This window comes from Sphaeramia orbicularis, chromosome 4 (genome assembly GCF_902148855.1).
Source record: "Sphaeramia orbicularis chromosome 4, fSphaOr1.1, whole genome shotgun sequence".
In the NCBI taxonomy this organism is placed as follows: domain Eukaryota; kingdom Metazoa; phylum Chordata; class Actinopteri; order Kurtiformes; family Apogonidae; genus Sphaeramia; species Sphaeramia orbicularis.
Genome location: NC_043960.1, coordinates 34,293,453 through 34,437,631, shown reverse-complemented (window position 1 = coordinate 34,437,631; position 144,179 = coordinate 34,293,453). Strand labels below are relative to the sequence as shown.

The window sequence follows — 144,179 nt, the reverse complement described above, 5'->3', positions numbered from 1 at the left end:
CTATTAAGATGACAATGGGCCTCAAAACTAGAAAAAGATGCTATAGTTTAAGCAAACTGTGCTCATTCCTCAACTTGAATGTTTTGCAAACCATTGTTTTAGCTTGGCTAAATGTAGCTCAGTATAAAATTAACTGTATTATTAAGCCAAAATTTCACTTATTTCCATAAAATGAGATTTCTTATTAATTAAAAATGCTCACTATTTTATTGTTACTCATTTCTTGCAAACTAAGCTTGAAATTCCTTCTTTGCAGCACAACATAAAACATTAATGACAGCAGTCTAGTTGCTGTAATACAGTGATGCACTGTAACCCTACATAACTGGATCCAACAGTAGAGCCTACACTGGATGATGTCAACTCAAGGCCTAAACCCAGCTGTAAGCAGTGCAGATCTGTGACAGTATCTGACCAAAAGGAACTAATAACTAGGGGAAAAAAACACAAACATCAGGCCTGCACAGACAAGCGGCGAATGTTTGTTTCCTCGCATGTATCGCCCCTCAGAATGCAGGATGGCTTTACATGCAATGTGACAAGACTTCCTCTATTCTTAACTTGTGCTTCTGTGGCTGCCGGGGTGGAGGGGAGAGGAGAGGAAAGGGGAGGGGAGGAGAGGGAAGGAGAGGCGGGTCGGGGCATAGGGGAGGGGGTTTGGAGGGCACGCTGGGGCTCCTGGCACTAGTCTGACGGGGGAACGTCTTCCACAGCCTCAGCCTCTGCGCTCCACGGCTGCATGCCTGTAAGACAGCACACAACCATCTGCTGGATCCCCCATACCATCACCACACCCTCCACCCCCACAACCCACCACCACCACCACCCCCACCCACCCATCCGGATGCTGCTGTAACCACTGACAACGCAACAAGCTAATTAGGAGATTTACTGTGCTGATTACACATGCACAGAAGTGTTGCTGAAGATTTCTATTTGGGGCTCGGCTCTGCGCACAATTTCCCCTCGATTAAAGGCAAATGTAGCATGTAAAACTGTGTGATTGTCTTTTACACCCCTGCCTGATGCTGATTCACAATGACACCCGACAGACAGCTGGAATGGCTGAGGGCCACCTGACTTCTGAGGGCTGTAAGCAAGAGACACGCTCCAAGCCCCTGCAACCAAAGTGAGAAATGAGTTGTGCTTCTGTGCTGAAGGGACGCTAGGCTGCAGATAACACCCACAATCCATAACATTCTGGTCTACTTTCTCTGTCAATTAAGAGACAAGCAACAAGATGACTACAAAGGCAACAGCCAGCCTACAGTATGGAATGCCCGCAATAACACAGCCCACTTTTCTTTGACATGAAAGTCAGGTTTTTTACTGAAGAGCTTTTTACAAAGTTACACTGAGCCCCAAAGCAGAAATAAAACAGGGATCAAGAAACAGAAAAGGGGTGTTATTTTAAGAAACCTTTCCCTAATTCTGGCTCTGTTTCTGGTACACTAGAACAGGGAGAATAGTACAGTAGTATTTCCCAAAATTGTCTGCGCATACACAGGCAAATGGGGGGCAGTAAAGTTAAAGACTCCAGGGTAGGGAATGAACTTTAGAAAGGATTCCAAAATTTGTCATATTAAAATGGCTGTACCTGCATAAAAGACTAAAAAACAAAGCTAATCTTTAAAAACTCCATGTTAGAGAGGAACATTTTGAGTTGTACAGAATAGAATAGAATAGAATAGAATAGAATAGAATAGAATAGAATAGAAAGCCTATACTGTCATCGTACATTAAGATATATGATAAGATTCATGTAGTTTCATCTGTTCTGTGTAAGATAGATAGTGTAAGGTGTTCATTTATGAATAACCAACATTAGCTCTCAGGCCCATGTATTTGGTTCCCTGCCTGATATAACGTGGGACAGATTCTGGTTAATAATCATGTTTAACTATTCACTTGAAGAGATTTTGCATAACTGTTATGTTTGTATCATATAGTGAAAATATGGTGAGAAATTTAGATTTCTGTCCTGTTTTCGCAAGCACATATGGATCAACTGTGAGGTTGTTCTGACCATAATTAATATGTACATTTTTATTCACTATAATGACGACTTTGTAAATGATAAATGAATGAATTGTCTTATTTGTCTTTAATTTAGAGCTCTAGGCTGACTGAATGGCTTGAAGGGTTGATCCCCCCAAGCCATACCAAGTCATCTCATATTCTTTTTATACACGTTTATCTTATGACATATTTCTGTTGTATAGCAACGAAGATAACTTTAAGGAAAACAGTTAAAGCTAGAATCAGGAATAACATGCTTTTGAGGACAAACAAGTCTCCAGGAAGTCAAATGATGAAAGATGCAGCCCTTCTACAGCCTGTGATGTTTCCACCACTGTTCTATATGGATTAGGACAAGTGGATTTATTTATTTTTCCACATATGCAACTCGAAGGTTGCTTTTAATGACTATTGTGTAAATGATAAATTAATTAATTGTATGTTTTATTTTATTTTATTTATATATATATATTTTTTTGGAGCAGTGTTTTTCAACCTTGGGGTCAGGACCCCACGTGGGGTTGCCTGGAATTCAAATGAGGCTGCCTTAAATTTCTAGTAACTGATAAAAAAAACCCCCAACAACTTACTAATAAAAAAATATATGGTGAGTTGAGAGAGACAATCATAAACATAAAAAACATGACAAACCCTGAAGCTGAAACTGAAGCACTGTGGTACAGTTTATCTTTCAAATGTTCATTGTGGTCGGTTTCAGATGCTGCAGCTCTTTCATAATTCATAGTTTGAGTTATTGTTTGTTCAGTATTAATTGTCAGCCTTGTAAATACAAGCTGGACTGACTGTACATATCCTGACCAAGGAAAATAAAATTCTCACTTTGTGCAGTAATCTACACCTGGCTTTTCTGCCCCCGTCCATAATAATATACATTATATAGCCTAATTGTTGTCTACAATTAACATTTACTTGCAAAATAGTCTAGCAAATTATTACATGATCAAAAACAAGTTAATTTTAGCAAAAAAAAGAGGCAAAACATTATCTGTTTTGAATGTCTGGGGTCACCAGAAATTGGTGATGTTAAAATGGGGTCACGAGCCAAAAAAGGTTGGGAACCACTGATTTAGAGTTATAGGATGATTGAATTTCTCCAAAGAGATCAATACATCTCATCTTCTTATTACAGGTTTAGTTTTAATTTTTTTTTATTAAAAAAAAAAACAAACAACAACAATAATAATAATAATAATAATAATGATGATGATGATGATGATGATGATGATGATGATGATGATGATTATTATTATTATTATAAAGGTTTAGTTTGTAACATAATTACATATCAGTGAATATAATGCTTCATGGAAGCTACAAAGCTGAAAAACTATGAAGACTAATTGAATAGCCAAGCTTTTTGGGACAAAAACTTCCTATATCTAATTGAATTTTAAAAAATAAATAAATAAATAAATAAATAAATTAAAACAAAACAAAACAAACAAACAAACAAACAAAAAAAAAAAAAAAAAAAAAAAAAAAAAAAAAATATATATATATATATATATATATATATATATATATATATATATATATATATAAAAAGTTTTTCCAACAAAACATGAGTTTTTCCGATGAATCAATGCATTTCGATGAGCCACTGAACTAGGTCATATCTGATGCCTCTGCAAATCTGATAGATTGCATTTTATCTGAATTATCTGCATGTACTGGAGACAATTATTAATTATTCATTATTTTACTACACATTTTGTACTTACGATCAGTTTTTAGTAAATCATAGATACATGAATTGTTTAATTTTAGCTCATGTATTTATCTATTTTAGTGCTACACGGTTATTGAAATTCCCAGAGATCAATAAAGTTCACCTTATTTCAACTTTTTTTTTTTTTTTTTTTTTTTTTACAGGTTTAGCTTAAATAAATAGCAGCAAATATATTGATTCATGAAAGCTAAAAAGCTGAAAAACTGTGGAACACAACAGGAATAGGAAAAGCCAAACTTTTTGAGGCACATAAACCTCCTCAATGAAGGAACCCTTCTTTAAAGCCACACCTTGTCACTTTTCTACTGCTGATCTATAAGGAATGAACAAATGAGGTGTGATATATTAATGCATGACCTGAAAAGTAGATCTTTCTCTTTTTGTTATGCCTTCTGACAGAGCTCAGATCATGCTTTCCTCAAGTTTCCGGTTGTCCTTCTAAGCTAACGAAGCTAACTGTCAGCTGGCAGGAGCTTCACATTTGACAGGCAGATGAGATAAGTGGTTGCCCATCAAGTTTTCTCCTCTAACAAGAAAATAGAAGTGTCTATTTCCAAGAGTGTCACAGAACAACTTTAACAAGGAGATTTTTAGGAAAACATGGCAGACACATTCTGAACCCAAAGTGCAGTTAGAATGATAAACACTGCTTTATTCCAGTGTGCTGTAATTCTACCTTTAACCTCACCAGGGCATAGAGTACAGACATTTAAGCATTGCAGTACAGCATGATGCCTTCCTCTTGCTGCCGTTTTACCAGCAAAGGCCAAGCTGAGGAGCAGAGAATGTCTGGAAGCCCACAGGGTCTCTAAATATTAATGAATTTCTTCTCACACGGGAACAACGGGAGCATCTCCCTTCCTTTTGCTCTCCTTTTTTATGCTCGTTTGTTTAATTAAAAGAGTGTGTTTTAGGGAAATGAGCCGATGTCGACCGCCTCTGGGGTGGCTCACACCAGGAGTGGGTTGCTGGCATTTAGCTGGAGAGAGTAGGTGACATTGATCAAACCTGAGCCGTGGTAGAAGATTGCATTGTTTTCTTTTTTTTTTTTTTTTTTTACGTACAGCTCATTAGTTAGTGGTATAATTTGATAATATGCTCATTTGTGTGCTCATGTGTAGGATTAACAATAATGCATTTCATTTATATTTGAAGAAAATTGCAAAGCTTAATAGAAACTGACAACAGAGAGAGACATGTAACAAAATAACACTAATAATACAAATAAAGTCTATCATCTTGTAGTTTTATACCAATAGAAATAATCTTTAACATGAAAAATGGATGATGTAAAGCTGCCATAAAAGACGTGGAATCAGTGGTTGATAAATTCGGCTCAAACATGGCCTAAGGCAGGCTTTAAATTCATGCTGCACAGTCCTTCATCATTAATAAGAGCGAGGTATCAGATTCGCTCATCTCTTCTGTAACAATAACATGAGTAAACAGGACTTCCTTTGGCGAGAATCATCCCAGACTCTGTGTTAGACGTCCAATTTCCCAATACTTTATCCTTTCAGAATCCTATTCATTTCAAAGCACGACATAAATGAGCCCTAGCTTCAGTTGGAACAGATAGCAGACACAGAGCTTTTTTCCCAGTGTATAACACTGACAGGTTTGTACAGAGTACCACCACACTCGAATCCCTGTTTTAATTGCTTTTCAGCAGCGGTAACAAAGGAGTAATTTAGACCACATACAATAGCATTCTCAGCTGGCCTGCCCTAGTTATTCCAGAAAGAAACTTTTAATTCAAAGTGCTGTGTAGATTAATTTTCTGATATGTTTAACATTGTTCTGCATACTAATTGACACCATTTTTTATTGTGCAAAGCAAGTCTTTTCATAGGGGCATAATTAAAAGGGTTGGTGAGGCTTTTATGGCACACGTTAGAACAGAAATTAGCCAATTACCATTTCTGTTTGAGGGGGTGAAATGACCATCACTGTGCCTGGCTCTCTTTTATGTGTTCCACTTAATGGTTTTCAACCCCCCCTCCAAATATTTAGTATTCCAAACCCAAAGAGAGAGATGGAGTAGAAATTACCAAGCCAATATCCATCTTCAAAGTTAAAACAGCGCAAAATCATAATGATTTTCCACTTGTTTCTGTGTGTTTTGGTGTCAAATCTTAAGGTAAATGTAAGATGTCTACATTTACATCTTATTTGTATCATCCCTTAGATTGTATTTTACCACAAAAACATTTATAAATCAAAAATACACTAGACTTGCACAGTCCTTACCTCATATATTGCATACAGTACAATTGTAAATGTTGGTATCTCTAATATTTCATCCTCTGCTGCCTTTCAGAGAAACATAATTCTCAGTAAGTAGAAGGATTGCACCACCATGTGTTCATCCTGAGTACGACATGTAAAGAGCAGACCCATAATAAACATTACCTTACCCTCATAAAGTCACTTAATTTTGGTGGAGAGCTGTTTAATTGAGCAGTAAATAGACCGGATTAAGCATCTATTTTGACATCAAGCATCTTGTCAGTTTCTCTAAATTGCTTAAATTGTTTAATGACCATTCATACCCAACCATGAGGCACAATACAATACAGACCATCTGTTGTCAAAGTCAGACATACATATGGCGACAAATTAACTGAAAAGTTGGTGTACAAATATAACAAATACAGATGCTTCAAATAGTCAAACTTGAATGACTATAAATGTGTAAGACACCAAACATCATCTTAAAATGCAATCTATTAGGCACATTGTACTATTATAAAGAAAATACCTGATGTCAAGGTTTATGGCACCATTTATTCAAATTTAATTCAACTAAAACAACAATATTATTTACCAGGCTTCATACTAGAAGCATGATGGCATGTCAAGGCTGGTTTTTTAAGAATCAGTGGTTAATTTTCTGAAATAAATGTGGTTCTTTTTAACAGAAAATAGACTGACGCACAGTTTATGACATTTCTTTCTCAAATCCTTACTGTTTCTTATTTATGTCCTTTGTGTTGCATTGCATTAATTCACAATAGATCATTTTGTCACAGCAGGAAATATGTCAGTGAAAGTAATTCAATCTACTGAGGCTGGATTCCATTTAGTTTCTACAGTTTCAGCTAAACTGACATTTCGCATCTGAACAAAACAAAGACTTCATTAATGTGTTTAGCAGCACCTGTTCATATTCAATACAAAGTCAAAATGTCTGCTATCAGAAGCCAACACTGCAATGCGTACATACTTCAAGGCATTTATTTCTTAAGAGCAGCACTGCAGCGGAATTATATTTCTATTCATATCAGACACAACTCCAACAGGGAAACAAAGTGCATTTTGTCCATTTATATTAACCCCTTAGACCCAGGAAAGTAAAAATGTCTTATTTTTTGCATGACATAATTGTCTTGTCTTGGGTGGAAACAGCATGAAAACAAAAATAATGCATAACTCATGCACCTTGTTTTTTTATTTTTTTTAATTTTACCTTGTAAATATCCTTTACATGTTGTATATATTTCTTCAATAGTGGTAACGAGTTGGCCTTTTGTATTTTTAAGTATTTCTGCATAGTTTTGTACATAAGTGTATATTTCATTATATATTGTCAGAATCATTTTTGTGATATTTTGACCTGTTGCTAAACGTAAAAATAGCTGCTAAACTCATGTGTTCCTGTAATAGTGACATTCATTCATTCATTTTCTGAACCCGCTTTATCCTCACTAGGGTCACGGGGGTCGCTTGGAGCCTATCCCAGCTACTTACGGGTGAAGGTAATAGTTAAGAGGGTAAATAGATAGAAGGGAATAGGCAGGTAATAGTGACAATAAAGACCTATTCTATTCTATTCTATTCTATTCTATTCTATTGATTCTTCTTTAAGATTTTCTTTTCTTTTGTTTTTTTTTTATCAGTGAAAATTATAGTGAAAATTTTTGTTTGTTTCTTTTTTAAATAAAGCTATGAAAATGAAACTCTTGTCCCATACAAATGACAAAAATACATTGCTTGGCTCACGAGAATATGTCTGTACATTTAATATCACTACAATCAGTGGATCAATCATGTGAGTTCTCATGCATGTTCAATATTTTCCTCCATGTCTTTAGAATGCCAAAGTCTGATGGCATATGTCTTATTCTACCTTTTATTGGTTCAGACAATGAGCTCTCTTGAGGTGCCCTTTTTTTCACAATCAGTCCCTGTTTTACCTAGAACTAAACAACTCCCTTTGATGTTGTGGTGAAATATCTAAGTTATGAACATTCGAATAGTGAAGCAGCATGATTAAATATCAGACAGCGCGATAAGAAAAAAATGTTTTACAAGCCAACAGACTTTTAGGATAAGTGATAAAAAGAAATTAAAATGAATTAGAATCAATAAAAATAAATGTCAAAGTAATATTAGCAAAAAGATACAAGCATATATAGTACAGTACATGGGTTGGCAACCTTTACAATCTAAAGAGCCATTTTTGAACTCAAATAGAAAAAAACTGTCTAGAGCCACAATAAAGCCTTATATGTTTTACCTCAAATGGGTGACTGCTTAGAATTAGTTTGTACGGAACATGTCAACGATAAATCAAAGTTTCTGTGCATTTACAGAACTACAAAAAAATTACAGACCTATACCAAAGAAAACTGACGTTGTTGTTTTTGTGTTTGTGCAGCAAAAATCGACTAGTATATGAAGGCTGTCTTTGCAAATGGAGTAAACAGATAAACACCTTTATTGTCATAAATAAAACATAGTCTACTTTTACTACTACTTGAACTTTTTTTAAAAATTCAGAATGACTTTATGATTGCGACAATAACAAAATGTGTTAAAAAAAAAAAAAAAAAAAGTTATACATTATGTTATACATTTCCATGTATGTTTTTTGACAAAGCCACATGGAGTCATTTGAAAAGGGCCCAAGAGCCAAATATGGCCCCAGAGCCACAGGTTGCCTACCCTTGGTATAGTACATTCTTGTACATTTTACAATTAGTATATTCTTGTACATAAGGAAGGAGTAGTTCCACATTTAGCCACTAGATGTCACAATCTAACCACAGATCTCTTGTTGGTTTTAATAAAGAATAAAATATTGTCCATTGATTTCCTTTTACAACACATTTAATAGATTATAAGTTTTCATATAGTTAACTTTCTATTAATTTCATTCAGCATGTGATACTGGATGATTTATCCTGATGTGTACACCATGTGCCTGTGGGATATGAAGTATGTGCAGTTATGTAACATCAGCAGTCAGAGCTAAATGGTGGTCTTTGTAACTTTCCGTGACTTCCATAGGATGCAGTAAACATAACAGAGCTCTCGAGGAGTAAAGGGGGTAAAGACAGACCCACTGAGTCAGACACTAAAAGGTCCTGCCAAAGGGTCAGCAGCTGCACTGAGGCCTCGGATCAACAAAATGTATAGAAGGACAAGGTGTTATGTTAGCCTGCAAAGTAGTGAGCTGTCAGGGAGAGGGAAACAGACAGGAAATGTACAAAACCTCACTTTTCTGTGCAGGATGTACACAGATTATTTTCTTTCATTTAGTGTTTTGATTTCTCTGGAGCAGTGTGTCCTTCTGGCATGACAGGGAACCACAATCCTCTTCCCTGAGCTAAATCTGTCTTTCTCTGTGTCGATTTGCACCAATTCAGCGAAGACTTGCCCTATGCTGCTTCACAGAAATGTGAACATTAGTGCTCATGCTGATTACACAGTTATATATTTGAGAACACTTAATATTTTAAACATCCACTTGTTCCCATAAATAGCCTTACAGTTATAAAACTCTACTGAATTTTCCACTACCAAAGTGGAAACACTGTTTTGGCATGTTTTCATTCAGCCCTCTGCCTGCCAACATACTATGAAGTCACTGGGAAAAAAATTAGGTTACTTTTTTTTCTGCTAATTGAAATTTTACAAGAACATTGAGCAAGTAGTGAAACACTGCTTTTTCATATATACACTGATGCTCAAAAAGTCTCATGAAATTTTTGTGACAATGTGTAGAACATAAATTATTACAACTTTGTGGGCAAGAGGGTATTTGTCAAGTTCTGACCATAAACAATCATTTTAACTCACAAGTGACTGATTTCTTCAACTCTCATTCAGGAAGAAAAATCTGCCTTTAGCCTTAAAAGAAATATTATATATGTGTTTGCCTAAATACTTAAATACAATTGTATACAGCTCTGGAGACCACTGTATAATGATAAGTTTCTCTGATTTACCATTTATAGGTGTGTGCTTGAGTAAAATGAACATTTTTGTTTTATTCTCTAAATTACTGACAACATTTCTCCCAAATTCCAATAAAAATATTGTTATTTAGAGCATGTATTTGCAGAACACAATACATGGTCAAAATAACAAAAAGATGCAGCGCTTTCAGACCTCAAATAATGCAAAGAACACAAGTTCATGTTCATTTCTAAACAACACAATACTAATGTGTTAACTGTGGAAAAGTTCAGACATCACTATTTGGTGGAATAACCCTGATTTTCAATGATAGCTTTCACGTGTCTTGGCTCTCCACCATTGCCGTTGGATGACTTTATGCAGCTCCTGGCAGACAAATTCAAGAAGCTCAGCAATGTTTGATGACTTGTGACCATCCATCTTCCTCTTGATTATATATTCCAGAAGTTTTCAAAGTGGGTTCAGGTTTGGAGATTGGGCTGGCCATGACAGGGTCTTCATCTGGTGGTCTGTCATCCACACCTTTATTGGCCTAGCTGAGGCCAGGAGCATTGTCCTGATAGAAAAACCAGTCCTCAGAGTTCGGGAACATTGTCAGAGCAGAAGTCCAGGAGTTTTCAATAGTTATTTTTTGATTCCAATTACTTTTGCGGTACTGATAGTACTGTTTTTGCCTACTCCAAGAAAATAGTGATGGACACAGTAGTGATTTTTATACTTCTCCTACTTTAAATAAGACATGGATCAGGCGTTTATTCAGTAGAATAAGGTGTGCTTGTGTTGGAATACAGCAGACACAGGAATGGATTGGCTGTCATACGTGCAGACATGTTGATTTCAGAGGAAATTGCTGTGGTCTCTGTTTTTTCCCAGAGCTGTAGATAAATGTAATCTTCACATTGCAAAATTTCACATCTTAAATTATGCATTTTAACATTAATGTGACATCCAGTGCTTCCCATTTTATTTTCTTGGATCTGTCTTTTTTCCCCTCCTAATGCTTCTATAGAATGTCTGTATTTTATTCCAGAGTAAATGTGTTGCAGGAAAATGGGTCAGCTTGTAAAAGGAGGAGAGGAGTCGGGTTATTTCACATGTCGACTGCTAGCTTTGTGTTTGCATCAACCTTGCCATTCTCTAACACAAACCCATCACTGGCAACACTTTCAACACAAATCCACTTCAGACCTGTTCTATTAGACTGTCCTCAAGCAAGATATTAACTCCAGAGTACCTGAGCGATGAGACATGTACAAACAGATCTTGTGGTCCTCTTAATCTCTCACTGAACAACAAAACAAGCCATAAAACCAAAAGTGTGCTTGGGTTCATCAGTGACTCTTCACAGCCTGACTTCCTCTAAATGTCCAGTTGTTTTTTAACTCTCAGATCTTGCCTTGCTTTCCCTCCTTAAAGTTTCACACAAAAAACAAATCTCATGACACGTAAGAACAGCAACAAGTTGGTGTTGTAAATACATATAGGCGGTGAAATACAGTTAAAATAAAGCAAGTACCTCCTTATAGGGTTGTGAATGATAAAAAGTGAAAATAGAAAAGGTAGCATAAAGATATTCACATAGGCTGACACCATACTGCAGCAACCCAGGTCCAGTTCTGGCCTGGACAGAATACAGTTAGTCCAGGGGTGTCAAACTCGTTTTAGTTCAGGGGCCACATTCAGCTCAATATGATCTGAAGTGAGCTGGACCAGTAAAATAATAACAGTGAAAAAATTGAAAATGACATAATGAAAATAAAAATTACATTATGAAAGTGAAATGTCTTAAGAAAAATAAGTGCAATGTTTACAATATTTTGGTTCAGTTTATCATTTACACATGTGCAATACAACTTAAAAATCACAGTGGATCTGCAAAGGCACAAAACATTTAGTAAGAGACAGAATTTTCTTAAAATTACACTTATTTCTCTTAGAACATTTCAGGTTGTTCTTATTTATTGAAGTTATTCACATTTTTGTGAAAGGATAGTTTGTAGATGTAAAAATCTTTATGAAATTTTACTTTTTACACTGAAAGAAACAGACAAATTTGGAGTTGTTACTATTTATAGGTTATTATGATAGTATTTTACTGGTCTGATCCGCTTTAGATCAAATTGGTCTGTATGTGGAACCTGAACTAAAAAGATTTAACACCCTTGACTGTTCATGTCTTCAGTGTAATTTTTGCATTTCACAGATTCATCCCACAGGCTGTATGTTTGACACCTGTGAGTTAGTCTGTCTGCGACTGTATCTGTAACAAAACCTCAAGATACTCCCAGGTTTGAGTGTGTCTTGGTGTTGATTCTATAAGTTTGTGAACTCCCTTCTTCCCTCATCCTGGTGTTTTGATGCAATCTCCCATAAGTGTTCAGTTCAGTTGAGATCTGGGAATGTGAAGGCCATAAAAGACAGTGTAATTCACATCAGAGCCTTCATGTCCTATAGATGTGGAAACCTGGAAGAGGCCATTCCCACCTGAAATCATAAAATATACGTAATCACTTAGAATATTATAGTACTGACCCTGATCCTGCCCCCAAAGCTGAACACCAGGGGGCGTGGGATTCAGACTTACACAATACTGTTAATGTTGGTCAGCTGGATCCAAAACCATAATCAACTGGGTCTGCTCAGCATTTTTACACATGCCTGAGTGAACCAGTGTGGACACATGTGCAATGTTCCTCCATTCTGTATTTTCCTTCAATTTCTTACTTGTTTGTATCGTTGACAACAGTGAGGTCAGTATTTATTCCTGCTGTTACACAAGCCTTTTCTAGTAAACAACAGACTGAAAACACTTTAAGAAACATGTCAGCTGTAGCAGTGATTTAGGCAGTGATTTAAGACGTGCGTTACATAGACATATTAAGGAAATTATTATCTGTGGCATGCCCAGGATGAGAAAAATTGTCAAATGTGAGACATTCTATCCTAATCCATGGCCTTGGTGTGTGTTGAAGCCTATATCTGGTCTTGTGTGGAGAAATAAACACCATTCTTCATTAAGATATTAGAGTGAGATGTCTATCAGGTCACTCCAAAAACTCTTGTGGAAATGTATAAATTATTTTTACACTCATCAAAGCATCCATGCTCTGTACAAACATGTCTGCATTCATTACATTTGTCATTTACTCAGATTTTGTCTTTATATTATACTAATATAGTACTCTTCATGGTAAAGCAGGACACATCAGACAAAACTAACTTCTCACTTCACACATACACATACACCACCACATATGCAGTTGTTGTCGTTTATACAACACTATAGTTCTATTTATAAATCCCTGGCCACTTTATGGGTTTATAATAAAACTGCTAATACAATAAAATTACCTCCACCTGCTGTAAAATGAAATATCAGTGAATATGAATGAAAATGAATCAGTAGTAATCATATATTCCCCATAAGTCTGCTGCACAATAAATAGCATCTTATATCTGATACTCAGGGTAAGTACTTGATTAGTATGTTTATGCTGAAGTGTTGCCACATAATTTAATTCTGCTTGAAATAAAATAGGTCCATGCATCTCTGCATCACTCTGTGCCACTGTAGTAGTGCTATGATAGTGTAATTGAACTGTGCAGGTCAAATGTGACTGGGTTAAATATGTTGTCAGTGAATCAGCTTATTTTTTTCAACCTCTGAGAACAAATTGTTCCGTGTGTAATACAAAAACAGTCTGTTTCACTGTCGCTAGAGGGCGCACTTCTTGTTTATCACATAAAAAACGCGGCTCCTGGATCATTGTAACATTTTAAAACCTGTTCGGATCACCTCTGTTCGGGTGGGTATTGATATTCTGGGGGTGAATTGATGAAGACCTTCCCATGGGGTGTTGTTCTTTTGATATTCAGGACTTTCACACTGAGGTTTCTCGGCTCCTCATCACGGTTTGATCACGTTTTCCGTGGACCAATCAGACGCGTCGGGGATGCTCCAGTGCGCTATAAATCCAACGTGGACGCGGAGGGAAGCAGGAATGAAAAACAATAGAGAGTTCCACACTGACCACACATTTACAAGCTGCTTTCACCGTTTGATATTTTTCTATACCTAACATACGGTAAGCATTTCCACACATCCACGATTATTATCGTCGTTAGATTAGTTTGTTTTATGTTTGCATCTTAAACTTTGCTTTTGTTTCAATGTGATAAGGCTCTGTTTAGTGTTTGCATGTTTACGCCCGGTGTGTTTTTAGCAGTACTCATTTTTTACATTTGCTCTTGTCTTGTGTAACCTCTCATATAAACTGTCAAAGTAATAGACTAAACACTGTAGCATGGATGTGCTGTTGTTTTCTACCCTAAAGCTTTAAGGCTCTATCTTTAACCTCATTCATCTCCAGGCCTCATGGTCCTTCTCTCTCATCCTCTTTACATCCTACTCCTCTGTGATCACTGCTGAAGAAGCCTTATCATCTGCCTTCTTCACTTTGTAGGTTTCAGGGTCAAAAATGGCCACTTCATTAAGTTCTAAACTGAGCAAAGCTGTGAAGCAGCAGTACATGAGTCTCCCTCAGGGAGATAAAGTCCAAGCCATGTACATCTGGATAGATGGATCTGGAGAGGGGCTGCGATGCAAGACCAGAACTTTGGATTTTGAACCCAAGAAGATTGAGGGTAAGATTTATTGTGAATCTAATCAATAGCAGTCCAGGAAAACACTTGATAAGATTTGTTTTGAAGCCCATTGATTTAATTTCTTTTTTAATCTACTTTTGTCAGATCTTCCTGAGTGGAACTTTGACGGCTCCAGCACCTATCAGTCTGAAGGCTCCAACAGCGACATGTATCTGATCCCTGCAGCCATGTTCAGGGACCCCTTCAGGAAAGACCCCAACAAGCTGGTGCTGTGTGAGGTGCTCAAGTACAACTGCAAACCAGCAGGTGAGGCATGAGGAATGAATCCGAGTGATGCCGACACTAAAACTGTCTTGTATGTTACTTAATTTCTGTCTTTTGCTTCTACAGAGACTAATCTGCGGCACACATGTAAACAGATCATGAGCATGGTGGAAAACACCCACCCGTGGTTCGGTATGGAGCAGGAGTACACTCTGCTGGGTGTAGATGGACATCCCTTTGGCTGGCCGTCCAACGGTTTTCCAGGTCCACAAGGTGAGTGTTAAGTTTCCAGTGTTTGTTTATACGATGAGGGCACATTAGAAGTGGTCATCTGACTGTTTCAATTTTGTTTGTGTTGTCATGGTTAGGGCCTTATTACTGTGGAGTGGGTGCAGATAAAGCATATGGACGGGACATAGTAGAAGCCCACTACAGAGCCTGTTTGTACGCCGGGGTCCAGATCTGTGGTACCAATGCTGAAGTCATGCCAGCTCAGGTATGTTTCCTGTCATTTCCTTATAAACAGATGTTCTTTAGAGGGAAGATAATAAAAGCAGCCATATTTGGGTAAACTATGAAATAACATTAATAATTCCTGTGCTTTTTGCCTCAGTGGGAGTTCCAGATTGGGCCGTGTGAAGGTATCAACATGGGAGACCACCTGTGGGTTGCTCGCTTCATCCTTCACAGGGTTTGTGAGGATTTTGGCGTGGTGGCTTCCTTTGACCCCAAACCCATCCCAGGAAACTGGAATGGTGCAGGATGCCACACTAACTTCAGCACAAAGGAGATGCGAGACGAAGGCGGGCTCAAGTAAGAAGGACTTTATTTTGCTTTGATGTAATAAATTATGTAACACAGCAGTATGTATCTTCATAAATACAAGTTTCCATTTCTCATGAGTCTTTGTTTTTCTGCCCAGAATCATCGAGGAGTCAATTGAAAGGCTTGCAAAGAGACACAGATACCACATCCGTGCCTACGACCCCAAAGGTGGGCTAGACAACGCCAGACGTTTGACCGGTCATCATGAAACCTCAAATATCGATGAATTCTCCGCTGGTGTGGCCAACCGGGGAGCCAGCATCCGCATCCCTCGTGCGGTGGGGCAGGACAAGAAGGGTTATTTTGAGGACCGCCGTCCGTCTGCGAACTGTGACCCATACATTGTCACAGAAGCTCTTGTGCGCACATGTTTACTCAAAGAAGAAGGAGAGGAGCCAGTAAATTACAGCAAATGAGCAATGCAAGACATTTTTAACTTTGCAAAATACTTGTCCTAACTAGTACTGTATTTAGCCTTGTCTTTTTCAAGACTTCATGATCTGTACCTTTGTAATTTTTTTTTACTTGACAGATGAAATAAGATTGAGGTTTTCTAGATTGTATGTGAACTCTGTTGTATACAGTAAATCCTTACCTCTGACGCAACACTGCCTTTTTGTTAAGAGAAATGTATTGTCATTGTAGGTGATCATTTGTACTGGTTGACATTTTTGTCATGTGTTTAATTTGTACTAATATCTGTCATTCTGCAGCGTTTTCCTGCTGATCTTGTAATTCAGACCCAAAGGATCCTAAAGGCATTTGAATGTTTTTAACAGTAATGGCCTCTGTTGTTGGTTTTTTTTATGGTCACTATGAAGCCAATTTTCTCTTGTATGTTTTTATTTTAGTAGTGCATGTTTGTTTTATCATTTGTCATTTTCACTTGCAAAAAAACCTTTAATAAACTTTTAACATTTTTACATACACCTGTTGTCTGCAGTTTAATCTTTTTTTTTCTTCTTCATTGCAATTTTGACAGAAACTGGTTTGGTAGGAGGTTCTGAGTATTGGTGGATGCATATCTGAAACTTCTTCGCTGTAAGACAAAACACACAAATACACTGTAAAGCTTAAAAACAAGTTTGTAATGCAGACTTTCTCCTACTTATTGAACCAGCTGATAAGCTAAAATAGCCGCCATCGATGGTGAATATATGTGACGTCAGTGTAGTAAAAGGTTTGTTTTCATTGGGAGTGCACTGACAACAGGAACGTGAGCACACACTTTGCTGACTACACAGTCACTTCCCAACGTGAAGGAGGTCAACCCCGAAAATAGTTTGCTGAACTGTCTTCCTGGTATGTTGTTTTCACTGGGGTCTGATAACCTATGCACTAGTTTCTAAAGCAGGCAAGTAAAGTGAAAGGTGGTTCTTAGAAAAATGTGCCTGAGGACCTGAGAAGTTGAGAAGGATGGTTCTTCATTTACAGCAACTAGATTAAAACATCTGCTGCATTAATAGAGCAACTTAAAGTGCAAAGGTCCATGACGCACATACAGTAACTATACACTGTACTGTACTGCTTTCTATATCATATTAGCCTAATAAATACAATCTGGTAACTAATGCAATTTGGTAGTTAGGGATGGGATTTGTCACTGTTGCATAAGATCAATTTTAACAGGTTAGAACAAGTACAGACAAATGTAAGAAGACTGTTGTCTGTTGTATTCAGATCAAATTGTTTTTTTTGGAAATTAAATCTATTTTTTACTGCTCAGCTGAACCTTGATTTTTCGTTATTTCCGCATGAAAATGAACTTGTGAAGATATGAAAGGTTTATGCTATGGGTAATCTGTCACAGAGAGGATAAGGGCTAGGACACTGTCAGCTTATGAATGTAAACGTGTGCCTATAGGAATTTTGTAACCTTTAAGAGAGGTGAGAGGTGGACCGAAGAGGCACTACAGTGGTGTCTGTAGTCATCATGATTTTTCAAGATGCCTTTGAGTGAGATATTTAACCTCTGTCTGAAAATCGTAGGCACATTTTTCTGATGCATAGCTGGTGAAAAATGAGTAGTTGTACCTACATAAGACAGGTAAAAATGATATCGCGAAGCATAAATACAAAAAAGGAAGGAAATAACAGTAAGGTTTGAGTACTGTAAGGCTTTACTTGTTTGTCTGTCAAGAATTACATCATGACAAAGAACTTACAGTGCTGTGCTCTGTGGGCGTTAAACATAAATACACTACAAATACTCCAGTGTTCATAAGATGAACACCTGAGAAAGTCATATAATCTCTTCATTGTCTGAGGATATGTGTGTGTATTAGGTTGAAATAGTGTCTCACATTTAGATTCACATTACGAAAACATCTGTTTTCAGTGTTTTCTGATGGTTATGGTCTAAACAAACCACTGTTGTGCACTGTCATTCTGATCTCAGAGTTTTCTCCAGAACGTGTTCCTGCGATTTTTAAAAGAACAGAGCATTTTAAACACTTCGTACTGTTCTGAAGAAACATTTGTGAAAACTTTCAAATCAAAAGATCAAAAAGAGTTGAACCTGTTTCTAGAGTAGCTGTAACTGGTTTAACAGGTGTCATGTTCTAAATGTTAATGTTATTGCATCTTAACAGTAACATTCGTCTCATAAGTATTTGGCCAAAATGCAGCATAAAACTTACAGAACACTTAAGGTAATACATAACTGCATTCATAATCCTCGCAGTCTCCAAACAGAAGCACTTACAACATTTTATGTCTGTAATTTCACTTTCGCTTTAATTTCAGACCTGTCATCCTCACAAATAATTAAAATCAGGCATTCAAACAGTAAACAAATACATAGTAAACAGATGTTTTCCTTGCCAATAAGTTACAACTATTGCAACAAAACATTTTACTTCTCTTAACATTATTGGATGTTGTTACACAAGATGAGTCACTGTGAAATTATTGGAATTTTCTTGCAGCTATTTCACAACATGCTAAGTAAAGTTGGCATTGCTTTTCTCACCAAATTAAACTCCAACATTTTGTTTTGCTTTTGCATGTTTGGGCAAATTGCAGGGATGATTATGGTAAAATATTGTCATTACTTCAGTATAATGGAAGTGAAAGAAGAAGTCAAGAGCTAATTAAACACTGGTGATCGAGGCTGTGAGCTCATACTGATGCCTGAGGAAAACGTCCAAATGAACCGTCTTTTCTTATCTGTTCAAATAGTTTACTACATATTTTCTGTTCCACAACCTTTTTAGGCATTGTTATTACATTACAAGTGGAACCCCTTCTCAGTTTTCTCTTATGTTATCTGAACCCATTGAACAGTTTGTACAGAGGGGTGTGTGAATGACTGTGAATGTGCTGCTTTGACGTGGTAACAATGTAAGGATAGATGCTAATATGTCAGAAAAGATCTGAGCTGATAAACTAACCTGAGCAGATAAACAGAACAAAAAGGAAGGGGTCTCGTGAAGAAAAACATAACGCCAAAAGCCTTGTTTCCATGGCAGCCGTATTCTCAGCTCAGGCACTCTGGCGTGTGGAGGAGAGGCGGAGAGAGGGCTCCATACCAGGCTATTATATAACAACAGACAGGTCAAGATCATGTATATTGTGCAGAACAATGGACAGCATTGTGAAACTGTGACTGAGGTTCTTAAAAAAAAAAAGGCCAAAAAAAAAAAAAAAATCCAGTCTAGTGTCACATAGTAAGACTTGGTTAAATCTCACCTTGCCCTTTCCATCATAACAGAGAGCCACTGAGAGTAAATAAATAGGCTGCAATTCAATCAGTGACTCTAGACTCAGTCAGACACACAGAGTTCAAACAGCAAATGAAGCACCATCCTCAGCTGCCTTTGCTTTAATCTAATCATGTGAATGCAGCAGCCTCTGATTTAGCTGTCCTTTAGCCCGGACTATCACTGCTATCACCGGTGCCAACAGCCTATACTGACTGTGTTACTATCCCACCCCTCCCCCCCTCAATCCTGGGTGCTGGGTTTGGGGACATCTCGTGAAAGCCATTGTACCGAGGTTGGCCTGATGGTTGGAAACTTCAGCAGCTGTGAAAGCAGAGCTGCACAGTGAGAGAAAGAGTTCAGGGAACCCTGGACCGAGAACTGTGGACAGAGATCAGACCACCACCGATATCGACAAACGTCAGCAACATTTCACACACACCCAATGCACTTTTCAAATGAGAAATGTCCTGATTATTATTTGATGTGATTAATACTGACCACAGAGCCCACATCTTATCCATATCAAACACAGAGAATATGGTTAATGCGCGCTCTAGTGGATCTAATTAACTTCAAGTTAGGCTGCATCCAAATTCACCACAAAAAGCCAGCCATGTTTGGACAATGGGATTCTTTGTGTGCTTGTGTGACTGTCCCATTAACTTTGGCTGTCCTGCTGCATGTGCACTGCAGCTGACTAGATGATAAGGAGCACGAGACAGAAGCAAAGCCAATGACATGCAAAAAGAAGGCTGGCATGTACTCCAGAGTACAAATATCAAATAAATGGGTCACCTGTCTCTATTTCAAAGCACAGAAAGGACTAATCATTGGCTCCAATAATGCTAGGGTAATTTTAGCTTTATCTCTGTGATGTGTCAAAATTTAGCAACAGCAGGAAGCTCAATGTTCTCAGCACTACATACAGTACATGAACTAAATCCAGTCCAGACACAATACACAGTATTTATCCACAGTGTCAGTTCACACTTAGCGTAGCTGCTCAACTGCCTACACAGCCGTTAAAAGTGAAAATAGTTTCTGTCCCCCATTTTTGTTAAAGATCATTTTCAGCTTTCTGTGTCAGGGGCCGAATGAAGCGTTCAGTCGGTTTCATCATTTTTCAGCATCTCCGTGTGAAAATACTCATCGTTACATTAACATTTATGTTTGCACAGCAGGAGTCATTCACAAGACTGTTTGCATGTTGATGGGAAGTTGTTTAAAGTTAACGAGAAAGGATTTAAGACCGCAGAGGTTTTCAAACAGAAAGAAAAGGTCGCCAGATTTGTTATCATGTCAGTTTTGGGCTGTATTGATGTCAGTGTGAATTGTCAGATTCATTTCTGATTGCATACTATAAGTTGACCTCCGCTAAAAGTCATTGCAAACATGAGAAGTTGTAAACACGTGTCAAAGCTTCACCTGTTCTGCTGCTCACACTTTGGCTGACAAGACCAGGCTAGACAACTTTTCCCTTAAACTTTTTTTTCACTTGCCTTGTTTTGTTGAAGAGCGGGTATCGGGTTACTAATACACAGCCGGGACTAAAAGTTCTCTCTCTTGTTTTTTTCTTTCTTTCTTTCTTTCTTTCTTTTTTTTTTTTTTTACTTGTGTACATGTGTCTGCTGTTTGGGTACATTTTGTTATTTAGAAACTAAAAGCTTACAATGCAGACTTAAAATACTTAATTTTGCCGAAAAAGACACTGACATTTTAAAGAGATTTGTGCAGTGACCTTGTAAAGTTTTTTTTTTTTTTTTCACCTGGAAGACAAATATATTACCAATATGAAAACATTGTGTACCTTTGTTTCTTTTCAGTTTATCTAATTGTAGCAATACATCAATCATGCACTTACTTGTATAATTGATAGTTTTAGGTAAAAGTAAATTGAACAAACACTTTGTATAATTGATGTTAACTTAATTTCTGGGTCCTGGTCTTTCTCCTCCCCCACTATTCAATCCCAACCGGAATTTTACAACGATCCCCCCCCCCCCCCGCTTTCCAAGACCATGAAAGCAATACAACCCCCATCCTCCAGCTGCGAAGATAATGGAAATTTACAAAGGTCACACAAGTAAGCACAAGGTTCAGCAAAACTCAGACCAAGCAACACTTTTGGCTGTGACGTAAGGGGAAAAACACAAAAACAACCAAGGCAGTTATATAAAAACACTCCAAAAGTTCCATGATTCTACATGAAGCTACTGAAAAAGATGCACCAATTGGCTTCGTAAACCACAGTCCAGTCCCTTTAAGTACCATGTTCCACACACTGGTCTTCAGTGAACCACTTTATCAGGCCACTGAGAGAAAACTGTGACAAATGAAGGATGCTCTTGTTTTCCTTAAGGCAGGAGGTCAACTGATGACTGGAGGATTTAGTGTTTCCTTTCAAAAACAATTGCAAGTTTAGACAAATAACATAAAATTCTGTGAAATAAAGAATAAGTGAATGTGACCTTTAGATTCAATCATTACACTGTTATCAATGTAAAAAAGCAATATCACTTAAAGTTGCACCCAAGTAAGTTTTTTTTTTAAAGTTTAACATGTAAACATAGCTTTAATAAACATAAATGATCAGAAGATGCAGTCAGACTTATTGTATTAAATATATTGGTTATCGTTAGTGCTTCATTTAAAAGCCTTTCCCAGTACATACTCGAATTCCTCTCAAATTGTCATCCACCACCAGCCAACGTTATTTTATTCAACTGCCAAAGTCACACAAAGACAAATTAATCTTAGCTAGCTGAGGCTTGCCCGCAGTTTAATTCCAGTAATGTTGTCATCGTGGTCACAATGAGAGCAAGGCATGATTAAATATAGTACTAGGTCAGAACAACCAGTTCCACTGCCTTTATAAACAGGTCAAATAGTGCCAGCACCAAGAGTTACACTTCAGAGAACCAGACTGCCCATTACCCATAGTTCAAGAGCCTGAGCAACCAAACAGTCCTCAGATCACACCAAACACTGCTTGTTCCTTTTAAGACACAAAATGTTACTTTTCCTCATGTTTCAGTAGAAAACTTCTCAAATACTGATACTTTACCAAATGTCATTCTGCAGTGCTTTGGTGCTTCCAAATTTTTTTAGATGGCACATTAGAGTTGCCGGTCCTGGATGCCGGTGCCAAGATTGTTAGCTTTGTCCAAGATGGGAACTCAGTAAGCAAGGCATTTAGGACATCAGCCTGAGGACTGATGTTTGAGCAAGCTGTTAACATATTGGTGGCTCAAACATTTGACTAAGCAACGATTCTGTCATTATTCAGTGCAGCTGATAAAGAGAAAGTGCTGCTCATTGATAGATTAAGAACCTGAAGGACTGCATCATGGGATTATTACCACTCACATCTGAATACAGTCTGGTTACAGTACTCTGTCCTTTTGTTAGTGTGCGTGCATTTAGGCTTACCCCTATAGTTGCAGTAGCCCCAATATAAGAAATCATACCATGAACAATTTCATCTGTGTGATGCCACTAACACATGATGTATTTGTAAAACTTTCAGCTGAAAAGATTAGAGCAGATCTACTGCATCAAGAAGAACAAGATGTTATGAACTGTAGGGTTCGACTTATGCAACTATAGCATAGCAAAGCCAATCCAATGATTTCCGCAGTCATGGTCCTATGGAAAATTCCAGGATTGGGTATGTTCTCAATTAAGGCTGTCTGCTGCACCATGAAATACAAGAACCACCCCCAGAATGACTCTGCACTTTTTGTGTGCAGTCTGCCAGCGGGCTACAGTGAACATCAATGAAATATTCATTCATGTCCAACTTTCAATCAAAGCATATTTAAGGTGGCTTTATTTCTCTGGCTTTATTTTTTATTTCTCTGACAGTGATTCCTACAGGTTACTCTGCTAAGTCACACTGGAACCGAGTTCAGTCAGGAAAAATAACATACTCTATTGATGAAAATAAATATGTTTTCATAATAATGCTCAGACTGATTCAGTTCAGAGTGTTGAAACATGCACATGTCCCTCAGGCCACGGGGGACAAACTGTCCTCAGTGGGGGTCTGGAAGACACATAAACACCCTGTAAACTAACAAACCACACTCTTTTTCATCTCAACAGGAACTTCCTGGGTGACGCTCCCTAAACTGGTTGTTAGTACAGCTTCGACATCCGGGATCATTTATAACGTCACCACAAAAGGCACTTGCGTGACACACACCACAGCTTTGTTGTGACAGCTTCCAGTTGACAAACACAAAGACACAATGTCATGAACATTTCAGCTGCTTGGCTCTAGCTTTTTTTTGGTATGTACATTCTATATTCTTAAATTTGTGTTGCAAGTACTTGACAATGTGTGGGAAAGTGAAATGAGGACACTCCACGGAGACTAAAACTTGATATGTACAGGATCAATGTGAGATTAAAACACATCTTTGTAAAGGTAAATTGATGTAGTATTGAATTTCAATCTGTTCTCCTGGGAAAATGAGCTGAGTGCAGAACAACATCAGGCCAACCCACTTAATTACAATATTAGTTTCACGAGAACCATTCACTTACTTGATGAATGCAGGCATCTCATCTGAATAAGGACAACTTTGGTTATTAATGGCAGTGAAATTAAGTATTACACTAGGGTCATGTCAGGTCATCTTATGACCAAAAACTGAACCAAAAAATACTGATCAAGAATGTCTAGGCACGACAGCTGAACATAATGTTCCCAAAAAACAAATTCCAAGTCCAACCAAATCAGATCCAGTCTCTGTTTCAACTTCTGAAGTATAGTGGACACAGAAAAAAAAGAAAACTCTAAACAACTCAAAACAAAGAAACATGGCTTCCAAGTAAACCCAACATTTCGCATCCCTTTTCCTTGTATACAAACTGAAAACATTTTCACATTGTTTAGCAACACATTTACCCACAAAAAAAAGATTTATTTAAGATCTCCTGAGGATTTTTCTGTGGAGGTAATTTGGTTGGTGGTTTGTGTGCTTCAAGAAAGGGTAAATAACGCCATCATGGGGCCATTTTAAAGAATTACATATAAACCTGAAGGGGACACTCAGCTGATCAGTTCTATATAGTACTGACTTTAAACATAAACTAGGGAAGGTTTAGGATATTTGTTTTAATTGTCTCAATTTAGCAGAGATGGATACAGATATCGTAAACATCTCAGCCCAAATCTACATTCTCCATCCAGTATATATTTTTTCCCATTTACAACAGGTTTATCATATGATTGCTGTGAATTTTTTGGAAATAAACGAGGGTTGTGTTCTTACTACAGAAAAATAACTAAAATGAAAAGATCAAATTTCTGTTCAGATTCATAATTCTGTTTTAAGTGTATTTCTATTGAAATATTCACATTTTGCTAATTTTCTGTCACACTTTACAAAACACATATTTAGTATACTAGCGGCATTGTAGCCGTGGTGCCATTGTATGATAGCATGATAAGTAGAACTTGTCTGCCACCACTATCCATTTGTAAACTACCACTTAATCATGCATTGTGCAGGTAATAATTTGAGCCAACATGTGAGGCATGAAGGGAAGAGCATGTATTTGTTTGGCCTGTCAAGCATGATTAAATTCATACAGCGGTAGTGAACTGCAGCCTTCACATTGTAGCATCGTCTGCTAACAGTAGAAATTTCATGAATGGCAGCATAACCACTTCTGAAAATGGAGTATGGCGGCAGGAGCTGGGACCCGGTCTGTGGTGAGCTGGGACCCTGCTAAAATCGCTCAGCATACCTCACAACATCTGAATACAGACATAAAATTGTGCCTAGTAGATAGTCAGGTAATGTTTCTATTCTTTTGGCGAGTTTGGCAACGATCGGGCCTGTGAAGGCTGAGGAAAATCCGTACAAACGCCCTCCTGTGCTGCAACATCGATCAGGCATCGATCGGACACATGCGCAGAATGTCCATTATAGTAGGATAAGCAGTTTGAACTGAGCGACGGTGGAACTGTTACCTGTGGTGATTTACAACAAAAAAATTCTAAAAACTCTTAAAATATAAGCACCACGGACATGACTTTGACTTCATGTTTATACAAAATTAGCTCTAATCTAATGTCAAAATAATATTAAATGTATAAAAAGATTGATGATTAATAAATATAATTTTCACCATGTGCACATTCATTCATTCATTCATTCCTTCTCCAAACCTCTTGGTCCCCAAGATGGTTGCAGGGTAGGCAGAGTCTTTCCCAGCTTCCAACGGGCAAAGTTAGGATTCACCTTGGATCTGTCATCATCTGCAAATCTTTGACAGAAATGTTTTTGTTTTGTTTTGTCTTTTTTAAATATTGGTTTAATGGGTAATGATTATATGATGTTAAAATGAAGAGAGTAGTGTGCTTAAATAAATTCACACCTGTGAAATGTTTTTCCCTTTGTCTTGTTTTTGACATTTCTTTTGTTATATCATCCAAAGGCAGCACAAAGCGTAAGTTTTGACAAGGTCAGGGTTTCCCCTTCTAGTTTCTGCAGGGTTTAGGTACAGGAAAGGGGTCCTCCCTTAAGAAAAGCACTGTTTTTCAGCCATAAATCATGCATTTTATTATACTCAGCCTGGTCAAAAGAAAAGCCCCCACCTGGATTTCACTCAGCAAATAAGTAAAACATCTCCTCTAGTAAAACTAGCTTCTCTCTTAAACCATGTCATGGTCATGGAGAAGATGCATCTGTTTCTTTTTTTTTTTTTTTTTTTTTTTAATTTGTGATACAGTTAACAAGAGATAGTGGAAAGAAAAATAACAACAAATAAACAAAATACAAATCAAGCAAGTAAACAAAGAAACAAACAACATGCATGCATCTGTTTCAAAAGAGTAGATTTATTGGTCTGCATCAAGCAAAGAAAACAACTACAGAGATTGCTGAAACTGCTCAAACTGGGTTAAAAACTCTCCAATGTGATATTAAAACCTGGATGGATAACAGTCATCATCTTTGAGGAAGAAGCATGGTGAAATGATTATAATTTAAGATTATGTAGAAGTTTGTTGAAATCTAATCAACAGTAGTCACGCCTATATTTAATGGGATTTCCACATGGACAAGGTGAAGAACACGCCACATATTGGGACTAAACAGCTGTGTAGCCTTAAGAAAAACCCTTGTTAATAAGGGTAAATGGGAAAAAAGATTACATTTTACGAGAGTTTAAGATTGGACTGTGTATCATTGGAAAAAGGTCACGTGGTCTGATGAGTCCAGATCGACCCTGTTCCAGAGTGACGGAGTGATTACCCATCATACCTAGTTCCTACAGTACAAGCCTGTGGGGGCAGTGTTACGATCTGGGGTTGGGTCAGGTCTAGGATCAGTAACATTGTGTATCAATAAAATGAGGTCAGCTCAACCTGAATAAACTGAATGACCAGGTTTGAACATCGTCAAAGTCAAATCCACAATACCAGGATTCATCAGGGTAAAATAGTGACAGAGTGGTTCATGAGACTTCATTTTCACACATGGATTGTCCACCACAGAGTCCAGATCTGAACCACAGTAAGAATCTGGGATGTGATGGAGAAGACTTTACACAGTGGTCTGACTCTACCATCATCAATACAAGATCTAGGTGAGAAAAAACTGCAGCTATGGGTGGAAATAAATGTAACATTGCATAAGCTTATTGAAATGAAGCCATGGTGAATATGTAAAACAAGTATTTTTCCCCAGGTTGTGTAAGCCTAGGCTAATATCACTGTAATATTTACACTGTTTTTTCTTTTTTTTAATTTCAAGAGAGAGCAGTAGATTTTCAGCAGTTTTTCAGTACATCAGAGAAAATTATTGCAAATGATAATTGTTACTTTTAGATAATCATTGAACCCAAATCTGTATGTGGTCTATATGCTGGCAGGGCTGTTGCTTGACACTGTCGGGACCCCAGGCAAGAAGGAATCACTGGGGCCCTAGGGGATATTAAATTCTTTGGGAATCCCACCCCAAACCCTAAACAAATAGGCATGTATCATGATGATTATATAAGCTTTATTCATTTAAGTTTAATTAATAATGTGCAAATAAAGATATACAACAAAATATTTTCTAGGAAAAAAAAAAAATTGACAATCAAAAATATATTAAAGACTAATGTGAACCCTATACACAATTAAAGATATTCACTGAAAGAAAGAAAGAAAGAAAGAAAGAAAAATGGGAAAATAATAAAATACAAAGAATAACAGTGTTCGAATATTCAGAAATGCTTGCGGATTTCATCTTGTGCAAATGCAGTAATCAACAAGTAAAAACACAAGTCACATCTTTCAGATGTTGTGCTAGGTTCTTCCATGCACAATAACCATGACTGGTTGGAGCATTATCTCATCTGATAAAAAGTGAGCAGGAAAAAACCAAATACAGCATCTGTGCTCACTGAATCCTCAAGACGCGACCTCTGGATTTTTTCCCCCCATTTTTCATGGTTATCATGTAATTGTTTTTTGGGAATCTCCTTGGGGACATTTCTTAATTTTGAGGAAAATCAAAGTCTATGATTTGAACTGTTTTTTTTTTTTTTTTTGTGCTGTCCTCAGTCAGATTTGGCCACAGTGCAGGATCATCAGCGTCAACTGGAGGACCTTCCTTTGTTGATAATCCAGGTGCAGGTGAGATAGAGGGGGTGGGAATAATTGGAATGCTCTCAGTTGTTTGGGAAGTGCTGGCTGGGACATCCTCTTGGGTTTCCACAAAGGACTCCCCATGATCTACGTTGAATAAGACCATAATGATCAGCCTAATGATTAACCCATAAAGACCCAAACATCCACCGTCGACCAAAAGCATCTACTGATCTAAACTCTTGATTCACTAATCCATTTCAATCCATGTAAATAATTGGTGTAAAATACAGTTATTCATCTTTTTGTGGTTATCAGATATGACCCATTTGGATGTTCAGAGGCTCCGTAGTTACCGTGGAAACACCGTTATCTTCTACAACATTGATTCACCAGTAAAACCCATTGAGTTGGATCAATGACAGTGGATGGAGATACTGGGTTTATGTTCAGTTAATGACATTTCATTGGAAAAGTCACTTTTTCTTCAGTTTTTTTTTTTTTTGCTTTGATATATTAACCTTTGAATTCACTCTGAGTTTATATGAACATCTACATGATCAATCAGTTAAACATAGGAAAATAGATGATTTTCACTGGAAAAAATGCAAAATTCAGAGGATAACAGTATAATAAATGGTGATAAATCACTTAGGAAAGGTTTAATTGAGAGAAAAATTCATCTGGGAACTGACACAAAAGTCACACTAAATAATCCAAATTAGACATTTTATTAATCTAGATAAATACTTTATTAATCCCAAAATGGGAAATTGCTTTGTTGCAGCACCATTAAGTGCGGTAAGAAACAGACGAATAATAAAAGCACACAACAAAGAATAAAAATACACCCAGTAAAATAAAAACAATTAATAAATAATGCACATACCTTCATCTTTAGAGTTTGTGGTATCTTCATGAGAAGACACAGCCAGGAATTTAAGCAAAGCACAAAGTGAAAAAAAGGTAACACTCATAAATCATGACCATGGGGCAGTAGCTGACTATCAGGATTATTAATTAGTTTATTTATAAAAATTACTTAAACATTATAACACTGAATATATAGATGGAACTAATAGAGCTAATTATGGCAGGTTGCCCTGTAAGTTTCACTATCAAGACAGTTTGTTGCACACGTGCTTCACACATGTGCGTAAACGTGCATAAATGGGTCATTACACTGAAAGTCACTGACTGATTTTGATCGACTGGAATTTCTCTTTTCATTTCACATATCTAGGGATCTTCTAACATTATTCCAAGGTGACCATGTATATTCTTTACACAACTTACACAATTGGACATATATCTGGTATTTCACCATCCATCCTGGGGGGCCCTCTCAAGCTTGGGTCCCTCTGCAATTGCTCAGTTTGCCTACTGTGTTGCTATGTAGGCTGGTTCCAGAATGTGTTTTACAATGGATTCTGGGTAGAAAATATCACACATATTTCTGGATGTCCTTGAATGGCAGCACAAGGGGTGAATGAATCACACACAGTATCATCTTAAACAGGAATCAAATACTAATAAAATGTTTCTTTGCAATAGTTTTGTTTTTGGCAAAAAAATAATAAAATCCAGTAAGTATCTGCCTTGAGTAGGTGACACTGTTGTGTCAGAGAGAGCTGTGGAAGTGGAGGGAGAGTTAAAGGATAACACCACTAGCATGAGAGAAGAGGAAAAAAGGAAAATTAAGTTTATTTCCATCCAGCAAGTAAAACCATATTTTATCTATATTTGAAAATCAATGAAAAACAAATCTGATACCGATTTCATATATATCTATATATATATATATCTATATATCTATATCTATATATCTATATCTATATCTATATCTATATCTATATATATATATATATATATATATATATATATATATTTATTTATTTATTTTTATTTTTATTTTTATTTTTTTATTAAAATGCAAAAGCTTGCTTGTAGCCTACCTTTCTCAATAATCTTGCATGAAATCGTAAAATCTATTCTAAGCAGAATATTGATCCATTTGTACACAGTGTTATATAATAAGGATTGAAGTGGTGGGGGCCAAAGTGATATTGTTTTCATCAAATTCCTGGTGGCACCTCTGCTCTGAATGTCGAAATGGGTCATATCTGCTGCTGCTGCAAAAAAAGAGGAAAATATGAAATTGTTATCATTTACTATGTATTGTTAGAATATTTGCTATTTTGCTTTCAACATGTGTTGTGTGTGATTTCTACCAGGAATTTGTGGACTGCTTGAAACTCATGCAAGCATGTGATGTCCATTTCTTGCCACGCTGTAAAAGTGACCATGTCAGATGAGGTGTCCCTCAGATCTCCGGCAGACCAGCTGTTGAAAGGAAATCATAAAATCTATTGTAAGAAAATATTGATCTGCACAGTGTTGTATTTTTAGGGTCCGCATGGTTTCTGGCATTGAAGTTGGGGGGCCGAAAGTAAGATTTTCTCCCCCAAATCTCTGGTGGCCCATGTTAGTATTTTATCCAAATTATTTACATGTTTTGATATGATTAGAGGTTCATAAGTAATTAAATATTCTAGATCAGTAGATGTGTTGGGCCTGTTCAGGCTGTTTAGGTCTGTAAAAAATGTTAATGAGTGCAACCCTGCACTCTTAGTGGCGAAACACATGCATTACATGTCATGCTGCATCTTCATAACAGGTATGAAGTTGAAAAAACTATATATCTGTTTAATAATATTTTTACACACAGTCATGCATACAGCTGATAATCCTCCCTTATGCATGATGCAGACATCTGAAAAGCTAGGCCCAAATAGTTGACAAAATGTTGTTAAAAAATGTTTTAAAATTCATATACTGTCGGTTTATTAATTGCCCTCTCAGGATAACTTAATGGGAATTCAGAGTTCTCAGTTTCAGTGTGACTTACTCAACAGGTTGCTATATACAAACAGTGGTAAGCCAAGTCAGTGTAGGTAAGCTGAGCCAGGCTGTGAAGATATCACTGCTGACTAGCAGGATAGATGCTGACCCACAGAGGGCTGCTGCCAAACCCCGCCTGCTAACACCACTGGACATCTCCCCCTGGAGCTGCACTAGACCAGGGGCCAGTATAACTGTGGCATCTCCTGGACCTGACCTGCTCCGAGGAACTACGCAGAGTGAGTATCAAGGTATTTCACTTGGAGAACGAAATTTCTGCTATGAAGAATTTCTTATTGAGTACTGAAAGGACTCCAGATGCAAGGTTATGTGTAGAATTTTATTAACACTGAATGCAAGGTGCAGTAGCTTTATGCATGCTTACAATACACTAATGTGAAAAATATGAAATTGTGATTCTTCATTATATATTGCTAAAATACTTGCTATTTTGCTTGTGTGTTTGATTCTTGAGGACTATACAAGGAGGATATCTGTCAGGAATTTGTGGACTGCTTGAAACTCATGCAAGCACGTGCATTTTTGACACGTTGTAAAAGTGACCATGGCAGATGAAGTGTCCCCTCAGATGTCCGGCAGACCAGCTGTTGAAAGGAAAAATAAAAGGAAACCTCAAGTCAGCCACCGTATCACTCCTTCTTTCCCAAACGGACAGGAATTGAGTGCTCTAGATTTATCTCGAAGTATTTGTATAGAGAGTTGTGACACTGGAATCCTTTATCTTAACCCTCAAACACCAACCTGGACTCTTGCAGAGAAGTTTGCTGAGCTTTCACCAGAAGAACAAGCAGGAGTTTGGGATGACCAAGACCAAAGCAGCAGAGAATCTTTACATTGCAGTGAAAATATCAGAGACAATAAAATATGTAGATCAAACAAAGGGCACTTGGATGCTGCAGAAAAGAAGGGAAGTAACCGCTCTAAATATTGCAAAATCCGTAAAGTGCAGAGTGGTGGTTTGTCCAGACAGATGTCATCTAAGCTGAAAGAGCTTAATGTTGAAGAGTGTTCTCCAGATGGGAGAGTGAAGAAGACCAAAAGGAATAATACAGGAAACACATCTGTTGAAAAATTGCTTAATACTTGTGACGATAACAAGATCCCTCGACTTTTGGAGGCGATGAAGAAACGCAGTGGAGTTGATACAGAGCACCGTCCCTTCAAGTGCACACACTGCCACTGGGCCTTTAAGAAGCTCTGTTACCTTCAGAGTCACTTACAAACTCACACGGGGCTGAAGCCACACGTGTGTGACATATGTGGGAAGGCTTACTCTCATCAGGGCACGCTGCAGCAACACAAGCGACTGCACACTGGTGAAAGACCCTATCACTGCCCCTTCTGTGCAAAGACATATATCTGGTCCTCAGATTACCGCAAGCATATCCGCACACACACTGGTGAAAAGCCGTACGTCTGTGATGCCTGTGGTAAGGACTTCATACGCTCCTCTGACCTGCGGAAGCATGAGCGGAACATGCACACCAATGACAAACCCTTCCCATGTACACACTGTGGGAAGACCTTCAATAAGCCACTTTCTCTAAAGCGTCATGAGCGCAAGCACCTGGGAGAGAGGCCTTTCTCCTGCCCAGACTGTGGGAAGGCCTTTGCCCTAGCCAGTCGCATGGCAGAGCACCAGAAGATCCACAAAGGAGTTCGTCCATTTGTCTGTTCAGTGTGTTCCAAGTGTTTCACAAAGTCCTCAAATCTGACTGAACACGAGGCTATTCACAGTGGTGTACGGCCCCATAAGTGCAATGAATGTGGCGTAGCATTCGCCATGGCTTCTCGCCTTGTTCGTCACCAGTACATCCATAATAAAGAGAAACCTCACAGCTGTTCAAGCTGCGGTAAGAACTTCAGCTGCCTCGCCACACTAAAGCAGCATCAGAAGCAAACCTGCGCTGGGAGGATCTTTGTCTGTGTGGAGTGTGACAAATCTTTCCGGTGTGCCGCAAAACTTGCACAACACATGCTGTATCACAATGACAAGAATGTATAAATATGAAGACATCCAATCCTGTGCCATAAATACATAGTGTAATTGATGGTATGCACAGAATCGCAAAACTGCATTTAGTCAAACATGCACATGCAGTATGTAGATGACAAGGCAGCTGGTTCATATACAGTGATGACAGAGTGATACAGTTTGGTTTTATGTCTCAACCATCACCTACAAAATGACTACATACAGTATACTGCCTCTGACTTTGAATTACTGTCAGATCATTTTTTTCTAATGTTCAGGACAGATAGTTATAGAGGCTGATATCAAGAACAGTTCCTCACTATCATATTCATCAGCTAATTATAGATTTTTACTATCCAGGGAAACATGTTCACCGATGCATCAGTGCTTTGTGACAATTTTATGAAATTAATCATGACAATCTTTAGTGACATATTGTGATTTGTAATTGTTTTTGGTAACACAGGTATGTATGAGGGTAGTTTAATATGTGAATTTATAGTATTTTCAACATTTTATGTGCAGACAGTATTACAGTAGGGCAGAAACAACGTTAAGAGCTTAATGTATCACTGAGTAGTGTATCATGTGCTAAATCATATTTTATACTCTCAAATACCCTGATGTAAAGTGAAAAGTCTGTTACACTATGAATCAGTCTGCAGGAAGTTAGAGGTGTATGTAAATTGTAAACCTCTTTGGGCATTCAGTATGTGTGTAATGTTTCTTTATGTTATCCCAACCATTATGTTTGGCCTGTATGAGAGGATCAAACTGATAAAAAGGGAACCAAACTTGCAAACCTGTCATGTAAAAACTAGGGTGTGAAATTTTCTCAATAAAGATTTTCTACAAAGTGATCATTCATCAAAATGGCATCATGAGGCTGATTCATTTATGTAACAATTCAATATTCACACGCTCATGAAACAGTAAGATTTAGGGATGCCACTTACAAATGTCTTTGATAAAGTTCTCCTTTTAAAACGTGTTAATGCTCTGACACATTATTGGCCAGTATTTAAGAACTGACTGGTCACAATCTGGTGGTCTATGTGTTCTGATTCCTCGGCCAATGTGTCCCACTCACTCTTGGCTCCTGCAGACTAATCGTAATAGGAAACGCCACCTGCTATGTTGTCACCTCTCCGTGTGTTAAGCGAGAAGCCCTCCTTGGAATCCCAACTATTTTTTTGGCAAGAAATCAGTATGTGACAAGGTAGATATGTGTGTATGTGTGCATGCATTAAGAACATCTCCAGTCAGCAGAAAGATAGTGGATGCAGCCTTTCCCATTTATGATAAAAAGAGACAAATGAGACAAAATACTGCGGCTTTTTAGAGATTGTTATACTTTATGTGCTGGTACAGATATACAAAAAAACAGCAAAATTGAAATGAAAACGTGAAAAATTGAGGCACAAACTCAATTATCATAAAAAAATTTGGCACAAGTTAATACAGCATCTTAAAATCCTTACTATACATTTAATGTAAAAGTAGATAATACAACTTAAAACTGCATACAACTTTAAGAGCATAGCTTAGCTTCATCTGCAACCAAATATTTATATAAAGGGCCATTAATTAAACTTTTTTAGATGAAAGCATTGCAAATATCATCAGCACATAAACAGTTTGGTGATATAAAAGTCTGCTTGTTGAGGGTGGGGGGTTAGGGAGGTTGTTGGCTGTTTGCCTGAGCAAGTGTATCCCAACCCCCCCCCATGTACGATGATCCATCTTGGCAGTGTGACAACATGGCACACGCTGTACTGTTGTATAATGCAACAAGTACCCCACATTGAGGTGAATAAGCTAGCATAGCGTGGGGTGCTTAGTATTTTTGATCACTTGTGTTTCAGTGTGCTTTATCATGAAAAGATGAGAGGTTTACCCTTTGCAAATATAAATACAAAGCCGATCAATATTATCTGGCAGTATATCACACATTTAGAAGTGATCTGAGGTGTAAAAGTGTAATGATTCGCTCATGTCAAACTTTTTCTACCTCACTAGTATGAATCTGTGTTTTGGGCATTGATGGGGTCAATCAGGTCACTCTGTCCTATATAAATATTATATTATATTGGGGTCAATTAGGATATCCCCATCCCCAGATATGTCCTGCATCCACTTGTAATTTCCCTGCAGTCAGCTTACAGGAAGCATACCTCAGCTGTTTTAGTCGATGCAATACGAGTTACTTCGCCTGTCCATCCAGTGTATTTCTGTAGCTAACATGCAACATGATGGCGGGTAAGCTGTGGAGGGGTTTGAAAGGGCGATCTTAAAAAAGAAAAGTGGGCAGTGGTGAGAGGTACAGATCATACTGGAGTTCATGTGAGCTCAGGTGAATTCTAATAAGACACGCAGTGTAGGTTGTGTTCATGACAGGTGGTGCGACGTCCCATTTTGGACTTTAGTGGTGCCAGCGATCCTGCAAAATGCAAGAAATGAAAAGTAATTAATGTGCATCTATTAGTAATCCTTAATATGATACTTTTTTATTTTGTCTCTATCTTTTTTACCTGTAATATAGTCTAGTGGTGTTGAAATGGTGTCTATCCCAGTTGCTGGCCTATGCAGAAAACAAGGTTATTTATAGAAAACTATCACATTTAAAGCGTTTAATGTTGGTGATACATTACAGTTGATTGGCAGCTAAACCACTGTAATGCTTTAAATAAATTAATGGCACATTTGATACATTTATTTCTTGTTGTTGCCTATTTTGCTGCAGAAAAGACTATAAGGAATGTTAGATATGACCTACAATATGGCTAACGGGCTGTGACATGTATTTTAATGCATGGAATAGCAATGCAAACTGCTTGTAACAGCTGTTATTCTGGCAAAATGTGAAACCTGACACACAGGCGAGCTAATGTGTTAATAGCAGTTACACAGAAAGGACACAGCTCCCCTCCAGGGTTCAGTAACCTCAGGAGCCCCCGCAACAAAACAAGAATGTAGAACTTATATTTATAACTTGCATAGCGGAAAAACCATTGATGTGTACCAGCAGGAATAATTATTTTAAGTCACCACAAAACTCACCTGCTTTTCTTGAGAAGGGATTGATTCCAGCGGAGGAGGGCTGGGATGGAAACATGCCAGAGGGTGCGATGGTCGGCGGGGGAGGAGGGCAGAGGTCAGCAGCAGGTGGAATCTGCTTATAGCACAAACACATGTGTTGTATTTCACACTACAAATAAGAAAATGTAATAAAAGCATCAGTGACTCTTACTGTTTTAGCAGGTCTGATCTGCTCTGAAGTCTCCTGGGCTTCCTTGGGCTTTGATTTAAACCAACCACTAAACCATCCCGTCTTGGTGCTCTGTGCACAAAGACAAAGAAGGTAAGAACTATAACATGTCACATTAATAATGTAGTTTGGAAACATGTCAGCAAAAGCACTCACCTCTTTAGGAGCATCGCTGGTCTGCTCGGAGACCTCAGACTCTACAGCTGAACCTCGCTGGATGCTGTGGTGCGTTCGGTGGCTGATGTCGTCCTCCAGCATCTGACCCCCCCTCTACAAAGACAGAACATCCAGGTAACTTCATTTATAGGCACATATCAGTATCTGAAAGATATCACAAGACCACTTCACAGTAAGAATACCTTTATGACGGGTTTATATAGTTTGGACTTTATTAATGGCATTGTACACACCTTAGAGGTCATTAATAAACAAACATCAATTCAGTTATTGTCTTTATCAATGAATGAATGAATGAATGAATACACAGTTTAATACAATTCATGCCCAGCTAAAAGAACCCTTATTAATATATAAAATACACCACAATTTACTGAGTTAATATCATCTGTAACCCTAGTCATACAGGACTAGTATAACCTATGGACCTCTGGTGATTTGGAAATTTACCCCCCATGTCACACAGGATTAAAAAAAGTCTATTTTTTTACTCAAATTTACTGACATTGTTTTGCAGATAAATTGCAGATTATCACCTACAAATAACTCTTGAAAGATATAAAAATGTTCCTTACTGTAGCTGCTATGCATAGTTATACATATTGTCACCTTTTGAGATGTTGCCTTTCTGAGGAATTAAATTAGCTCTTTCAGTGAGTTTCCCTACCATACTGTAACATGAGCCTCCTGACTTTGAATCTAAAACACTTTAAAAAGTCTGATTCATCATCACCAATGTAGCCTTCATCATCCTCAACCAGGAAATGGGTGAATAAATGCATGGACGAAACCGAAAATGTCGCCAGTCCCACCAAAGTATAGAGATGTTGCAGGAGATTAATATTATTACAGGACCTCTGCATTTGCTGAAATAGGGTGGATAATTTGCAATGCAATTTTTACTTTATAGATTACAGACATGGCTGAATTACATGGGATTAAGTTCATAGATGAACTCCACAATTAATATAAAATACCAGAGGTTCACAGGTAATACCAGCCCCGTACAAATACTACTTATGACAGGCAAAGAAGTTCATTGCAAAGCTTTATTATATATATCTGTTAATTTGATGTGCTAAATTAAACATTTTGATGCTGATGGTGGATTAATTCTACTACTTATTACCCCAAAGGGGAGGCAATGGGTATTGTTTTTGGTTCGGTTTGTTTGTTTGTTTGTTTGCTTGTTTGTTAACACTCTAGCAGCAATACTCTTGGTTGAATTCATACCAAATTGGGTTTATAGATTGCCAGTGACCCTGAATGGATCTGATTACATTTTGGGAACAGTAGGTCAAAATTCAAATTTTTAAGAATTTTTTAAAATCTTTATTTCACCATTTACTTCTAATGAGTGGAATTTCACGTCTGTAGCAGCAAAACTATTGGTTGAATTCATACACATTGGGTTTATAGATTGCCAGTGACCCAGAATAGATGTGGTTACATTTTGGGAAAAGTAGGCCAAAATAAAAAAAATTTCTGAATTTTTAAAATCTTTTTTTTTCTCCCATTTACTTATAATGGGTGAAATTTCAAATGTCTATAAAAACATCAATTTTGTTTCAATTTACTTCAAACTTGACACATATATAGACAGGGGCGCTGCTACCAGTTGTGGGCCCTTTCATAAAATTCAGTATCTTATTGATCTGTTGGAGTGGGGATGGGGGGATGAGGGGATGGGGGAGGGGTGTGTGCGTGGTCCACACATAATGTCACTTGCGCTAGCGTGAAAACGAAACTGAAACTTTACATAGTTTCAATGTCCAATTCCCGACTTCTGTGTCTGTCTTATACAGTGGATCTTACAGGGCATTTTCATAACTTCTAGCCTATAACTGGACCCCCTCCCCTGCTCTATGGGCCCCCCACAAATGCTGAGCCCCATGAGTTTGCCATCTTTACCCCCCCTTATTGGTGCCTCAGTATATAGAGGCAATTGATATGCTGACATCAGCACATCCATAGACATGATGACATCCGCTGAATTGATGCCAAAATAAACTACAATATGTACGAGGGGTGGAGTTTGTTGTACCTGGTACCACTTGTTATTCATTCATTCATTCATTTGTTCATTCATTCATTCATTCATCTTCTTAACTGCTTTGTTCTCGAGAGGGTCGCAGTGGTGCTGGAGTCTACCCCAGCTATGTTTCAGGCAAAGGCAGGGTTCACCCTAGATGTGTCGCCAGTTCATCACAGAGCTGACATATAGAGACAAACAACCAATCACTCTCACATGAGCTGGAGTACCTGGAAAGAACCCCCCGCCCCCCCGCGTTCGCTAGTGTTGGAATTGAACCCAGGACCTTCTTGCTGTGAGATGACACTGTACCACTATGTTGCCCTTATTAATCAATATTATACAAAGTTATACTGTGAAGGACAGGCCAAACTAGGCTCAGCAAATGACATGATCTGATCTGATTGAACAGTAATATAAATGTGGTTCAGTCAATGGAAAATAACACATCACTGTCTGTAATAACAACCCAACTGTAAATATATAAATTCTTTATAAGGGCAACCTTTTGCTATTTGTGTCCTGTTCTTATTTCACATACCTCCTATTATTCAAGAACATTAAAGACATTACTCACTGTGCCTACTCCAGAGAATGGCACAACCCCTGTAGGAGCAAAAAAAAAAAAAAAAAAAAAAAAAAAGTAAATATCCAACAGAATGTGATGTGTTAGACTAAATATCTGAATAGACAAGGGCTCGGTGCTTTGAGCCCTAAAATCTGACACTCACCCTCTGCAGCTGATGTCGAATTACCCACAGGACAATGTGGCGAGGCAGCTTTGACTTCAGCACTATCTGTGTTATGATAACTGAAGTCTTGGCTCCCGGCCACTATGGACACAGGAGGAGCATAAACCGCCGTTACTGGCATCAGAGAATTGGCCCCAGGCCTAGAGGAGGCAACAGGGAGAGGATTGTGAACCAACAGAGTGGAGTATCACACGTGCTTGAAGGGTTTGTGGCTGGCAGACAGTGAAACATGCAGCTCAGTATTTTGTACCAGTCATGAGCTCCTCCAGTGTCTAATGGTGTCATTTCCTGTTTTTGTTCTTGAACTTCGGGGCCACTGTAATAAAGCAGCTCTGGTTCTGGACTCTGGAGACCACGGCTCAGGTCGTCCAAGTCAGACTCTGAAGAAGAAAATGAGGATGTGTGTAAAAAGCACCATAAGACACTGACATCTTATGACTATCAGACATGACTGGACAGTTACCTGTTCTATCTGTGTCAATCAAAGTGCGTCTATCTGGAGGTGGTTCATATGTTTCAGCAAAAGTCCCTGTCTGAACAAAACAAACAAGTCAATTGGGTCCAAAAAGGTTTGTTACACAGAAAATTAAATCAATTGAGCAAATTATGGGTAACTTTCACTTACACATTTGATGTTTGTGGTGCACGTTACTAATCTCATGGTGTAAATTATTAGTGATTAATTTTTGCTGTTAGGGATCTGTCAGTCAGTATAATAATAAAAGACACAGTAGTAGATGATCTCATGCAGTAGTGTGGGATCATGGGAGTTGGTTACACAAAAAAAAAAAAAAAAAAAATCATAATTACATGGTTAATATATTAGTTTTATTTACATTATCTTAGTGATGCATATTAATGTTACATAATTACAAAACAGACACAAACAATGTTAAACATAGATATTTTGTCTTCATTTTCATTTTAAATTTAATAAAAGACATATGATGCCACTGAGAGGAAACGAAATGAAACAAAATAAAATAAAACTGACATTTTCTTCACGGTTTCCTTTCTTGAACTCACTCCATAACTGGTTAAGGCAGTTACAAAGTCTATCTTTATAATGTCTCACACAATAGTCAAATATAACGCAAAAGTTAGTGTGATGGTAAATAGATGTAACTGTACGTAGCTTGATAGCAATGAGTGGGAAGGGACCGATCTTTTTTTTTTATTTCATTCTTTTTTTATTTGATTTGATTTAAATTTTTACATTTCATTTGGGTATTCTTTTTCTTATTTTTCTCTCTCTTGGTTTTCTACCCCTCAGCCAACTTCTGGCCGAAGGGGTACTGTAGTGTGCAGCATGTTATGTTTGCTCTTGTTATACCTGTGTATGTATGTAACATTTGGGCTCTCTTTTGGTTTTCACTGTTCACTGTTTCAGTGAAAAGATTTACATTATAAAAAATGGACAGATTTCTCTGACGGTGAAACTTGTCATGTGAGTAGAGAAGTCTGCAAAAACATATATAATATGTTATATTTAACACATATATACCAGAACAGGCCTAGTTGTTTTTACATATTTTATTGCAGAAATACAAACAATACCTGACAGCACAGAGGTCGATAAAATGTTTTATACTGTACATAAATCTGGAATACTCACCTGTAAACTGTGGTGCCTGAGGCGCAGCTGCATCAGCCATTCTGGTTCCTGATCAGTTCCATTAACCCCCACCTCACCGTACTGACCCTCTGAATGTCTCAGTCTGTCCGTCAACTGCAAACAGACAAAACACAGCACGTTATGTCCACTGTAACGGAGACACTGTGGTAACAGGACTTAAAAGATACAACAAAGCACACCTTAAACTCATTATTCTTAGTAAACCTAAGTTCAAGTTTATTTTCCATGTATACATTATGCAGTAAGTAGACTAATGTTACTGTACCAGTAGAACAGTTGTAAAGGCCCTGTTTCAATACTTCTGAGACTAAACTGACCTACTTCAGGTGTACTTTATGTGCAAAGTAGTACACTTTCAGTACACAATTAGATTAAAGTTGAATTTTGTTCGGATGCTATTCTGAGAACTACGACTGAACATATAGGTATTAGTTATACAATTATGTCTATTTTTGTGCCATAAATATACTACAAGTAAACGTATGTACTGTTCTGTTTTTGTTGACCACACTAATCCAATATTTAGTTCAACATTGACAGAAAACATTAAATCAGCCAAATGATGATCTGTTTCTAAGTGGGGTATTACACTGTAAACATCAAAGATCAGTTCAGTTAACTAAACTATGTCACTCCAAAGCTGACAACTGATGTGTACTATAAACACGAACAGCTGTAAGTTTACAAGATAAAACATATGCTGGAGCACTACCTTAAAGAAACCGATACGGGCAGATGAAAGCTTTTAATAGGTTACTCTCTTGAACATGACCATAAACACAGTATACTCAAACTTTTCTTTATATGGTAGAAAATTTTTTATTATACTGCACTATACTATACTATATTATACTATACTATACTGTACATAACTATACTGTACGTAACTATACTATACTGTATGTAACTATATTTTACTATACTGTACATAACTATACTATACTATACTATACTATACTATACTGTCCGTAACTATACTGTACTGTCCGTAACTATACTATACTATGCTATACTATACTATACTGTACTATACTATACTATACTATACTGTACTGTACTGTACTGTACTGTCCGTAACTATACTGTACTGTCCGTAACTATACTATACTATACTATACTATACTATACTATACTATACTATACTATACTATACTATAGCATCAAGTGTATGTCATTTAAAGTAAATTTAAAGTATGGACCTGAATCTCTGTATACTTATACCAAGTATACTTAAATACGTCTGTCAAGTACTTCTCTGATAAGAGCATAAAAAGGTACACTCTTATATTTTTCACGGAAAGTCTGTATATATACCTTAAGAACTTCTCCTGTCAACACAAACCAAGGCTCCTTCTGCCTGATAATTGCTTGCCCAACCAACTCGCAGTAATGGAAAGCCTGAGATGAAAGCCCACAGTCCAACAGTCGACTGGCATACAGAAATTTGTACACCTGGGAACGACACATGAAGCAGAAAATGGTGTTTCATGTTGCTTAAAAATACAGTTGCCTTAACTGCATTTGTTTCAAAATGAATGAAAAGATAAAATACCTGAAAAGACAGTATTGAAAAGGATTTCCCCCCTAGTGTCTGGCAGTACTCATACAACTCTGTGCACTGGATGGCACTGTTTGTTGCAAAATACTGAAATGGCTGCCTAAAGGAGCAATAACCAAATATGAGAAATATATCAAACAGACTGAAAAATGGCACTGAGGAGGGCACCTAGCTCACCTGTGGCTGCTGCCTAAAAGCACCAGCCGCTCTGCCTTCTGGGTAAAGGGCCCAAAGGGGACCCCGGCAGTCAGGTAACACACATGGGCGGCATGTAGGAGGCCTCTGGAGGCTGCACAGAGGGAAAACACACAAAGCAATCAGCGTGCATGTGTGCAGAGACAACATTACAGAGCGTCAGCCATGTCATTCAGTCGGTGTGTTTATACCCAGAGTGTCTCCCATGGTGACAATGGCCTTCTGTTGGACAGCAGCATCTCCTGTTTCATTGGACAGCATCACAGCCAGATGGGGCCTCCAGTCACCCCATTTGTCATTCCCACAGCACTGGACACAGAGCACCACTGATTAAAATGCTTATCAGGTACAGATACACACTGACAACATTCTTCAGACAAAAATAATTTAATCTAAGACACCTGAGTTACACTTCATGGGCAAAAATATCAGAATTCTTCACACCTGCAGTTTTTAGCCCTTCCCATATCTGTTGATTCTTAATATTGTCATGATTAAATGTTCACAGTTCAATATCAGTTGTCAATAATTATCACGATAAATGTTAAATTAATATTTCTTTTATAGCTAAAGGCTAATTTTTCTTTCTGAGTGACAGATGAAGAAACCAGATGGATACCTGTGAATTAAAATGATTATTTATGGACAGAACTTGATAAGTTCACTGTTGCCAATAAAGTTGGAATAATTTTATTTACAGACACATTCCTGTTTTTATTCCTATTTATACATATCAGTTATCAGCTTTGACCAGGTACAATGATTACATACTAAGTCCAAATTACACTTTATATATCGAGAATAAATCACACTGTCACAATCATTTCATGAGAAGAGGTAAAACTATTGCATTCCAACTTTATGGGTAACAGTGTATTTCAGAAAGAAAAAAATCAAATGTTGAATAAAATTAAGAAACTCTGACATATTTGTATAAGTCTGTAATCCTGAAAATGGAATACAAATATTTATTGCAATGATATTTACTGCAATATAAGATTACATTTTAACACATGCCAGTATTGTTGTGTATCCCAGCCTGCTTAGCAAAAAAAACACCTGAATTCCATGTGCTATAATAGCTTTGTCCATATAGTGTATGTGTGGAACTCAGTTTCCAGGACTGTATTGTCAAAAAAAAAAAAAAAAAAAAATCCTGTAAATCAAAATGACTCCACAAATATGACGACAGCTGGAGCCATATTTCCGAACTCAAAGCCTCAAAATAAAACGAACTGAACTGAATGTATTCAATGTGACCTAGATCCTCAGTTTGGACTTTCAGTTCTCTCAGAGTAAAGACAGACTTTCTCAAAATAATTAGATAAGATCTTTGGATTCTGGACATCTGGAACCGTTCTCTGTGGAGTTTATATCCTCTCCCTGTATCTGTGGGAGTATTACAGCTTCCTCCCACAGTCCAAAAGCATATGCCTTGACGGGTTAACTGCTCACTCTGAATCGCCCGTAAGTGTAAATGTGAGAGTCAGTGGTGATTTGTCTCAGTGTGTCAGCCCTGTAATAGACTGACAGCATGTCCAGGGTGAACCTGGCCTTCACTTAATGTCAGCTGGGATAGGCTCCAGTTCACTGTGACCCTCTAGAGGATCAAGTGGTAACTGAAAATGAATGAATGAGCAGTTGTTTAAGTTACATTTGGAGACTATCTAATTATTTTGAGAATGCTTGTCGCTAATTCAAGATACTAATTCATTTCGACTTACAGGATTTTTTTTCCATTACAGAAATGTCATAAATGGGCTTCCACAGCATATGTGAGTTAAAAATGTAGTTTTCATTTTTACCGTGGCTGCAGTAGGGACTCTCCCAGACAGCAGCTGGAACAGCGTCTGGAGGGGGTCATTGACTGTCAGCTGACCTGTAAACCTGCCAAAAGAGCCACTTGTGTCATTTGCACATCTTAAGCAGACTTTAGTACATGTTAAATACCACTGTATTTAAACAGCATTTCTGCTGCAACTCTGTCAATCACAGACCAACATGTGCATCCACCCACAAGCCCCTACATATTACTTTAATGACATCCGGACATAAAGTATATGCTCTAAGACATACTGCTGATATAAAACCAGACAGGGTTACATGATAAACACTCAGAAATTGCAGTGTAGCGATATAAACGTTTCGCCTTATAGACATCGGAGAGACTTTAAAAATAAACAGCTCTACTATGAGTCGAGCAAAGATATTTAAAAAGCTGTTTGGGGACGTACGCCACAGCACGCCATGTCATATGATTTATATTCTCATGGAGTGTGTTAATGATCTCTGTTAACACAACATTTGTTGTAAATAACTCCAAATCCAAACAGAAAAATATAAGGAAGGAACAATAGCATTTAGTAGTTAATGGACCATCACAAACCTTTGAGTAGCTGCATTGGAAACACACACAAGCACTGACTGATAAATAACTGTTGCAGACATGTACACTGAATTTCATATGACTTTTTTCTATTTCTAACTGCAACATTAAGTGCAGGGACAAATTTCTTCTTGTTCTCATTAATTAATTGTAACCAATTCTAAATAAAGCACATTATTTTCAGCTACATGCCTGTGGTACAGCCATCGGATCGAAGCAGATGTCATGATGTCTCATATTTCTTGGCATGTGCAACATAAGTCACATAATTGTAAAAGTATCTTTCTCACTTCATACTGTCATCCTGTGATATAGGAGAATGACTGGTTCCTTTTCAAAGTTGGTAACCACATCCTCCTAGTAAAATAGTGATTTAAGGTGTCATTATTCCTATAAAATAAAAGTCAGACCCATTAAAACCGGCTACAATAACAGTACTTCAAATTAAAAGTCCCACTCTCAAAGATAATGACTCGCTTAAATACACATTGCAGAGACAGTGCCAGTTATAATACTCATTTCAAACAGGTACTAAATTTAGTCCATCATTTCTTCACCAATTACTGCTCATATGCAGTGTAGTGGTTTCTTGCAGCTGTCATGTCTCAGATAGCTTTAGTGTTCTCACCTCTTCAGCACTGTGGTATAAGATCTGTTGTCCATTTTGCTGGCTAGAAAAAGTGCATGTCCCCATAGGCCACTGCTCATAGCCGCCTCTAAGGCCTCCTGGAAACCACATGAGAGAATGTGAAAGGGCGTAACTTCACCTCTTAGATCAATGCGGCTGGTTAGTTAGTAATTAGACATGTAGGGATCAGGAGGTACAGACCTTCTTTCTTCCAGCCAGCAGCAGCTGAGTGTAGCTCTGCAGGGCCTTCTGTGCCGCCTCAGAACCTGAGCTGCTGCTTCCTGTGAGTAGGTCGTCTCCTTGACAAGGTGGTGCTTCAGCAGTCGCACCTTCACTGAAGTCAATGAGCGTGGGAGCCTCTGACTCCCAGCTTCCATCTGAACGCGAGCCTTGAACCAGCAGCTCTGCAATGTCTGATCCAACTATTTGCTGAAATAGTGGTAACAGCAGGAGAAAAAAACCCTTTGATGATTATTTCATGGTGAAATTTGTTGTATTTCTAAATATAACAAACCATGATAAACTCACTCCATTCTGTCTGCACAGCAGTATCAGTAGTTTCCACAAGAGGGAGGCAGAGATCTTATCATGCAGCGTCTCATCTCTCATGCAAGCGCCTGCCCTCTGGTGGGCAAACTCAATAGCATCGACCTTGTGTAAACCCTCCCTTCAAAAACATGGATAAACAGTTATAGTACAGTAACAACACATTCATAAGGTCAAAGAAAATATAACCTAATATAAAATACCTAGTTAAGGGCCCAGGGAAATTTCTCATGTCCTGCTGTTCCTGTGTCTCACTCAGAATGACCTGTGCAGAGAAAAAAATAAAACATTTTACTATTATTTTATGCCAAAGGGGAGACAAAGGGTACTGTTTTTGGTTTGGTTTGGTTTGGTTTGGTTTGTTAACACTCTAGCAGCAAGACTGTTACTTCAATTCATACCAAACTGGGTTTCTAGATTACCAGTGACCCAGAATAGATCTGACTACATTTTGGAAAAAGTAGGTCAAAGTTCAAACTTTTTATACATTTTTAAAATTCCCCCCCCCCCCCCCCCCCCCAATTTACTTATAATGGGCAAAATTTCAAATGTCTGTAGCAGCAAAAGTATTGGTTGAATTCATACCAAACTGGGTTTATAGATTGCCAATGACCCAGAATAAATGTCAGTACATTTTGGGAAAAGTAGGTCAAAGTTTCAATTTTCTATGAATTTTTAACCCCCCCCCCCCCATTTACTTATAATATGTGAAATTTGATATGTCTAAAAACATCTATTTTGTTTCAATTTACTCCAAACTTGGCATATATATAGAGGCAATTGATATGCTGCCATCAGCACATGCATAGACATGATGACATCAGCTGGATCAATGCCAAAATAAGCTACAATACATGTGAGGAGTGGGGTTTGTTGTGCCTGGAACCACTTGTTAAACCTTTATTTAACCAGATAAAGTCCCATTGAGATTGAAATCTTTTTTTTACAAGGGTGACCTAGCCAAGAGGTCAACAGCACACGCCATGAAAAAATACAGGTTTTACAGACAGGTAATAACAATAAATTAAAACAAACATTAAATTAGTAATAACAGAAAAGTTACACAGTTTTTTAATGTGCAGTTTTTAGAGTGCAAAATTTAGTTGAGGTCACCACAACTAAATAACAATAACAATAATAATAATAATAATAATAATAAAAAAACAATTCCTACAACAACTGTTCTCAAAGACTGAGCCCCAACAGACAGGAAATTTTATCTGGGTTGCCAAATAAACCAGTATTTCAGTTATTTCAAAATAGTTTCAAAAAGAAAATAGTAGTTGTAGTAGTACGGTGTGTGCATTTTGTTCAATTAATTGCACTTTTGCCCACATTCTGTTTGTTTTACTAATGAAAGATACAATTATGTGTTCTCATTTATAAATAATTTAACATGTGTATATGTTTCCAATAACATGCATGAAATAAAGATGTGATTTATCAAATATCAAAATTCTGGTTTACCGATTCAACATAATATTTTATGCTTTAAGTAGATTCGATCAGAACAATATGTTTATTTTCTTCTTAAGACTTCTCGATGAATTGGTTTACAGTGGTTTATCATTGGTTGGTGTAAACACTGGCTAGTGTTGGACCTACTTCCATACTGTGGATTTCCAGCTGGCTGATGTTCTTCTGAGTGGAGGAGCCTGGAGTGACCCGTACCAGCTGACCTGCAGGCCCGAAACTGACCACTGCATGAGGGATTGAGTACTTCAGAGGAGCTGACAACTGATGACTATGTTCTGAGGAGATATGAAAAATAAAACATCAGAAACGCCTTTATTCACCAAGTAGCTTCAAAAGAATGCAAGGAATTTTACTCTTTTTTTTTTTAACCCTTTCATGCATGAATTATGAGAACCTTAATCAAGATTTATTTCCTGAGTGTTTTTACTCCTCTTTACGCATGAAAAAAACAACGCGATTGAAAACATTTTTTTGAACCTATTTTTCATGGAGTTCCAAAAATCCACTCAGTCCACTCAGCTTGATAACATGTATTTACTGATATATTGTGTGAAAACTACGAAATAAAAACATTTTTAATGCTGCTAATCTGCTGTCTTCTCACATTTTAACATACTCTAATAGTCACTATTCACTTCATTGAGATAATATGCAAAAAAAAACCCAAAAAACTTTTTGTTTAAAAAAAAAAACAAAAACAAATGTTGATTGTGGTTTAATAACAACAGTAAGCAAATGATTTAAACTTAAACATGTCACTGCAGATCATGTTAATCAAGAACAGAGAAGTTACAGTAATGGTATGAATGTCAGTGTTTGGGATGGTGCATAAGTGTCCACTGTGTTGGCTGATATAGAACTAAAACAAAATCCATGAATATATAAGAGAACAGCTGGAGAACAGCTGTCCACTGGAGTGACCACTATGCATGAAAGGGTTAAACTATGCTCTCTCTGAACACCATAGTAAACAAGCACTAAAAAAACACTACTAAAACAGAGTTTAAACTAGAAGCCCTCGGAGAGCGCAGACCTCCGCCAAGGCAGATCAGTGCCCCCCCCCCCCCGATGTTTGTCTGTCTGTTTGTCTGTTTGTCTGTCTGTCTGTCTGTCTGTGTGCAAGATAACTCAAAAAGTTATGGACGGATTTGGATGAAAATTTCAGGAAATGTTGATACTGGCCCAAGGAACAAATGATTAAATTTTGGTGGTGATCCTAGGTGGGGGGAGGTGGGGGGGCCACAGGGGCCCACTGATCTGCCTTGGTGGAGGTCTGCGCTCTCTGAGTGCTTTTCTAGAAAAGAGAGTGCAGACAGACAAACAGACAAACCAACACCGGCAAAAACATAACCTCCTTGGTGGAGGTAATAAAGTAAAAAAAAACTTTTGTACAAAAAAATGTATAAACATTTAAGTTAAGTAGTGTTACAAGAGACAGTAAAAGGACCAGTGCTGCACCCACCTGTGTCAGATGTATGGACAGACTGTGGGACAGCGTCACTGTGTTCGGCTCCGTTTATGTACTGACTCAGTTCATAGCTGCTGGACGATAAGCCTGAGTTTTTGGAGCTTTCCAAAGTCCCCAGGTAATAAGAGGAGACCTCTTCATTTTCTCTGGAGGGATTATCCTCGTAGTCATTGAGGTAATGCTGGGAGGTGTCTCTCCCTTGGTCATGTCTGAAAAAATTAGTGAAACATGTCACTTTTTCTGATAAATCCAGGTCCATGTTGCTTTTTTTCTATTGTTATTACAGTGCAATACTTATTTAGTCTACACTGCAGTCACTGAACTCTGAAACACAACCTGATCTTGTGTAGAGTTTGATCCCAAAAGCATTTTATTTGAAGTTAAAGCTTCCATAAATATTTCATGTGTTTTTTTGTTCTATACAGTTGCATGTTAGTCTATTTACTTGCATTAGCCTTTGTCATGTTTAATGCCCTGCAAGTACATGTTAAAATTGCTGTTATAAGTATTACTTTTTAGGTGAAAAGTTGTTCAGAGTGTTTGTTTACTGTACGTTAGTTTAGAGCTATCTAAAATAAAATATTTTTGGAAATATGCTGTATCAGGTTAAAGATTCACATTTAATGAGACAAAAAAGGACTTTCAGTAAACATGTTAAAACATCTGGTAAGAAACTGTTCACCTGTCTCGTCTTCAACAATCTCAAATATTCCTTATTTAAAAAGCTTATTGTTAATGTTTAACAAGTTTGTTTTAGTTTATTTACAGAAAAGCACTTGGAACATTTGCATATTTGATTGCAGCTTGCATGTAAATATTTGCATTGTTACAAAATGTGCTCTTAATTTTCCCTTTGAGATGAAGATTTTACTTTCTACAACTGAAACTGAAAACATCCTGACAGAATCGACATCACTCTTTGGACTGAACATGAATAACATTGTTTTAAGTGTGTGTGTGTGTGTGTGTGTGTGTGCGGGGGGGGTTTCCAAGTGAATTTAACATGCTTAAACATGTCCTGTTGTGCTTCACCTGTTCTCCTCTGTGTAGGAGCTCCCTGAATGTTCCTGTTTGTATGTCCAGGCGTGGTAATAGTCTCCTCTCCATGAGTCTTGGGGACCCCACTGGCCGGCATCTATAACAACGTAAGCAACAAAACCACCTCAAACTAGAACATAGTGCACTGCTAATAAAAGTACCTTCTGTGCCAGGGTTGTAATCAGTGTACCTGGTCTCCCGTGTTGTCCTCTGTAATAGTCAGCGTCATAATAGCTGTAGTTTTCCCTGTAGTCCCAGTGACTGTGGGGCGGATAGTCATAACCAGACCTGAAAACACAAAGAAAACACAGATCTCACTAGAAACTAACTCACATTAATGCACTTAAGTACAGTTTTGAGCAGGTTGTTTACTTTTACAGACACAGATACAGATAAACTTCATTAATCTCTGTACATTTTTACTTTAACGTATACATTTACTGCCCTACATCTGAGGAAAACATAGCACTTTTTATGGTACTACAATTGTCAGACAGCTTTAGAGCCTGGCTGAGTGAAAGTGAACATCAGGGTCAATTTCTTTTTTCTCTAAAACAATATTTTTGATTACTCAGCATGAAAGGCATATATCTGTAGTTTCTAAAACTGTGTTTATTTAATTTGTACCTGAATTACAACTGAATATATGAGAAAATATATGAGAATACAGTGTAAATTAAGAACAGTAAAGGTTGCAAATGAATGTAAACAGCATAAATTCAGAAATATAAATAGCAATATCTAAAATAAATATGTTCAAAATATATGCCTGTGTCTAATCTTATGTTTCATAATAATCAAATATAATGATTTTGAATGTTATTTATTATAAAAAAAATGGCAGACAGATGGTTATTATTCTGGTGCATCACACTGACAAACACCTCACTCTGTTACTTTTTTGGATTCTCACTCTGTTATCATGAATTAATGTCTTTTAAAACTAAAATAAAAAATATATCAGTTTCATTTTTGGATATAATGTACTCTCATATAATAAGAAAAGTGTGGTTTGCTAAATATTTGCACTTTCCTTGAGGAACAGCATTTTTTGTTTTTTTTTCCAAACCTTAAATAACTGCTGTATATTTTCCTCACTCCGTTATTTTATCAATGATAATAAATTCATGTTTTTATTAAATATTTGGTTATTATTCCATAATGACATGTTAAAGTACTTGCTTAGACCTACAATTTGAGCTATTATGGTTGCTACTAAATTCATTTTTAAAAACAGATATGAAATGATTAGTATTGCTGCACAGTGCATTCTCACTCCGTTACTTGCCCAATAGATCCTATAACAAGCTTTAAAATACAACACATTGTTAAGGATTTTACCAATGGTTCTGGATATTTTTCAACTCAAGTATAACTTTATCGTCATTACTAAGTATGCATATGTATACATAGGATACATGCTAACAAGATTTAGTTTCACAGGGTGCTATGAAACCAGAAAAGACTTCTGATGTCCCACAACTCACATATCACAAATCTATGATTATCGTTTTCCCCCCTCTAAATTTACATTTTTTTCAAATCATATAACATGCTATCTAATTTTTTTCTTGTTTCTTTAATTAGTTATAATTTTGTATAGATAACCAGACACCTATTCATGACAGTGCAGGGAGACAGATTGTTTAACCCAAAGAACAACCGGTGACTAAAGCCATTTACTGATCTAAAATGTTTAATACCTGTTGATCCACTAATCTTGTCAAGCCATGTAAATACTTGGTGTAAAATACAGTTTGTCGTCTTTTCGTGGTTATCAGATATGACCCATTTGGAATTTCAGAGGCTCCGTAGTGAACATGGAAACATCGTCATCTTCTACAACATTGATTTACCAATAAAACCCATGGAGTTGGATCAATGACAGTGGATGGAGACACTGGATTTATGTTCAGTTAATAATAATGACTTTTTCTTCAGTTTTCTCTGTTTCTGATGTAATAACCCTCAACTTTAATTTGACCTTTAATGAACATCTACATAATCAGTACATTTTTGGAAAATAAAAGATTTTCACTGACCCCCCCCCCCCCCCACACACACACACACACACACACACACACACACACACATACAAAATACAGAGGATAAAATTATAATAAATGGAAATAAATATTTGAAGAACGGTTAAATATAGAGAAAAATTCATTCAGGAACTGCCACAAATTTAGCACTGGGTCTTTATGGGTTAAGGTTTGCTTTAACCTACTGAGCAGTAGGGAAATTCAAGTCCCAGCGCATACTTTACAGTGAAGTGAGCGTGCAGAATATGAAAGATAGTGATAAAATATGAGAAACATTTTTTAAAAATTCAAAAATATTAGTATAAAATAGTGATTAAAAAACTACACACCCATTCACAGAGCAGATACTGATATTTCCAAACCAACAAAGTAAATATATAGTCACAGAAAAAATTATTAAACCATCAAAAGTCATCAAAAACAATGGTTATGCAATCAAGTACTAACTCCACATTAACTGAACTTAAACCCAGTATCTCCATCCACTGTCATTGATCCAACTCCATGGGTTTTACTGGTGAATCAATGTTGTAGAAGATAATGGTGTTTCCATGGTAACTACAGAGCCTTTGAACGTCCAAATGGGTCATATCTAATGACCATGAAAAGATGAATAACTGTATTTTACACCAATTATTTACATGGACTGATAGGATTAGGGGATCAAGAGTTTAGATCAGTAGATGCTTTTGGTCGATGGTTGATGTTTGGGTCTTTATGGGTTAATGGAGTATTTTTACATTGATGTATTAGTACTTTTATTTAGTCAATTCTTCTATCACTGCACTTTCCTTTGCTTGTTGGAAAGCAGGAAGTGATGAAACTTTAACCTATAAGATGTAATGATCAACTTTAAATTTAGACAGGTATCCCAGCATGCAATGGCCTGCTGGAAAGTTGCATTCTGCATAATTTCAACGCTAAGCTTTTGCATTAAATGTACACATTACACAATGGGGGTCTCATCTGTGGACATACCTGGACTGGGGTCTCTGGTGCTCTGGTCGTCCATAGCCAAAAGGATACTGCTGAGGGCTGTAGGTGTAATGCTCTGGGAGTCTCCCAGGGGGGAACTGAGTCCTGTAGTGGGCATCAGGATGAGCCCAGGCCCTGTCCCTGTCTCTAGGGTCCAGTCCAGGGTAGCGTTGCCCCCTGTCCTGGTAAGAATGTCTGTAGTAATCCTCTCTGTCTTCAGATCTGCAAGGGTTTCGACCAGACTCTGACCAGGCGTGACCTCTGTTATCCATGACAACTTCAACACCTGACGCAAATAAACAAGTTTTCTTTAGTAACTTTTAAATAGCGTTCATTTAAAATAATCTTTGCAAGTGTATTTAGGTACTTACAGTTTACACATGCCAGACACAGCCAAAGTACATGCACTACTGCCACATCATTTCACAAGAAACTCACAACATGAACTGATAACAAGTGAAAATGATAACAAGAGGATAAAGGTCACAGCATATCATGACCCATGTAGTGGCAATGCAAAAAAAAAAAAAAGAAAAAAAAAAAAAAAAAAAAAAGAAAAAAAGTGCAAATTATCTGACTAAGGGAGAAAAAATGTTCCGAAAATCTAAATCAGAACATGTTATTCAGTGTATTTGCAGAAGCTTTTCTCCCACTTTTGTTTGCATTTTGCGTCCCAGCCCGTGTTCTGTCAGAATAAGTCAACAGAGGAGCACGCCCTGTGGATCTGACAGCTGCAGTCCCACAAGGCTGCAAAACACGCAGATCACGTCCACGTCCACCTCGAGAGAAAAAGAAAACCACCGACATCCTTGTCTGAGTCACCTCGACATGTCTATCTATGTCCTCGGATTGCAAGTCTGAAAAAAAGTGAAAGTTCAAGTGTTGCGTGTTGCCACGTTGCCGGTAGAGAGGATGCACAAAGACCAGAGAGGAAGGAACACCAAGTGGGCTGGTCTCAGGTCAGTTTCCCCTCCGCCGTAGAGAGAGAAGAGGCATGAGAAGTGTGATTCCAGGTCAGTCACTTCGGAAGGGAGAGCTTCTTGCAGGAAAAATTGTTTGACCCACAGAGGGCGCTGTTTAATAACGGTTTAAATCTGAAGAAGGAGATGTTGACCTGATCTGCCCTTGTCTGCTTATTTTTTCCCGCCCTCAAACAAATAAATAAACTAAATCGGTAAATAAATAAATAAATAAGTCAGTTAATAAATAAATAAATTTCAAATTTGTATGTGATCTCTTTGTCAGCATGTGCATGTTGAAAAGAAACAAGGAATATATATATATATATATATATATATATATATATATATATTTTTTTTTTTTTTTTTAACGTTTACATAAAAACTTTCTAAACACTGAAAATGGGGGGAACATTATCAGCCGAACTGAATAAGCACACTGTTCGCAAATTTAATCATTCATAAGTCAAATTTCAAGAAGAAAATGTCTTTACTTCAACAAAAATACAGTGACATAATAAATACATAATACATTAAAAAAAAAAAAAAAAAAGTACAATGAGTTTGTTGTGTAACTCTTACTGACATGTCAGATTTCCAGACTGGAGTGAGTAGCTGTAGGTGATACCATTCATAAAGCAGGAAACACTACCTTCAGTGATAGAAGTTCACTATGCCCCCTCTTTGGAGACTTCAAGAGTCTCCAAATCACACATTGGTTGTGGATTTCATTCCATTTTCATCCTTTTTTTTTTTTTTTTTTTTTTTTACGGTGGTAAAATACTGCTGACCATGTGCAGGAGTACACACATCAAATCAAGGATGTGCAATCTACTCAGTATATTATTTCAAAATCATACTGTACAATTTTCCTAAAATCTGCACCTAAAGTGTCAGAATGGAATAGAATTCATTATCATTGTGTGAGCAGCACTACGAAATTGTGGGTGGTCCTCACATCAGTACAAAATTGAAAAACAGAGAACAATACAGTAAATATACAAATACAATACAGATTAAAAAAAAAACAAAACAGAATTTAGAGAGTTAACATTTAAACAGATCATGTACCATGTGAGTTCATGATGATCTTTAGCCTACCTAAAAGCTGAAATATTAGTGCGAAATATTCTGTTAAAATTTAAATTATTGCATTCAAAATGTCCCCCAAGTAAAAAACAAACAAACAAAGAAAGAGTCAATCAAAGTATAGTTAAAGTTGTGAAACAGCAGAACGGCTCATTCTGGAATCACATGCATTATAAGATTATTATTAGTGATTCGTTGCTCTTCACTTCTAATGTTGCAGCCACTGATGGTGAAACTCAGTTCCATTCCTCTAATGTTAACTTATGGTCCTTTAAATAAATGTGATGGAGTTGAAGTACAAGGGAGCAGAAATACACAGGTTTTAATTTAGTCATATAGGCACAAATATTTTTCATTTACAGTTTTTAGAACTAGTATTTTTGCCTTCTTGCTTTTGTTTCACTAAATTTTATACATTCATTTATTCTCATCTAAACACATCTAAAATGTCTTGGCGTTCAGATGTTTGTGATTGTTTTCTGTACTATTCTGTGAGCTTTAAGTGTTTTTGAATTGACACTACACAGTGAATGCAGTTAGAATCCACCAATGAAGGAAATATATGTGCAAAAGTGAGACAGGAATCACATATTTAATCACTGTTGCATTGTATTAGTTCTGATGTACATGATCAAACTGACAGGCAAAGTGGTATTAACCCTTAAAGACACCAGCCTCCACAAACAACCAAAACATCTACTGATCTAAACTGTTTAATACCGGTTGAGTCACTAATTCTATCAATTCATGTAAATAACAGGTGTAAATTACAGTTGTACATCTTTTCATGGTCATCAGATATGACCCATTTGGACCTTCAGAGGCTCCGTAGTGAACGTGGAAACGCTGTCATCTTCTACAACATTGATTCACCAGTAAAACCCATGGAGTTGGATCAATGACAGTGGATGGACACACTTGATTTATGCTCAGTTAATGATATCTTTGCTGAAAAAAAATCACTTTTTCTTGAGTTTTCTCTGTTTGTAATATGATAATCCTCAACTTTGAGCTTTAATGAACATCTACATGATCAGTGAATTAAATATCGGAAAATACATGATTTACACTGAAAAAATACAAAATAAGATTGATAATATTACAATAAATGGTTATAAATCACTTAAGAAATGTTAAATGTAGGGAAAAAATCATTTGGGAACTGACACAAAAATAGCACTGGGTCCTTATGGGTTAATTTTGATCATCTCATTACAATCTTTATTTCCTATTGCCATCAGAATCCTGAATAGCTAACAGAATTTACAACCACACTACCTCATGTAACTGCACTTGTTTACATTTTCACTTGCACAGACAGAACTATAGCTTTTACATTCGCACTGTGAATTTTTGCACTATTTAATTGATTTTTCTAACTTTTTATCTATTTACACCTGTTTTTATATATTTGGCATTCTGTGGGCAGAAATGCATGAATTTTATTGTACAAGGAACATGTTTCCTCACTGTGCATTTTTAATTTCTTTTCATTTATTTATTCATTCCAATCTAAATGATTGGAAAAGAGCGGGATGAAGAAAACTTATAATACCTGCCCCTTTGTTAAAACATCTGCTTACATCACATAAGTTGCTGTTACAGGTATTACAGTAAACAGTTTACATGATAGTCAATGAAAATAAACAAATCCAGAATCCATAAGTACAATTATTTCATTACGTTTTTATAAAGTTTCTCTGTTCTCTCCTTATACAACCACTTAAACTGAAAAATATTTGTACAGCTCTTCTCTTCAATTATCAAAGAATTCCACATTCTGACACCCACAACAGAAATACACATGTGACAATAAATGCTTTGAATCTTGAAACAATGGGACTAATATATCCAACCCCAGTAAAAGCTCCCATTGTAATGAAATTATAAATATTTTTACCACTCACCTCTGTCTGAGGTCTATGGTCATAAATCCATTTGCACTTAAATGTCATTTTTGCACATTCCTGGTTAGAATATTTCAACTTGTTTTGCACCTTACAGTTCTATTTCAGCACATTCCAGTTATTTTTCAGCACATTACAGTTATAATCCAGATTCTACCCAGATCTTTTTATACTTCCAATTTATAGTGTATAGTGTATAGTCTTTGCTCTTATGTTATATTTGTCTTTACTCATGTTTGCTGTGGTATTATACTGTTATTGAATGTGTGTCATGCTGCTGCTACACTGTAATTTCCCAGTTTGGAATAAATAAAGTACATCTATCTATCTATCTATCTATCTATCTATCTATCTATCTATCTATCTATCTATCTATCTATCTATCTATCTATCTATCTATCTATCTATCTATCTATCTATCTATCTATCTATCTATCTATCTATCTATCTATCTATCTATCTATCTATCTATCTATCTATCTATCTATCTATCTATCTATCACTTCTGTCAGTGAATATGATGGCTGATCAGTGAGTGTATTGTAACCATCATGACAGTTGTGTCCACATGGTGTCGCTGTATCCCGGTGCCAGGTCACTGTGGATCGTGGACCACCACCATGTGACCAGTGGGACAGGTTTATGTAAATGAGTGTGGAGCTCCGAGGCGTTTACTACTGCAGCGGTGCGTGGAGCGGCCACAGTGAACACAGACTGTCAGCCCGGGAGCAGTCAGGTTCCGCTCTGGATATCACTGGACAGCAAACCGATCGGATGTGCAATATGACTTTTGAAGAAAACAGTGGAGATAACTCTTCAGAAAGGTTCGTCTGGCTCATATAATCCACCACTTTTTGCATATTTATCTTCGCGTTTTGTGCTTTGGATCGTGACTTTTAACATCTTCGTGAAGACTCCTGAGGTGTAAAAGATATTGCAGATTACAAAGATGGACACGTTTTATGTTGACTTACCGTGTCGTTTGATGCTTTTGTCACTTATGTGGATTATTTCTTGTTTTTTTTTTTCGTTTGTTTTTTTGCTGTTGTGTGGCGTCCGTTGGGACAAGTTTGGACAAGTGCAACGTCCAGCTAACGTCTGCCATCCTGTACATCTGCTAGCTAACCTAGCTAGTTTAGCTAACTCTTAAGTATATGTTCAGGATATTTCAGTAGAATTGCACCAAAACACCCAAAAATACTATTGCCGAAGCTTTGTGTACTTTAATGTGCAACGTTACATCACTCGCTGCTCACTGGAATAACTTAACATTACATAGAGCAAACTCTTCAGTTATGTGTTAGTAGCTCGTTCACTTTCGTTTAAATGTGAATTACTGTTTGTACAGGATGGAATCAGTGGCTAAAGCACTAGAGGAGGTCCTGAGCTCTGCATTGCCTCAAGGTTGCATCACTGTTGGCGTGTATGAAGCAGCCAAGTCACTAAATGCGTAAGTTGGGTATTGGTTAACTACTTTGGTTTCATTGTAACACTGTTTCTCAAGAACATGCAAGGTAACTTCCTTTGTCTTTTCCTTTTCTATCTGCAGAGATCCAGACAACGTGGTCCTGTGTCTGCTGGCCACAGACGATGAAGAGGATGTGGCCCTCCAGATTCACTTTACCTTAATCCAGGCTTTCTGCTGTGAAAATGACATAAACATCCTGCGGGTGAGCAACATGAGGCGTCTGGCAGAAATCCTCGGTGGGGTGAAGCCTGGAGGTGACCTGGACCTGCACTGTGTTCTTGTTACTGTAAGTGTCATTACTCATGACTGTTTACTATTGTACCACTGTGCATTGCTCACTTCCCGTGAGACTGTAGACAGAATAAATTGTTTTGCCCTCACTGGCCTACTCTTTCCTGTGGCCTTTTCAGTGGGTGCAAAGAGCTGTTGCTAACACTGTCTATGTAATATAAGTGTTGTTTGTGTCAGTGCATGCTTCATAAATCAGCAGGTTGTAACACATTGTCTCTTTTTGTGCAGAACCCTCAGTCGTCCCTGTGGAAAGATCCTGCACTGAGCAAAGTGAACAGATTCTGCAGAGACAGTCGCTGCTTGGATCAGTGGGTGCCAGTCATTAACCTGCCAGACCGATGAAACCGCTTGGATTGTAAATGTATTGTGTGCATCAGGAGAAATTAACTGCACAAGGCCTGCGTTAATGTCTGTGTTGGACTCCTTTGGAAAACTGCCCCAGAGGGACGGGAGGGGCCAGAGGGGAAAAAAAAAATAAGAAAAAACACAAGGAAGAGAAATGTACCAGCAAATTTACCAGGTCAGTGTGAGTTTGTGGGCAAAGGAAGAGTGACTCAGCAGACTGGGTTCCAGGATTTCCAGTGTGTGACTGCGCCTTTCTCTGCCGAGAAAGAAGCCTTTACAGGAAACTGAATCATGTGAGGAAGACGAGCACACGTGGTGGTGAGCTCAAGTGCAGAAGTGGGGAAAAGCAGACAGAGAGCCTCAGTTGACAAGACGCCAAGAAGTGGACCACACCAGTCGGAGCTCTGTTTGAAAGATTCCTGAAGACAATTTGACCAAATCCAAGCATTTCTTTAACAGCACATTTATTTAATACTATTTAAGATTTGTCACTTTGATATTTCAAAAGGGAAATTTTATTAGTCACAGTTTATTATAATTATTATTTTATTATTATTATTATTATTATTAAGGACAATGCAATGTTTTGACTTGTCCACTAACTGATGTTTTTATGTGTCAATAATTTAACGGATTATATTTATTGTGCATAGTTCATGGAATATTGCCTTGTTAAGTTGAATGAAATAAAAAACGACAAAACAAGTCATTCTTGGTTTGGTTTTGTATCAATGATTTCCAGCTTGTACATGGTTTAGCACACCCTCAGGAAGTCACATGGTGTCCTCAGGAACAGTGCATGCCTGTCATGCCCACAGCCAACATGTTACTCCACTTTTGATAATGTCTTAGCACGTTATTGGATAGGTTACAGCTTCAGATCAGAACAGTTCTAGCTTTTTCAAGCTGTCTTTCTGCTGCTCAGACTAAATGTAATTAAATCAAGTCATTGTTATTTATATTTCCACTATGACGAATCACAAATTTGCCTGAAGGGGGGTTTACAATATGTATGGGACCCTCTGTTCTGTCTTTGACCCACGGTTCAAGAAAAAAACAACTCCCCAAAGTAGCATCACGATGTCTGACTCGTCGAAGTTAAAAATAGTGCTTTACACTGCTATTTACAACCTAAAATAGGAACTGTTCAGAGCTAAATCTGCCCCAGGCACAAGATTAGTTGCAATCAGCTTTACTCCTGGCTGGGAACTGTAGTAAAAGTTGACCTTTTGCTCATTTTTGGAGATCTCATTACATTGCGGGGAGGAGAATTCTCATTGTTGTTGAAACTGAATTGTATGGCACGCATTGTGAGAGCTCATTCCTCTCAGTTCAGTGCATCGACGCAATCAGAGCTAAATTTACTGCTGAGTGGATTAAAAATAGCAGTAGAGGGGTAAGGGAACAAAAAAAAGACCAATTTCAGACTGTGTGAAAAGAGAAAACCAGAACTTATTGGTGCTTTTGCAGAGTGGGGAGGGACAAAGCCTTCCACACAGAGGGACATGAGACAATAGATGTATGAGTCAGGTCCTATTCAGGTCTCCATTGCTAGAGCTGTACAGTACTTTAGCTCCAGGGCTAAAAATAGCCGTGTGAATAGAGGCATTCCCCCTGACCACTCGCACGCTGACAATGGTAGCACTTCTAATTAACAGGCAGTGTATGCAGAGAGGCTGACCTGCTGCAGAGATGTCAGTGTGCAGGAGAGGGGATACAAGAGGTTTTTGTGGCGTTGCTGTCAGGTAGTGGATAGCAGGCAGGGAGGGGGGAGGGAGTGGGTCAAAAAGCAGGACTGACTGGAAGACTGGAGAGGAATGTGGGGTGTGACAGAAGAGCAAGCAAAGGGATGGTGTTCTGAGTTTAATTGACTAAAGATAAAAGGCTGCAGTTGGTAAAGGATAAACCACATGCACTGACGCTAAAACATCCAGATTTAGAGTGAACTTTGCAACTGTGGCGAGAATGCTGGAGTATAAAGTTAGAACACTGCAGCATCCATTCTCCACTCACTATATGCGTTGGACTTCTAGAAGAGAAACATTAAAAGGCAAAAGTAATGGGCTGAAATATGATCTTTTCCCTGGAAACTGTAACAATAATGCCAGAAATACCAGAGAGTAAAATAACACCTGAAAGCCAATTTTATCATTAAAAAGGAAGAGGAACCTTTTCTCTTAACCAATGCCTTCCTGTATCACAGGGAGGGGCAGCTAAAAAGTAGGTGAGATACTGGAGATTGGATTATTGGCTTACCCCCAGAGCTTCTTTCCTGCACTGCCAGGTAACACAATCAGCGCAAATTATGCCCCTACAAAGCCACCCTATCCATCACCTGGCTCCAGTGCAGGTTACATCAATGTGGGCCAACAAATATGGCCTGACCTGATTGTGGATGTAACATCACACTGGTGGAGACTAAGAAAGGAGAGAAAGGGCTCCTCTGAAGAGCAGGGATTATTGCATAACCGGCTGGTTGTGGCTCAGGGGTATAGAAACACCTACACTCAGAAATTAGAGCAAACAAACATGAATGTTTACGTGCCCCTGACCTGGTACAAGAGACACTTATCTGGTTCTTTGAGCATGGCAAAAGGACTCAAACACATAAATTACAGCTGGTCAAAGCCAGCCTCGAGTTTAATGGGTTTTAATGTGGTTTGGAGTTTCACTTTATGGCTATCTGTTTCTCTCTATAGGCAGGAAATATTGTATGTTGCACTATAATAGAAAACTCTCTATAGGAGCTGGTAAAATGCACTTTAGTATGCATGATTTAAGGTCCACATGGTCCCAAGAGGTAGATCTTAACATCCTATTACTTAACTAGAGCTGTGAAAGTGAATTGAAGTACACTAGTGTCTAGTTTTTCCCATGAGAAACTTTTTACAGGAAGTCGAGCCTCAGGGACTGTCTCACTGGTTTATGTAGCCTGCAGCAAAAAAAATCTAGGAGCCTGTTTTCACTGCGGTTCACACTGATCCAAAACAATATAATGTTACACAAAAGAAACAGTGAAGTGCTTTGCATTCTGCTTTAAAGCAGTATTGAGGATTTGCTTGGTCACGTCACAGTTTCAACTACATACGGGTTATGCATAAGCAAATGTTTTTATATACAGGCACGTAATTTCAGTTTATATTAAGCTCCATAAATGTCTCAGAAAATGCTTGCGCTATACAACTAGTTTATCACTTTTCATTTTGGTGGAGGTTTTTAATATAGCCTTTCACTGTACAAACACATGCATTTAATGTGGTTTTATTAAAGACTATTCAATTAAAAGACAATTAGCCATAATGAGTTAAAAAGCCATATACATTTTTCTTTTACATTGCACAGTTTAAAGTAACTTTATCTATATAAGAAGTGCATAAATCTATACCTAAAACATAAAAATGTAACATTATATGTCCTGACACTCGGCTTTGAGTGAATCCTGTCTCAGCAGTGACCAAGTACAGAGAACGAAATTACACACAAAAGATTGTAGTTGACAGTAAATTTATTTGCATTTACCCAAAGCAGGTAAAGATCGAGTATGACACACATAATACGCTGTTACCTGCATTTGACATATCTGAACAACTGCAAAACAATTGCTAAAAAACACTCATTAAACATAAAAATCAACCGCATACATCAATAACCAAAACAAACACATTCAGGTTCAATTCATAATTTGAATCACTGTCACGAAACACAAATTAAAAACAAAGTTTGACCAAATACATACAATCAGTAAAATTAAAGTACAGGTACAAGCAAGCACATAGTCTTAAACACATGGACAGACTGTATTACATATTTAGGGATATGCTAACGCATAACAATCATAGCTGCTGAGAAATATTTTGAAGCTATTAATTACTGTAAATGTGTAATTTTACTTAATTTAAAGGGCCTTTATTCTTCACAGTATTAGACAACAGCACTTGTGTGACTCAAAGGTAGTAGAGGTTGAAGCAGGTTCACTTCATTAAGGCCCTGACTGGTAAAGTACCAAAAGTAGTTGCTTATATTTTCTGTGAGCACCCACACAGAGAAACCCAGTCACTACTAAAGACTGCTGGTCAAGCTTACACATAACACTTAAATATACGATTAAGTCAGATTCAACTTTAGATCAGTCGTAAACATGGAATGTGTCAAACTCATAACAGTCATCAGGAGTTTGGAGGCATTAAAGTGCCTCAAGAAAAATAAGTGTCACAATAAATGCTGAAAAAAAAAAGTAAAACTGTGGTGGGAGAGTTTGCATCAAATAAGTGGATGGGCTTAGGTGGCACACACTGGTCTTAATCTGTAAAATTCTTTGTCCTGCATCTATAAGAACAATTTAGAATTGTACTTTAATTTTAAAAGAAAATTAAACACACAGGTGACCAGAGATAAAGAGGTTTTATGATTTGGAAATAAACACAACCATTTAGATCTAATCACATTTAACTTTGAAAATTAAGTACATAGTAAATTCAGTCTCACGTGAGGGTGCATTAACAGACTGAACATAAGAAGATTAAGATTCGGCGTCAAGTCTCTCCAAATCCTTGTGTTGACATTGTTCTATGTTATACCCTGACACTGATAAAAGAAACTCTGTGATACATTGTTGTCCATAAAGTTATAATAATTCTGTTTTCAGATACATTTCTCTTTTTACTCCTATTTATACACATCAGTAATTACCTCTGACCTGGTGTAATGATTACAGACTGATTCCCAATTACACTTTATATGTCAAGATTAAATCACATGTCATGATTGTTTCGTGAGACGAGGAACAAATATTTTATTCCAACTTTATGGGCAACAGTGTGAAAAACTGGTTTCAATGTTCCAACTGTTTGGTTGGCTTTGGAAAGTTTAGATTAGATGGGACAGAACACTTTGAACCACCTTCCATGTAATAAAAACTGTTTGCAGTGTGCTCATTACTATCTGATGGACACTGTGTGAATCAGTATCATGTGACATCTGTCCCCTCTAATGATCCTGTCCACCTATGATGGACAGTGTAGTTTACTTCTCCAACCAACGACAGGATATTGTTATCTCGGGTGTTCATTATCAGCGGCATACAAACTGCAACAACTGTTTCCTCAAGCTCGTCTGATGAAAGTAAAGAGGTGAAAGCTGAAAGCCTACGTCTGATTGAGGGGAGGTCGGGGGCTGTTTATGTATGTTGTGATAATTAGAGCCAGGAACTCTCCCATTCATGGCACAGCCCCCTTTCAGCTGAGGTCTAGGGTCTTCTAGATCTCATCAGATAACAATGAAAAGCAACAAAAGTCACCGCTAAGCCTTAAAAGAAACTTTGAATAATCTTTGTCTGAGCTAAAGCTTTGATCCGAGGCCACAGCTTCAGACTTCTGCCTGTTCTTTGGTGGAACTGCTATCTGGCTGAAAGGCAGAGAGAAATACACCCCTTATCAAACTGTAGCAGGCATGTGAAAAGGTAAGGGAGGGTGGGTACACTGGCCCTAAGGCAAGTTGTGAATAGTATCGGCTTTTTTCTTTTAACAAAAAAAGACTCAAAGCGGCAAAAGTAGCAAGAGTTCAGCAGGTGTTTTGCTTTATAAAACAGTGCAGGGCTTCTTGTCCTTGAAGGGGTTTTCTGAAGCAGGGACGCCCATGAGCAGCGGGTCATTCTTGGCATGTTCTCCACAGTAGCGCATTAAATCTGACGAAGCCTTGGACACCTGCAGTGAAAGAGTCAGACGTGACATACTGTACGTGCAGAGGAAGTAGGCCACTCTGCTGTGAATAACAGTGAATGTAAATGCACCTTTATCCTCTCGATGTTGGCCTCTATCCTCAGCTGCTGCACCGTCCGCCTGGCCTGAGCGATGCTGCTAGAGCTCTGCATTTTTGATGACATTCTGCAGATAATATGATCAAACCTGCATTGAAAAAAAGAGAAGCAGTTATTGTATTGTAATTAGTGTAGAGAGGTATTTGCACAAAGGAGAAACAGCAAAGCCATCATATAATAAATCTATTAAAATGGTCCCCAGTAACAAGATGTTCCTGCAGGATTAAAGAAAGAACACAAAGGTCAGCCTGATGCTAAAAATGCTGTGGAGCCTATTACTGCAATTCTACAAAGGCATCATTTTATCCAACAAACAACCTGAGTTTGCTCAGATTTGATGTTGGATAAGGTTTCATAATTGTAACTGTATTTAATCTGGTCACACTGAGATCAAGATCTTTTATGATCTGGCTTCAAAGTTGTTTGCACTGCATCACATGCCAGCTCTGCAACAGCCAATGTGTAAATATAATAGAATATGTATTATGTAGTAACTGGATTATGTACAGGAGTTATATGATACAAATATGAGAAAGACAAGACACAGTTTTAAAACCAGTATTATGAGTATTAACACACCTCCACCTTCTATGAAACAGAGCAGTGTGAATGAGATCTGGCATCAGGCCTCCTCTATCATAAAAGTTATGCAAACCTGGTTTTATTATTTATAACTGGAGGGACATTTTATACAGACAAACATGGTCTCCACAAGATGAAACCTGCTGATGTTAGAGTATCCAAACCATGGACAAAAGGGCCTCACTAGTATTCAATTGTTAACAGAAGGCTAGACTACAAAACCATACTGACAAATGTCATCAAATAATGTTATAATGGTAATCATTGCAATGAACATTTTATTTCATCATTAGGGCCCATTTTGGTTACATTGTTATCTAAGCTTACATATTTTTTCTTAATTTTATTTAACCCATAAAGACCCAGCACTACTTTTGTGGAAGTTCCCAAAAGAATTTTTAATTCAAAAATGATTTATCACCTTTCATTATAATATTATCCTTTCTATTTTGCATTTTTCACTATAAATCATGTATTTTCCTATATTTAATTCACAGACCATGTAGATATCCATGAAAACTCAAAGTAAATTCAAAAGTTATTATATCAGAACAGAGAAAATTGAAGAAAATGTGACTTTTTCAGCACAGATATCAATATCTGAACTGAACATAAAATAAGTGTCTCTATCCACTGTCACTTGTCAAACTACATGGATTTTACTGGGGAATCAATGTTGCAGATGACGACGGTGTTTCCACATTCACTACAGAGCCTCTGAACATCCAAATGGGTCATATCTGATGACCGTGAAAAGATGACAAACTGCATTTTACACCAATTACGTATATGGATTGATAAAATTAGTGGATCAACCGGTATTAAACATTTTACATTAGTAGATGCTTTTGGTAACCGGTGGCTGTTAAGGCCTATATGGATTAACATTGTCTGTCATGTTCCAATGATAAATAATCAACTATCAAGTAAAAAAAAAAAAGTATCCATCTGTTATCTTCAAATCTCACCCAGGAAGAAAATCAGCCATTAAACTTATAAGAAACACTGACAATTTGACATTCGATTCAATTTCATTCATACAGCCCATAACTCTGTACTATAAAAAAAACCCTGTCTGACCTTAGGCACTAAAAAAAACTTACTGTCAAAAAACCTTTATGAGGGAAAACAAATAGCAGAAACCTCAAGAAGACCCAGAAATAAGGAAGTATAAGGAGTACAGTAGGGGTGGTGTGTACTGACACTGATAAACAATCAATACAATGAATGAAGCAATTAATAATTTAATAATATTATATACAAAAATAATGTACATAAGATAGGAAAAGTCATATTGTGATAATTTTTGACAGCAAATGACATGAACATCATTATCTCGACAATGTTTCATAATCAACAGGAATGGGGAGAGCTGCAGGTGTGTCCCATTATTTTTGTCTATATATTGTTTATATATTTACTCCGGTGTCACCAAGATTTTAACAAAATAAATCTTTACTATTGGATGCTCTACTATAACAGTGAACCACAAAGAATTTTTATCTTTCAAAGCCAAAAAAAAAAAAAATTATATCAACATTTCTTGATACAGTGTTCTATCAGTCTGCAAAACCAGTGGCTGGAGTTTGCATCCTGATTAAAAAACAAAGGTGATGTGGTTCGGATGAAGAGAAGACTGTGGTTTGGTTGAAATATTTACATTTTCAGTATTTTTTAATTAAATTTTTTTGCTGTGTTGAACTGACCAACAGCTATCAGTGCATGAACTTAATTATAAAACACTTATGAATATAATTCCTGAGAAATATAGCTGAAAACTGCCACAAGTCATTAAACACTAAAACACTGACTTGTATATTATGGAAAAATAGTGATGAAATGTTGAAATTTGCTTATTGTGCTTTATTTTGGAGATTGGGTTGTGAATTGTCAATAAATACAGCTATACAGATATATACATCTTATGTGTCCATTGGGATAAAAGTATAAATGTGTATTTGGAAAAAGTATAACTGAATCATTCATGACTGAAAAGCAGCAGTTACATGACAGTTACAGCCAAGAACTGACTAAAATAATCCCTTTGGGGGTGTTTATTATCTTCCCAGAAGTGACTGTTGACTTAATGTGAACTTAACTCAGTGTGCGTAAAAGCTGTGGCTCAACCTAACGGACTCCTGTTTCACAATTCCCACTTCCAGGACACACTGGCTTGCCTTAGCCGGTTCATTACGTCACTCCCTGAACTACTTGAAGGAGAGGCCACACAGTTGCAATTTCCACTGTAGCCAAGTGTGGTGCAGAGACAAAAGAGAAGCAGGTTTTGGAGCCAAAACCTGACGTTGCTCTTCTGTTTTTTTTTTCCCAAACAGATTTTCTTCAATGGCAGAAGAAAGAGGAAGACGTTCTAATGCAAGAGAAACTCCAAGTGCCCACTGACAGCAGAACACAGCGCATTCTGTACATTGTTGAGCAACAAATGACAATTTTCAATGCTGGTAACTGCAGCCACTGCTCCCTGGACCATGTGTTGAAACAAAAGAAGACACAAAAAAAACTGAAAATGTGATCTTTCAGCCATATGGTGTGGTAAATGCTTGTTCTGTGCTTTGGTGCAGGATATTACGGAGGAGGGGGGTACGCTGAAACGGAAGGGAGATGAAACATGGACAACTACAGAACCGACTACAGAGGGGAGACAAGACCATGCATCCCTCTAATCCCCCCCACCCACTCCTTTCCGCTTCCTCCACAGGAAGCACTTTGGCCAGTAACTCTCTAAAGTATAAATGATTAAATATGGGGTGGAAGCTTTAAAAATAGAAGCTGCACACGAGATGATGTATCCCACTGCAAGACTTCTGAAACTTGATTTTTGTAGCTTCCCTAAAGACACTGAAACCACAAGTGTTTTCCCGTCACACTACTCTGTACATTCTGCAGGTTTTGCACTCATTGTTCCAGAGAACTTCACACTCTTATCACCACAGCTGCAGTCTCTCAGTGTTCAGCTGCACCGTCCAGGCATGAGTGGACGAAAGAAAAGGAGGAGTTGCGTCACAGCAGTCCTGGTCTGCAGCCGCCGACGTCTGCAGGGGGTATTGTGACGCCAGCAGACATTGAAGTGATCTATAGGTTTGAAAGGAGCCACTAGATGTGTAATTAGTTGTAAGAAATGCTAACAGGGCTAAGTGTTTGCTGTTTTACTGCTCTATTGTTGTGCCTCTGGTTCTACTTGTGTGGATCTATTACAGACAAGTATCCTTAAGCACTTGTCCACACTTTAGCCATTAAACACTCCCTTCAAATGTAGGTTTTGCATGATAGACTTGAAACTTTCTTGCAACTTTATACTGATATGAGGTAGCAACACTGAACCTAATATCTGTACCAGGTAATTTATAAGTGCACTAAAGTTGTAGTGTTTTCTGCAAAGTAATTTATGTCCAACACATTTAACCATTGTGGATGCCTTTAATTAATTACTCTCTGGGGACCCTCCAGCCAAAAGTGTACACACACACACAAAAAAAAAAAAAGCTAAAAAAAAGTCATCAATACTTTCAGTTTTTTTTTTCAGATTAATCTTATTATTATATTAAATATTTGGTAGTTTGGAGCAGAGCTGAAGTGGTTTAAGAGATTTAAGCAGAACATAATATTGATATTTGATGGTTTTGTGGCAGTTTATTTGCATGTACTTTTTCGGCTCAAGAGTCCCCTGAGGGTGGAAAAAAGAGTCTGTAGTGTATAATAGACATGTAAAAATAACTGATATTAGATTCAAAAATATGTCTGAAAAGCAACATTCTTATGGAAATCAACACAGCAGTGTAACAGCCATAATGATCACCAAGTCAAAAAAGAAAAATGACAGAAATGTAAAATGAAAAACCAAAACAAAACTGTCTAAGGGGTCCCTTAAGGTTTATACAATATGAAAAGCAACAAAGACACCAGGATAAAATGTTGCTGTTGTGTGTATCTGTAAATCAGTGAGAGACATATCATTTTTCAAAAATATGTTTTACAGTGTTGTAGTGTTTGAACCTTTTAAGATGCTTCTGAATCTTGTCTTTCAAAAATCATGTGTACACAAAGACACATAATAAGTTTTAGGGTTTGGTTTGTAGGCGGAGGATGGACGTCACTAAGTACAAATACATTGTTACTGTACTTGAGTGAAGTTTTCCTGTATGTTTTACCTCTTTTACCCCTTATTTTTAACACAAACACCTATACTTTCAACCTTAACAAAGCAGGGTCCTTACAGATTAATTTGCATTACTGCAAGCTTTCACAACATCAAGACCATTTCAGCCTAAACGGAAGAGGCAAAAACACATAAAAAGAGACGATATGGTGTTTCATACACAACAAATATGAGACAAAGAAGATGTAAAATGCGATGAGAAAAGGAAAAAGTGTGTCTCAATTTTGTTTTATTTGTGATTAGCACATCTGACCAATGTTAAGGGGCGGGGGGGGGGGGGGGGGGGGGGGCACAGTAAGTAAGTAACACAACAGACCGGTGCAGGAGACGTACAGTCACCATTGAGATAACAGCACAAGGAACACGAGCAGCGCTGGACACAAAGTTTCTTCTGATATGGATACTTACATATTGTGACAAAAACACTAATGCCCTCCATTTGTGCCACAGCACCCCCCTCTCAGCTTTCTCCTTCTAAACGCCCCCCAGCGTTGTCCCAACACCCCCCAGGGGGCTGTACTGCCCCCATTGAGAAACACTACAGTAGAGTGTGCAGAATAAAGAGCTATGAATTTATCCACTAGAGGGAGTAGTGAGCCATTCTACTGGTCACCCACGGAAAGGAAAATTAACACCAGCGGGTCTTTGACCAAAGTGCCAGAAAGTGATGAGCTGGGATGAGAACCAGTAAGAAACAACTTTTAGAATCAAAGACAGTGATAAAGTGATAAAAGCTAGAATCGGTGTTGTTTTCACCACTGGACACAGCTCGAAATAAAAAGAATGGAGTATGATACTGAAATCACAGTTTTTCTTCTACACGGCTGAGTTTGATTATGAGGCTCATGAGGGCATAAAGTTATTATCTTTGTTATATTCACTGCTTGTGGATCCACGATTCAGACTAAACTGTGACAGTTCTGACCTTGTTTGGATAATTCCAAACAGATCTTTAGTGCAGCTACTGACAACACAAACTGTACAAAAAATGAAGGTGATTTGTGATTTTACTGTGGCAATTTTCTGTGTCAAACCAGAGCTAACAGAGCTACAGTGTAAACTATCAGCTGATGCAACACATGAAGACGATAAGTGTTGTTTTGACCATCTGTGAGTTTTTATCTGAAGGATAAAACTCATTGGTATAGATTGGTGCAAACTGTGAATTTCATATTTAATTCAATGAGGCATACGGTCTGTTGAGACATGGCATTAAACTGCTGATGGTTTTGTTAGCTGTGAGTGCCTTATTGTATCTAGCATATCTCTACTAGAGATATTTTGGAATATCAACACTGCATATAACCCCTTTAATACAGAACAATTCTGCAGAGATGCAATAAAATGACTCACTCTACTCATATATAGTATATTTATTTAGCCTAATATAACTATTAGAAAAAGTTCCAGTCTCTGGTGGCAAAGTTCAGACATCCACCCCAACCACCTCCTGCCTACTGCGGAAGGGTAAAAAATTAGCTCATCCTTCAACGCCAAACTATTTTCAGATTATACTTTTCCATGGCTTCCAGAAATGACAGGATTGTTACAAAGCAAACTACTACAATGCATGATGTGACCCATTACAGTTCTGAATCCAGACCTCGGTAATTTAATGGGAAGTTTAGGGCTACATTCTAGTAACAATAACACAAACAAGCGGGAACATTAGTACATGGTGTGTGTTTCTATGTATGTGAGCCTTAAAAGTCCTCCCAGCCAAAAGAATGTCTGCAATGCCCTCAGCTGTGGTGTCCCTGTCTGCAGCCAGCTTGTGTACTTATGTGTAGTAAATGCAAACATGTGGCACACTGAAAGCATTGATGAAAAAATATATTTGAAGTCTTACGGCAGAGTCATTTCTTTGATGTGGTTGTGGGGCTTTGCACAGGTGGGCTCCCACAGTGCCAACAGAGAGGTTCGGCAGAGTTTATGACAGCAAATGTTACCCTGTGGTGTGTAACTCTACACACTGCTTAGATCTGCTGCCAGAACAAATACACTAATACCCACTTAACATTGGATTCAGAGAAGCAGCCTTTCGGACTAAAGGTGTAGAAATTTGTGCACTGAGCAAACATACAATCATCTAGTTTGTTCACACAACCCTTTTAGTCCTCTTGCTCATGTGAAGATTTATTTGTATTTTTGAGGTATAATATTATTAAATGTAATCAGTCAGCCCAACAAACAGTCTGGAAATTCTTTGTTTGTTGTTTGCTGTTTATGCCTATCCTGCATATTTCCACACCAAGTCTGAATTTATATTCAAGGATTTTGCAGGAAACTGACGTTTCTGTTAGAGATTACCTGGTTAATCAGTTTAGTTGATATGTTAGAAATTATTTGTATTGGCAGAATTTGGCACCACTAGTGGCTGATGGTGAATATTACAACTTGAGTTACTGATACTGAGGATAAGTAATAGCTTATTTCACTCTGGAGGTTCTTTTTGTTTATGTACACTGAATGATTTTTATGTATGAAATGCATTGTATCAATAAACTTGACTTGTGTCGCCTGAAAACAGGGCTATATTTCATTGATTAACAAAGATGTATATGTTTAGTTCAGAGTCAAAGATCTATTAGAATTCAGTATTGGGTTTAGTATTGGACAGATCAGTACCATTATAGATGAATCATCTGGCTTTTCCTGCTGCAAACTATCGTCATTGCATTTGCTTTTACAAAGACACTGCTGGTAAATCTCGGTTTCTTCAGTTTCTTCTCCTTCATGCACAAAGAAGACAACCATTTTCTGTATTGAACTTAAAGAGCTCATATTTTGCTAAACCCACTTTTATTAGTCTTTGGTACATTTATTTATGTATTTGGACCCTTATCGTTCATAAAGTTTGAATTTGAACCCTCCAGGTGCTGCAAAGCTATCTTTAAATTCATTTTGGCAAAAATCGAGTGAATTTCTACAACCCATTTTGATTTCTGCTTAACTGTTACGTCTATAACTAATTAGGTCACAACATTTTCACATATAAGGACAAGACTTCAGATAAACATTTCTTTGAGTACGACATAATTGTTTGTCAGCAGCAGCGGTTGTAGTCCATACTGGAAATGTGTCCAAACTTTGAGCCAATTACCTCAAATGTTCAGTTGTTGGTTGAAAAGAACAGAGCAGCACAGCCAACAACCTGGAGGGGGTGGGACATGAAGTGGCTTATTTGCATTTAAAAGGGCCAGCGCTCAAAACGACCTTTCTGGTGTCATTACTCAGAAATAGGGCTGAAGATGGACCTGTGGAGTTGAATTAATGAAGAATTCAGACCCAAGCATAGCATTTACAGTTTATGTAGACCACAAGGAAATGTTTTAAAATGTATAATTCCATTTAAAAAAGCAAATTATCACTCCTTTAAATGACAAACAGTAAAACGATAAGCAGACAAAAACTAGCTGCTGCAAAACAGGGGAATTCCACATAAATCTTACAGACATCATTTATGTCTCCTCTGAAAATAAAGCTTCACTGATCTCGACATGATGTTAAAGGTGCTTGGAGTAAAGCTGGATCTAAAGCCTCAGGGCATATTTCATTTAAGTACATGGATGATGCATTAAAACTCTCCATCCTTTCTTTACCATCACTGATATCAGCTGAAATACATTTCTTTTTCTCTGTTAACAAACTTGACAACCAATATATAAACCCATATAGATTAGTTTAATTTTTTCACACACTGTTCAGGTCTGAAACCAAAAATTGCAATCACTGTAATGCTGCAAATACAACTGTTTACAATATGAGCAGGAGTCGTGCTGCTTTTGTATTGGACAGAAGCTGACAGTATTGATTACTTATTATCTCTATTCATTATCATTGTACCTCTGAACAGCTTTATTTATAAATTCTCCAAATTCTTGAGGAAAACTTGCTGTTCCAAAACAATCAGATGACTGATGAATCATTTTAACATTAGTCACACATGTATTTACGACATCAAAATTATAATAGAAAACAGGCAGAACTAAATAGTAATTACAACTTGTTAAATTAACCAACAAAAATGTAGGTTTGGGCACAGGCTATAGACAAAACAGGAACTTCTGAGAACATGGGCTTTTAACACACTGACCTTTTATTGTTTTCTTTTGCTGTTTTACATGCTACATAAATACTTACTTTACATATGACAGACTATCTGATACTAAGGATAACTGTGTGTACCAGTAGGTTTGACCACACAGAGATAACTCATAATATTTATGCATTAATAGTGTAATAAAAGACAACATAAACGGACCAGAGAACACTGTGTTCACAGATTACTGAGGTGTTATTTGTGGCTGATAAACAGAAGGCAGCACTGCAGCTTAAATGATTCTTTATCAGCTGTCCACTTCCCAAAATGCTTGGCGAAGACACTGAGCAGCTCCATTATCTGTCCCTTACACTGCAAAACTGCCTGGCAACAACAGCAGCAGGCTCCACAGCCCACTCCTGAGCCAGGATCTGTGGCCTCCACAATAAGCTCTGAGGCTTATGCACATTTCAGAGGCACGGTGACAATGCAGACAAGCTATCAGTATTGTGCCACGCTCACGACTGCTGTTTGGACATTGTGTGGAACAGAGGCACCAGGACAGGAGTTGAGAGCTTTTACAAGTTTAACTGCGCCCTCATGAGCGCTAATCTCAGACAGCCTGATGCTATCAGGGTGCCAGACTGTCCAGCCAGGCGTGCAGAGGAAAGAGACAGAGGCCTCCCAAAGAGACACAAACACAATGTCTCTTCTGAGTTTTAATGGAGACAAACGTTATGAGTAATGCCATAAGATTCTGATCTGTGCACGAACATCATTGATTACACACTTTGATGGTGACAGGTGTTAATGGCGCTGTCCGAGAGGGTTTGAAAACCTGCTCTGTGAAGTCGGCCGACATGAAAAGAAACCCAAGGCGCTGGTGTTTGCGCTGCAGCGTAAAACAAGAGATGAAGGTTCCAATCCACTGAGTCACACAGTCTGTGAGTTTCTCTCTCACACACAGACTTGACTCCAAACCATTCCTCTGCAGCAGCATGCAATACCGTTACCGAGGGGGAGGTCAGCTGTAGGACAACAGGTTCTCACTCTAGTTTCTGCTCTCCTGTCTGTTCTTCCCACCTGGGCCCCATGTGCAGGAAAAACAGGTTGCTGTTAGTGTGTGTGTGTGTCCAGTCCCACAGCCTGCAGTCAGTCGCAGCCGTTTAAAGGTTCAAAGCTCTGAGTAATGTGCCTCTGATTTCCTGAGAAGTAAGTTCATCATACACACCCTTTGGAGAGGTATAGTGAATAAGTATGGTTTAAGGCTCTCTTTGAAGTTTTGGCGACTCTTCTTTCATGCATTTGAAAATCACTGGAACAAGCAGCTAAAAAACTCCTGGACCAGGTGCTGTTCTAGTCTGCTGCACATAATCAGGCATGTGCTCAAAGTTTCAGTGCTCTGCTTTGATTGTTTTCCTAAAAACTGTATATTTGGCTTAAAGAGACATTGGTTAGATTTTTACACACAGCGGAAACACTCGCACAAAGAAACTCCAGATGCAATGCAATGAGCTGCTTTTATTAATATAATAATGCTGTCATACAGATGAATGTGGGTGGGGGGCTATGAGTGCAAATCTGCTAAACACTTGCTTAAACTACAGTAATAAAAAGGGCTTTAGATGTAGCTCTGATGAGCCAACTCTGGATGAAGTACAGTTTGGAAAGGGGAGTCTGAGGGGTTATTTCTGTCGTTTTCCAGACAGTATTCTATTAGACGTTGGAAACATGTAATAACTCTGCTGTCATCACTCCAAATCCACCAAAGACAAGAAAGCGTCTCAGCTCCAGTGCAGTGGCGTGCACGGCTCCAGGAAGGAGCCCTCAGGGTATGGCTGATTGTAAGAGCTAATGAACCCTTAGTCCTGTCTGCTCCCTGATCCGACGCCGCATGAGCTGTCACGCTGCCTGATTTTGCCTTATCTCACTCAAAGACAACACAGCCACACACAAGGTGGCTTCACAAGAAGGGAGCACAGATTTTGTGGCTTGCTGTCAGGAATTAAATATGGTGCAAATTTGCAGATACAACACAAAATCCAACGCTATTGTGAGAGTGTGAATCTGTGTGCAAGGTGGGCCAGGCTGCTATTTCCTGCTGAGTGGGAGACATGAAAGAAGTGAGATTTTTATGCTGTTGATATCACTGCACAAATGCACCAAGCTGTCTCCACCCTATCATGGGAGAAAAACTCCCACTAACAGCAAAAAGCAGTTGACTGCATTTGTTAAAATCCCCCAAGGAGGGAAAAGTGAGCACAGTGAAAAAAAGGAGCCCACTCTCCCACCAATACTTCCTGGAGCCCAGGGCAGTCCTGAATCTGCACGGGTCTCCCCGACAACTGAGCTTTGTCTAGACAGAAACCAATGCTCGGCTCACCGGATAGGAATTCAGTACACCCACAGCCCCTCATTCTCACACCACCTTTACCCTACTGCTCTCACATGGCACCAAACAACCAAATCACAGCTCTCATTGTTACAATAATCCAGCATTTTCTCTCCAACTAAATGCACCACCTTGTCACTTAGGATAATAACTGATAGGAGCTGGTGCAATTTGTCAAAGAGCATGCCCTGTGCATAAAAATCAGCCCTTTCACATCCAAGTATGTGGGAATTTTAAACAGCTTGACAGAAAATTCTTCCCATTCCACCTACAACTGCAGCAAACATTTGTCACGTTCTGCCTGCTTCACAACCAGCAGTATGGGATTGAAGCAGTGCACAGAGAGCTCAGTGACATGTCAGTCCAAGAGGCCAGTATACTTCCAGGAGCCACACAATACATTGCATAAGGATAAACATCAGCGACCACCTCCCCCTATCCTTTACTGTTGCACATAAAGCTGAAATCTCCTCGACATTCCTTCAAGGTTAACAGTGAAGGATCTCACCTTTTCCCCACTTTACATGGAGACACACCTACACCCACATACACAGTCACTCATCCTTTCACATGCTACGTTAAGTTGTGTTTGTTTTAATGGGCCTGTGTCATTCTACATGGTGCTGACAGTTGGCTCTGGTGATGTTTTACTTCTTCTTCATTAGTCAGTTCAGGGAACAACTATGAAAGTGAAGACAATGAGAGTATCTTTAGTGTAATACCACAGTAGGCCACTAGATACTGGTTCCAAAAAATTCTGTAGATAGAAACTATTCATTGTTAAAAACTGCTTTTATTGCACAAACATCTTCCTGTCAAAATTGTGCATTTCTACAGATGCAAGTTTTGCCCAAAAAATAACACACACACACACACACGCACACACACACACACGCACACACACACACACACACACACACACACACACACACACACACACACATTAAGTGGTGCCTGTTGAAAACAAATTTTTCTAGAATGTATAAAATTAAATGTGCAGAAGTGTTCAATGTGCTTCGTTAACAGCACATTATATGACAAACACTAGAAGTTCATATTATTTGTAAATGACCTGAAATCCAGCCATTGTCAGAGATTTGTAAATGATAACTGCTTTTTAATTTAGTTACTGTTCAATGAAACCTGACAGATAGTTCAAATGTAACTGATAGTAGACTGTTCTGTTGCAATAGTCAACCCATTAGCAAACATTACCCACTTTACGCATTACCTACTTCTGACATTACCTACTTCTGTCTATCTCACATGATCTGTGAGGTAGCCTGCTAATTATGGTGTGTTACAGAAATAATATGCAGTTTAGGTTACCATTGTATTGCATAACTGAAACTTATCATGCATCTCAAAAATACTTTCTGCCATTGAACATAATATTTCCTGATTAGTATTGCATGGCACAGAGAAATGGAGGCTGGTTATTGCCTTTTCATTTCATTTTTCATATCTGGTCGGCTAAAATTTCTGCAACTTCAGTTTATTCTTATATGAGATCGGGATGTGTAAGCCCTTTAACTTCAACATGCAAAAATCACATACAAAAATGCATTCTGTAGCTCATTTTCACTAGTATTAAATGCACTCATTCACAAAATTACCTACTGATCATAAACTGCAAATGACTTAAAAAACTAAGCAACTGGAAAGCCATCACCAAGTCTGTAAAATGATACATAAACAGAGTCCTCAAACACTGCCTGCATTAACAGTATGTGGCTGAAAAGTTAGGAAACTGAAGGTCTCTGCGCTTGACTTAAGGAGGTTGATTTAATCATTGCATGCTGAACACTGAGTGAAGATGATGGAAGGTGATAGGGAGGTGTCTCCTCTGCTCACCTGACTGCTTATCATGATGAACAAAACACTGAGTGAGAAGACTCACTTCCGTAAATAAGGACAGACTGATTATCGTCCATGGTATTTTTATTTTAATCCGATATCTGATAACTTAAAATACATTTCAAGTGACTTTTATGGCTCTGATGCAGCTGCCTCTCTGTCTGACCCACCCACAGCCCTCCCTGATTGGCTACATATCATCAGTAAGAGTCTGTTGACACTGAAATGAGAAAAGAACATTTATTTATTCAGAAGCATTTATAATCTATTCAGCGATTCAGTCTATTCATAGATTTTTATTTTTTTTATAGAGATATATTGGTCCAAATATCTCCTAATGATGATTGTGATCTCTAATAATAGCTATCTTATTTACATTGAACAGATATGCTCCTCCATCCATGTACAGTTTCAACAACTTCAGTTTCATCTAATTTCTTTAACTGCTATTTGGGTGAACAGGAACTTGTAAAACTGATATCACAGTCATATTAAATGCATGACTAAAAACGAGTAAACAACTTAACACTGACCTAATGTAGAACTGTTCATCTTGAACTTAATGTTGTCATTCATGAATTTTGACAATGCATAGTACCCACTGAACTGCAAACAGTCATAAAAGGGATGAAAAGCCATCATCAAGGCTATAAAATGATGCTAAAAGAAGCTTTCAAACACTGACTGCATCAACTGCATGAGTGAATAGTTAAGAAATAAAAGCAGTCTCGCGGTCTTAGCAAAGTTAAGGAGGTTGATCTAATCAGTGCATGAGGAGCAATGAGGGAAGCTGGTGGTAAGTGATAGGGAAGCATCTTCAGCTGTCACCTGACAGCCTATCACGATGAACAAAAGCCAGAGTGAGGAAAAGGCTGGGAAAAGAAACACAGCCTTCTGACCTCAGTAACAGAAATTACTCTCCCACCCACCCACCCACCCACCCTCCTCTACTCCTTCCTGTGAACTTTGGAGCACCCCAGAGCTGAGTGAGCACTAAACTGCACATAATGAGCAATCATGGAGGAGGCAACTGGAGAAGGCTGCAGACGTAAGAGCTACTAGGCTGGACACCTTATTTGAAGTGTCCTTATAGGGAGGCTCCGAAAGTGTTTGCAGCTTTTGAATCATGGCATGTCCTTGCGTGGACGTCACCTGACTGTAACCCTGCAGTCTTGACGCATTAGTAATCCGCCCTTTGGCCTGACACGTTATTGCTAGAGAGTTTGCATACACAGAGATTCAGAGCAATGAAATAGTACCATTAAGTGAGAAAGAATCCCAACCATCCACTTCACTGGGCTCAAGGGTCACAGTATGAGCACATAAGAAACTTTGGTGGAGTTTTCTATTGTCACCGCATGCAAACTTTGGAAGTGATATCAAATGCATGTATTCGATTCTTGAAATAGTTCAGTATGAAAATTTCAGAAATATCACTTTTTACTTTTGGGTTTTCCTGGACTTTCAACAGTCTGAATAGGTGTCATTCTGCCTGGCTGGAAAGTACCAGTATTTTATACATACTTGTACCAAGACACATTGCAGTTTTAGTTTGCATAACATCTACAGAGTTTCTAAAATATAATGCATTTACAAACCAACCATCAACCATTTTATAAACAGGTTAACATTAGCTCCACCCTCCCTTTCTGCACGCAAATGCTGAATACATGTGTATGCACTACTAATTCAAAGCACATGTGACTGTGCAATAGTGGCTGTTTTGGCTATAAAAATTTGATTCTATGCAATTATCTGCTACCACTGCATTTGTACTTTATCCTGCAGGAACTGTATTTGCATTGTAGCAGAAATTAAATTGTAGTGTTGCTACTTTTATTTCAATATAAGATCTGAGAAATTCTAAGTAAAACTTAGAAAAATGAAAATGAAAATTTTAAGAACAGAAAAAACCTTTGTCAACATGTCATTACATTTTTTATAAATGTCTCTTATGTGTTGTGTGCAAATATGTGCATGGTTGTAGAGTAAAAGCCAATGTGCATGTTCTCTGTGGTGCAGTCACATGTGCAGAACATGCAGGCTGAATGCTCAGTAACAGATGAACCGACACGTGTTTTGTGAAAAATGCATATACATTTAAAAAGAAGGAATGCTGCAAGCTGAACAAAAGCCTGTATGCATACCAGCAGCTAAAGTCCATGAAATCCTTTAACGGGATTTCTTGCTGGACTTCTCAACTTTAATGTCAACAGGTCTTTCTTTGTTTCTTGTAAACCATGTGCACATTGTCTGTAGTTAACCCTCTGTTCTTTTCGTGAGAACTCTATTGTAACATAGTTTGACAACAAAAGGTACACGGGACACTTGAATATACATTATCACATTGCAGTAAATGATTTACAGCAGTGCGAACAGTTGTGCCGTCATGTGGTCACAAAGACCCAGAAGCATTTCTTTTTGCTCCATAAAAGGGCAGAGTTGAAGTTTGAGGTAGTCTTAGACTACTTATTAGTCAAAATGAGCAAGAAACCCCCTAAAGCAGAGCCGTGTGCATTACCTCAGTCAATGGTGACCTCGTACATTATGATATGCAAACCTATTCTGGTGCAGAGAGTTCAAATGATGACTGAGTCTTTTTCAGTCATGCATATTGGAGCATTATAACGCTGTATTCATTCAAAGCACCAACCAGGATCTCACAGGGAAAGTATGTGAGGGCCGGTTGCAGCGGTTTGTTTTCAGAACAGTGTAACTCCAATGGAACGCGGGTGCAATGCTGAGCAGCATACCACCCTGTTTCGCCCCTAATGAACATCAATCAAAGGGGCATTTTTACAGCAGTACAGACCACCAACTGTATACTCATGAGGAAATGCAATTAAAAACAACTTATTTCTGGACTGGAAAATATTTCCTTTGCCACTGTCTGGTGTAGGAAAATGTTTCAGAGAAAAAAATCAAAGCAGGAAGGAGCAGCTTGTTGAAAGAATCCCAGGCATGTAACCAGTGGCTGGGCAGATTTTCTAGGCAGGGTGACATCCCAACTGCTGCTATGTCTTCCTCTCTTAACTGCCAGACCCTTATGTTTGTTAAGTGGAGGCCGACATTCCCCTGGCCAGCTCCTGCTGCAAAGATCAAGGTGGCTGGGATTCTTGTCTCACAGACACGTGGCACACAAGTGGACACAGAAGCACACAGACAGATACTGTAAACTGGGTGACTGCTCATTGTCAAACATACTGTGGTTGTGCAGCGGCTTACTTTGTGCACAAGAATAAAAATTATCTTTGCAAAAAATAATGCAAACCATCTTTGCTATTGCCTTAACAGGTAGAGGTGAAGTCAGCACCTGGCAGGCAGTTTCATGAAAATTGTTTTTATGGAAACAGGATCTGCAGTGACCTAGTTGTTGAGAAAGCTGATAATATGTCACAAGGAGGCAACAAGAAGGGGGAATCTGGTAATTACACATTTCACCCTCCAGTAATAAGTCACTCACACTAATGGTTTTATTTATGTACACAGAAACCCACAAAACATCAAAAGGAAAATGCTGAAATTATCTGCAGAAAAACTACAGGACAAGACTTTATGTTGTTAATTCAAAGCAAAAAAAAAAAAAAAAAATCCAATACTTTCTGTCCCTTGTGGCAAAAACTTGATGAGGCTGCTTGTCCTACTTCAAAGACAACATGTGTCTATAGTAGAGCTGTGCAGATAGGACAGCTAATCTCCTACAGTATCTGCATCCATCAGGGCCAGATGGAGGCCACCCAGTTCACACTGATCCTGTGGCAAATTCCCTGAATTAGAGGTGCACATACATAAATAACATTAAGAATGTAAATCTCTGAAAGTCGCTGATTTATTTTCATAAGCAACATGCACTACACCCTAATTCCTGAGAACAGAAGGAAGCTGGAAGGGATATTGCACATGTGAAAAAATGCCCCACACCTACAGATCAAACAGGTCTTTCTTCCTCTTCCATGAAATAACCAGAGTAGAGATGTGTGCTATGAATGTTAGGAATGGACATTTGCGTGTCTTTTAACAAATGGCTGCAGATGTAACTTGCATGCACCAGAATAAAAACAGAAAAAAATGCAAAAAGCAACAGGCACAACAATGAATCTATTAGAACTGGTGACCAAATGAGTATTAACCACATTATTTCCTGCATGGGAAAGAGTCACTCCCACCTCTGCTTATTGCTAACCAGCATGAGTAGGAGTGTATATGTGTGTGTGATGGGGGGTGGGGGGGTGTTCAGGAAACGGACGTAGTGCAAAGGAGCAGAAGGAAGGAAGATGCCCATATATGAACACATGCTTATGAAACAGGATGGAAAACATGTCTGCAGAGGCCTGGGATCTCCCTTGGGTGCGACAATAATGAAGAAAATGTGTAAACCTCCTCCTACATGCATAAACACACACCCTGGCACTCAAAATCTCACGTTGCACTGAACCCAAACCTGACACTTACACCTTGGTCTATCGTGTGTTCAGTAAACATTTCACCTGAAACCTTGATGTTATGTAATGTTTATTGTGATCGGTGTGAAAAATGCAGCAGTAAATAAACTATAAGACAATGAACACAGTGGTCTGGATATCCATTAACAGAGGGCAGGTTTCTGTTTCTGCTAAATGGGCAGAATAGAGCGAGGCCCTGCAGCCTATTAGCACACCTGCACGCAAGCCAAAAAAGAGCCTTTGTTGAACACCTGCATATCAGTGTGACACTTTTCAACTCCCACGATGCTCTCAAAAGCTGTCCCTTCAAAGCTACATGTGTCAATATTCTTTATCCGACCTCCAATTGATCCATAAGGAACAGGAAAGGATCCCAAACTGGTATGAAATTTAATTACATAAAACATGCAGAAAAGTGAACATTTTGTGTTTTAAGGCACTGGTAACATATGACACTACATTGTCAAACAATCCTGCTCAAAAGTAGACGATATGCCAAGTCATGTGATCAGGTACTGAAGGGATAGATGACCCTGACTACAACTGCTTTGATAAAATTAACAAAAAAAAGCGTTGCATAATATATCAAAGTCAGGAATAGGATCAGTCCATTGTCATGTATTGGCATTCAAATAATGCCCAAATAATAAAGGGTGAGCCAAAAACCAAGGGAAAAGAGAAACTAGACTGCACGATGCTGCCATCAGGTGGAGGAAACTATTATCAAAATGGCATCCAGTTTGGTTGGTTGTTCAGCAGATTTAATTCAATGTCTATCATTAATCTAACATTTGCTATAGCTGGGAGGTAAGCATCTCTTAATCAAAGAGTAACTTTTAGCATTTACTTTGCATGTGTTTCATCAATCACTGATACATTTTGAAAGGCCTGGAGCATTTAGTAACACACAGGGACACATGATATATAGGGGTGAGTTTGCTTGTAGCTTTGTTGTTTTCGCAGCATTTTAATGAACATGCATCTATACTTCTCTTTATTACGATGCAACAAGAAAATGCAGGAAATATGTACACAGTTTAAAACACACACAAATCTGAACTAAATGGCTTCTACAGGTGAAACTGAGCATTTAGAGTGACCTCCATTTGGATTTAGTACGTCTGAAACTCTCTTGAATCGACTGTCTAGAAGTTTTCTTGAAGAATAATGTGGTATAGTCACACTTGGCAATCCTTTACTCTTTTCTCTGTCCAGATGATGCCATATAGCTTCAATAAAATGTATGTTTTTCTGAGGTTCAGATTTTAGAACTGGTTACATATTTTCTGTATATTCCAGGTGCACAGAGACTGAGAAATGCACATGTTGGGTCAATATAATCCTGCTAAAACTACAAACCTAATGGTGGCTTAAGACTTTTGCATAGTATTTTACAAAGTGGTGAGGTTGCAGATTGCCAAGAGGGTAGAGGAACTATCAGCGGCTGCCAGAAAGGCTGTCTCTAGAGCCAGTGTTTGGTCTGTCCATTGCGAGCTACTGTAGATACACTGTGATGCAACAGTCTGGACTCAGTGGAGGCAGATTCTAAAGTAACATGACTCTTATTTTTAACCCATAAAGACCCAGCGCTGCTTTTATGTCAGTTTCCAAATTATATTATCTCTAGATCTTACCTTTCTTAAGTGATTTATCACCATTTATTCATAATAGTATCCTCTGTATTCTGTATTTTATCAGTATAAATCTGATATTTTCCTGTATTTGATTTACTGATCATGAAGATGTTCATAAAGTTCAGATTAAAGTTGACAAGTATGATATCAAAAACAGAGGAAACTGCAGAAAAAGTGACTCTTTCAGTAAAATATATCATTAACTGAATATAAACCAAGCATTTCATCCACTGTCATTGATCCAACTCCATGGGTTTTACTGGTGAATAAATAATGTAGAAGATGAAGGTGTTTCCATGTTCACTACAGAGCCTCTGAACGTCCAAATGGGTCATATCTGATGACCATGAAAAGATGACAAACTGTATTTTACACCAATTATTTCAACATATCCACAGGCTTAGTGGTTATTAAACACTTGAGATCAGTAGATGATTTTGGTCACCAGTGGATGTTTGGGTCTTTGTGGGTTAAAGTGGCTTCATCATGGTAATGTACCTCTAAAAAGACATGGTTAAATAGAAAGAAAATAGCAAAGAGCAGGAGAAACATCCTGACTGCGCCATAAACAAACATTGGATTCTAGATTTCCCACAATGCAACAAACAGGATATTTGTAAATACCATCTCACACTGGAAAAAGCTCCAACATCATACAACTGTTATTGCAGGTGCAGTCATACTGATCCTGACTAGTAAGGTCATCTCAAAGAGTAAAATGCAGAGAGGACAAAGTGCTAATAAAAGAGAGAGAGAAAAAAAAACAAACATTTCAAGCCCAGAATCCTTTGTGTGAGCCATTTAAAAATACCACTAAATGAACTGACCACAGCCACAAATACAGCCCTAAAGAAGAAGAATGAAGAGCCGATAACTTTGCCAGTACAAAATACATTTTACAAAACACAGGTGATCTTATTAGAAAAGCTGAGACAGGTTTATTTACATTATACAGAGCAATTCATGCCTAAAGACTGTTCAACGTGCTGCTAAATAAATGAATCAAACATGCACAGTCAAAAAAAACAAAAACAAAAACATAAATAGATGGAAATATTGAGAAAAGGGAACACACAATAGATCCAATCATAATAAAGAGAGTAATATAATGAAAGTAATTACAGGGGAATTTGAATTAATGAAGAATTAAACTATAGATGCAATAAGAAGCAAAATGTTGGATTTAAAAATATTGACCAAGTTTATTTCATGCTGCAGTGAACAAATAAATGCTGCTGCTCCTTTATTACTGCCTGTGAGAATGTATGTCTTAGTTTTGTATTACTATCCTTCTGTGTCAGTGTGTTACTGATCCACTGATTTGAGGGTGGGATCTTTTCTGCTCTTATTAAACTGTTCCAATTACGAGTGAATCGATAAGAATGACAGACACTGGCCTTGTCTACAAAAGAAGTGTCTAGAAGTGAACCTTGAAATTGAGAAATGTTACTTTTCAGTGACTACTCCAACAGTGCCAGTGTAATCTCCTTATCTGCCAGCAGAGGGCAGCACTGCACAGGCAGCATAAAGTCTGACAAGAGATATGACTTATTATGGAGATGGGGTCTGATGAATAATGGATTGACCGATGAAGCTTAGGCTGTAACCTGATCTTTCTCTCATTCACAGGTGGAAGACACGAGTAGCAATAGTTTACACACAGAGTCACTGACCCATGTGGGAGGAGTGCCAGTTTCTCAGCAGTTAAAGAAAGCATAGACTGAATAACTTCTGTCAGAGAACAATAGCCTCTGCTGCATTTTGGTAACAAAAGTCAGATGTCCAGGTCTTCTGGTCTGGGGTGTCACTTCACACTTTATACGAAGTGGCTGCATGATATGGTAGTTTGACTAGATCAGTTCAAGTACTATATATGGGCCTTTCCCAAACTGAAGGTCAATAGGTGTTGACTTCAACAAAGAGAAATGTAAAGGAGAAGAACAAGATGCAAACAATGCAACAGCAAGACAAGAACAACACAAAAGATAAAGATCACACAAAACACACAGTGGCAAATATGGATGAGTTTTAAAAAATATATATATGTAAAAGAAGCAACAAGATGAAAATGCAGCAAAAGATGCCATAGAAAGAAATATAAAACATGCAACACAACGAAAACTTTTTAATAGACTAAAATTAAATAAAAGATGCAAACATGAAAAAACCCAAAAGATGTAATACATGGTGTAATTTCGTACATTTAGGCAGCAGAGCAGAGATTCTGTCTTGTTTTTGCAATAAACATCAGTAAATTAAAGACCGAGCAAAGACAGAGCATTAGGCTGCACTATGTAACACAGAATAGCCTATATTTTACCAGGATAAATCATTAATCTGCTCAACAAACACTCACACGTCTGTTGTGGAACAGTGCTGAAACCAAAGATGTTTTATTACTCAATGTGTTGCAGTTGCTGAGCAACCAATTTACTTCCTTGTCTAGTTTATAATTTACCGTATGGTCCAGTATCAGCACAGGTTTGTTGTGTTTCATTTCAGTAGAACACAAATTAAACAGCATACTGGAATAGAGATAAGTGCATTGTTACAGGTGGAATATACAAATCTGTGTGGTTCATTCAAGGACAGTGGAAAATGTCCCACTCTCCTGTCAGATGACGCAGACAAGGTGTCAATACACTCATGAACAACACACATCCCCTATTAACTACTGACTTCCTTTGCATTTTTGTCTGCTGTGTTTTGATTTAATGGTAAGTAATTTATCTCGTAAAGTTAAGAGATTGTATTAATTTATTTTGTGTGACAGTATGGATTCATCAGTCTACATTTGAAGGGCAGCATTCACCCATAGATTACAACTGAAAGACTACATGTTGAGGTCTGTTTCTACATTAATTTCCTGGATTATTTTTAGCAGTAGAAAAGTATTTAGCCAGGCCAATCAAATTACCGTTTGAGAAATTTACCTCAGTGCAGTGGTTAGCAATTCGCAATGCTAGTCAACAAGAAGTACGAATGAAAATGTTCATTCTCTCTCTCAGGTACAAGGAGATCTTTCCATATGCTGTATTTTTTCATCCTGGACTTCTTTTCATAACAGTGTCTCATTTGTTGTTATTATCAAATAGTGGTATTTTGTACAGAATCATCAGGCGCCCTGTTATATTTGAGCAGAGAGATATACAGGACATAGCACAACCCGACCAGATCCACCCCACAGAAACAAGTCAGCCGGGAGAGGTTGAAAGAGAAGCTAATTAAATTGAACCATAATGGCTGCGTTCAGAGACTCCACTGATTCTCCTGATACTGCACAGACGCACCAGAGACCTGGAGTCCGTTTGTGTAATTGTGTCAGTTGAGCTGCATGTCATGTGGGACCAAACAAAGCAAATCATCTATAAATATCCTACTGCAGCAATATGACAAGTCCCACAATGTCAGTGAGATCATGCACAGGGTGACTGAGCGGTGACCTGGCGAACAGTGTCACATGGGCAGGTGTAGAGTCACCACCAGACGTGGGTGTCCGTCTGTGGTACAAAACCCATGTACGACAAGGACACACTTCCATAAAGGACAGCAGATACAGCAGAGATTTATAAACTGCTCCCATACACAAAAAAAGAACTCAGTAGTTCCCAACCTTTTTTGGCTCGTGACCCCATTTTAACATCACAAATTTCTAGTGACCCCAGACATTCAAAACGGAGACATTTTATTTTGGGAAAAATTTGTTTTTGATAATGTAATAGTTTGCTATACCTCTGTTGCAAATGAACATTCATTTTACACGACATTTAGTCTATATAATGTATATTATTATGGACGGAGGCAGAAAAGCCAGGTGTAAATTACTGCACAAAATGAGAATTTTATTTTCCTTGGCCAGGATATGTACAGTCAGTCCAGTTTGGATTTACAAGGCTGACAATTAATACTGAACAAACAATAACTCAAACTATGAATTATGAAAGAGCTGCAGCATCTGAAACCGACCACAATGAACATTTGAAAGATAAACAGTACCACAGTGCTTCAGTTTCAATTTCAGCTTCAGAGTTTGTCTTTTATGTATTGTGATTGCCTCTCTCAAATCACCATATATTTTTTTATTAGTACGTGGTTTTTTTTTTGTTTTTTTTTTATCAATTACTAAAAATTTAAGGTGACCCCATTTGAATTCCAGGTGACCCCATGTGGGGTCCTGACCCCAAGGGTGAAAAACACTAACTTACATATAGCCCAACATGGCTCACATTTGTACCTGAAAGGCTTTTTATAGTTAACAGTAACCTACAAGGTGTGGCTATGTGCTAATCCACAAACACAATGTAGAAATAAACAATCAAATCCTAACTTTGACCCTGCTCAAACCTGACATTAACCTCCTCTAGTCTCCTGAGTGATCTGATCAGTAAGTAGAAAGAGGTGATGCAAAGTCTGAATCCACTAAGGATGCACTGACAGGTGGTTTGGGACACATACAGTATGTCCTCATTGTAAAAACGAATATGTCCTGGATCAAATTGAAGGACTGCTTATTCAGCTGACATCATATCCATAAATGAAAGTCAGCCCCCCTACGGTGTCACATTCAAGCGTTTTTAAAGATGCATGCTAATAATAATATGGCTGGTGCTTCATAAGTATAATTCTGCCATTTTTATACTCTGAGATAATAGCATATCTGTAGTTCATACAGGTCTGTATAAATGGATGTATATTTAGTTAATTTACTTACTTGAAGGTACAATAGACATCACTAAAGTGAGCCATTGAAACTAATAGAATCATCAAAGTTACCATATCAGCGTTTAAGGTGGACATTGTGATTTACAGCCTCAGCTCCTGCACTAGACAAGAAAATTCTCCACCTTAGAGTCTCTGTGCCAGTCTATGAGCCTCACTGTGTTGATGTTTCAGGGTATTGCTGAGTTTATTTGTTTGCATATAGAGTGAGAAGGATGTAAGAACTGATCAGAAGACATCACTGAACAACACAAACATGTGGATGAATCTTAATCCAGGTGTGAACAGACATATACATGTGTGATGGGATCACTCAGGACACCTTAACAGTAGGGATGTGTATGACTAACCAAGTAGTCAAAACAAAAGGCATAGGTGACATCCATCCATCCATCCATCCATCCATTGTGGGGGCAGCAGCCTAATCCTAAACCACATCACTGCTGATGACTTGGAGGTATACTTGGAGCATAGGCAATATCTTCTTATTTTTTTGTTGTTTTGAGGGGTGGGAGTTGGAATTTTATATTTTACTTCATAGAACACAGAATGTCAGAACTAATGTTTATGGTGCTGTTTCTGCCTGAATGCTCCAAGTCTGAAACAGTGTTAAAAAAAAAAAATTAAACTAGATATTTGTAGTTCAATTCCTTCGCTGTTTTTTTTTTTTTTTTTTTTTTTTTAAAGATTCACGATTCAAACATTTTTCAGTGTGAATTTACTAGATGCACAGCACTTACAGAGAATTCAGATACTGTTTCTCTCTCACTTTGTTAAATGCCTTGCTTTTTTTTCTAAAGGGGTAAAAATAGAATAAGAATAAATAAGTGGTATAAAGAATAAACTATAGCAGAGTATAAAGTTTTATTATTATTCTTTTGATTTGGATGGAATGCATGTGTTACAATGACTTCATGACTAATCGATGGAAATTGTCTTTGTAATTCAACCTCAAAAAGAATCTGCTATGGAAGAGGATTAGGGCCACTGGGAAAAAAAAATAGAAATTAAAGTCCAATATATATTTTTTATTATTATTCTGAGAAAAAAGTCAGAATTCTAAGCTTAAAGTCAGAATTTAAGAAAAAAGTCAGAATTCTGAGCTTTAGGTGAGATTTCTGATTTTTTTCTCAGAATTCTGAATTTTTTTTCTGACATTCAGGGAGAGTGTCACTTTCGCTTCATGGCATGCAGGAGGAGTACAGCAGGCTGACATAATGTTGGATTTAGGTGACTTTTTATGCATCTGAGGGGTTCCGGAGGAAGCCATTTCACTGTTAGATGAGCAAAAGGAAGGGAAATAGATATCAGTGGCTTTTTCTTCAAATTTACGTACACAAATTTCAAAACATAACATTCACTCACCTTTTGCCCATCTAACAGTGAATTGCTTCCTCTGGAACCCCTCGCATCCATAAAAAGTCACCTAAATCCGTCCTACCTTAATTTTTATTTTTTTTCCCCCAGTGGCCCTAATCCTCTTCCGTAAAATGCCCATCTGCCCATCCCTGGTTAATACAAGGCACGAACAGGGTCTCTGGCTATGATGTTTAGTTTCCATGGCAACATCTCCTTTCCTTGACATCAGCATCAAACCCCTGTCTGAGAGCCCGTTACCATAATAATCTTGGGATACTGTCACTCTAATAACACTCCCTCTCAGCCAAATCCACATCAGATGTCGTACCAAATAAAAGCAAGCGACAAAGTGTGTGATATTTTTACAATCTGCATCCACACTGGAGGCTGTAAACAGAAGGTAAAATGTGAATGCAGGACTAAAGGTGAAGTTTACATTTGACTAACAATGACTTGATTTGTGATAAATCAGTGGTTCTCAACCTTTCTGCTGCCAAGGCCCCCTATGTCTATTAAACCCCCACCCCCACCCCACCCAGATACGGCAAAGCCTTAAACATAGAGCATATAATTTTTTATACATTCATCCAAAAAATATATCATTATTATACACACTGGGAAAAATACAGAGGTTGATGAGGACCTCAATGGTGGCCATGGCCATTCTACTGCCCAATACTGCACTTCCATCAGTTTATGTATTTGTAACTATTCATTGGATTATGCAGTTATATTCTACAAAGGAAACACGACAGATCGACTATTTGTCAGCCACCGTCCACCTGTTAAGAACCACTGAATTAAATAACCTTGCTGTCACCACCACATTGACACTAATTAACCAGCTGACAGGCTGCGGCGTCATGTCATTGGCCAAATGCTGTGAGTACATGGCTCATGTATCTAGGGCTTCTGCTAATGAGAAAAATGCACACAGGTCAAGAGTGAATGTGGTACATGTACATAAAATTAGGTTTCTTATTTGTTCATTAGTTTTTTTTTATTCATTTTGAGTTTTGGATTTATTTGACATTTTTCAAGCACATAAATAGTTTTAGTTTAGTGTTTAGCTTTTCTTAAATTTAGTTTTGATTTAGATTTTTAAGTATTATGAAGAACATTTTATTGTATAAAAGAATGTTGGTTTCAATAATTTACATAACTACTGCTTATCAAGGGTTACACAATGTGGAAACTCACTTTATTTTTAGACACTATAAACAAATTAACAGCAATGACAAACTATGCCAGTTTTTACCTATGATTCTACTTAAGTGTTAGTTTGCATTATAGAGTCACTGTACCTTTTATCTGTGTGTGTTTGAAAACTGTTTTTATTTTTATTCCAGGTCAGAAAATTTGTTTTAGTTGATTGTTTATTACTATAGGATTTCTTATACTGTATTTGTACATGTTCATATTGATGATGATGAGAATATAATATATGAGTAGGAACTATTAATAATTTGATAATCGTTTTAGTTTGAGAGATGTCTTTCATATCTAAGTTTTATTTGCCATATCTGGTGGTAATAATGGAGCACCATTTACACTGTGGATTAATTAGTAATTCACTTCTATGCTTGTTTATCTCTGTACAATCAGACCAATGACACTAGTAGAATACAAACAAAAGTGTCTGTGAGGAATAGTGAATATATCCCACAAGTCCTGTTGTGAGGAGCTGTGAACTTGCTGATGAGCAGGTAAAGCAGCCTGTGTATGTGTGACAGTTTCCGTTGATCAGTGACTCTGGTGTATTGCAGTGACGTGGCCGAGAGTGAGCGCTGTGACGTGTTCCAAAGCAGGGGAACATTTTTCACATATTGCTGTGGACTAACAGGGCTCGGGGCTGACGGCGGCAGGTCCGGCGGGTCGACTGGAAGCATTCTCTGAACGGCTTTGTGACTGGGGCAGTGACGCACACACAGGCTCCCTGGAGGCCGAGTGTGGAATTTGAGTCGAGGGATAGATGGAGAGAATGGGAGGGGGGAGGAAGGGGCAACACTCTCACGAGATTAAACCACGCTTAGGTCTGCAACAGGGACTGTAACCAGGCAACACCAGCCAAACCCACATGATCACCAAAAACCCACTCAGGTGGAGTTGGACAGAGTGACTAGGAGCAACAAATGCTATCATTCATAACCCTCCAGAGCAGTTTTACTACAGAAAAGCTGATTTGCTTGATTTTAAAGATTTAGAAATATTTTTATGTTGACTTTCAAATAGATGTTTCTCAATATTTAACCATTTAAAGTGATTTATCACTGTTTTATACATATTGTCCTCTGCATTTTGGTATTTTCTTATATTTAATTTACTGATCATGAAGATGTTCAAAAGAATAAATTCAAAGCTTATTATATCAAAACACAGAAAACTGAAGAAAATTGACTTTTCCCAAAATGCGTCATTAACTAAATCAAAAAACAAGCATCTACAACCCCTGCCATTTTTTAAAAAGTATTTGGGTTTGACTGGTGAATCAATCTTGCAGAAGATGATGGTGTTTCCACATTGACTACGGAACCTCTAAATGTCTACTGATGCTACTGAAAAGATGAGAAACTGCATTTACCTGAATTATTTACATTTATTGATATTATTTTACAATCAATGGCTCAAAACTAATTAAATTTTATCAGTAGATGCTTTTGGTCACTGGTGGCTGTTCAGATTAAATAGACAAATGGATACAGCATGCATGCATCTTTGTGTAAAAATTAATAACAATAAAAAACAATAAATATTATGATGCAGGAGTTTCTATTCATTATATTGCAACAAATTGCAGTATTGTAAGTATGCATTACAACTGTCAAACCCATGTTGACATAAACTTTGATCATATGTAGCAGGCACCATCACATAAATAAATCATTCTTCATGTACAGCTGGGAATCAAAAGATTTTCAATCCCAGTACTGATACTGTTACCTCCACTTCTAAACAATAGTTTTTATACCAGCTTTCTCTTTTAACAAAAATAAAATGACGTCAAACATTACAACACAGCTTACCTTTCATCTTATCTACACTCAAAGCAGTTTCATAATGTTAAAAAATAAAGCTATATTCTAGGGATTCAATAGTAATCCAATTATGATGGCAGCCACAATTTCAGTCAGTGAAAACATTCATTCATATATTTCATTTTTATTGACAGGGATGTAGGCATTGTTACATTTAGGAAGAATGCAACCAATGCAGTGCCTATAGGACTAATGGTATAAAACTGGCACAGGTATAAAAACTACCTAATTTTCACACCTTGGATAGGCTTTTGAGGCTTTTCTCATGTGTCTACAGTTTTGACATATTTCTGTGATACTGAGCAGAGAACAATGCCAAATTAAAGCTGCTTTTTAAAATTATGTACTAGTTTAAGTTTGTACCTGAGTTCTACTTGTTTGCTTGTCAATAGCAAACTCAAATCTAAATCATAAAATGGTCTGTGATAATCGTAATATCACGATATTTTCCACAGCATCATGCAGTCTTAGTATTTACCCCATTGTGATTTAGCTAAAGGTACATTTTATGTTACAGCTTCAAGGCTTTACGTTTCAGTACCCCAGTATTTTTCCACTAAAACCAATTTTACAATGTAAAAATATAATCCTATTAACCACAAAGTCATCTGTTAATGTAACATCATTAACAAAAATGTACAACTGTGCTGTATACATGTTTATGAGCTGAAACTGATGAGATTTAGTCCCTAATTTCTGAGATACCAGCATTTTTTTCAATCTTCCAAAGTAGCAGAGCAATTCAGTAATGAAGTTTGCTACACAGTCTGAACAGAGGGATCTGCATTTGCAGTCCAAATAACATCCAATATCATTGCACCAGTTTTTGTGCAATCTGGTTAATAAACATATGACATTAAAAACAAAAATCTGATATTTACACTGAACTATTACAAATTGATAGTGTTTTTTGAGAAGTGATACAGTATCACAAAACAAATATAGTCATGGAAAAAATTATTAGACCATCAAGAGTCATCAAAAACAAGGGTTATGCAATCAAGTGCTAACTCCTGTGTATACCATGTGACTAAAACAGACAAAAAAGAAAACATGGAATGTATAAAAGCACTGTTTTTGGCAGTATAATGCCATAGCTATTGATGTAAAAACTGAAGTGATTTTGGTTATTATCAAGAAAACTATGGAAAATAGCTAAATCCCAGCTCTTAAATCAAATTCTTACAAGCTATTTTTGTTGTTATCATAATATTTTTCCAAACAAACATACCTTTAGTTGCACCAGGCATTAAAATGAACAAGAAACTGAAGAAAAAAAACATGGGGTAGTCTAATAATTTTTTCCACGACTGTAATGGTCAACCAATATTTTCTTCCACCCTTAGTGCATATGACACATGATGCATCTACTGTAAGTGTAGTCAAGACTCAAAACTTCCAGTCTTCCATTATTGTGGGGGAAAAAAATCAAACAAATCATTCTATATCTGTGTCTTTTGCTGTAAAACATGACAAATAGTTGCTGAACTCCACTCTTCTCACCCCATGGAGATTCTATTCCTACAAATACATTACTGTGTATTTCACAAAGCCACAAGGCAGGAAAAAATATTGGATAGGATCAAACCAGCAACAAAAATATGATAGATTAAGAAGAAGGCTGGAATAAGGTCAAAACAAACACCAACAGCTGAAACAAAAGCAACAGGCAAATGTGATGAACGACTATTCCAGCAATAAGTCTTCTTTCTTATATGCAACGTGATCTTTGGCTTCTTTTCTGAATTTAATAGGATATTTTTAGTGTAAAGGACTCACAACAGTCGCTACAACTTTACTTGGGGAAAAAAATCGAGTTTAAATTCATCCTTTGTTTGTATACAGCAAATCTGCCAGACATTCAATGACATACCCATAAGAATAAACCATGTGTTTCCCTCATAGAACCTCCTTTTATACCTGTCAGTCATTTAGACCTGATGGAAACACTGTCTGGACGTATAGTCTATTTAGAGGAAATTAACATCTGTAATATTATAGCAAATCAAACTAATCTGAACACTACATTTATGTCTCTCTCTCTGAAATGATCCTCTGGTTTCCACAGATAGAAGTCATAGTTTACCTGTTATTTAACTACAGCAGACTGTCAGTGTCCATTCACTTGTCATGTTACAGTCACTAACAGATTATTCATGTAATCTCTGTGCTCACACACTCACCTGGTTTGTCAGATCCCACGGAGTTTTTTGTTTTTTTCAAAGTGGAGCCATGAGATAATCCACGAGGAGCCCCTGAGATTAAAACCGGACTGTGGTTTTGTCGACTGAAGTGTTTCACAACGGAGAAATGACACATTCAGCCTCGTTGATGAGCAGCACAGCGACAGAGGACACGAAGAGACAGACAGACAGACCAACAGACAGACAGACCAACAGACAGACCAACAGACAGACAGACAGAGCGACTGTGGAGTCTGAGCCTCTGGGCTGGGAGTCTCTTATTTCTGTCCGCTGTGGAAAAGACAAGAACGCCCTCTGGTGGCAGGAGTGAACACATGATGATGATGATGATGATGATGATGATGATGATGATGATGATGACGTTTAATGACGATGATGACGTAGTCAGAAGATGATGATGACGATTGATGATGAAGATGATGATGGCAATGATGACGATGATGATGACGGTTAATGATGATGATGATATTGACAGAAGAAGAAGAAGATGATGTTGATGATGACAACTGATGATGAAGATGGCGATGATGATGATGACGACAATTACTGATGATAATGATACTGACAGAAGAAGAATCTCCTCTCCTCTCCTCTCCTCTCCTCTCCTCTCCTCTCCTCTCCTCTCCTCTCCTCTCCTCTCCTCTCCTCTCCTCTCCTCTCCTCTCCTCTCCTCTCCTCTCCTCTCCTCTCCTCTCCTCTCCTCTCCTCTTCCCTCCCCTTCATTTCTGAAACACACATGGATGTCCCATGGTAGATATATTTATGGATGCATAATAATCCCAATTGAGGGCTTCTTTGTGTGATTTTCTTTTATTTGTGTGTATGTTTTTTTTTTTTTTTTTTTTTTTTTTTTTTTTTTACTGTTTGCATGCTTTTCATTTTCTTGTGTGCTTTACAATTTGTTGAGGTTTGCCCTTCAGGACCATCATAGCTGTACAGAAATCTGCAGTGGGGAGAGCTTCTGCCTTTTCAAACTAAAGTATGGAATTCTCTTCTGCCCTATCCTCAAGGTACATAGCTGAAGTTGAGGGAAATGCCTTCCAAAAGTATCAGATTTGTGGTGGTCTAGAATTTAGATTAATCCCTACAGTGCTTTTTGGAAATGGCCTATAAATTCTTTACATTGTAAAATGTATGGCTTAAATGTGTATGTCTTAGAGATTCTTGCTTTGGTCCATTGCTTATGTAAAAGTAAAAAACATCACTGTGTAAAAACAATCACAAATAAAAGGCCTGCATTCAAAGTAATGTATTGTACATGTATTATTATCATGTATCATCAAGGCCTACTGTGTGGGTGAAATATGGTATATTCTGTTTATATTTTCAACTAATACATTTCAAGGTATTTTAATATTGTTCATTACAGTGGGGCCAATTTCTGTTGCTTTGCAAACTACTGGGTAGATTAATAGTATAGTACTGAAGATAATATACTGTGATATCATATAATAGCAGGTCGGCACAGCTGTTAGGACTGTTGGCTCACAGCAAGACGGTTCCAAGATTCGCAATTGGACTGGGTCCTATCCATGAACTTCACTATACTTTATGAGTACATTATACACCAGTCAGCCATAACATTATGACCACTGACAGATGAGGTGGTCATAATATTCATTATTTCATTACAGTGGGACCTGTCAGTGGGTTGGAAATATTAAGTAGCAAGTGAACATCTAGTACTTGAAGCTGATATGTTGTTTTATGTATGTATTAGTGTGGATATGGCTGAAATTTCTATTTTTTGTAACTTCTTGCCCAGGACACTCTTGCAAAAGAGATTATTAATCTCAACAAGTCGTTTTTCCTGGTTAAATAAAGGTTAATAATAAGAGAGAGAAAAAAAAAAGAAAACATGAGGAGCTAACTTTGACAAGATTCAAACTGTGATGGCCAAATGACTGGGTCAGAGCATCTCCACAACTGAAGATCTCATTGGATCATCCTGGTTTGCAGTGGCCAGACCCCGGAGTAAAAGGCACCCTAGTAGAAGTATAGAGTAGCCTAAAATGGAAATTATTCAAGTAACGTATAAGTATGTCAAAACTGTGCAGAACTGCAGTAAAAGTAATGAGTAAGATTCCACCATTATACAGTCCCTCCAGGATTTCGCGGGATTTTTTCTTTGATTATTGTGGCCTAAAGTGCTTGATTTTGTGGCAGCTTTTCCAAAAAATTGCAGTGAAATTTGTAATGATTTGAGGCTTCTTTTATTAAAGTCACAGGAACATGGGCATTTGCAAAATACCTGGAACAGTCTTTTTTGAGTTTTTAGCCTTAAAAAGCACCAGGAAGCAATGATTTTAAACAAAAAAGGCTTTTTTTCATTCATTCATTCATTCATTTATTTGTTTTGAGCAGAAGAAAAATGTAAACATTTTTTGTGAACAAGGAACTAATATCAGAGCAAATACATTAATAAAGATGATCAAGACAAAATAACAATTGCTATGTACACTAGTAATAACAAAATAAATGTAATATGTACTGCTCAAAAAGGAGTGGGAAGAAGAACACTTATTAAATCCCACCCCCATCTCACATTTATACAACACAACACATGACTTTTGCGTCCTTAATGATTTAGTAGTATATTTAGGGTTAGGGTTAGATGGGTTACATGCACACACACACACACACACACACACACACACACACACACACACACACACACACACACACACACACACACACACACACACACACACACACACGCACAAACACACACACAGGTCAGCCAAACTTGGGTTACTTTCTATGTAACACATAAGAGTAAACATTGATATTAACACCAAGTTTAATGACGATTTTTGTTTGTGAGCTCGTTTTTTAACTCCACACACAGACTTGCACTCGCACTCCCTCATGCGCACAGACACACACACACACACACACACACACACACACACACACACACACACACACACACACAATCCACAGAAAGGAAAGCATGCCTCCACAGGTTCTTTCTTCTTCTCTTCTATTGCCTTATAGAGTATATCTGTTGTAACCTTGACCCTTTCAGCTCCTGCTGTTGTTCTGGATCCAACAGCCTCTGTCAATGGGACTTGTCTTGTCTTTCTTCTTCCAGTTTCAGCTGTTCTCCTGCATATTTTGCGGTTGAAAAGTGTCTGTGGAGCGGCCACTTTCGTTCGTGTTCCACCACAATACTGCAGGCAGTGCAGAACAGTATACTTCTGCTTTTGTGTAACACATCTGGAAACTGACTTGCACGAACTTTGGCAGTGATATTTGTCGGTAAATGTGAGTGTTTTGAATCGCACATGTCTTCATCTTCTCAACCGTCAACAAGGACGTGAACATGATGATGTACATGTCACATAGACAGGGGTGGGCAAAAGGGGGCTAAGGTGATTAGTCAAATTTGCGGAAAATTTGCAGTGATTGGACGAAATTGCAGCACTGAACAGTGATTGGTTGAATTTGCGTTAATAGTCGCAACATCGCAAATTCCTGGAGGGACTGATTATATGGGGGTTGCCTTATTTGACAGACGCATGGAAATGTTTAACACAGTCCAAAACTAGGAGCACAAGGCACAAATAAAACAGATCCCTTACAAAGAAAGAAAAGTATAGGAAGTGAAACACTGCAGCAGATTTTATGGTAAGCCTGTACTTTACTGCTGAGTAACAGATGTGCAATTCAGTGTCAGTGTCCTGAAAACCCTCTGAAGTAGAACAGCATACAGCAAAAGTAGGACAAAACTCTAACCCTTGCAACCCACATCAAAACAAATTGAAGGAAGCAGTCGTCTCTTGGCAACTACTCTGGTGTTTAATGGGTGGAGAGATACACTGGTAATATAACGCTGATACCAAAAACAAACACACATAGCAGGACAGTCATTCAGATACAGTCTGTATGTACACAGCTACACAAGAAAAGGCTAAACAACTGCAAACATCTGTGGAGGATTCATCAGGGCCTACGATGTGTTTAGGTTCATGGGTAAAGCTTCATATGTACAATGAGACTGGTGCACAAGGTAGCACATTTTATCCATCTACTTTACATTAGTCCAAATAACTGTTCTACCCTGAAACACTAATACAGTTATAGCTGCTCACAGTCAAACAGAATAAAGCAAATTAATGATTTCAGTTGTTTTTCATATTTTGCTCCAATTCAAAATAAATCAATTTGCATTAAAGACAATGTGAAGTTGAACTGGACAGAGGGTATAAAGCTTCAAAGCAATACTGAAGCATCTAAAGACTTACTTTCTCATCATCTGCATAAAACCAGCCATAACATTCTGACCACTGATAGGCAAAGTGGTATTAATTGTGATTATTTCATTACATGGGACCTGTCAGTGGGTGGCATACATAAGGCAGCAAGTGAACATTTAGACCTCAAAGTTGATGTGTTTGAAATAAAAAATGGGCAAGAGTAGGGATCTGAGCAGCTTTGACAAGGGAGAAAATATGATGGTCAGAGCATCTCCAGATCTTCTTGTTCCTTTCCAGTGCAACGTGATTAGTATTGACTAAAAGTATCTAAAGAACAACAACCGGATCTCAACTACTTCAGCATCTATATGAGCAGAACATTATTACCACCTGTCTAATATTGTGTAGGTTCCCCTTTTCCACTAAACCAGCTCTGACCTGAGGCCTAGACTCCACCAGACCTCTGAAGGTGTGCTGTGGTATCTGGACCAAGACCTTAGCAGCAGATCCCTGAAGTCCTGGAAGCCTAGGTGGACCCACATGGATCAGATTTATTTGTCCAACACCTCCCACAGATGATCAGCTGTCCTAAGATTTGGATGTCCTTCCTTAGTCCATTTGTGGTCGGTACTAACCACTACAGACCAGGAACAAACAACAAGACCTGCAGTTGTGGAGATGTTCTGACCCAGTCATCACTGTTACAATATGGACCTGGTCAAAGTCACTCAGTTCATTATGTTGCTCATTTTGCTGCTTCCAACACATCAGCTTCATGGACTAAATTTCACTTGCTGCCTAATATATCCAACCCAGTGAAAGGAACCACCGTAATAAAATAATCAATATTATTACCACTTCTCCTGTCATTGGTCATTATGTTAAGGCTGACTGGTGTAGTATTAGTTTTATACATGGATTCTATGATGTGAGTTATACAAACATTTTTATAATTCCCCAGAGTTCTAAAATATATACAAGTCTCATGCCTCAAGTTACAGTGATAGGATCAAAAATAGAAATACAAAGTAAAAAACAAACAAAACACAGACACAACAAAAGCAACAAAATCAACTACTCCTCAGCCACTTTTCCTGCGATCCTGTAGATCTCTGTTGGTCCTTGTTCACCACTCATCAGCTGAGTCCTCTGGTTCTCTGCCTTCCGAAATATATCTGTCAAAAGGAAATGTGATCGTAGACAAAACAGACAAATTTCCAATATACATAGTCAACAGAAATGCTACATACCTGTTTCTCCTGACCTTTTGCTTCTATGCTTGTGGGAAGGGGCATAGAGGAACATAATGGAGAACACATACAGGTTCCACATGCCATAAACTCCTGTGAGAAAGGCACTGTGGACTTGAAGTGTATAGTCACCGGTGTGTAAGTGCCCTTCACTCACCTGGTGGACGTTAAGAACATGGAGTCAAACTGGATATAATGACAGCGTTATTATAAAACCAGCTAGAGGGGTTGTTCTTACTTGATTTAAGATGAAGAATATCACGGTCATGGCAGCACATGAAAGAGTTGCCAGCATCAAAAACTTGAACCGGAAGATTACACCCTTTAAAAGAGAGTAGGAAGGGACAAAAGATGTAATTTTTTTTCTTCCTGGATTTAGCTTTTATGTGTAATTCAAACAAGAAAAAAAACCTTATAGCGTAGTCTTCTTGCTTCTGGTATTGCAGAAAAATGCTGTAATTTTCCTTCAATATTCCTGAACACACAACGCACCATACTGCACAGGGATAGGAAATAAAGACAAACACAAATGCCTGCCATCACAATGAAGGTAATCTGTGAGGGTAGTCAAGGAGAATTTTTTTTCCCCCAACCAAAAATCTGACTTTATAGGACACAGTAAAAGGATACAGCAAGATTTGTCCCAATTTCGGATGCCCAAACACTGTGGAAAGGGTTGTTCAGATGCATACCCCTTTAGAGCATATGTAGAGTCTTAGTTTTAAAGATGATAACACACACAAGACTTCAGCAAAAGCACTCAAGTCATTACCTTTCACTCAGATCAAAAATAAGGAGGATAGATGAGCCGAACAGCACCAGGCTGATTTGCCACCAGTACACTGACAGCTGATTCCTCTGACTCTGATCCTGCAAGGTTTGTCATTGAAAAGAATAATTAACAGACATAAAAATGTGGGGCAAAGTGCAGCAGAGTAGATGCTAACCATCAGGTGTTCACCACAGAAGATGATCCAGAAGCAAAAAAGTGTGGAATAGAAGATGCCCTGCTGGACATCCTCAAACAGCAGCATCCACGTCCACTCACAGCCCAGGGAGAGCCACTCCACTGGTACGTTCAGGAACATCATAGAGATACCCAGAGCAAAAATAGCCCTGCACAGAAAACACACTATCAGGACTGGCATTAAGCATCTGCTGCAGGTTGGACACTGACCTGGTTTTCCCAGGCTAATCACGCACTTAAAAGCATGTATCCTCTAGTCCTTATATACCTGACAGAGGGCTTACCTGTGGCTTCAGGCTCTCACTGGCACAATAAAGAGCCTGACCTCACTCAACTGTTACTGAATGGCAAGAGTTGAGTTGTATAACTTCACTTTACTTCTATAAAAACACAGCCTGACCCCCCATGTCTACCGTCTCAAAAATCATCTGGCAAAGGTATAGATGTGAAGGAATTAGCGTTTCATTAATAAAAGTGGCATGATTTCCAGTCAATGCCCATAGAATGAAAGGTAAAATCAAATGTTAATGGTTTGTGGTGAACAAGCAAGAATAAACTGTTGTATAATTTGGGATATCTGATGGACAACAGACTCTGTCATCTGACATTTTCATCTTATATAAATAAAGGCTTTTCTCATAATACCTGAAAAAGGACACCCAAGACTGAAAATAAAAATAAAAAAGCCAATTCTTTCAAATGCAAAAATCTATGCAAATAAAATGCATGAATACATATGTATGAGGGGGGTCACTATAGAGCCTTGCCCCCCAAGCTTCCACCCCTAATTTTTGTGTCCTTAAAACTGTGCTTTAATAAACAAACTATATCTATTGTGAATCTGCCAGATTCTCGAAGCAATAAATTGACCAAAGGAAGTGTTTTATTACACTACTCTGCTATGTGTAGATGGCAATTATTGCATTTTTTGTACAGAGCAGAAGGTTTATTTTGTAGTGGGATATTGTCATTTGCTCTTAATACTTCTACTTTTTAAGAGCTGCACAGTTCTATTTCAGTTGAATGCTGGTCTTGGTCCTGTTGTGCATTGGGAAGACTTGGGTAGTGTATTTATACGGGGAATAGAGTGACAAAAAATGTTTAAAAGTAGTTGTGGATTTGAATCCATTGACATTTTAATGAATCTATGTGTTCTTGCAGCATAGTTACATTCAATTCCCACATACTGTCCTCCTGTGCCACCCTTTTGCCACCTCATGTAAAATTTTCTAGATCTGCAACTGGTAAAACTATAAAACCGTGTTAGGAATTGAAATGATTTCATCTGTGACATATTAAACTAAGTTGCATGATAGGTATGCCTCATTTTTAGCAGTGAAAAACAAGCAACTGAAAAAGATGGTGAAATAAAAATGTAATAAAATTAAGTAAAAACAAAAAAATGTAAACTAAATAAAACTACAATGAAAAATGCAACATAGAATGGCAGGGAAAATCAGCCTTGTTTCTGTTTTTTTAAGTAATGGTTTGTGGTGAACAAGAAGAAAACGATGGACAATGGAGTCATTCATCCTACATTTTCGTCTTATATAAATCAAAGCTTTTCTCAAAATACCCGAAAAAGGATACCCAAGACTGAAATTAAAACGAAAAAAGCCAATTCTTCAAAATAAAGAAATCTATGGACTTGTAAACTTAACTGAAAACAAAAACCACCGCGAAGGATTAAATACAAATAAAAACTAAAATTACAAATAAAATTATACAACATTGAACTGTGTCTTCACTTACTAGGAAGACGTACGTCCTGTAACAGTAATACACTGCCTTATAGTTCACATACATGGTGATATGACAATATGTATGATGAATGACATTTCTGTGTGGGTGTATGTGCACAGCATTAGTGGTGAAAAGGCAAAGGAGTTAGTTAAGCTGTGCTTCCTTAAATGTCTTACTTTTCCAAAAGGACTGGTGATCTCGCCATAAGATGGATTCGTTGCCAGTACCAAACTATAGCCACAAATATCCAGGGACAGAACACCGTCTTCATAGTGATCCACACCTTAGTGAAGCCTCCATTCTGGTGGATACTCTTAAAGGGTGTTACAGGTTTAAACTTAATACAATCCACCTAATGATTTTAGTTCAACAAAATACACTGGAAGTAGAGGTCGACTGATATATGGGTTTTTCTAAGATGCCAATTTTTTAAAAATTTGGTCAGCCGATGGCCGATATCTACAGCCAATTTTTGAGGCCGATATTTAAGGCAGATTTTTTTTAAGCACATTGACCTTAAATATAATTGAAACACTCAGATAATTAAGATTTCTATGCAGCAATAAAAATTAAATTATTAATACACATGGTATCCTTTTAACATTTATTGAACTTCAAGTGCTGCCCACACAAGTGCCTGATCAAATATCTTATAGCATTTTGACAACTGATCAAATATCGGCTTTCAAAAAAAATATATAAATAAATAAATAAAAACAAGGCCGATGGCTGATACTGAAAAAATTGGTTTACCTCCAACCATAAGAGTCAAACTCACCACTATATGGATGTCCTTAATCTCCCCGATGCCCACATTCACTGTGTCATTTACTGGCAAGCGTATGTTAATTAGAAAATACTTGTGGGCCATGGTTCCCAGTTCCATTAATGATATAGGCTCACAGTGGTAAAAGCGGCCTTCGTTTTCATACGTCTGTAAAATTATGTTATATATTACACAGTTGTGAAATATGCTGCCTTGCATGTATTAAGACAAATCATGCATGTCTTTACCTTAGGGACAGCAAATATGCACCTGAGTGGTCTTTGTTCCACTGAGTGAAATTTTGTAGTCCACTCAGACATTAAATCATCCCTGTACGCCAGAGAAGCTTCAATAGTGATGCTAACACCATCTTCTGCACAAACAGAAACATTCTTATTAGACATAAAGAATAAAAACATGACAATTTAGATGCCAGGTACATTTCTTACCGATCTGATTGATCATTTTGAATGCAATGTCAAACTGCAGAACAGCCAGCATGTACTGGAACAGGGGGCTCATCTCCTTGTCGGGGAGGGGGATGTGCACAGCAAAGACAATGTCATTGGCGTCCAGGGTTTTTGCAAGAGGTTCATCAAAGCTACGGATCTGATGGCACCGGTTTGATCCCCAGGGCATGAGCCACCCACGAGTCCTGTGACCGTTAATGCATTTAGTGGCTAAGTAGCGGATGGCAGTGGTGGGAGTGGGAGCTATGGGAAACCAAAGAGAGAGGTATTATTTTTGTTATGTCGGAGCAGGGCTTAATCATTTTTGACAAGTGACGCAAGTTCTCATATCTGTATATATAAGTACTAATAGCAAACTGAAAATACTCAACTATAGTACTACTAGTAAAACACATTCAAGTATGTAAATATGAGAAAATTTCATTTTAGAATGAGAATTCTTCATTGGGTAGTAAAGGTGAAATTCAGTGCTTTAGAGCTGATGTTAATGCAGCATTAACTTGTATTTTGTAATGCACTGCTGTACATGTTTGAGTTCATTGGACTTCATGTATTACATTAATGCATCATATTCTCCAGGTTTGTAGCATTGCAGTCCTTCAGGAACCACATCTCTACAAAGTCAGCTTTCCATGATCTCAGAAAAACAGGTCTGTTTTTAACTTTTTGGCAAAGTCTTTTCCGCATAATAAAAGAAGCATTTTAAAGAGTGTATTTATCTCAAGGAGAATTTCCTCCACATATACATATTCCTTCAGTTTGTAACAAATCTTCAAAATCAGCGCAGATGTGTTGTACTGGACCAGAATGGGGATAAAAACTGTAATCTAAAATACAGCAGACAAAAGCAGTAAATAGCATATTTGCCTGTAGCAAAGCTTAATAAAATGAACAGTGATGTACAAGTGGCTCCAGTCTTACTACAGCAGCGACCTATAGATATTAATGAGTGCCATTAAGATGACTACTTACCAATAAATGCTCCAACCATGATAGATAGAAGCTGAAAGCCCAGAATACAAAAACCCATTAAAATGAGTTTTTTAGTGCTCATGCTCTCTATGATTGCTCCTGACATTATTGTAAAATGGAAAAGTGATGCTCAGAACTAAAAACGTCTGCTCTCAACAAGGGGAATGCTCCACTGAAGCTACTCTATGTGCTCACATGACTTTACCCAGCAGGATGTCACAGTGGGTGGGGGAAGGGATTATCTATTATATCTTTATGTATTATAATGACACAACTGCGTATAAAAGAGGATTCCTTTATTGCTTAAAGAATACAATTTTATAGTATAGGCGAGTGAAAGTGTATCACAACTAGTTACTTTTCTTTACACTGAGGATTTACCAGTCACAATTCAAATGTTTGATACTGCACCCAAAGAAGGGGAATAACAAATTCAGCCTGTATATCAAAGCACTTTACAAAGTCAAGAGGTTAATGACCCTTAACATCCTTTACACTGACCTGGAGTCAGCAATGAGAATCACAGTAGCACCTACACCTTTAAAAAAAAACACTAACTCTGGGCTGTTAAATCGGTCCTCTATCTTTGGTTCTATGAGACAAAAATAATCTGTTTCTGAAAGGTGTAGCTAATAGGCAATACTGTGGGTGGTTCAAGGTAAGAAGTAAAACAATATAGAGATTCTGAAACAATAACAAAAAAAGATTTTCCATTTATTTCACTACTTAACAAAAACTATTCTGATATTCACAAGCTTTCAAACAATTCTCTGTTAAAGAAATAAACCAGTTGAGGGTAAATGAAAACCCTTTCTGAAAAAATGACTACTAAACCACAAGAGAGGAGGAATCAGCTGCTCTGAAACAATTCCTATATACCACCAGAAGGACAACGGATCAGATAAGTAAGCAACTGGCTGTACCAGATCACTTTGTTGCCAGAATTTGCCATGACTACCTCGAGCGTGTCCACAACACATCCAGAAATCTACAAATTACTCACAACATAATGTCAAGACAAAATTAAACATAAGCAACCAGAAAACAGGGGAGAGATAAGATTAATGAAAAACGTTCCCAACAGCTGTCCAACTCAAAAAAAAAAAAAAAAAAAAAAAAAAAAAAAAAGTCAGGCTCTTGTATCTGACGTGTGACTGTCTTGTAATCCCCCGTCATTTTTCTCTTCACTGTCCATTCCCATGTGTGTTTTGTAAATGTCACACAGATATAATACCAGCAGTCAAACACATGTAATGTCTCTGCTTATGACAGCACTGGGAGAACTGGGTGCCAAAAACTGTCCCAGGAAGGAATCCAGACAGTTTGAACGGCACCCTGGGATCACATGTCATCCTCTTCGTCTTCATCCTGAGAGGAACCGGCCTGCTGGGCAGCGCTGGCAGATGCTGCTGCCATCTGTGCCTGTTGAGCAGCTTGCTGCATCTGCAACCACTCCTGCTGAGCGAGCTCTGCCTGCTGCTGTCGCGCCTGCAGAAACATAGGAAGGTAGTCAAAGAACCTATTAGGAAACTGCAAAGAACCACATTGTAATATCTTTTAATTAATTACAATCTTCAATATATAACTAACTCAGCATAAACTGGAGCCCAGGGATTGATTTATTGTTCATTATGCTGACAACAATACTTCTCATGAATTACTAGACATTGTGCATTCAAATATACTTCATGTCACATGTTTACATTGTCTTATTCACTTTATAGACATCTGAGTGAAGATAACTTCTGAGTCTTGCAGCTACTATTTCTGACCTACATGCAACCATCACTTCCATTACATATTTTCAGAAACCTTAGATGCTTCAGTATCTCTGAGAAGTACTTGTGCATGTCATTTTTTGAGAGCAGCCTCCTCCATTGCTGCAGATATTACATCACTGAAATAGGTTGAGTATAATTACTGTGCTTTCTCACATAAATACAAGATTTGTGTGATGGTTGTGTAAAATTTTAGAAGAGCATGGCAAATAATCACTGCATATTTATTACGTTTCAGTTAAATAGATTGAATTCATTTTGTGAATAAAAAACAAGATATTCATTATTATTACCATCACTAAAAATTGTACCTTGTTAGGATTTTGGAATTAGTTTTTTAAAGACACTAAACAAATCACTAATTACAATTCTGCACAAACCACCCATTCCAAACTTAAATGGTATGTCTCAACCCAAATGATTTCACAACACCGCAAATAAAGACTTGCGTATTCAGCATTGAGTCTACATCAGATGTACACCCATAATGTAACGTTTTGTATATGATACCTTTGCAAACAATTCCTGCTGTTGTCTGAGGAGTTCTTCTTCGGGGATTCCCAGGTTCTCCAGTCTGGAGCTGGCCTTCCTCCTCTTCAGGGCTACAGTTTTACACTCCTGCAGGACATCTTTCACCTCCGTGATGTATGATGCGAAACCAAGACTTTCAAGGGCTGATGTGTGAAAACAGTGAGTGAAAGTGAAAAAATTACCATCTGAGGTGGAGGACACTCCCCGCCCTACATTCCTCAAAACATGCACAGCACGAGTTCAGCAAGAACGGAACACACTGGAACAGGACTCACCATTGATGACATGTTCAGGAGATATGGTCTTCTTGTCGGACTTGTTGCATATTTCATTCGCCTCTGAGGATATGAGATGTATGAACTCTGTGCAGCAGTTAACCACAAGCTCCCTAGCGTCGTTTGCCACCCGTACATTGGGAAGAGTTTCTTTAATCATCTTGTTTATTGCTGCTCTGGGGATGGTGAGGTCGTCGTCGTTTCCAGACGAAGAAGCCATCGTGGCAGAAAACGACCACAAACTAAACGGATAAAGAACTCAGGTTCACAACCGTTAAAACGTTAGTAAACACAGGCCGGTCGCTCTCGAATTACAGGATTTAACGTGTGATGCCCCGGTGTAGACAGCGTCACAACAAGGAAATTAAATGTCACACAGCAGCCAGACGTTTCCTCAAAGATAGCTAGTCGGCTAATTAGCTTAGCTACGTTAGCTCGACTGCTAATTCTGTGCGTTTAGACAAACGAGGCGCAGTTTCAGCGAGCCGCTGCCGTAACATGGAATGTGACAAAATAAACTGTTCAAGAAACGTCAAAGCACAACTAAGGTAGCACGAAAACGCCACTACGGGGAAAATGCTTGTACTAGCTAGCTACTAAGCTAGCTAGTAGCCGCTGTCCCTGATGCAAGCAAGCCACAACCCAGAAGACAAGTGAAAGCCGAGTCTGAGAGCATGGCTACAGCTAGGCTAACAATGAACTGTCCCTGCATCAGCACAGAAATACTGCATGTGTAGGGAGACGTCGAGTAGAATACATTCATAGGGCACCGCGAGTTAGCCCCACGTTCACTGACCAAATGAGTCAAACATGTTAAACAATTACAAGCCAATAGTAACTCATTAATACATTTGTGCTATAGACAATGTTAGCTCAAATTTATCCGGATGCAACGTCAACAAAACAGCCGGATGCATATTGTTCCCAGAATGTATTCGCCACCGTCTACCGCCGTCTACCGTTCATTAATTGAACTACAAACATACACCGGTTAGTTTCACAGTCTGTGATAGTAGTGTCATACAGAGGGGGTCAAACCTGTCCAGTCCAGCTACATACCTACAGCACCTACATTAGTCATATTGTGTGTTTGATCTGTGGTACTCACAAATAACAAACCAGTGAAAGCATTATGAAAACATTGCAGTGAAGTATTATGGGAGATTTGTAAATCCAAGTAGTGTGACAGTGTAAGAGCAAGCAGCTGCATCCCAGATTAGGCCATGCCTAAATACATAATCCATGGTCACAAACAATGTTTCACTACGCAACAGGTTTACAAATACATTTTAAAGTATTAGTTGAAAGGTTTTAAAACAATTCATATGGCCCCTTAATGATACATTGAAACCATTTGAACTATTAGTATATGGAGGAACTTTCGGTCAAGTGTAGAAGTTATTTTAACAGTGCTTTATCGGATGCATTGTTGTTGTCGCTGTCCTTAATGGTTTTATTTACTGCTTATACAGTGTGTCCTTGTACGGCTTTGGGGCTTAACAAGTTACAGTTATGATAGGCAGGATGTGGTCTAAAGCCTTCAGTAGGGGATCACGATAAAGATAAAAAAAAAAAAACTGCAAATGTATAACTACTTTTTTTATTTTGTTCCACTTTTCATTGTTTCAGTGTTTCATTACAACAGTGCCCTACAGTATGAAACAATATAGACATCTATTACACAGAGGTCACAGATATTTTTCCCATTGTGGCATTGAATCAGTTAGTTGGTTTGTCCTTGTCCAGAGTAAAACTCTTCCGACTTCTCCAGCGCAGCAGCTTGAGGAAGTTCAGACTGGCATTGAAGACCTTGTCATGTTCAAACACCATTTTGTAAAATGTGTCAATTGGGAGGTCACCATTAGGGTCAGCATATTTTAGAGTGGTCATGGGTGTGTAAAGCGTATTTGTCTGATGACGAAAAGGAGGATCTTCCATGGTGATGATCTTAAAAGTATGCTAGAAGACAAAACAGAGAGCAAACACTGAAATAAGAGAAGGTCCCACTTTAGGTTGAAAGGTATTAAAGATGTAATGTTTGCAGGTGACGAATTCTATACCTCTGCTACATCCTCAGGAGTCTGCCCAAGGGTTTCAAAGATTTGGTTGTAGTTCTTCAGATAGATGTTTGTGAACATGTCAGCTGTCACTTTGTCAGCCTTGCTCAGATCAGTCTTCAAGCCCTCCTCATAGACTTTACGCTCAAACTCAGTAATTACTGGGCCTGGCTCAATCAGACTGATACTGAGGTGAGAGAAGAAGAAAAACAGAGGCCAAACATTGTCATTATCCTCTCCCAATCATTTCACCTTATTTTACTATATGTAGTTACAGAAGCATACAGTGCCTCTGATTTTGCCATTGAACAAAGTGTAGCTGAACATTTTGTGCCAAGTAAACGTCCCTATTCTTTTGCTTAATGAAAAAAAGCAGCATTGCATTGCTGAGCTGTCGTCTTTAATACATGGCTGACTACTGGTTGACGCTGTGTTAAGACTTGCAAAAAAATCTGGGTGTGCTGTGGTTGCTTTTGCTATGACATACTTAAAATAGCTTTTTGTTTCCTGGGAGTGATGACAATGATGAGCCTTTTTGTACAATGTGAGTGAGCCACAGTGATAGCATTTATATGTCCTTCCTGGAGAGAAATGCTCGGGCATGAAATGTCTTTCCCTTGTATCATATCTTAGAAACACAGGAGAGAGAAGATCTTACTTGAGATGAAACCTCAGGGCCTGGACGGCTAAACTTTCACAAAAACCCTCCACAGCAAACTTAGAGGCTGCATAGACATCGTTGAATAAAATCCCTGAAAAACATGAAGACGCTGTTAAGTCATTGCTTTGTAACTGTACTTTATCCAATCACAGTCAACAAATCAACCACCTTACCCTGAATGCCCATGACACTGCTGATAACAACAATGTGGCCTTTTTTCCTTCTCTTCATGTCAGGTAGGATTTCTTTCAGCAACCGCACTAGTCCAAAGAAGTTAGTATCCATGACAGTCTTCATCTCGTCAATGGACTGACACTCAATCGGTCCAATCAGCCCCATCCCAGCATTACTTACTATAAGGAAAAGCAGCACGGAGTAAGAAACAGAAACAATAAAAGATGACATTACAACAACAGAATTTTGCTTTGAGAATATTCACTGTTGGAATAGTATACTTTAGTTTCTGTGTGTCTTTGAAGGTTTTCTTTTTTTTTTACTTACTAAGAATGTCCACCCTGCGCTCAGGCAGACTGTCCACACAGTTTTTAATGGACGTCTCATCACATACATCCAACTGTTTGATTTCCAAGGTCCTTCCCAGGGTCTTGCCTGCTGCTTCGACCAGAGGCTCCCCTTTACTCAGATTTCTCATGGTTGCATAGACTGTAACAAACAAAATAAAGATTAACCCTGTTTTATAAAAGAAGCATTGTTGCAGTTGATTCCTGGACTTCTGCAGCTGTACTCCTCAAGAAAAAGTCTGTCAAATGACACCTGATGCCTCTATACTAACTGTGCAGATTTTTAACCTTAATGGTATCTGACATTGTACATAGTTTCAGTTTTTTACGTACTCAGGGTTTAAGATATCCACTTCTAAAAGCCCTGCTGTATGATCAGTACCGCAAAGGTCAATTAATATATGATGTTTAAAGCATTTAAAAATGAGAGAGGATTAACCAGACTGTTCCAGACCTAATTCCAGCCCTTATTATCAGGATTATCAGATTGCATTTTCAGGATGCAGATACTGAGACTGTTTCTTCTGATCACAGAGTTGTACGGGTGAAGTGGATAGATGAGTTGGTCACAGTGAATGGGACAATACTTCTCTACAGTGATAATAGGCTATTGAGTTATCACTAGCACAAATTTACATGGTAAGACAGAGGATGCATTAAACCTATAGAAATTGTTACATAATAAGTAACTGAAACACAAAAATGCTTTAAAAAATGCAACATTTTACTGATTTAAATGTAGTTTCTGTAAAATTCTGGCCTACCTGGGCAGCTGTAGGTGAAAAATGTCTTCACTCATCTCTGATAGTCTCTCAGTATTCAGTCAGTCGCTACTGTAGACTTTGTTCATTACAAAAATTTGATGTGACTGATTTAGTGTTTAAGGTCAGTTTTAAAAAGCATTTTTGAGCAGGTACTAGAGTTACAATTTGAAAAAATGAGACACCTTAAAGACGAGAACCTTTCTCATTTCTATTCATTCTTTACTTCTCAGCCTACTAGCACAGAATTAACAAAGACCTGTCCCAAAATTAAAAACTAATTAAAACTAAAATTATTCTCAGCAAGTTGATATGACGGTTTTTAAGTGGTATCTAATTTACCCATGAATCTCTTCTTCTCATCTTTGGCGATGCGAGCAGCCAAGGCGAGGCCAATCCCAGAGGAACAGCCTGTGATGAGTACCACCTTCTGGTTCATTGTGTCGGGTTTGGTTAATTTTTGTTTTCCAGCTTCAGTAGCAGAGAATACAAGAGAACAATAGAGGGGAGGTATGTACGCAGCATGGAGACAAACTGCTCCTTAATCCAAAGATCTGCAACTCAGCAAAAGCCTTGTGCACATGGGCCGCAGATTACCAAGCAAGCGTGGCCTACACGTGGTCCTGAAGCCCACTGGGATTTAGGGGCTGATGATAACAAGTTTGTGATGGCACTAATTCCCAAGTAGAGACAACATGTATACTGATACGACAACAAAACCACATTTTTGTAGGAAAAAAAAAACATCACTCAGTCAGACAATTCTCAAGATTTTATTCTTATAATGCCGAATTTATCAAATTAAATTACTCAAATGAAATCCAAGTTGTATAGAAGGAGAATTTAACACAGTCTTTTTTTTAATTACAAAGACAAAAAATTAAAGAATTTAAATGCCACTGTCCTCTTTGAGGCTTAGAATTTCCTGAATATGATAATCACCTTAATCAAAATTCAAACAATATTAACCCAGAATGGATCACAGCGAGATTTGATCTGCCACATTATATTTCAGACACTATCAGCTTGCAAATACAGTTGGAACAATGAATTGACTAATCAATTTGTAACTAATTTAATCCTCAATAATTTGAGGGAATTTTTACGAGAAAAAAGGCCACCTTCTTAAATAAAAATTTGAATTGATTTTGTGTATTTGCTTCCCCTCTATGACAGTAAAGTGTATATCCTGAATTGTAGACCAAATGCAATATTTGAGGACATCATGTTGGGCTTTGGTACAGACTTTTGCATTACTTTGTGTTATATAGATCAAACAATCAATTAATGGTAAAAATAATGAACTGATTAATCAACAATGAAAATCATCATTGGAGCCCTTCTTACAATCAAGTTTCTGTGATTTTTTGAATGTCATAGTTTGATTATTGCCTTACACTTTTTGATGATGTTTAAAACTTTGAAGAAAATGACAAAAACCAGTTGCATATGAGAACTTTGATGCACAACGTCACCGACCTTCCCTCTACCTAAACTGAAGCTTGAATATTCCAGAGTTATCATGATTTTATATATGCTTTGCACAGAAATAAGTGATAAGCAATGAATCTTTGCTATCATTTTGTAGAAGTTACAGATTTGTGAGATTTTTCAAATTTAGCCTTTGAGTTTTGCCAAAACATTGTCCCACATCTTTGGGTCCCAGCCGTGGAACCAGCCAGTGAAGGAAGGCGGCTCTTCTCCCTGCTTAATGGTGACCAGAGGGGTACCACTTCGACCAGAGGGGTGCGTATTCACATAGTCTTCAGCTGTGAGGAAATCAGGGATACATTTGTAAACAAATTCTCCCATGTAATTTCTCTGCCTTTCATGAGAGCTGTGTTTATCTTACCAATCTTGGATGCTCCAGATTTCTCTACCTCATTGGCATCCTTTCCAACCCAAATGTAGATCTAAAAAAAGGAAATAAAGGATGAGAAGAAAACAAAAAAAAAAAAAGCAAGCAAAAGTAAAGAAAAAAATAGAGAGCATACCTCATTCCAGGTGTCCAGAATCATGATATCATCAGGCGCCAGATTCATCTGTGTCAAATCACCAGGCACTTCTTCTGCCTACATATGGAATAAAGCAGTTAGAGTCACTACCTAAAAATAAATGAATAAAACAAAATAACAATATGTTATGTAGGTGAGCACCCTATCCTTGAGTCCCCTGCCTTATATGATGGTTTTGAATGCACTGTTCCCTGCTGTACAGCTCAGGTCTGTTTCCCAAGGATTCAAGGGCAAACAGACCATGAGGACACTCGGATCCAGATTCCTGGCTACTTGGTTAGCTGTAGCAAAGACTGCATAAGAGCATCTGGCAGATGTCCAACAGTCTACACCTAGTTTGACTTTTCCACCTACTACAAGCAATGCAAAGACCTGAAAGGGGTTTCCTGGTCTTGAGAGCAATAGTGAAGGCCAGGAAGTCCATATCCAAGGTAGGATGTTTTCATAAATGGAAGACTTTGGAACCCAGTCTGTAATGCCTTTTGAGGATTCTCAGGGCACTTTATGAAAAGTGGCTGGTGTGCAATACTTCACATGTTCCTGGATGATGTGCCCTGCAATATGCCAGCTGGATTAGATCAGATTTTTACTGTATCAGCTGAAGGAGACGTTTTAACATATACCCCTGCAAGACCCTTTCAAACAGGCCTATCAGATTGTAACTGAGTCCTTGTTCAATTAAAAATGCCGACAACAAGCAGTGAATGTGGACATATAGGAAAAAGATACCATAGAATTATTGATACTAAGCAAGACCATCACCAGAAAGCCTGGTGATAAAGTTTGGTTTAATGAACAGTGCAGTAGAGCAGCTATGAAAAAGCAGAGTGTTTTAAGATGATGATATCAAATAGCCAAAAAGCAAGTGTAACCTTCAGCCAAGAGGTCATCTTCTATTGGCATCAGTATTAATTGATATCCATTAGTTAAAAGCAATGAAATATAAATGCTCACAATCAGCCTCCCAGTCTTGTTTGAACAGCTAAACAGTCGTGCATTCTTGATTGCCGTCTGCAGAGCCCTGGAGGTCTGGTATTCCCCTTTCCCACCCAGTGCTGACCAGAAATCAGCTGAAAACGAGGAGAAAAGACGTTTTCGTCATTTTTTGCGTCTAACAGTTTTTTATACACAACAAAGGTCTATTTCAGAACTCACCTGACTCCATCTTCTCATCGACCTTAGTCACTGTGTCTGTTGGATACAGCTCCCTAACAAGTTCCGTAGCTGCTTTTATTTCCTCCTCATTTGCCCCCAATCCCTTCCATTCAAACACAGAATTTGGTGTCTTCAGCACAAAGACATCATTAGTGTTCAGAGAAGAGGCGATGGGCTCCACCTGGGCAAAAGGAAGCAAACTGTTGTTTGAATTGTTTATTGTGAATATTCTATACATACACATTCAGTGTCATAAATAAATATGACTGACCTCAACAGCCCGAGTCGCTTTAGTAGTAGAAATGCGGATATGGAAGAGCCGTGTGCTGCCAGGTTGAGTCTCGTCACCAGAACGCGATGTCCCTCCCATGTGAATGATCATTGTTTTCTGCTTAAACATGCTGACTAAATGAGGTGGTTCTTGACCCTGAGTGACACGAACCTGCCAAGACATAGAAGTAAAAATGGCTAAAACCTTTTTTGGCCTAAAAAGTCTTGAATTACAGATTATTCAGAATCAAACATTAATGGAAATGTTTGATATGATATATAGATTAAAAATGAAGGAGCTGGTCTCCTTCTATAAATATATTCAAAGTCATTTTAAATGACTGGGAAAAGAATAAAACTGAATGTAGATGTTTTTCAAACTGATTGAATTTAATACTTAAATCTTACTAATGATGGCTTTATTTAAGATAAAGGCCACAGTGAAAACTACTGACCCGGATCTGTCCATAGTTAATGAAATCCATGTACTTTGAGTTTTTGTTGCTATGACGTTGTTCAATAGGGAGCAGAAATTTGGTAAAGTCACTCATCCCTGACAAGTTGTGGACCGACACTTTATAACTGAATTTCAGTGAGGGGTTAAGTTTATCTCATCATCTCATGTATTCAATAAAAAAATTAAAAAGTAGGGCAACAACATGGCCTTTGTGGCAGGTCATTCACCATCTATCCTATTTCTGTCACAGTCCATTTAGTAATACAGGCACAAATATCCCAAAATAATATGTGATAAAATGACAATAGAAATGAAGGACTGAATAATACTGTAATGCAGGTTCTTTTCACAGACTGTGTCTTACCTGAGTTGCTACTCCACCCATGGAGTCGTCTAAGGCGACTGTGAGAATAGCTGATGCAGCCCGTTCATCGATTGTGCTTTTCCGCCCTTGCCTTCAGACAGAAAAACCACAACAGTCAAATAAAAATGTAACGTTCTCTACAAAGCCTGAAAAGTAGGAAACGTTTGCATTAATAATATTTTCAGGTAACTCTTCTGGTAAACGAAACTTTATTGTTACTTTCATCTCTTTATTACATTAAGAAATTTTCAACTTGAAATGCTTATAATTGGGAAGGCAAGGCAAGTTTATTTGTATAGCACATTTCAGCAACAAGGCAATTCAAGGTGCTTCACACAGGACATTGAAATACAACGACAAGGAAAAAGAGACATTTAAAACATTATAAAAGAAACATGTAAAAGGTGATTAAAAACAGCAAGTAAGAAAACAACAAATAGAATCCAAAAATATAAAAACACACACATAATAAAGTAAGAATTGCAGTGCAGAGTTTCGAAAGAGAATATAAAATTGAAAAAGTCAAAAGCAGCAGTGAACAGGTGAGTCTTTAACCTTGACTTAAAAGAACTCAGACTCTCAGCAGATCTGATAGGAAGCAAATCACTAAGCAATAACTTTAGGTACTTGTTCCATTTACTATTTGTTTTTTCTTCTTGCTATTTAAAATACTATATGGACATGGTGTTTCTACAATAATGGCAAATGTTATAATATAATTTTATATTGCAATAATTATCACTGCAAAAAAGTTTTATTTAGTTTTCAGGTTTTTTTTTTTCTTTTCATTGTCATCTGCATTTACACAATGCCTCAGTTTATTTTTTACTTAATTCTATTGTATGTTGTTATATGTTGAATTTTCAAGAAATCATTCTAATTGTTTTAAATGCTCCTCTGCAAGATTTCTGAAATACAGGGGTTGGACAAAATAATGGAAACACCTTCACCTCAAGATGATAATGCCCCAATCCATACAGCTAGAATTGTTAAAGAATGGCATGAGGAACATTCTAATGAAGTTGAGCATCTCGTATGGCCGGCACAGTCCCCAGACCTCAACATTATTGAGCATTTATGGTCAGTTTTAGAGATTCAAGTAAGACGTCGATTTCCACCGCCATCGTCTCTGAAAGAGTTGGAGGGTATTCTAACTGAAGAATGGCTTAAAATTCCTTTGGAAACAATTCACAAGTTGTATGAATCAATACCTCGGAGAATTGAGGCTGTAATTGCTGCAAAAGGCGGACCTACACCATATTAAATTATATTTTGTTGATTTTTTAAGGTGTTTCCATTATTTTGTCCAACCCCTGTATGTGTCTCATTCTGACCATAAATGATTATTCTAAACCAGAAGTAATTGTCTGTTTTCCCCAATTGTTACTCATGAAGAAAATTAAGTCTTTAACCAAAAAGGACATTTTGATTCAACATTTTTATCATGATAATGTTTCATATCCTACAAACAGTATGTGTGATGTATCCCAGTTTTGTTTTTTAAATAGAGCAGTATAGTGTAGTCCTTATTTATCTTGCATTTGTATGTCACTATATTGTATAAAGGGTGTTGGGGTATTATCTAATTAAATAAAAAAAAAAAAATGTAATTGTAACTGATTGTTGTTAGTGAGGAAAAAATTCATTCAAATTACTGTTTCTTATAAAATTGTTGGTGGTTACTATTTGAATTTACATCATTTTTTTCAGTAAAAATCTATTGAATATAATTTTCAGTTATTTTCAGTTAAAGGACTTTATTTAAATTAAAGCTGTCTGTTGTTTGTAATACATATACCTGTTATTAAGGATTGTCGTAAAAGCAAAAAATGTGATCTTAATTATTGCCCGGTTAAAAAACACCTGTTATGAAAGTGATGAAAATGGAACCAAATGTAATATGCATAAGTAGATATTTAAAGAAAAACACTACCTATGATATTTTCTAATATGAGATGGTAGTAATTTGTAACCATTATGTGTGAATATATGTATGTGCTGCAAGTTTTAATGATCAGTAATGAAGCAGAGGTGGACTGATATTTTTTTTTGAGGCTGTTATGTCACCTACAGAGAGTTCAGCTTTAAAGACTGCACTCACCAGATGTAGATGATATGCTTCTCTCTGCCTTGGGAATCGTAGGAGTACTGTATCAGGTAACAGTCACCCCCAAAGAATTGTCCATATTTGGCTTGGTCCACTTCTGCTTTATCGTTTCCTTCCACACGCCAAATCTACAGACATTAATCAGTCACATTTCACCACTTAAGTAGAACGGATATTTAAAGAAATAAACTTATTGCACAAGTTCCACTGTACTAATATTCTTACCTGAACTTTACCAGAGCCATCATCCACCATGCCGTGGTGTGCAGCCATGGCCTGGTTGCTATGGAGACTGGAGGCGTCAAAGGGAATCTGCTCCACCTTAGCAATGCTACCGATGGTGTAGGGCTTTGTTGGGCCTGTGGTCTCATCCTTATCCAACCAGTTGAAGAAGAAATCCTTAAACAGAGTTGTCTCACTCTGTGATGGGAAAATCTCAATCTGCACACAACAGAAATAAGAGATGTAAACACAACCATATTCAAAGATGAGTAGTGAAAATATAAGATTATGCTCTGTAGATTTTTATTAAATCACATTACCTTGGTGTTGTCTGGGTAACTGTGTCTTGTGATAAACTGTCTTGCTATATTAAGTGCTGATTTGCGCTCTTCAGCATTTGCCTTCCTCCCTGTAGTTTTGGGTGAGGCAGAGTGTGGATAAGTCAGAACATATAGCTTTAGTTGGACAGGAACCACAGAGCACTGTCAACCTGCATCTATGATAAATACACAAAACAAACCAAAGAATAAGAACCTGTAAGAGTGAATGAGCGGATATCATGTCCCAGTACCTTTCCAGACAAATAAGTTGTGTCCCTTGTTGTCCAGGATGTAGCAGTCCTCCTCACTGAGTAAGGATTGCTGGAATGGGGTTTTATCTGCGACCTTAGTTTCTGTCATAGAACCAGCAGCATCCGAGATCTAAAGGCATGGTCAAAAGTTGTCATTTGGCACATTGAGAAACTGAAAACCACTGTGACAGGGATTCTTTTAAAATACAAATAATTGCACTTATTCACCTTATACAGAACTGCCTCAGGGATTCTCTGTTCATGCTCAACATCATCAACAGAACTTTCTGGAAGAACTGCAGGCCTGGGTCCAAGCACCTATAAATACACATATTAAATGCATAGTATATAATTCTTGCATTTTCAAATAAAAATAGTATCATTATCAATGGATATTATACCACTGACACTGATCCAAATGAAACAAAATAATGAATGAATATGGCTGACCTCTCTGTTTTAATATTATTGGAAAAATTACATATGATGTAGGTACACATCAACCAAAATACAACCCTGACCTAACTGTTTCTGTATGTTTTAATCTGCATATATTATATTACATATATATATTATTGCTTTATAGGCACTTAGTGGTTTCATCAGCTAATTACTATGGCTAATGGGGTTCTCCATGAGCCCAAAATGACCTGTTAAAAGTAAAGATGTATTTAGTTGTTTCACTTGAGGAATTTGTGTGATTATGGTATTTTTTTATCTGCACTCGTCCTACTTGTTTGAAGTGTGTGAGGCTCATTTTGAACATAATGTGCTGCACACTTTTAATACCCCTCAGCCAAATATGGTGTAAGATTCTGTTGAAAGTTATCAAATCAAATTTTATTTAAATAACGCCAAATCATAACAAAAGTTATCTCATGACGCTTCACATATAGAGTTGGTTGAAACCAGACTCAAAGCCAATTTACAGAAACCCAACAGAATCCTGCCAGAGGTACTGCCCTATAATTTAGATTAGATTGTCTTTGTGTAAAACTTATTACATACATATTCATATTTGAAAGTACTCACATATTATAACTGCACAAGGCCATTTAACCTTGAAAAAGTAGTTCAAGGTCACTTATTTTCATAGGCTTCTGCTCCATGGAAAAGATGCATCCACAATATAAATCTGGTGCAGATATGTCAATGCATTCTGCAGATAATGCGATTATGCCGTTGAATGGACAAACAGACGGACGTCAGACAGACAACAAAACAATTACAAAACCTCAGCCAGAAGTTGGTTGAGGGGCAAAAAAACAAAAATAAAAAAAAAAAACACTTACTTTCAAGACCTCTTCTGGCTCACTGCCCTCATCAATCATGTGTAGCTGACAACTCCCAGTGCCCTCATTGTCACGGATTCCAATGGCCAACTCTGTGGCTTTGATGCGTTCCCAGAAATTGCAATTAGAACCAGACCAATGGTAGATATTCTGTCATTTGACACAAAGGAGCACAGGACAAAAATTACATATTTTACAAACTTATATGTTGCCCGTTTCTTTTTTTGTGTGTATTCTGGTCATCTAGTCGTTGAATCACCTTTCCCAAGTCAATAATGAAGCAGTCTCCTTTGTTGAAGCTGCTCCATGACACAGACACCTCCTTGGCTCTGATTGCATGACGACCTTTAACAAGCAGCACACGTTGCCTATCCACAGCATTTGTCACTACATGCTTGAAGCCAGAAGCTACTCCACCTGCCTGTGAAAAGTGGTTTAAATATTAGATTCATAGATAAAATATTTCAACTACTTATCTTTATATTTCTAATGACACACGAGTATGGACTGTTTTCCAGATCCATATTTGAGACTGTGACAGGTCATTGGTGTTTTGCTATATTTCCACTGAGCTTGTTTTCTCTCTTAACTCCCCCATGGGAACCTTCCATGGAGAACCTGAGGGAGAAACCAACCATGACTCCAAACAGATCTCAAAATAGCTCTGTGAAGAGTTGTGATTCTCAGACAAATGTACAATACTTCCACAGTCTGCATGGCTTATATTATCATTTGTTAGTTCAATAATTCCTTTTCTTATACACAGACAGTAACATCTGCTTCCCACTGTAATCTCATTTCAAAGGTCATTTGGGTTTGTCCATTTCTATGGTATCTCCCATTTTGTTTCAGAATGTAGTGTGCTGTATTCTGTGACGTGACAGCTTGTAGTATTGTGCCTATGAATGAAAAAGTGTTGCCTCTCAGGCGCTGCTATCGGCAACATTTCTTCAAATACGTGATCTAACAGGATTAACTGCACCCTGAAATGACATGCATGCATATACAGTCTCTCATTTCACCTTGTACACGATGCCTTTGGGGAAGTAGCTGAGAAAGGTGGAGGACTCTTCATTTTGAAACTCAGTAAACTGTTGTGGAATTCCTTGCAGAAAGTCGTCCAGTTGAGTCATAAAGATGGCAACAGCTCCTCTCTCATCCTGGGAAGCTTCTTTACCTACAGTAAAGCAGATAAAGTTACACATGCAGACACTGGTAATGATAGTGATTTGCAGATTTATTTTAAAATGAGCTCAAATGTTGCTGTGGATGCTGATAATGTTATTAAATAGTGAGAGGAATATAAGCAAACACTAAATTCATATTTTGCCCTTTTTTATCAGTAGTTTATGAATGTAGATGTTATGACAATTCAATATGTATTTTTTTTATAAGTTGCATGCTGTGAAGACACCAAATAAAAATACTCTTGGGTCTCAAGGTGAATTAGTTTCTACAGATAATGATATTTAGAGCATGAACTTATACATAATAGACACAAAATGCTGCTAAATCACCAGAATCCAGCCAAATTTTTGAAAAATATGGAAAAAATGAATGTGCCCTCCCACATTCAAGAGAGCATACAAAGACAAATACCAGAGCAGAGGTAGAGCAGAGACTCAAACTGTAATACCTGTCCAGCTGTGAATCCTGAGAGAAGAAGGAGTTATGGTGCAGAGCACTACATAACTGTCTCCTGTGAAGAACTGTCCATGGAGCTCAGAAGGGACGACCACCAAATCCATCTTCTCCACTCGCCATATCTGCAGGCCAGGCGTCTTCCCGGCATTCTCGAAAGCTTTGTGGACAACCATAGTGCTCGGGCCTTGAGATGAGACATGTCTTTATTAGTGAATAAACCATCAGGTCACAGCGAAGACAAACATGGCCCTTAACATTAGATCAAATGATTATTCCAATACTCAACAAACAAAAAATAAAATACTAACTATTTTAAAACAATCTATAAGACACATTCAGTCTAATTTAACATGCAGTCTTATAAAACTTTAATTATGGATTTTATTGAGGGATTTTCACCATTTCAATAAAATATACTTGAAATGCTTATTTGTTATATTCATGATTTGTCGAGTTGATTAACTAACTGACTCAGATTGACATGAACTTTATCAATCCCTGGGGGAAATTCCTGAAAGAAAAAAATATTAGTTACAGCAGCTTTGTACAGTTTTGAGTCTAACCACTGCTGAAGTCATGGAAATGTTGTCTTTACTTTTGCATTACATGAAAAATATCTATGCAATGCAGTATATATGAGCCACTTGTGGTAGCCTTTAATCTTGATATTACCTGAAAAATGAATGTGCATAATGTATTCAATTAACAAAGAATTTCCCTTAACTTAATGCAGACTAAATGGTGTTTTATTTCTTCAGGTCTACTGAATCTGCAAGTTCAGTGTGTTTTTTTTAATGTGGTTACCATCACCTGATGTACCAGACAGAGAGTGTACATACCATTTACAAGTAGTGCCTAGCAAAGAGGTGTGGCAATTTTGAGGCATAGCCAACACTCCTCAGCAAAAGACAAAAATGTGAGTATGCTTTGGTATTGTTCCAAAACAGCATTGGCAAAAGTTATAATGCATATGTGTAAATGATAAACTGAGGCTGAATATTGTTAAAATTGCACTTGTTTTTCTTTAGACATTTCAAGTCGTTCATGTTATTCAGATTTTTAAGGAAACTTTGTAGATGTAAACATTATCAAGATGTAATTTTTCTTTTTTCACTGTTATTCTTTTACTGGTCCGGCCCACCTGAGATCATATTGGGGTGAATGTGGCCCCTGAATTAAAATGAAATGAGTTTGACACCCCTGATCTACCAAGTTCAGTAACAGCAGTGTCACCATATATCAAATAGAATTTAACGAGACTGCATAAATGAATAATATTCCTCTATTTTTCAATCTCCAAACACCATTTTCTTAAGGTCAAGGTCAAGGTTTATTTATAAAGCACACTTAAAAACAAACACTACTGTCCCAAAGTGCTGCACATAATCATGAAACAGGATAAGAGTAAAAGACAATATATAGAATAAAACAATACTGGCACAATTCGTGCGTTAAAATATGAAAACAATAGGTAAAAACACTAAAGACTAATTTAAAACTCTAAGATAATTAAAATGTCCATCTCAGCTCCTTAAGCATAATTTGCAACATATGCATGCAATCATGTTATACTGATTTCATTTTATATATAGTTTTTGGAATAAAATGAGACTTTTGTCGTTATAACACGATTATGTTCCATTTTTATTTTTACAACCTTAAAACAATACACTTCCGTAGTTCTGTCCAAATGCAGAGTAAACACTGATACATGTACTTACCACCAAGTAACTGCACAATCTACAACTTTAGCTCAGTGTGTGATTTCATCAAAGTGTGCAGAAATATGCAGATTTGAACCCTTTCATGCATGAATTATGAGAACCTTAATCAAGATTTTTTTTCCTGAGTGTTTTATTCCTCTTTAGGCATGAAAAAAAAAAACCCAATGTGACTGAATTTTTTTTTTTCTTTTAATAAATCAACCTGTTTTTCATGGAGTTACAAAAATGTCCACTCAGCTACACCATGAATTTTATTCTTGAAGCAAAGAAACATGTATTAAAACCCAATATCATAAAGTGATATAAAAACAGTGAAATGAAACCATGTTTAATGCAGCTAATCTGATGTTTTCTCACATTTTAACATATTCTAATTCTAGTTATTACTCACTTCATGGAGATAATATGCAAAAAATAAATATTAACAATTGATTTCCACTCAAGAACCAATCAAGAACAGCAAAGTTACAGTAATGGTATGAATTGCAGTTCATGAGATGATGCATAAGTCTCCACTGTGTTGGTTCATATGGAACTAAAACAGCAAAACCCATGAATATACAAGAGTAAAGCTGTAGAGTAACTGTCCACTGCAGTGACCACTATGCATGAAAGGGTTAAACTTTGCATTACCTGATGAGGACAGAGGGCAGATGCTGGGTGAGAAGGGGTCGATCCGGTGTTCTCCGGTTCACGGCTGCTCTTCCAGTCTCCGCACACAGTCGGTGCACTAGGTCTGTTATATATAACCCTGAACCACATCCGCGTACAGTCCAGGAGGCGTGGCACCGACCGCATCCCGAACCGACCCATCCAGCCCAACCTGCACCACTGATGCATTACCCACCCCCATCACACAGGAGAAACCACAGCTCCAACAAAACGAGACATGCAGCATGGAACGACACTATAATGCACTGAAATGAACGCCTCCTTCTCTGCAAAATAAAACACGAAAATAAAACTGTGGTGACATATGGACCACACCGGCTACAATAACACTGTAGGACCCTCCACGTCACTGTTGCAAATAGTGCAAACCCGAAAAATATAACACTGTCATTATGGAATTCAACCTTCTCTAAAACTGAGTGGTCAAAAGCATGGACATTACCATATAAATACTGTATTACAAACAAAATTAGAATTTTACATCTCAAAATTTTACATAACGTATATCCCTCCAATGTTATTTTGTCTCGATTCTCTGATGTGGAAGAAATATGTAACTTTTGTCATTCTTACTCTGAAACTACTCTACACTTATTCTTTTTATGCGAACATTCTTTTAATTTCTGGTCCAAAATTGACAAATATATCATATCTAAAAGTAATAATAAGATAACTATAACATCCCAAAATGTAACTAGAAGCACTCGGAGAGCGCAGACCTCCGCCAAGGCTGATCAGTGCCCCCCCCCCCCCCCACGCCAAGGAGGTTATGTTTTTGCCAGGGTTTGTTTGTTTGTCTGTCCGTTAGTGTGCAACATAACTCAAAAAGTTATGGACAGATTTTGATGAAATTTTCAGGGTTTGTTGGAAATGCCCCCCCCCCCCACCCCCCACCCCCGATCACCACCAAAATTTAATCATTTCTTCCTTATCCCATTTCCAACAAACCCTGAAAATTTCATCAAAATCTGTCCATAACTTTTTGAGTTATGTTGTACACTAACGGACAAACAAACAAACAAACAAACAAACAAACAAACAAACAAACAAACAAACAAACAAACAAACCCTGGCAAAAACATAACCTCCTTGGCGGAGGTAATTACATATTTTAAACATGATATTCACAGTTTAGAATTTGTTGTAAATTTGTTCATCCTGTTTGGAAAATTTCATATACATAAAAATAAATACACTAAAACACACCCAAATTTTAAAATCTTCCTACTGGAATTTGAAAATTATATTAAATCTTTAGAATTTATCCATAATAAAAATAATAATAATAATAATAATAATAATAATAATAATAATAATAATAATAATAATAATAATAATTAAAAAAAAAAAGCTCTAACACCCTGGCTATTTATAAACAACTCTGATTTATTTATTTATTTCTCTCTTATTTATATTTGTTAGATCTGTTATTTTTAGATAGATAGATACTTTATTGATCCTTTGCAAGGAATTGTTTATTTATTTATTTCCTTTAAAAAAAAAACAAAACTATTATTTGTATACTATGCTTTGTGTCTTTCATTATTTTCTTAAACTTAAATGTTCAAATGATTTTTCCCTTTTGACATCTTGTTTGTTCAAATTTTTGTCCTGTATACGCAAATGTTTTCAATAAAGTTGGAAAAAAAAAAGAAAAAGAAAAAATATAACACTGTGCAGGCATGGCTCAATATTCTGCTCACAATTGATTTTACAATTTTGTGCAAGACTGATGAGGAAGGTACAAGCCATATTTTATATTTTAATAATATTTTTTAATGATTAAAGTGTTGCATTTTTATGATGATATAAATAGGATGCCTTGTGTGTCTTAATTTCCTGAGGGATCAATAAAGTTCTGTGTAATCTAATCTAATCTAATCTAATCTGAACAGTCTCTTATGGTGAATTTTAGTGGAAAAAAACTGACAGATGTTTTTCTACAGTCATGGGCCCTTAGAATAAAAATCACTTTTCTCCACCTTACGTGCTCCTGCCCACCTCAAAAAATCCTGCAGTAAAACTCAGCACACTTACTTTTCATGTATCTTAGGCCTTCATCCACTCATCTTGACTCCACTAACTTTATTAATATTATTTTACATTAAATACCCAGCGTATAAGGTATGCTAACTGATGCCGTACTTTACAGTAATGCACCATTATAAAAGGGTTATAACATATTCATAATTATTTATTTACAATTACTTTCCTGGTTGTTCATAGATTATAAACAATTTATAGGTGTTACATTATACATGAAAAATCTGTCTCCTGAATAATGTTTAATTTAAGAAACTTTTAAGAGATGTAGAAATCTTTTGTGGTCAACCCTGTTGTATTATCTGAATCATCCAAACTCTACTTTTTAAAAAGCCTAGATTTATGCAATATGCTGAATTGCAATGGACAACAACAAAAATATTTAGTTTGCTACCAGAGGAAAAAAAATCTGACCTGTCTTATATGGAGTCCAACTCTGAAATAAGAATTTCTGCAGCATTTCAGGACCTAAAGTTAATTTTCCACTTTTGCCTTATTGTCTTTACCATCTGAATATATGAGTTGAACTAGTCAAATCTGCTTAGATGATATGAACAGTCGGGTGAAAAATAAACCTGAGTATAATAATGTCTCCTGCTGTAGGAACCAACAGTAATCACCATTGTGTTTTGGTTTGGGTTAACTCAATTAGTTGATCATTATTTGGGGCTCCATGGATCCTATTTAGCACCACTGGCAAACGGATCTCAATGCTAGCTTTGAGGAGAATATGAGATCACCGCAGGTGTTGAAAGCATCTGAATTTTTAGTGCTAAAATGTGGCATGATATGGAGCTTATGGCTGTATATTAACTTGTGTATAACTCCCTTCTAAACCCTTCTGAAACGACCACAGGATATGTCTTCATGGCCGCATAAGACATGAGAAGCTACTCACTGCATCATTTAGGGTTAAATAACTTGTTACCAGCTGAAACATAATCACCCAAGCAGTAATCATCCAATGGGAGGAATTTACCTATTTGCTTAGATAATTCTGGGTGGTGACTTTTTTTTATGGCTGGGCAGTGTAGGTAACATTTATGTAAAATCAAGTACAACTGGGGATTTTTCTAACAATAAAAAAGTCATTGTTGACCTTATTAATACATTTTTATCTGGATGTTGATGCCTTTTGTATAAGGTTACTGGCTAAATGTGCATTTAAAAAAAAAAAATCAAACGTTATTTTGGCCTATAATAAAGGTATTTTTCGAGACCAAATTAATTCTTATAAATGGCTTTGTATGTATAAATGATTAAATTCAAAGTATGTAGTTGAATAAAATCATATCAATTTATAGGAATTGGCATTTAATAAAATAATGTTGACAAATGCATTTGGATTGTAAAATTCCCATATTTATAAGTACATTCTGAATGCAGTTCTTTCAATTTCAACTAAGCAGTTGTTAATTTTGTTGAAATATTCTACAATGACATTTATAGAGAACAGCTCTCTCCTCCATTATCCAACTAATACTGTACATACAAATAAAGAGTTCAAATTCTAAGACCATCACACTAAGACATGTGTAATGAATACTTTAGAGGATGTGTGTTCTGCAGTATATTCCATAATTTTCAATGATGTACAGTAGGTGTTTTTAAATGCATGTTTTATAATGCAAAATGTATGGTGTATAAAAACTGGTTGAGCAAGAAAAAGGCAATGATTAAACATAAATATTCATTATCAGTTAAAGCAATTGCAGTTCAGTATCAGATGTATGACCACATTTGTGAGTTAGAAATTTGATTATTGTTTCAGGAAACATATTGTTAAAAAGGCTTGTACAAACAGGCATTATCTGGTAGAAGGAGTAGACATGTCTAACATGAGTCATCCTGTTCTTATGCCCTACAGAAGCTCTGTTATGCTATGAACAGCTGGCTGCTTCTGAATGTTCACCATTGTCCTCTGTTCAGTGAGGAAGTAAAATCCCTCAAAAACCTGTATCTATTGGTGCTTACTTTGTATTTATGGTCAGTAAATACACTCCAGGACAATTCACCAGAGGTTTAATACACACGAGAGAGCACGCCTTTGACCAAATGCCCATTCTCGAATGAGGTTTCAGAAAGACAAATAACAGATGAAGCTATTATTCATGGGCCAAAATCTTAGATATTTTTATTGTTGCACATACATGTGATCTAGTATTGTTTTGTCTGGGAGCACAGTTGATTTTGCAATTGCATTGTTGTTTTTTTTTCTTGGCTGGACTCTGGGTGTACTTGTGTGGTACTCAGCTGTCAACTGCTGGTGCTTGTGGCCATTTTTGTGGCAGCGTGACATAAAGAGAAGGCACAAATCTCTCCTGTGAGCTCAAGGAGTCATGTCAGGTTAGAACTGATTCCACCAGTCTAACTGCAGGAGCTGCATCAGCACATTCTGCATTATTGTGTTGAGTACACACTGCTGTGTTGGGGATATACCGCCCCACCTCCATCAGACAAACATGTACAAATTTGCACAATGAGTACAGTCAAATACCAGGACACACGTTGTGACCTGTGATTGCTTTGCGTATTGCAAGAGTATTAACAGTTTAAACTCCTATAATATACAACAAGGTTTAAAAGACTCACATGAAGAAACAGACAGCCCTCATCACCTTGGTGAACCATATGGCACAATTACAGGTTAGGTAACAAGCTTTTCCCTGTTTTAACAAAGGATACGTGTGGATATTATGTGCACATTCAGGCAAAAATTGCCTACAGATGCATCTTGTGAGTTTTAATTTCCTGCTGCAGCACCTGCTCATAAGCTCACAGAGACAGTCTTTTGCAAGGACACTAGTGAGTTATCAGTGGTCATGTTATCATTAATTTATGAATTGGTAAGAGAAAGATTAGCTCTTAAGCCTCTAGATATTGTAAAGCAAGATGTTTCGTAACACATTTGCAGCACCAGAGATTCAGACTTGAAAGGGAAATAAGAGAAGGGGGCTGCAGAGTGAGCTTTTTCTCCATGCATTCATATACAAGTAATATTCTGCATTCCCCTTAAAGGCCCCCCCCACCCCCCCTCCCCATACAGTGTGTGTGGGTGTAACCCTTTATTTAACAAGGTTGGCTTTTAATGTACATCAAGGTTATCCAGGAAAGAAGAACAATAACTGACTGAAATACTGAGTAATCCCATAAAGATAAAGGCATGTAACCTTCAAAATACAGGATGAGTTCACCTGCAGATGAACTGCTTTATATACACACACACACACACACACACACACACACACACACACACACACATTATAGACACACCAAATATTATAAATATTGCAGATCTTCATTAATATAAAACACCTGTCCGTTTTGAATGCAATACAAAGTGTCTGTACTTCAAGTAAAACATTGTCACTTTATGCTGCACTATGTGTATTTTACCTTGTGATGCATGCAATATGACTCTTGTCTGTTATGATTTCCACACTTCATTAATTTTTACAAACTTAAATAGATACAATAAACTTCAGTTCGCAGAACAACACAATCTTAGATTTTACATAGCGGTATCTAGGTTTGATTCCAGCCCTGCTGTGTGTAGTTTACATGTCTGTGTGGGTACTCCCACTGTCCAAAATATGCACCTCAGTAGGTTAATTGGTGAATGTAAATCATCCCAAGGTGTGAATGTCAGAGTGAACAGTTATCTGTCTCTACATGTCAGCCCTGTGGTGAACTGGTGACTCATCAGGGTGTACTTGATCTTCATAAAGACGAAGCACTTCAGAAAATGGATGGATGGATAGTGTTATCTAGTTATGTATGAGCTAAGGTGTCTGCAATAAAGTAGATTAAAATCATAAAACAAACTTTAAAAAGCAACAACCACTGACTGTGACCTGCAGTAGTGTGTCATGCACATTATTCACAGGAACAGAATTTTTTTAATGAGATGCTGCCGATCATAGCTGTAATATTTGACATTTTAGTGGTGCAGATTTATTCTTTCACTTACAAACATTCATGAACAACAACCTAACTGTTCCTGAAAGCCCCAGCAAAATCCTGAAAACATTTGAAAAATTCACTCAGAACACATTAGTATGGCAGTGATCACCGCATTCATTGTTGTAATGTTGTCTTTTGGGATCGTTGGTTTCAGTAGATGTTGTGTAACTCATAACACCCCGTCCCCCTCTGTCACAACCCTCTGGTAGACAGTATGTTTTTCTTTCTGCTCATATGGTAAACTCAGCTTACACAAACAATTCCAAACTATAAATCAAATCTATACAAAAGTGTCACCACTGCTCACAGTTTTGCAGCGACAAGTCCATTATGCAATGTGGGACAAGCTTTAATTATAAGTCACAACTGAAAAGTGGTGTAATGAGGATGTCACTGGGTTCACATACTTGTGATTGACAAGTGTGGGTGTTATCGGAGTTATTCTTGGTTCTTAGACTAGATTCCTCTCCTTACTTCTTCTACTCAACGCTAATCCACAGCCCAGCCAGAAAAATACTCACATACTCAAATTTTTTCTTTTAACTACTTTTAACTTTGATAAGGACATGCATTTGCTGTGCCATCATTTCATTAATTTTATTCAATACTGCAGCATTTATTTCACCATCACTGCATTAAAGTGTACCTGTACTGGTCATGCTTATAACATTAATTGTGCTTTGTGTAGTGCGTATAAGCAAGAGAGGTGCAAATTCAGTAAAAAAATTGCCTTAATTTCCCCACACTGGACCTTTTTATTACGTGAATTACACACAGGAGCAGAACCTGTGGGGAGCAGCCCTTGCCGGCCAGAAGAGACGTACCAGCATTGATTCCAGGTGATCAAGTGTGAGTTAACAAGCATCAGTCAGTGAATAAGACTGAGTGGAAAGTACGTGTTCACACTTGTTGGTTGTGCAGCTGTATGCTTTGCTTTGCACACCATTGTCCTAGTGACACGACCCAGCACTGGCCAATAATATGTCATCTTAGATTAATGTCTGCTGCACGGGGTCAGTGACCAGTCCATCACAGCCCAGGTAAACAGACAATACTATGGGACTTCATCACTACCGGTACTGGAATAGCCCGTGAAGGACACAACATGTTGCTGACCATGCCTGACTGACGGAGCAGTGACTTAGTACTTGCATGTACTTGACAACAGGCTATGACGTAAGTAACATGAAGGAACCGCTACTTTTATACTTTTGAAATAGCAAGCAATGGAAATTCACTGTAGGTACCCTTTAATTTTTCAGCTAGATCTTGTATTGATGATGGTGGAGTCAGACCTTTGTGTAAAGTCTTCTTCAGCACATTGCAAAGATACTCAGCTGGGTTCAGGTCTGGACTGTGGTGGTCAATCAGTGTGTGAAAATGATGAATCCAGGCACTGTCATCTTGGAATATGTCAATGCCATCAGCAAAGAAAAAAGTCCACTGATGTTAAACCTGGTCTTTCAGTACGCTCAGGTACTCAGCTGACTGTTTTATGGACACATAGCACTGATGAACCTAGACCTGACCAACTGAATCAACCCCAGATCATAACACTGCTCCCACAGGCTTCTATTGTAGGCACAAGGCATGATGGGTAATCACTTCATCTACCTCTCGTCACCCTGATTCACTCATCACTCCGGAACAGGGTCATCCTGGAATCATCAGACCACATGACCCTTTTCCATTGAAACAAACTCCAATGTTTATGCTCTCTATCAAATTGAAGTTTTTAAAAAAAAAAATTGACCTCATTAAAAATATTTTTTCAAGGTTACTCATTTGGTTATTGTCAGTCCCTTAAGTTCTCTTTGGATTGTCTATGAGGATATGCTCTAACTCTATTTTACCAAAGATGAAAGTAATCTTTAATCATGATCAGTTAGGATTTTTACCAGAATTTTAGTAGTTTTACTAAATCTCCTTTGTGGTTTTATTCGCTTAATTCATGAGTTTGACCCTCCTGACACAGCTCTGCAGGTTTTCCACAACCATACTAGCTACTCACTGCATGTGCATTGATTATCCAATGGTAGCACCTTACCTATACAAAGGATTTTTTGGCCACACTGTGTATATTGTGGCTCATAATTACCTCCGCCAAGGAGGCTATGTTTTCGCCAGCGTTGGTTTGTCCGTCTGTTTGTCTGTCTGTCTGTCTGTGCAAGATAACTTAAAAAGTTATGGGCAGATTTGGATGAAAATTTCAGGAAATGTTGATACTGACACAAGGAACAAATGATTCAATTTTGGTGGTGATCGGGGGGGTGACACTGATCTGCCTTGGTGGAGGTCTGCGCTCTCTGAGTGCTTCTAGTTTATAAAATAGAATTCTGTGTAATTAAATGTGTTATATAAAGGGTAACTGAAATAGATATTCTAAAAAGATACCACATGTGGCTCATCACCACTTTGACTCCAGCATTGTAACCAGCACTGTTCCAGCTCCAGAATGACAGTAGGCCTGGCACCACCCACTGCTATGATGCAAGTCAGACTTTGTTGGTTGTGTTTCACGTAGGGTGGGGTCATATAATAACATGCCTACACAAGAAGAGAAGAGAATGTCTATTGAAGTACTTCTCTCACAGGTTGGCATGTCACAGGTTTGATCAAGCTGCCAAGTATCTGTTTCCTTCAGTTACATACTATCTTAGGAATATTTCATGAATTCTGATTATTTTGTCCAAAAACCTAGACTGGTTTTATTATTGCCTTCTGCAACACTGGGAGACTGGACGGCACAAATGTCCTTTTATGTTTTATTGATACTGGTGAAAGTTGCATCCGGATAAAGTAACAGAATTTCTTAACGTCATGCATATGCAGAACCTTTAAAATGTGACCTGCATATTGCTTGTGTGTTTTTTAAGTCAGAAACATTAATGTACTTCTCAGGATTTGTAGAACTCATTGTCTCACATATACAGTATTGTCGAGGAAATTTTAGGACATTTTTTGCTTTGTTATCTTTACAGGGTTGAAATGAGGATATATATTTATTTCTCATTCTGTTTTCTTCAGATGCAAAAAAAAAAAAAAAATACAGGAAATATGTGCAAAGCCTTAAAAAAATGACCTAAATGGTTTCTACAGGTTAAAGTCACCTTTTAATGTGACCCTTGACCCCATGACAAGAAACAAACAGATCATGTGACATCAGAAAACGTCAGAAAATGAATGCATTAAATCTCATATTGTCTGAACAAAAGGGTAAAAGACATGTTAACAGCTACGTACAGCAGGGACCATATATAGTGAGAACGAACTACATGGGGGACTGACACAAGGGGTTGTGATATAAAAGGTGTTTTAGTGCAATGCAGGACAACTGACACAGTTAGGACCAAGTCTTAGACTGACATGGATCCAACAGACAAACAGATCAGTCATGGTGGTTGTGTGTCCTGGAGCGCACAGGGAATATTACACAGTTACTAGTCCAAGTCCTTAGCAGTGTATTAGTCCTATTGCACTGTACAATAGTGGGGAAAAAAGGATAAGTTATTTTTTGTGCTTTAAGTGTTTAGGATCTTTATTTGTTGTGTGTTAGTGTTTATATTTTTCCTCATGTCAATTTTCTGATGGACCCTGTGGAGGGAAAAGGCCCTGAATGCAGAATGAATGTTCTTCACTGACTAATACAGTTTCATTTTTGACTAAACAATGCAACAATTATTCACAACAGCATTTTGGTTCAATCAGTAATATACTAATCAAAATACATTCAACCCTGAATCTACCTTTAAATCTGCTCCATGTGTCTATAAATTATGCTTTGATGGCATATCAGCAGTCATTTAGGTTCAGCTGTGGTTTTCTGGTGTGGAGCAGAGTCCAAATTTGGTGCTTTGTTGGTCAGTCTGAGCTGAATGTTCAGCCCATGTTTACTTGTGAAGTCAAGAAGTAGGCTATGAATCTGAATGGATTTAGGCAAGGCAAGGCAGGTTTATTTGTATAGCACAATTCATACACAGGGCAATTCACAGTGCTTTACAAAAAATGGAAAACAGAGAGGTTAAAAACACACACTTACAATCAAAACATAAGCAATAAAACATAAATGATAATCAATTAACCCTTTCATGCACACTGGTCACTACAGTGGACAGCTGTTCAAAAGTGTTCTCTTGTATATTCATGGATTTTGTGGTTTTAGTTCCATATCAGCCAACACAGCGGATGCTTATGCAACATCCCAGACACTGCATTTCATACCATTACTTTAACTTTGCTGTTCTAGATAAACCTGATCTGCAGTAAGATGTTCGAGAGTAAAAAAAGTGCTTATTGTTATTAGACTGTAATTAACAGTTTTTTTGTTTTTTTTTTTGCATATTATCTCCATGCAGGTATGTTAAAATGTGAGAAGACATCAGATTAGCAGCATTAAAAATGTTTTTATTTCAAAGTTTTCACACAGTATATCAGTAAATACGAGTTTCTTTGGTTCTAAAACAAAACGCATGGTGTCCAGCTGAGTGGACATTTTTGTAACTCCATAAAAAATAGGCTAAAAAAATCAATAGAATTGTTATTTTTATGCCTAAAGAGGGATAAAAACACTCAGGAAAAACATTTTGATTAAGGTTCTCATAATTCATGCATGAAAGGGTTAAAATAAAGTTAAAGAGAAGAGTGCAGGTAGAACCCTTTCAGTTGTTCTATGCACAGTTGAACAGAGCTGTTTTCAGCCTGGACATAAACATTGTCAGAGTAGAGGTCTGCCTTACATCATCAGGACTGTTCCACAGTTCAGCTGCATGGAAGTGAAACGCAGCTACTTCATTACTGATGGTTTTACAAAACAGAAAACTTGACTCATTTGTGTAAGCAACCAAAGTATAAAGCTTAAGTGAATTATTCCAAGAGGTTAATTATATTTAGTTTAGAAACATAAAAGGAAATAAATGTCTGTGGAAAATCTCACAATGTAAATGTGAAATAATAGAAACATCCGCTTTATTATCATTAAGTGCAAAGAGAGGTCACAATTAATACTTCCTCCAAAAGTTATTTTTCCCTGAAACGTTTGTTCACATACACATAGACTGTGTTTTAATACAGTGACTGAGAAATTCATGTGTGGTCATTATAATTTTACTAAACTAACAAATCTATTGTTGGACTTGGACTTTTGCACAGAACTGTGCATACTCTTCATTCTACTTAAGCTTGAATAGTAGTGACAGACATCCTGTGCTATAAACACAGCTGTAGTAGTTGTGTATATGTTTTCCCCTGAAAGCACAAATACTCATAAAACATACGGAACCTTACCAGGGGCGTCTTTCCCAGCCTGCTCGGAGGTCTCTACTGCCCCCTAGAGGAAAAGACAAAACAAACTTCCACAAATGGGATGTCTATAATTCTAGAAGGAATAAGTCTGAATGGAATCATATTGTTTATTTTTTTTATTCTTTCTCAAATGATAACAAATCGACATTAGGTTCACACTTTGGCATCACATACAGAAGAAGCTGACACTGTTGAAATAAACAGGAAATAAAATATTCAGAAATATTCTCGTCTTAATAAATTTCAGTTGGCAGATATGAAAAACAGAGACAGCAATAGCAAATCCAAGACTGTATCTGTAATTAATGAACAGTATGACTTTGCCTTGTAATGGAGGTATTATTACGGTCCAGTTTCTAGGTCAGTTTCAGTGAATAAATCCCCCGGTTCCTCACAGCATGTGACGCTGTGTGAAACAAACTGTGCTGAGTTAAGTTGGATCACATCTGAGCCACAGGGAAGGTACAAATGAAGCTTTCAGATGACTCACCGCAGACAACAGCTTATTTATCCCAGAGGGTGTCAAAATACTGAATGCATCTGTGCAGCACTGAAGACACTTTCCTGTCCTCTGGAGGAAAATACATACTGAGGAAAAGGAATGCAACTGTCAGTTTTCTGGAATACAGATTGTAATGTTTGCATCTCAGACTCAGACCGATTACACTGATTATCACTATGATTCTTCTGATTATTTCTCAGATTACACAAAACACATTTTACTTATGTCAATCAGATGAAGGCATAAAAACAAAATAAGCCACATCATTTCTACATACACACACATACATTTCAGTCACAGAAGAAAAAAATATCCAAACTGAGTTGTAATTTGCTAATATCATAATCTTTTCATCAACTATAGGACTTACTTTGGAGTTTATGTGAATGAAATAAAAAATTAAAAAAAAAAAAAAAAAAAAAAAGCAATTACATAGCATTTTAGAAAACATACGCTGTTCATAAACTGATATGTGAAGGTCAACAACCACTCAGGGGAGACATTAATCAGAAATTCCTCGATTTGTGACCTTATAATGTCACAGAAATATGGAATATTGTGCATATCATAACTGAAGTTTCAAACTCAGTCATTTATTCCCAAAAACAGAATGTAAATCATTCATCATAAGCAAACATTAAAAACAGAGATGCAAACAAACAAACAAAAAATGTTATAATCTTTTGCCTTAAGATAAATCAATAAGATAAAGTCTGTTGAGTGTAGTTTTCAGATGATAAACAATGAAAAGTCGTTGCCTCTGAGTGAGGAGCAACGCAGCAGCTCAAGTCTTTTTCTTCTTCTTCCAGAGAATGGGTGCGGCCTTGTTAGATGTTCAGGTCTGTATGGACTCGTTGACAGGATGGAGGATGACAGGTCAGATGAAAGCGTCGGTGAAAAGGTCAAGACCTGGCCCGCATCAAAAGCAGCTGCAGAGAAGGTGGTTCACCTGAGTCCGGCTGCCAGCTTCTCCATCGCAGCTTTGCGTTCTTCTGCTTTCTGCTGAGAACGGCGCAGGACGTTTCTCAGCTCCTGGAGGTGGTCCAGTGTGCCCACCAGCTCACCTTTCACTGTTTTCATCTGGCTCTCTAACATCTGTGTGTGATGGAGGGAGTTTCTCCTGTACCGCCTGCTGGAGCGAACCTTCTCCTCTAAGTCCTCGACTGCAGTGAGTAATCAGAAAACACAATCAGACACCACAAGCACCAGCAACAGAAGCTTTATGACACAGGTTTTATGATACAGACCCATGTTCTCCTGGTAGCCCTTACACTCTGAGCTAGACTCTGTTTTCTTGTCCAACAAGTTTTTGGTCTGCTGCAGCATCTTCTCCATCTTGACGAGTTCAGTAGCCTTAGTATCACTGTCTCGACGAATTTTCAGTAACTCCTGCTCCCTCTGAGTCAGCTCACCGTGAAACTTGCTCATGTTGGATATTCAAAATGTGAACAGCACAACCTGAAATTTAAAAAAGACAACAACCACTCAACAAATGAGTGATGTGCTACAGGACTGTGACGACCTCAGTGAAACCAACGACAGAAGGATGATGTCTCCAGACTAGTACTCCTCACTAGAATCCTCTGAGAAGCTTTCTGTACTTTTCTAATGAAGTGTTCTGCTGCTGATATTTGTCTTTTTATAGACCACAACCCCAGCGCATGTCTGGAAGTCATCTGAAAACAGACATCTCTCAGTACACAGCATTACAACTGGAGAGTCATAAGACTCTGTTAACAAAGCCCTTGAGCAAAAAGGTCATTTTTACACTTAAACTTATCTGTGACAAAAGGCTAGAAGAAGGAACTTTTAAGCTTGTATCTTTGAGAGCCGGTGATAGAGGCTAAAAATAAAACAGTGAAAGAAAGAAAAAGGAATCTGATCTCCTCACACATTGAGACAACATTAGATTACAATATAGAAGCTCACTAAACTGTCTGAGAAATCTCTGCAAAAGCAAATGAAGAATGAACCTTTCCATAGTTGTGTTTATTTCTACTTCTTATTGCTGTAAAGATTACTTTCATTGTTGTTTCCTCAAGCTTGATGGATTAAATCAATTATTCACAGTTTAACATAAAGAGACATGATGTGCTTTACTGCAAAAGAGTTTCTTTATCACAGAGTTTCATGCTCTCAGTCCACCAGGGCACTGATCATAAACTGCTAAAACCACGCCAACATTTTATGTTTCATTTTAATGGTAAAGTCTTCTGCACAAGGCTGAATCCCAGTATCTATTAATGTTTTGTTTGTACAGTGTAGGAATGTACAATTAGTACAGTTATGTAATGCAGTTACAACAAAACTCAATTCTAATCAGCTAGTGGCTACAAAAAAGAGGTTACTTTAAAAATATTGGTTGTTTTCACCAAATGCCTTGTACGTAAACAGCTGATCACACATATGTAGGTAGTCCAAGTGTTAGATAAGAACACATTCCAGAGCCGGAAATCAACAATATTTTCATTTTGAAACCAGAAAAAGGTTCAAACATACTGTGCAGTGTTTGTGTTTTTAGGACTTTCAGCTTCACAGCTCAGTTTAAAAACATTTACTAAAAAAATAGTCATTACTTTAATAGCTTCTTTATTTACAGTGTTACATATCAACCACTATTTTTTGTAGGGACAACAAAATCTTTTTTCACTACATTTAATCTCTCCAAAGTAATTTTTCACCATTTATTACATTATTCTCTGCCTTTAGCCTTTTTCTAAGATTTATTTAACCTATATTTAACCTGGTGGGTCCCATTTAGATGGGGGATCACTTATTCAAGGGAGAACTGACCAAGAGAGCAGCGATACAGTCACATATTTACACTTTACAATGATAAAAGCATTTGAAAAAACAGAAAAAAACTTATACAATCAGTCGAAGTTTTTCATCGACTGATAATCTTATCTGAATTTCAGGAACAGGACCACACCTTAAAACACTCCTGTCTGTTCTTGCTTCCGTGCCTCTGGTGGCCATGCAGTGTTTTTGGTGGCTGATGAGGTGGGGCAGGGGGAAAATGCTGGTTAGGAGTTCATAAGGATTATTAAATGAGACCCAACACTCCCAGTGCTCTATGTTGGTTGATGAGAATTTGGTCTCCTGCATTGCTATAAAACACAATATAGCCTGTGTTTTCACTTCCTTCAGCTCAGCCTTTGTCTGTTGCACACAGAGTGGATGCATATCTTATGAAAAGTACAGCTTAATTGGTCTGTATGATTTGCAGTGATTAGGTCAATTAGATTCTGCTTTAATGAGTGGTTTGTGTTGGGGGCCATGCTTTAAGTTTTTGACTTCCCGTGCTATTATTAACATGTCCCTTCATGAAGGTCACTCACCTCCTGGGCTTTCTGTGGCTTCTCTTCTTGTTCCCACTGTGCAGACTATCACTGTTCTGTCTCTTCTCTTTTCCTTCAGGCTGGTCACATGCTGAAATCCAAACAGAATGTCTTTTATTAAAAAAAAAAAAGAAAAGAAAGAAAGAAATAAGAAATCTAAAGCTCAGCCTTTTGAAAGCCCAATATAATGTACAAAACCATCTGAGCTCACTGGCCTACCTTGTTGACTGTAAATATTACTAATTGACATGGTTTTTCAGTGTTTTACTTGGTTCCGCTTTTTTTGCTCATCATTCCAAGAAGAGTCTGTTTCAGTAGCATCAGGGGGAAAAAAAACATCTCTACCTTAAGGGTAATTCAGTCTGAGGATCATCTTTACAAACGGTTACTGTGTTTCAGTGTGAATGAATGCATTAGATACACTGATTTACAATAATGCTGCTGTGTTTCTGCAAATCTCTATGTATGCACATGACAAAAATAAAATATGTACTGTATTGTTGTCGAACACAATGACCCTGATCCAGCAGCTCATTGTTCACGAGCCTGACCACGTGGCTGCCTCAGTGTGTCCTGTGTTGTGTGTGATGTGGTTTGTGCTGAAGGTGAAAGTGGAGCCCCAAATGGAGTCACTAGTTTCTGAAAACACTGCCCACAGGACCTGAATCTAATCTCAAAGTGAAAACCAGGTGACCAGCTGAATAAAAAAATAAAAAACTCTTATTTTCCAAACTGAAACTCAAGGTCAATGTATTTCTTTGTTAATTAAAATTAAAACTGAATGACATGAATAAATGTGACAACTACCATAATACAGAATAAATTATTACAAAATAAAAGCTATTATATACAATCAGGGGGTTTTATTAGAAAGCATGGCATGTTAATACAGGTAGTGTTATAATTCATATATACAGGGTGTATCAGAAAAAACAACATAAAATCAAAATGCAAAGACATTTTGAAAATCTGCTCATATGTGTTTATTGACCATGTAACTCTCCCTATATTGACACCAGTGTCCTGAGTCAGTTTTCATGCCTCGGTGAACAAGGCTAATTTGAATTGTGCAACATAAAAGTCTTTTGTGCATGGAAGTGTAAGGGTTAATATGAGATCTGTCACCATGGATGACAAGTTCCATTGGTTTTTTACTTGCATGCATAAAACAGGAAAAAAAAAAAAAATTACATGTTAACCCCCTGCCATCGATACAAAGATTTCACACATCGGTGAGAAACTGAAAATTAATTGCAAAATTTGCTCTGAGTCAAGATTTGGGTTTTACACTTCAGGATTTTACTTGAAGGCATACGCTTCCATTAGTCGAAGGATTCCAGCACGTTTAGTCTTCCTTGGCTTAAAGAATCCTCACTAACAGCATTAACCCCTTGTGTTTGGCATGATAGACTCAAACCTGTTGTTAATGTGAAATCTGTGTATCGATGGCAGGGGGTTAACATGCAGTTATTTTTTTCCTGTTTTATGCATGCATAAAACATTGTTCACTGAAGCATGAAAACTGACCCTGGACACTGGTGTCAATCAAGGTAGAATTACATAGTCAATAAACACATATGACCAGATTGTCAAAATGTCTTCGCATTTTGCTTTTATCATGCACTGATAGGTTAATTGGTTAATCTAAATTGCCCATAGGTGTGAATGTGAGAGTGATTGTTTGTCTCTATATGTCAGCCCTGAGATGAACTGGCGACATGTCCAGGGTGTACCCCGCCTTCACCCATAAGTAGCTGGGATAGGCTCTAAGCGACCTCTGTGACCCTAGTGAGGATAAAGTGGATTCAGAAAATGAATGAATGAATGAATGAATTTTGCTTTTCTGTCATTTTTTCTGAGTGTCTTCTTTTTTCTGACACCCTCTCCATATATATATTTCATATTATAAGTCATTTTAACAATTGCATGACATGTTGTTACACATACTAATAAAGGAATTATGAATCATGTCTCAAGAGTTAAGTGTAGCTGACAGGATGGTTACACCAGTATAACAATTTGTCAAATAATGCACACATATAGTACATTTAAGACACACACGGACACAAACATTGGTACATATCTTATCAACAACTTTTAGGATTTCCCATTCCCATTGAGTTGAAATAATATCATGATGAAAATGTTCATGTAAGTTATGAATTAATTATCATGATAAATGTCCAAACAATATTTTATTATCGATGTCACTATCAATACTTTGAAGGCTTAAATTTCCTCGTGAGTGAGAATTGAAGATACTAGACAGTGACATGATTATTTTTTGTCAGAAACTGAGAAATATTTAAGAAATGTCGAGGTAAGACATTGAAAACAATGAATAAAACAAAGCAGAAAAAAACTCAGAAGAATTTTTTTTTTAAAAACTTTATTTATATAATTTTTCAACATTTCTAGAACTTTTCATTTGACAAGTATAACATTTATAATTTCAAGTAATGTATTCATGATACAGAGATTGACACTGGACATGATAAACAAACAGAACCCCCCACCCCCCAAAAAAAAAGAAAAAAAAAGAAAAGGCAATACAAACAAGACACACAGTGCATTCTGGTACCGTTAAAGGAGGAAAGAAAATAAATAAATAAACAAAACAGGTCAATAACAATATAAACACCTAAAATGTTTTTAAAGTTCCAGGCCAGGCAACATATTCACGCAGTGTAAAAGAGGCTCCCATATTTTGTAACATATATTGATAGAGTAACTAAAGAATTTTTGTAAGTATTTTAGATGACAATGTAAAAAAAACAAAAACAAAACCATTTAACCATTACATTTGTCATTATCATTTTCTAGGCCTCGTCCCCTGTTGTTGCAATGAAACACCTGAATTCAATGTGTGTACTTTTATCCGTCATCCTTTTTGCTGTTACTTTGCTATTGTTGGGGTTGTATCAAGATATAGTTTGCAAATCTATTATATCACAAGAAAGTGCATGGTACATAGGTCAGTCTAAATAACACTGCAGATCTTCATTTCAGGAGCTCCTCGTGGAAACATTAGTCATCACATTTACATAAAACAGCCTCAAAGCGAAACCCACCATCTGCTGCATAATTTTCAATGAGAGCAACATATTTCTAAAAACGTTGTTCTATGAATAAATCTGTCTTTGCACATGCAATGCATACAGCATTTCAGAAAAAAAAACAAACTTGTAAATGTAGTAGTCTAATCTACATCTGACTACAGATCACTGCATCATTTCATCCATCTGTGTCTCCCACAGCGATGTTCAGGAAATGACTTCTCTACTTTTAGTAGGTCTGCCACTGTGTAGAAAAATGTGTTTTTAAAAAAGGCATTTAGTGTTCATCAGGAATAGTTTTGTGTAAGTGTTTTTGATGAAGGACCTGTTTCCCATTACAAAATCTAAGTGGAGGACTTCACAGGTTTTAATCACAGCAGCATTTTAACAATAGCCCTGCCTGTTCTCAGAGGAAACAGATGGTTCCCAAGAAGCAGTGTTTGGTAACAGTGATCAGTCATGTAGTTCTATTTTTGTTTTATTTTCAGTGAATTCAATGAAGAAACCAAAAGAAACATGTTGGTTCATTAATAATACTGTACCTCCTCACTTCCCCAGGCTTTCTGTGCAACACATTCATTTGTTTTCACTAGAGATGCTTAAAAAGGGTTACAAATGCATAGGTCAGTTCTTTAAAAAGACTTAATAATTGCTTAACACAGGAAGGCATAGTGTCACACAAACATTACTGAGACTGAATGTAATGCCTTGTCTTGGGTTATTTTCAGAATAATATACTTGTTTTCGTTTTAGTTGTTGTTGCTTCCAGAATCCTCTGATTTATGAAAATATTTCAAAGTAAAACAGTTTTCTGTAAAAAAAAATTTCTGTCTTTGGTTCGATCACTGTAATACATACTCTCACCATGAGGGGGAAGAATAACAGCAGCCTGTTTGGTCTGCTCTCTCCCAGCAAAGAATATTTCATGAAGCAAACCTCAAAGATCATCTTCACATGTAGAACTGTAGAAAAAAATAAAAGTGTAAACATTAACTGTCACATTTTCTGTGGATTGCACCTATCACTGTTAATGATGATGGACGAACAGGCTTAATTTTGTCACAAAACTCAGTATGCTGCTGGGATGTTTATCTTGTTTGTTCTCTCCAGTAAATTTGTTCACCAGGCAACAAATTGGGTTTGACTGGATGTTAATAAAGTGACACTGGGCAGGTGT

At 37.6% G+C, this 144,179-nt stretch overlaps 8 protein-coding genes across 12 annotated transcripts; 2 read left to right on the top strand and 6 right to left on the bottom strand.

Moving 5' to 3' along the window:
- Nucleotides 1–13,897: 13,897 nt before the first annotated feature.
- On the top strand, nucleotides 13,898–16,292 carry glulb (glutamate-ammonia ligase (glutamine synthase) b). 2 transcript variants are annotated; one of them, XM_030132929.1, is made up of 7 exons: nucleotides 13,898–14,058; nucleotides 14,437–14,617; nucleotides 14,723–14,884; nucleotides 14,969–15,115; nucleotides 15,211–15,338; nucleotides 15,456–15,655; nucleotides 15,765–16,083. In XM_030132929.1, the coding sequence occupies exons 2-7, from the start codon at nucleotides 14,452–14,454 to the stop codon at nucleotides 16,081–16,083; spliced, it is 1,122 nt and encodes a 373-aa protein (XP_029988789.1). In that variant the 5' UTR covers nucleotides 13,898–14,058; nucleotides 14,437–14,451. The 2 variants fall into 2 exon arrangements, with proteins under 2 accessions (XP_029988789.1, XP_029988790.1); XM_030132930.1 differs by lacking the exon at nucleotides 13,898–14,058 and having other exon boundaries at nucleotides 14,452–14,617; nucleotides 15,765–16,292.
- Nucleotides 16,293–34,203: 17,911 nt separating this feature from the next.
- sec16b (SEC16 homolog B, endoplasmic reticulum export factor) lies at nucleotides 34,204–53,983 on the bottom strand. 2 transcript variants are annotated; one of them, XM_030131439.1, is made up of 25 exons: nucleotides 53,410–53,983; nucleotides 53,042–53,324; nucleotides 50,209–50,306; nucleotides 50,013–50,115; nucleotides 48,975–49,189; nucleotides 47,642–47,787; nucleotides 46,240–46,301; nucleotides 46,019–46,157; nucleotides 45,692–45,919; nucleotides 45,491–45,588; nucleotides 44,282–44,363; nucleotides 42,668–42,785; nucleotides 42,459–42,570; nucleotides 42,276–42,381; nucleotides 42,038–42,175; nucleotides 40,703–40,816; nucleotides 39,551–39,620; nucleotides 39,338–39,467; nucleotides 39,067–39,227; nucleotides 38,913–38,941; nucleotides 36,283–36,396; nucleotides 36,109–36,198; nucleotides 35,919–36,030; nucleotides 35,390–35,439; nucleotides 34,204–35,298 (listed from the first exon to the last, which is right to left on the bottom strand). In XM_030131439.1, the coding sequence occupies exons 2-24, from the start codon at nucleotides 53,308–53,310 to the stop codon at nucleotides 35,423–35,425; spliced, it is 2,751 nt and encodes a 916-aa protein (XP_029987299.1). In that variant the 5' UTR covers nucleotides 53,311–53,324; nucleotides 53,410–53,983; the 3' UTR covers nucleotides 34,204–35,298; nucleotides 35,390–35,422. The 2 variants fall into 2 exon arrangements, with proteins under 2 accessions (XP_029987299.1, XP_029987300.1); XM_030131440.1 differs by lacking the exons at nucleotides 34,204–35,298; nucleotides 35,390–35,439; nucleotides 35,919–36,030; nucleotides 36,109–36,198; nucleotides 36,283–36,396 and adding an exon at nucleotides 38,372–38,516.
- A 3,677-nt stretch (nucleotides 53,984–57,660) lies between these two features.
- On the top strand, nucleotides 57,661–59,806 carry gadd45ab (growth arrest and DNA-damage-inducible, alpha, b). Its single transcript, XM_030133146.1, has 4 exons — nucleotides 57,661–57,817; nucleotides 58,342–58,443; nucleotides 58,543–58,747; nucleotides 58,981–59,806. Exons 1-4 carry the CDS (start codon nucleotides 57,768–57,770, stop codon nucleotides 59,092–59,094), a joined length of 471 nt encoding a protein of 156 aa, XP_029989006.1. The 5' UTR covers nucleotides 57,661–57,767; the 3' UTR covers nucleotides 59,095–59,806.
- A 2,778-nt stretch (nucleotides 59,807–62,584) lies between these two features.
- gng12b (guanine nucleotide binding protein (G protein), gamma 12b) lies at nucleotides 62,585–95,582 on the bottom strand. The gene is made up of 3 exons (XM_030132750.1): nucleotides 95,332–95,582; nucleotides 64,886–65,000; nucleotides 62,585–64,799 (listed from the first exon to the last, which is right to left on the bottom strand). Exons 2-3 carry the CDS (start codon nucleotides 64,976–64,978, stop codon nucleotides 64,674–64,676), a joined length of 219 nt encoding a protein of 72 aa, XP_029988610.1. The 5' UTR covers nucleotides 64,979–65,000; nucleotides 95,332–95,582; the 3' UTR covers nucleotides 62,585–64,673.
- A 4,741-nt stretch (nucleotides 95,583–100,323) lies between these two features.
- Nucleotides 100,324–105,893, bottom strand: LOC115417706 (protein wntless homolog). Of its 3 annotated transcripts, XM_030131743.1 has the most exons (13): nucleotides 105,720–105,893; nucleotides 104,727–104,990; nucleotides 104,526–104,650; nucleotides 104,290–104,445; nucleotides 103,688–103,824; nucleotides 101,749–101,917; nucleotides 101,574–101,671; nucleotides 101,432–101,495; nucleotides 101,213–101,356; nucleotides 101,040–101,123; nucleotides 100,802–100,958; nucleotides 100,617–100,726; nucleotides 100,554–100,578 (listed from the first exon to the last, which is right to left on the bottom strand). In XM_030131743.1, the coding sequence occupies exons 1-12, from the start codon at nucleotides 105,823–105,825 to the stop codon at nucleotides 100,626–100,628; spliced, it is 1,605 nt and encodes a 534-aa protein (XP_029987603.1). In that variant the 5' UTR covers nucleotides 105,826–105,893; the 3' UTR covers nucleotides 100,554–100,578; nucleotides 100,617–100,625. The 3 variants fall into 3 exon arrangements, with proteins under 3 accessions (XP_029987601.1, XP_029987604.1, XP_029987603.1); XM_030131741.1 differs by having other exon boundaries at nucleotides 100,324–100,726; XM_030131744.1 differs by having other exon boundaries at nucleotides 100,324–100,726; nucleotides 104,526–104,647.
- A 411-nt stretch (nucleotides 105,894–106,304) lies between these two features.
- dr1 (down-regulator of transcription 1) lies at nucleotides 106,305–109,252 on the bottom strand. The gene is made up of 3 exons (XM_030131746.1): nucleotides 108,304–109,252; nucleotides 108,008–108,171; nucleotides 106,305–107,207 (listed from the first exon to the last, which is right to left on the bottom strand). The coding sequence occupies exons 1-3, from the start codon at nucleotides 108,521–108,523 to the stop codon at nucleotides 107,061–107,063; spliced, it is 531 nt and encodes a 176-aa protein (XP_029987606.1). The 5' UTR covers nucleotides 108,524–109,252; the 3' UTR covers nucleotides 106,305–107,060.
- A 635-nt stretch (nucleotides 109,253–109,887) lies between these two features.
- LOC115417707 (retinol dehydrogenase 8) lies at nucleotides 109,888–112,865 on the bottom strand. The gene is made up of 6 exons (XM_030131745.1): nucleotides 112,646–112,865; nucleotides 111,523–111,684; nucleotides 111,195–111,374; nucleotides 111,019–111,112; nucleotides 110,364–110,547; nucleotides 109,888–110,262 (listed from the first exon to the last, which is right to left on the bottom strand). Exons 1-6 carry the CDS (start codon nucleotides 112,740–112,742, stop codon nucleotides 110,023–110,025), a joined length of 957 nt encoding a protein of 318 aa, XP_029987605.1. The 5' UTR covers nucleotides 112,743–112,865; the 3' UTR covers nucleotides 109,888–110,022.
- Nucleotides 112,866–113,060: 195 nt separating this feature from the next.
- Nucleotides 113,061–124,874, bottom strand: scinla (scinderin like a). Its single transcript, XM_030131740.1, has 17 exons — nucleotides 124,758–124,874; nucleotides 122,393–122,584; nucleotides 121,779–121,933; nucleotides 121,016–121,177; nucleotides 120,757–120,906; nucleotides 119,693–119,782; nucleotides 119,465–119,594; nucleotides 119,214–119,302; nucleotides 118,897–119,112; nucleotides 118,666–118,799; nucleotides 116,565–116,655; nucleotides 115,745–115,915; nucleotides 115,474–115,654; nucleotides 115,273–115,388; nucleotides 114,298–114,375; nucleotides 114,156–114,216; nucleotides 113,061–114,072 (listed from the first exon to the last, which is right to left on the bottom strand). The coding sequence occupies exons 2-17, from the start codon at nucleotides 122,571–122,573 to the stop codon at nucleotides 113,921–113,923; spliced, it is 2,157 nt and encodes a 718-aa protein (XP_029987600.1). The 5' UTR covers nucleotides 122,574–122,584; nucleotides 124,758–124,874; the 3' UTR covers nucleotides 113,061–113,920.
- Nucleotides 124,875–144,179: the final 19,305 nt, after the last annotated feature.

Coding starts and splice junctions, on each gene's coding strand:
- gadd45ab (XM_030133146.1), top strand. CDS start 57,768: ATGTGCAATATGACTTTTGAAGAAAACAGTGGAGATAACTCTTCAGAA. Junction 57,818..58,341: donor GGAGATAACTCTTCAGAAAG/GTTCGTCTGGCT, acceptor CTGTTTGTACAG/GATGGAATCAGTGGCTAAAG. Junction 58,748..58,980: donor TGCACTGTGTTCTTGTTACT/GTAAGTGTCATT, acceptor CTTTTTGTGCAG/AACCCTCAGTCGTCCCTGTG.
- dr1 (XM_030131746.1), bottom strand. CDS start 108,523: ATGGCTTCTTCGTCTGGAAACGACGACGACCTCACCATCCCCAGAGCA. Junction 108,172..108,303: donor TCCTGAACATGTCATCAATG/GTGAGTCCTGTT, acceptor TTCACACATCAG/CCCTTGAAAGTCTTGGTTTC. Junction 107,208..108,007: donor AGCAGGAATTGTTTGCAAAG/GTATCATATACA, acceptor ATGTTTCTGCAG/GCGCGACAGCAGCAGGCAGA.
- gng12b (XM_030132750.1), bottom strand. CDS start 64,978: ATGTCATCAAAAATGCAGAGCTCTAGCAGCATCGCTCAGGCCAGGCGG. Junction 64,800..64,885: donor CCAACATCGAGAGGATAAAG/GTGCATTTACAT, acceptor CTTTCACTGCAG/GTGTCCAAGGCTTCGTCAGA.
- scinla (XM_030131740.1), bottom strand. CDS start 122,573: ATGGTTGTCCACAAAGCTTTCGAGAATGCCGGGAAGACGCCTGGCCTG. Junction 119,303..119,464: donor CAACTTATTTGTCTGGAAAG/GTACTGGGACAT, acceptor CCAAAACTACAG/GGAGGAAGGCAAATGCTGAA. Junction 115,389..115,473: donor CGATGAGAAGATGGAGTCAG/GTGAGTTCTGAA, acceptor CCTCGTTTTCAG/CTGATTTCTGGTCAGCACTG.
- LOC115417707 (XM_030131745.1), bottom strand. CDS start 112,742: ATGAACCAGAAGGTGGTACTCATCACAGGCTGTTCCTCTGGGATTGGC. Junction 111,685..112,645: donor TGAGAAGAAGAGATTCATGG/GTAAATTAGATA, acceptor TGTTTGTTACAG/TCTATGCAACCATGAGAAAT. Junction 110,548..111,018: donor GCCCTGAGGTTTCATCTCAA/GTAAGATCTTCT, acceptor CTCTCACCTCAG/TATCAGTCTGATTGAGCCAG.
- glulb (XM_030132930.1), top strand. CDS start 14,452: ATGGCCACTTCATTAAGTTCTAAACTGAGCAAAGCTGTGAAGCAGCAG. Junction 14,885..14,968: donor GTACAACTGCAAACCAGCAG/GTGAGGCATGAG, acceptor TTGCTTCTACAG/AGACTAATCTGCGGCACACA. Junction 15,339..15,455: donor CTGAAGTCATGCCAGCTCAG/GTATGTTTCCTG, acceptor TTTTTGCCTCAG/TGGGAGTTCCAGATTGGGCC.
- sec16b (XM_030131439.1), bottom strand. CDS start 53,310: ATGGATAACAGAGGTCACGCCTGGTCAGAGTCTGGTCGAAACCCTTGC. Junction 42,571..42,667: donor CACCATGGGAGACACTCTGG/GTATAAACACAC, acceptor CCCTCTGTGCAG/CCTCCAGAGGCCTCCTACAT. Junction 39,468..39,550: donor GATTGACACAGATAGAACAG/GTAACTGTCCAG, acceptor TTTCTTCTTCAG/AGTCTGACTTGGACGACCTG.
- LOC115417706 (XM_030131741.1), bottom strand. CDS start 105,825: ATGTCAGGAGCAATCATAGAGAGCATGAGCACTAAAAAACTCATTTTA. Junction 104,651..104,726: donor CAAAATGATCAATCAGATCG/GTAAGAAATGTA, acceptor CTGTTTGTGCAG/AAGATGGTGTTAGCATCACT. Junction 100,959..101,039: donor TATTCTTCATCTTAAATCAA/GTAAGAACAACC, acceptor AACGTCCACCAG/GTGAGTGAAGGGCACTTACA.